The sequence below is a fragment of the Vidua chalybeata genome, chromosome 17 (assembly GCF_026979565.1).
Source record: "Vidua chalybeata isolate OUT-0048 chromosome 17, bVidCha1 merged haplotype, whole genome shotgun sequence".
NCBI classification, from domain to species: domain Eukaryota; kingdom Metazoa; phylum Chordata; class Aves; order Passeriformes; family Viduidae; genus Vidua; species Vidua chalybeata.
Genome location: NC_071546.1, coordinates 5,247,370 through 5,391,548, shown reverse-complemented (window position 1 = coordinate 5,391,548; position 144,179 = coordinate 5,247,370). Strand labels below are relative to the sequence as shown.

The window sequence follows — 144,179 nt, the reverse complement described above, 5'->3', positions numbered from 1 at the left end:
GTCAGGAAAAGGACCATATAATAAATACTACAAGAGACAATTCCATCACTGACTTGTCTGTTAATGACCTCATTTGCTTTGACAGAAACGTTACAGATGCAGCCTCTTCGCTTCTGTGGCCCTAATAAGCAAGCACATTCCAGTTGGAAAGCAAATTCCTGCTTCTGCACCGCAGAGGAGTGGGTTGGAGCTATGATTGCCTCCTTCTCCCTCTCTCTGTCTCCCCCCACTCCACAGATTTGGGGCATTTAGAAAGAATTTTGTGTGGCATGAAAGGTATTTGTGGCAGCTGTGTGATTTTGGCAGGAAAAGCGACAATTTTATCAAACTACCTGGAAAACATGAACTCAAAAAAAAGTTCCCTTCCCTTAGAGGAGAAAAGTGCTTCCCATCTCCTTCTTAAAATCACCAGCTTGTAAACTGTGCCAGCTTGACAATGGTGTTTGAGGATGTGGTGGTGACCACCCCCAGTTTAACCCCTCTAGACTTCTTGTGCCAGGAATGAAAGGAACCTCAGGAGAATCTATCCAGATTCCTCCTGGTGAGGGTTTCCCACCTCAGCAGACATGGAGATCTTGGATCCCATTGCATTCCTGGGCCACATGTTGGCCAGATCACAGGATTTTCTATGCAGTGCTGTGAGCTGCAGCCCTGCTGGTCCCACAGAGGGATGTTCTGCCTGAGCCCCAGTATTACAGGGGCTTTGGCTTCAAACTAAGCACGAGCAGCATGTTTTCTCTCTTCCACTATTTATGTTTGAAAGGTCTTCAAAAGCATCCCTGCTCTGATGGCTGGAAGCCAGCTCTACATGTATTCATATCCAGTTCCTGTGGAGCTGATCTTTGCCAGGTTTCCCCTTCAACTTAATTAATTCTTTTTCTTTCTGGGCAGATAGATCCTGGGATGTTTGTATCACTTCTCAGTCTCTTTTTTAATCCTGGTTGAGCAAATCAACCTCTTTGTGTTTGTCTAGAAAGGTTCCTGATGGCTCTCAGCATCCCAGTAAACTTTTCTTCTTCTGTCCCTGCTTCAGGTTCTTTTCTTGAATAGCAATAACTGATGAGGTTTGAAATGCTGTGTAAACTTACGTACATTCCAGCTTTTCTCTAGTGGGAATTCCTCCCATTCAGACTCTGCATTACCCTGTAGGGCCAGCTTGAGAGCTCAGTTCTCCCCTCCACGGACAACTGCTGGGTTAAATTTGAAGATCTCAGTATTAGTAGTCTGGAATCCATCCAAATTCTAACACATTTCCTTTCCTTCTTACTGCAGCATAAAATCACGTTGAATTTCTCTGAACTTCTCATTTACCTCCAGTATTAACTTATTCTCTCCTCCAAACTTTCTTCTAAGGCCTTGCATGACTGCAAAATTTTAACAATTTTCCTATATTTGTCTTGGGTCTTTTATTAATTTTCTTTTTTTTTAAAAATATTCAATTTCCTCAGCGAACTACAGTAGTTTTATAGGACAGTATGGATAGTAAAAAAAACTCAGATTGAAAAAATTAAGAGTGAAAATAGCTGTATGTCTTCTGCTCAGGTAAAGTGCATACTGAGAGGCTCAGACTCTGCTTTGGACAGCTGGGGTTGACAATACTCTTGCCCTCTGTTTTAAACTAGCAGTTTTCTGCCTCAAAGTGAAACTTGAATATAAGAACATTAAAAATTGTAAAGATGATGAGGTGGTGACAGGGGCCTTAGAGACACCTTGTAGTTCAGTGCTAGAGGCCTGGACAGCTAAGCTGCAAGGGTAGGACTCCAGAGTCCAAGCTCAAATGTCAGCATCTTTGATTAGAATCTGCTTTTTGGGATGGATCATAACCTCATCATCTCCCTCCTTCCCTAATGCTGCCTGAACTGAGGCCAGTGATGTGGGAAGAGATGTCCATTCTGCTCCCTGCTGGGATCAGGGTGGCAGGGGCCGTTTGCTGTGCATGCCATGGGCTAAGAGGAGGTTTGGCAGAGTGGAAGGTGAGGCTCCTTCCCCTGCTGCTGCCTCCACGGACCGGGGGCTGTGCTCCAGCAGGGTGCAGGGGGAGGATGCTGCACACAAACCAGCTCACTGCAGGCTCCAGGAGGAAGAGGGAGCAGGAATGAAAATAAAAAGCTGGTCAGAAAGGGGAAGGGAATGTGGCTCCCGCTCACTCTGGCTCTGTGTGGGCTGCCTCAGATGCCACACATTCTGCGCATTACAGCAAGGCAGTTGTTTGTAGCGCTGGATCCGTGCAGCCGGGAGATAAGGTTCTGCCTTTGTATCAGAAGCAGCTGCAAAGGGGCAAAAAGGTCTTAGAACAAGAAATTAGTTCATTTGAATTCTCCCACTCGCTCTCTTTTCCTTCTTCAAGCCAGACAGTAACAGCATCTCCCTCCTCTGGTTCTGTGCAGGCGGTTTTGCAGCAGCGTGTGGTACCAGCAGGAATTTGTCCCTCTGCCTCTGGAGACTGTGCAGGGTGGGTGCCCGCCTGGGGTCCTGTCCCTGGGCTCACAAGGCAGGCAGTGGTGTGGCTTACAGAGGAGAGCTGGCTGTGAAGGTGTGGAGGTAGCACAGACATTCACACCAGCCAGGGCTGGAGCTGCTGCTGGGCTGTGGTTGAACGAGTCCATGGCTACAGCAATCACACAATAACAGGCTAGAGAAAGCTCTAAGATGGCACAAGTCATCCACTCCATGTCCAGCACTGGGAGAAGGGGAAAATACCTGGACAATATACTATTAGTCTGTGCCATGACACGTTCACAGGCTGGATGCATTCAAATGAACCTGGGCAGGCAGCCTTGAGCATGACATAGCTACTGTCTGAGTGCTTGGCTCTGCAGCCTTAATGATGTTCTTTTAATGTAGCTTTTAAAAGTGCATAATATAATACACATTGTCTGTCCTGCCTGTCTTTTATAGCTTTAAAAAATGGATCAGGTATATGCTCTGACATATGGATCCATTCCACCCCCACACACAGACAGACACTCTGCCACCTTCCTGCACTTGCTGAAACACACTGTAAGGTTTACGTTTGCTCTTCAGTAATTATCACCCATGCAATAAAGAAATAACCCTTTTTGCCTTCAAAACTTTGCACAAATAATTTCTTAGTCTGTGTTTCTCAGGAGCTGGGCAGTTCCCTGGCTGTTTCTCTGCAGTTCATTTCTGGCCACGCAGGCTGGAAACCTGTGAGTAAATCTGGACAGGGCTGCAGAAACTGCTCAGTGTGTGAGGGGTGTAAAAGGATGAAACTCACAGTCCAGGTGGAAGAAGAAGGAGGATACAAGGCAGAGAGGAGATGAAATAGCCCTCAGAGCCCCACCTGGGGCTCCAGAGATGTGTCCCCTCTTCCCCAGCCTGCTCTGCCCATGAGTCACAGTCTCTGGGCTGGCAGTGCTGCTGCTGCTGCAGGGCTGTGGAGGCTCCAGCCCTCCTGGCAATCTCAAGTCTCCCCAGGGCTGATTTAGAGAGGTCACCTGTCACTTGTGTAAAGGTCACCAGAGGTCTGTGCTGTGGACAGTCCCCACATTCTCGGGATGTCGCATAATCATTTTATTTTATGTTGCCTTGGCCCTGCCAGGGGAGGGGAGGAGGAGGGCTGAGACTGCGAGGTCAGCAGCATCTTTATGGATGGCAGAGTGAATGTGAGGTGAAAGGGATCGTTGCTTTTGCCTCCCCAATAAACCCCTTTTCTCTGCCTGAACGGAAGCGACGAGGAGCTGTTCTGCTAATTTATATTAATTCAACTCCATTAATGATGAGATATCATCTCTTCTCTCAGCAGGAGAACCATCAAAAGGATTTAATACTGAGCTGCTCTTCTGACAACCCCACGTTGCAGCCACAGCCACTCCATGGCCGGACTGAACGTTTCCCCAGCCACCAGCTTTTCCCAGGGCCTCATTAAGAAGGGCAGTCTCACACTATTAGGATTATTTTGGGTGAGTCCTCACATGCCTCAGCACTGCTCAGGCCTGGAGGAGCAGGGAAGCTCTGTGGGGAGGAAAGGACATGGCACCTCTGCCCTGTCTTTCCCAGGCTGCTGATGAACACGGGACATTTCAAGTGCTCTGCAGCCACAACCAGCATCAGCTGCTGTCTGCTTTCCTTGGCTGCTGCAGGGTAGAAAAATCCCATTTTTTGGAGCAAGGAGTGGCTGTGGGAGTCTCCTGCCCTGCTCCTGGGCAGCAATGGCAGCAGTGCTCTGTGATGCAGAACAGTCCTGCCAGTTCCCCTTGGATGTAGAGAGTCTGTTGCCCTCACCAGGGAGATGCCAGAGGAAAAAGCACCTGGACCACCAGAAATGTTTCATGGGGCTCCATGAAGTCAGTTATCTGGTGTTTCTTGCTCATTCACCACAGGGATTCTGATGGACAAGCACTGTGGCACCAGGCTGCTGGAAATCACGTCGTGGTGTTAGGAGGGACTGAGATTCCCACTGGGATCAGAGGGTCTGGGGTACTGCACAGCAGAGAACAGCACTCTGGGGTCCCTGCAGAGAGGGGGAAACTGAGGCAGAGGTGGGGGAGGCTCACGTCCCCTCAGTGTGGGCAGCTTTGGGAGCCAGGCACAGCCCCTGGGGAGCCAAAGCAAGGAGCAGTTGCCAGTTTTGCCCCACGGATTGCCATGGCAGGTCACGGTGGCCAGAGTGGTTTTCCAGTGGCCACAGGGCCTGGATCCAGCAGGGCTGCAGAGGAGTCTCTTGTTCCCTCATCCATGTCCTGGCAGCAGGAGACAAGACTTCTTGCTAGTCATGTAATTTAATTTCTCTCTTTGCTTCTAGCTGATAGTATTAAACTCCTGGCCTTCGAAACACACATACAAATATCTTTTTTTTTTCCCTTTTATAAAAATATATTTTTTATATTAACATATTTCCTTTTGAAACTGTGTGAGGCTTTTCTCAAAACTAATGGATTTTTTTTCTCCCCTTGTCTGGGCCAAATGTATTCAAATCTTAACTCAGTTAAGTCAGAAGATTCCTATCGTCTCAGCAGGGAATCCCACCCTTTATTCCACAAATCAGCATCCTTTTTATTTGACTTTCTGATCTCCAAAGGAAAAGGGATGCTTTTTTTTTTAGAGGTTCTTTTTTTTTTTAAGTTTAACTCTGACGTTGATGTTGCAATGCTCTTTGATAGCCAAGAACACAAGGACTGACTTCAGGAGCAGCTGAAACTTCATCAGGAACCAAAATATAAGAAGAAGGGATTCAGAGTGGGAAATGGTAGAAAGTGATACTGTTGAAACAACCCTTTGAAATTTCCCAAATGATGTTTGATCTGTGAGTCCCTTAAAGCTGCTGCAATACCTTTAGTATCAAAATGATCTCTTTTTTATTAAGGGGGGGCAGGAAGGAGAGGTATTTAAATTTTTTTATTGACACTTGGAAGAAATAAGTTTAATTTTAACCTGTAATGGTTCTACCTGGAATTATTTTTTTAACCTATGTTTATCTGGGATTTAGTAGGATTCTTTCATAATTTTTTTTTCTTCTCTTCTGCTTGAATAATACGTTATTTCAAAGGACCAGCAGAAGAGACACGAGGGACTGAATGCTGAGGAATAGATTACTCCTGAAACATGCTGTACCCTCCCTTATCCTTCCCCAAAATGAAAACATGAAATAGAAACTCTTTGAGGTGAAGGAAGGAAGGGCCCAGGAGCAAAATCTGTGCTGTGGCACCGAGCTGCTGACAGGATTCTGTGAGCCCTGAGGCAGCTCCAGCCCCGAGGTGCTGCCCCAGCCCTGCATTGCATTGCAGTGCTGCCCCTTGAGCCCCACCTGGGCTGATCCCTCAGCAGTGGCCACAGGGAAAGGAAGAGGAACTGCTGAAAATCCCTAGGGAGAAACAGGTCTTGAGGGAATGACATGGGGCATGTCCAGGCTGTAGAGAAAACAAGCCTGGGGGGGGAAAGTGGCTGCCTTGGTTGGTGGGATAAACCTGGGAGATATTCACCTTATAGTTTGTTCTGTGTGAAAGGCCCAGCTATAGGTTTGGGTGGTCAGAAAATAAAATAAAATAAAATATCTTCTTATTATGTATAATAATTAATGTCCTTAATTATTAATGACATTAATTTCAATTAATGTCAATCCTCTACATAGCAAGGGCAGGATTTTTGTCAGATCCATCCAGGTGAACAGGCCATGTATCTGTGCCATGATCTTCCCTGAGTTATGAATTTCCCCACATTAATTTTGGGCATGTACTTAGGAGCTGTTCAACCAAGTACCTCCATAGTATCCAGGTCACACTGAGGGAAAGACACACATTTTTCTGATGCAGTAGAAAAACCTGCTGTCTAAAGTGAGCCAAAAAGCAGGGCACTGGGTGCAATTAGCATAGCTTCATTTCAGAAAGCGACAATTTGAGCAGGTCACCTCCTTTGCAGACTGCTCAGGGAATGGGCTGCACCTACACTATTCATCCCAGCTCCTTACTCTTGTAGGAAGACAGCACATAAAAGACTGTGTGGATTAGATGGGAAGGAGCATGCCTGTTTCTTCTGCAATTAATATCATATGCAAATGAAATGTTTCCACTGGAAGTTTGCAGAAAGGGAAATGCTGCCACTTACTACCATCTCTGCTGAGCTAAAAGGTTTCTTGCAGATAGCATTTTTCATGCAGTGCTGGTGTGCTTTACAGTTATTGAGCCCTGGCAAAATGTCTGTAAATCAACCCTGTATGGATTCGGCATACATCCAGCTTGCAGGAACTAGCAAGTCACAGGGATTAATGGAATAGTGTGGGACCTGTTTGACTGACACCATGGGAGAGGTGGATGCAGGTTCTGCTCTCCCTGCGGCTCCCACTCAGTGCAATGGGTTTTTTTCCCTCCATTTGGTGTCTCCAGAAATACCAGTCTGCTGCTCTGAGATGCTGAAGGGCTGCTGTGCCCCTGCAGAGAAAGGCACATTTCATGGGAGGTGAGAACTGCCTTTCACAGCAAGTGCAGAGAGTGCAGAGTGGCCACAGCACCCCTGAAAACCAGACCAGTTCTCTTTCTAATGTGGGATGCTGTTAAAATTTGGTGAAGACCCTGCAGAGCAGCTCTCCTCACAGTGTTTTCAACTCCAGAGGGACACTGAGCCCCAGGACAGTGAAGCCCTCAGTGCAGCTGAAGGTCTGTGACCCATGGGTTCTTCTCCAGAAGCTGGCAGCTTGCCCAGGGCATTAACAATGTGCTAAAAGAGCCCCAGGAGGAAGGGACAAAGCTGTTCTCTGCCTGTCTCCTGTGAGCTGTCACCCTCCAACACCACACACACCCTGCAGGCAAATTTTCATGGCACTTGAGTAGAATAAAAATGATTGAAACCATCTGCCCTCTCCAGCAGCACCCAGGTTACTCTCTATTGGACTTTACCAGGAGAGAGTTTTAGCCAGGGCACTAAAAATTAATATTAAACCAGAAATCTGCATTTCTAAACCAGGACCTCATGCCCTCCTTTGGGGAAGAAGCATTTTCCCCGCTCCTGTCTCCAGCAGTAATGTACCCTTTGAGGTTCTCATTTCTTTCTTTGCTAATTTTGGTTCTTCTAGTGAATACCAAACATTTAAGAAAACCTGCTTGTTGTGAACAGCACATTGAGAGTGCAGTAGGGGACATGGGTAACTCTCCTAAGCACAGTTATGTGCAAGAAGCAGAAAACTGTTCAAGAGCTGATTCTAGCTGAGAATCAAAGTGCATAGCATCCACAGATGTTATAAAGAAGGATGGGAGTTGCTGGGTCAGCCCGAAGCTACAATATTAGGAAGATGATTTAATATCTTAAATCAGTACCAGGGAAGGCAGACATTGAAACAGGGCATTTCCTGAAGGGCCATTGCATAACCCCTCACAGTGTCAGAATGGGGCTGGTTTCTCAACCCTCAGTGGTTGTGAAAAGACTCACACAGTTATGGTAGTCCTGGGGCGGTCAAATGGGGCTGCTGGAATGGGTGGGAATGAGCCTGGCTGGAAGTCTGAACAGAAATCCCTTTGTTCAGGATTTGAAAATCAGTGTTATGACAAGTTTACTTACAGCTGCTCTGGCTTTGCCCATGGTGGCCATGGGAGTTGTCTGTAATGTCAATAAACCAGGCCTGGATACGACATCCTTAGTTTTTATCCATCCATCCTCTCGTAACAAGGACTCACCCCAGGTCTACCAAAACCTTGGGCAATAGTATCAGAGACAGAGAGATTATGATAAAGAAATAAATAAAGAAGTCTAATTTATGAAGCAAACCTTTCAAAGCGTTAAACCATTCATAGCTTTATGACTACATATTAATCTGCTCTCATTTATTGCTTTGTAAGGCTATTTTGACAAAAGTTCATTATCAAGACTGCTAAATGCTTTTAAAGCATTGATTGGAGGAATTATTACATCACGGTGATAGACACAGTGTGTTAAGATGGATTGTAAGGCTTGGACCATCTGAAATTTCCCCCCTTTTAATTGGATCGATCCCCAGAATAAACGAAGTTTAATTGAATTTTCAGGAAAATTGAGCAGTTGTTTTCAAGTCTCTGTCAATACACGTTATTTCAATTACATGATGATAAGCATAGAGAGAGTTTGCAAACAGCCTGAACGGAGGCGGAGGCTGCACACCAGAGAGGCTCCCTGCACACGCTTGGCTTTTACTTTCTCTTTCCAGGATGAGCTGCATTTCCCAAAAGCACATCAGCAAGGGCAGGTGCCCTGCTCCTGCTATTTGGATTTCAGAGGATGATTACTGCTTGTCCCTGCTTTTCCCAGCTCTGCTTGTCTCCTGTCTAGAACTCATTCCCCAGGGTTCCGATAGTCTCTTCCTTACAATGCAAACAATTTTTCATACGAAACCCAGGCTTTTTGTTGCAAGACCTCAAAATTACTTGGAAACATTGGCCAAGATGTGCTGGCTCAGGAAGCTTTGCTGAAGTGAGGCTAAGAAGCAGTTGCCCGGCAGTTTCTGTCTGTCCTGCTCCACTTCCAAGCAACAGACATTTGTCTCCCAGTCCTTGCAGCTTCCCTGCAAGTGGGAAGTGGAAAGTGCTGGTGAAGGTGTGTTGGAGTTCATGTCAGGAACATGTTCCCTTTTGAGGACAGGAGCCATTATTTAGGGAGTGGGGCAGAAAGCTGGAGGCAAGGGCACAAGTTCACCTGCCAGGTTTCATCACCTCAACCTGCAAGGCTGCCCCAAGCCCAGAGGAGCAGGGAGGCTGAGCACCTTTCTACTTACACTGGGACACCTCTTTTAAAAGAAACAAATGCCATTAGCTTGAGACCTTTGGCAAATTTCTAGGCTCCTTGGAAATCTTTCCTCAACTCAGAAATATTCTTTCCTCCTCACAAGCACTGGGTCTTTGCAAAAAAATATGGGAATGTTGACCAGAGGAAGAAGAATTCAGGATCCCTTGGGGATGGGCAGCGTTGATGTAGCAATGCAGGATAAAGCATCCCCCTGGTTCTCCGTGTGTTTCTTTGAGCATCCAATTAGAAGAGATTCTTTGGTACATTGTTTTCTTCTTTTTTGTTGGTGGAAACCTGGTGATGGCTTGATATCATCTGCAGTGTCCTGAGATGCTCCCTGGTGGGGTGGTCTCCATGCCTTCTGCTCCCTCCCTTGACACAGCTGCAGTGGTTTGAGAGGCCACTTAGCTGAGTCATTGTCTTTTGTATTTTCGTTTATTGAATAGCCACCCAAAAAATTAACATCCTCTGCTAAGGAAGACAATACCATATAAAACCTCTCCATAGTAATAAAAGCTCCTTTCCCCCACTTCTTTCACAATCCCAACTCACTGAATCTTGTATGAGTTATGGTGAGTCCCAGCAGTGAAACACAAAGTGCAAACTCCTTGCAGATGAAGGTGTTTCTCTTCTTTTTTTCCTGTGGTAGATGTTTTTTTACAGTTTGATTTGTTGTAATAGTTGCCCTTGAATTGATTTGTTCTAGGCATGTTCACTGTAAGTTTGTGATGGTGTGTTCCATGTGTCCTGTTCTGCTCCCCAGATGGTTTGTCCCTGAAGTTGTTTACCCCAGATTTTCCTGCCAGTAGAAATGTCAATCCCTCTGCCAGTCCCCCTTATACCTCCCCTGTCCCCTTATTTGTCCTTAAAGTTCCACCCTGTCCCCTGTTAGTCAAGGGAATGTACACCCCTTGTTCTGGAATCTTCCCTGCCCATCATCCTTTCCTCAGAAACTCACTGGCAAGCCAAGCCTGTTCCCTCCCCACCTTATCTCCTGTACTCCTCCCCTGCCAAGAGCTGTATCCGCCCCTTGATCCTCCCCTCCTTAAAAGCAGCTGTTCTCCCACCAAAGCTGGTCATTTTGTCTCTGGAACCTCCTTGAGAATAAAGCCTCTTGGAACCCAAACAAGTGGCCCTTCTCACTTCCTTCATCTCAATCCTTGGTGTGGGACCTTTTCTGCCCCTTTGCCCAGAACCCACTGCTGCCACAGGGAGCTGTGGACCCCTGTGTGCACTGCCCAGATAAATCTTGGAAGAGATTTGGGGTGGCCGCTCCTGCTGTGATCCTGAAGGGTGTGGGCTAGCTGGAGAACACCACCCAGAGCAGAAGGACCACGTCATTTTCCCTCCTTCAACAGCACCTTTCTGTGTTCACCAGGGACATGCTTCCCAAGAGCACAGACAGGAACAGTCCAAACCATCATGGGACACTTGCATCCTCTGGGATGGATTGGAGTGGGTGGATCAGAGGCTTGATGCAGCTGTTATGGGTGGTAATAGACGGGTTTCACTCTGATAATACCATCAGATAGGCAGGACTCAATAGCAGCAATGTTGGGATACCCTGGACCAAGTGGCAGGATGTGGCTCAAGCTGCATCTTGGCTCTGTGGAGTCCAGGCAGGAGGTTCTGAGGCTCAGGGGTTGGTGGTTGTGCCCTACTCCTGCAATTCACCTGCAACATCCTGTTTGATTCCCCTTCTCCATCCACCTGCACTAACCCTGAGCAATCCAGGTGACAGCAGCTTCCCTTAGAGCTGCAATTAGAGGCTGGCATGGGGCAAAGTGTGCTGGCCTCAGGGTCAGGATAGCTCCCTCCAGGGCTCCCTGGTGCAGCTGCCAGCCGAGGCATAAAGGATATAGCTGTTGTTATAGATTCGTTAGTTATTCATTGTAACAGCCTTGATCCTAATGAATTCATTTGGTATTCATTGGCTGTCACACACAGTTTTGTAAGTCTTCAGCTCTAATTTAGGACAATTAAAATGAAGTGTTAGCAAGCAATGTTTCCCCTGCATTGCACAATCTATAATATTTTCTTTTCAGGAGAGGGATGCAGACTAACCCTGCTCATGCTGCTGATGTTATCAGCGAGTGAGATCTTACAGCTTGATCCTGCAATGCTTAATGAATTAATACAGCAGATATAATTTTCATGGGTCAGTGTGTTGTGCTGGCCTGCAGATCTGTCTAGATTAGGCCTAGGGAAAGACTAATTGAAAAATACATGTCTTGGTTTGCTTAAAAACAATAAGCAGATATCTACCAGGGAGAAACGTACAAACAAGATGCATAAAAGCAAGCCAGCGATTTGTCATATGCTTCATAGTTCATGCTGTAAATTAGACAATCTTTCATAATCACAGGGATGGGGGAGGGGGAGAACCGAATCAATTTGCCTGTAAAATTCTAAGTCCTTTTGAAAACACAATTGAAATATAATTCCTCTGTGTTTCCCAGTTAATTATCATTTACAATATTTCTGGCATCAAAGCTTTACTAGCATGGAGGGATCATTTCTTCATCACAATACCACTTTCAGGATTCATTTATCTTGTCTTTTAGACTAATTATCCCCAAATTCACCAATAGACTGTCACACTTACATGCTCCAATAAATGTAGTTTTAAATCAGTAGCTTACTTTGCTGCAGTGGTACAAGCTTTCCTGAATTGTGTCTAACTAGAGTCATTCATCTGTGATCACAACACTAAAGGGAGAACAACAACATTAAGGTTTGTATGAATGATCATGCTTATTTATATGCAAATACGTCTGACAAATCAATAATGTATGATTTAGCTGTTCACTGTGCATTAGTAGAAGTGCCGTCAGTCCCAGGTGGCGGCCTCAAAAGGATCCTCAGCTCTTCCCCCTCCCTGTCTGGGTCCCAATTCAACCAACATCTCTGGTCAAGTGGCTGTGAAATCAGCTGCTGCTTCCTTGCTGTGTGCTGGTGGCACTGGCAGCCACCACTGCTGCCGAGGGGATGGAGCTCGGAGAGGCTTTTGGGGAGGGGAGGGGAGGGAGCCACCGTGGGGACCCTGGGATGGGAGGCACTGGGAGTGGGGATGGCAGCATCTGACTGACTGTCCACAGGCTGGGCTCTCACAGGCTTGTTCCTCCAGATTTCAAGCTGATAGGGAGCATAATAACACCCCAAGTGGGGTCAGTCCTGCCCGTCAGCCTTTCAGTGCTCTGTCCTACTCCCTTTTCCCATCCAGAGAGCAGCTGTCCATAAGATCCACCTCCATTTGGTGGAGAGGGTCTGTCACCCTCTCCAGACTGTCCCTATGGTCCAGCCTTTCTTGCAGCCCTTCCTAGGCCTGCTCCACAGAGAGGGCTCCTCACTCGCCCCAACCTCATCCCCTCTGCTGTCCGTGGCTTCCTTTCTGCCCTGCCACCCCCAACAGTGAGCAACACCAAGCCATGGGGTGGGTTTTCTGCACCATCATTCCTCTCAGAGAGGTGCTTTTCCTCCTTTCCCAAGGTCTCAAAAATTGTCTTTTCTCAGAAGGAAAAGGAGCAGGAACACTAGGGCATATGGAGCTGTGTTGTCCATGCCCTACACCGCTTGGGCACTCCATGATGTATCTGAGCCTGCTTGGGGACCAGCTGTCAGGGTCTAAGTGATAACCAACATATTTGTATGTATAAAGTAAGTATTAAATATTTCTATCATGTACCCCTGTAAATGTGGACATTGGGCTAAATGTTAACGTGGTGTGAATCCCTGCCTTTCTTCTGAGTTGTGCTTATGGCTGTGGCAAGTTGGGCTTTCAGCTAAGGCCAGAACTGGTTTGTGAGTCAAAAAAACCCAACCCTGTGCTCAGCTATTATTATTCTTGCTATACACTTCAGGCAAAGATGTAGTCATGACCAAGGCAGACTGAAATCCCTCTTATTCAGTTGGCCAGAAACATCTCAGTGCTGTGGAGAAATACAAATAGTTCTTGTTCCCCCTACAGACCCCCCCAGAACACCTCCAGAAAAGGGTGAGACAGGGTGGAGAAGGCTTTGTGTGTGTGGTCCCAAGCAAAGGGAAAGGGCAGTAGGACCTGCACAGGGCAGCTGTCTGGGACAGGGGAATGATTTATGTCCACTTAACAAGACTCCCTGTCTCATCCTGGCATCACTTCATGTCCATCTCCATTTCTCTCTGCCCTGGGTAAGGATACCCACATCTGATACAGGCGAGTGCAGGCAGTCTGTCCTGGAGCTCTCATTAGCCGTGACAGGTGAAGAGAAGTGCAACATGAACAAATGCTGTGCCGTACACTCTGTCCCAGGGATAAATTGCTCAGCTGTTGCCAGATTTGGAGGAGCTACTCAGAAAGCTGTGAAAGCAAGCAAGAAATCCCAGCCTACACAATGCTGGGTGGACGAGGGGAGGAGTAAATTTAATGGCCTGCATGAATTGTCAAGCAAACCCTCTGCAGACTTCAGCATCTTCAGTGGCACATTCCCATTCTGACACAGAAGCGACATTTATAGGTTGTAACTCTTAGGAGCAGTTGGTCTCTCTGGCACTATTACACTTAAATGTGAAGGGCTTCATCTGCTGACTATCACAGTGGAAAAGGCAAGTTGAGCAGTTAAAGTAACAGCTCAGGAAGATCCCCCAGGGATGGAGTGAGCAAAAGAGAATAATCAGGCATTTCCACAACTTGCCCCAGTAGTGTATTAGTTTCTGGCGACTAAGCTGCTTTTAGCTTTCCCAGTTTATTTTTTAATCGTGTCTATACAATATACTGCTGGTATTCCCATTGCATTTATAATTATAATTGGCTATCTAACTAAATAGCCTGTGGATCTGTGTGCTGGGAAACACGCTGTGCAGATGTGTTGGGCTGTGTGCACAGGCACACAAACCTGCACATCCTCACTCCTCTGCCCTCACACATCCCGCCTTAACAAAAACAGTCAGAGATTGAATTAGCTTAGAAATGGAGCATCTGCACAACCAATAATTTCATTACTGGGGAAAGCAGGAAACTGTGTTTCTCAATGAAGCCCAGATTATGAATCCGGTCATTTGCATTGGAATTTTAATAGGTTTGTACAAAAAAGGGCTGGTACACATCAGTTCCTCTTTGAATGAGGCATAATGTGAGGAAGATGCTGCATGCTGCCACCAGATGCTGGGCAGAGAGGGAAGCTGTGGTGGGCAGGCACATCCCCACCAGTCCTGCAGAAAAGCAGATGAAGAATTGGTACCTGTGCTCTGCTGGGCCATTCTTTCCATGGAGGGTGCAGATTGCTGCTTTAAAGAATTTAATATCCTTGCCATGTTTTGTCACTGGAATTCTTTGCTATGAGGGGACAAGAGCGATGGCCAACATCCCAAGGCTTGGACCAGTCCCCTGGGCAGGGCCTTTTTGGGATGAGATCTGAGGGGCTTTCATGAAGGACAAAGGATTTCATGTAGGATTCAAGTGTGAATGCTTGTGTAATCTGCTTCAGAAAGAGGACCCATACCCTGAGATACAGTCCCATATACACTACGATGTACAAGCCACACTATTTGTAGGGAAGAAGTAATTCTTGCTTTCATATATTATTTTCCCCTGCCATCAATGCAGACTTGTTGACACAGGAAGTATCATCAGCTGTTGCAATGGTGTTCATTTGGATGGTGATTTTTCTATGAGGTCTGCAGTCCTAGCAGGATGAGGCTTTATGGGTGACCTCCCTACGAGCAGAAATGCCCTGCAACTCTCTCCAGAATGATAGACAGGAAGACTACATCTCCCAGCAGCCCCAGGAAGGAACAGGATGAGATTTTAAGGGTGGGTTTGATTCTCTTCCCAAGCAAATGGCACTTGGAAAGTCAATCTCTGATTAGCAGTCTGCGCCTTTTGTTTTCAATAATGCTGAAGAAGTTCACAAGAATGGGAAAAGACATTTGTTGCATCAGTTTTGCAAGAGATTTTCTCAGAGAGAGACATGCACACACAGAAATCAGGCAGATAAGCTCACATCTCAGCCTGCCGAGGCTCTTCCTGCAGGGTGCTTTCCTTCACAAATTTCTTCATATTCAGCCTGGCCACTCAGTTGATATGTAAATAAAGTGTACCAGCACTCTATAAAATGCAGATACTCTGCATTATTTAAGCTGTGAAGGTGATGCATCATCCGTTATGTGGCTCATTGGGGGAGCCCCGCTGTGTATTTGGCAATAAAGCCTCAGAGCGCCTCATCAGAAACAGCAGTTGGTCCAGGGGAAGTTCATTTATGCATGAAATATTCACAGAGCAACAATGCAAACCTTAAACATCAGTAATTGTTAGATTTCTATTGCCGCTAACTAGTGTCTCTAAATTATTGCAAAAGACCAGCCAATTTGCAAATTACATATATTTGTCATGCTCTTGTACCTTTAGTGAAGAGCCCATAATGGTGATAGCATTTTTAATGTAGACAGTCACTGAGCCTCCTTTGGAGAGCTAGCCAAAGACTAGTTCTGTAATGGGAAGGGCTGGCCAGGTTTCTGGAGAAAGGCCCTGCTGTATTAACTGACTCATTGCAGGCAATTTTTTTCCCAAATGTTTATCTCCAGCTTTCAGACTAAGAAGAAACTCCATCCAAGATGGAGCTTTCCACTCCAGGAAGGAAGATGGTCCTTCCACTCTCTTTGCGCCTTGGAGAAATTCTGTCTGATCATGACACCAGTAACACCTGGGGCCATGACATGAACAAGCCCAGCTCACACTTTTTCAGGGTTTCTGCCACTCAGTCCCTGCCACAGGACAATGACTTTGTCCATGCCCTAAGTGGTCTCACAATTAGGGAGCAGGACCTCTGGAAAACACAGCCTGAGGTTCCATGTTGAAAACAAGGCAAAACCAATGCCTGGTGTAATCCTCTCAAAGGGTACACAGCTGTTCCAGGGATACAGATACCTGGGGAAATTTGACCAGGTCTCTCTGTACCACCCTCCTGGTGGGCTATGAAAGGAAGAAGGTGATAAACAGATCCCCTGGCTCTGAGCTGTGCTGGAATTAGGAGTGACACCGATCCGAGTTTGTGAAATGCTCTCGATTTCAAGCTGGGGAGTTTTCAACTCCCTTTAGTCAGGTAGAGCATGAAGACTGACTGGAAACTGCAGCTGGGTGTTCTCTCCTGCCTGCCATGCAGTACTTGTCCTGTCTCCACCCCTCTGAGAACTCCAGCCAGAGCAGGGCCAGCCCAAAGGGATCCTCTCTGCTGGGAGCCAAATGCTGCCACAGCAAGCGAGGAATTCATTTAATAACTTCAGATTCATTAATATCCCTCCCTGCAAGGCCCAAAATAACAACTGGGGGATCAAAGGGTCAGTTAACACTCACAGTCTCTAATCTATCAGCAGATTAATTTCAGAGTTGCTTTGACTGTGTGCTCCCTACAAAAGTTGGAGAAGGAAAATGCTCTGTCCCCATCTTTCCTCTTCCTGGTTAATATTTAACATTAGTCTATTAATGTGCTCTTCCATTCAATACAGTAATAAAATACAGCATCAGCTTTGACAAATCTCTTCCTTTCCACAGAGGAAAGGGTGTATTTCCCCAGCTGGCACAGTACTGCTTTGTCTTTTACACCATGTGTCTCTCTGGGAACAAGCGGCTGCTCCATCAGGTTGATAAAACACTAACTCCTTTCCCCAGGCATATTGGTCCTTTGGGAGGAGTCATTAGCTTTGCAGAGGATGGGGGCCAAGAGCATCATTTCCTGGCTGTGAGTAGTGGGCAGTGCTGACTTTGTGTGTCTGGTTCTCCCAGAAGAGTTTAATGGCTGGGGTGGCACCTCCTCCTCCCCCATGGATCTCAGAGTAATGTCCAGGAGGGATTTGATGCCTTCTTCATACAAATTGTTTGCTGACAACAGGGGGAAGGACATAAGGAGAGCTTTTTTGCACCTTTAAATATCCTACAGCCAACCCAGACATGAAGGGCAGAAGGGGATGAAGCTCTGGATGTGCTTTCAGAGAAAGGGCAAGGCCCTCTCTGGGAAGTTCACTTCGGCTTCAGAGATGTGACCTCTGTGCCAGTTTTGCAGGTGACAGTTTTCGGTTTGCCTTGTCCCTGTGGCCTTGTCTTTGTGAGGGGGCAGAGAGGAGCGTGGCAAGCAGATGTGAGCTCAGAGACCAGCACCTTCTCCTGCTCTATTGCTCCATCTCAGACCCTCAATGCTGCCCTTGCAAGAGCAGAGCTTGGGGCATCAGCTGTGTGCTGGGCTGGTGACTCTGGACTGCAAGAGTGAGACCTTCACCTCACACCAAGGTCCTCAGCATCCTCATTGCTCCCCCTCCAGAGGCTGGCCTGAGGAACAGCTCCAAAAGTGGAGTGAGTTAAAATGCATCTGCTGAACATGCAGTTTAAACTGGCTCAGTCACCTAGCTATAAACTGGGGCAGCAGCAAGTCTGTACCTCCTGGGGAGGAAAGACAGACCCTCCAGATATTTTGCAGCCCACAAATACTACAGGAAAAGGCTCCATGAGTTGGTGAGGTGACTGGCTTCATCCTGGCTCTGCTTGGAGGAAGGAATTATATCCTCGTCAATCTTGTGCAAGGAGGCAGCTCAAAACGAGAACCTGAGCAGCAAAATGGCACCTTTTGGCCACTCAGCAGGAGGTGACAATAAAAGCTAATTTGAAAAAAAAAAAAAAAAAAGGGTGCTGGAGCGCTGGAGTTTTTAGTCACTTAACAAAATTAATTTCTGTGCAAGTTCTGAAGCTGAACTCTCTCAAAGGCGATCACTCCTGACTTCAGGTTTCTCTTTGACTTGTTTTATGATGTTTGCTGAAAGTTCAGAAAATTAAATCTTTTGCAGTTTCAGAAATGCACATGATGGATGTGTTTTGGGATTCAAATCAAGGGAGGGAAAAAGCTTCTTTAAATTATTAGCTTGGCTTCCCTCCACCATGCTGCCGCTCTGTTAATTAAACAGCGGACATATGTTAAGGCTGTTTTACAAGCATCTGGAAAGAAAAATTAACATTTTTTATCACTGTCACTGTAATTTCTTAACTGTATGTATATGTGGGCAATATGAAAATTAGTTTCATTTAAAAGTTGGAGTGGTTTCCTTTGATTAGAAGACAAGCAGGGGAATGAAGAGGAAGTCTGGCAGGAGAGTGAAGAGGAAGTCTGATAACTGAAGAACAATCTGGCCTGGAGAATGCGATGCAAAACGTGCTGCTCAATGACTCTGGTCAGCCGAGGTGGAAATTTAATAGTGTATATTTGTATTAAAACAACTCTGCTGTGCATTTCTGTTGGTGTATTCGTTGTAATTTACAAACAAACCAAACATCCCTCTGTGGAGCAGGTTTTGGATGGTCATTTTGGACTTTGTGCTGCACTCCAGGCTGGTTGACTTCTCTCACCCTGCAGCTCAGGACTCCCAGAGCCTGGGTGCACCAGCACAGGGGCTTGAGCGTTGAGCCTGGCACTTCAGCACAATCATTACGGCTTCAAGCTGACAGAGGGCAGACTTAGATTGGATATTAGGAAGGAATTCTTCCCTGTGAAGGTGGTCAGACACCAGCACAGGTTGACCAGAGAATGTCTCATGACCAGAGATGTGGCTGCCACGTCCCTGAAGTGTCCAAGGCCAGGCTGGGTGGGCCTTGGAGCAACCTGGGATAGTGGAAGGTGTCCCTGTCCATGGTGGGAGTTGGAACTAAGATGGTTTTCAGGATCCCTTCCAACCCAAACCATCCTATGATTCTGTGACTGATTCCATGATTCTGTGATTGAGTCTATGATTCTATGATTCTGTTCTATGATTTGGACTGTACTGTCCCCCTCACAACACTCCTTGCACAAAATCTTCCAGAAGGGGGACTTTCTTCTGGAAAATGGGGATCCTCAGGGTTTGGCTGTAAAAATGGCTTGGCAATGGTTGTACAGGATCTGTGCGTGGCCTCTTTCAGTCTTTTCAGCTCCTTTCACTTTCAACCTAGATGAGGAGGCCAAGAGGAAGAAGAAGAGTGTCAAAATTGCTGTGTGAAGCTGAAAGCTGCGTTCCAAAGTTGGAGGCAGCAGCAAGCCCTGCTCTGGCCCAGGCTGGAGGAGCCTTCTCAGGTTGCACAATGTGCTGCACTGTGTAAATTAAACAATATGTTCCTAAATTGACAGATTGGACAGACTCCATTTCCAGGATTCCCAGTCCACACTTGCTAATTATAGCAATATGTTGTTTATTAGTGAAGAATTGTCCAAATCCAAATTTCCCTGAGTAATGAGGTACACTTAACTCCAGCTGGATGGGATAGACTGCACAGCAGAACAGGACAGGGATTTCTGCCTGTTCCCAGGGCTAGGGAAGTCACAGACTTGGGGCCAAACTAGGGCCAATATAATCATATAAACAGGCCATATCAAATTAATGGGGCTATCCCTAGGAGCAAGGATCTGATCCAACAGCAATTAAGATCAATGGCCCCTTTATGGGGTTTCAGAGGCCCTTAGATGGTGCATGAGGTGAGCAGGATTTGGTCATAATGCTGCAAGAAAAATGAGCAGTGAGATATCTATATAGAAAATAGAGAGTACAGAAGGTTATTTGGGGTTTCCAGCACCTGACTGACTTACATTAATGCTTTTGTTTTTTCTTGCAAACCAAAAAAATTTCTCTCTTAAAACTTATTTTTATCCAGAGAAAATTCAAAGGCAGAAACCATTGAGTGAGCAGGCTGGGAGCAGAGTGTTGTCTTTATCCATGCTGGATAACATGTGCATCGTGGTCCTGTTGCTAAAATAATGAGTGCAGGAGACTGGACTGTCAAACAAATTAATCTCGGGCTCCTGATGATATCACAAACCACCAGGGCTTCACTCTCACAGGTTGCAGTTTCATCAACCCCCCTCGTTTATTGATTTATACCTACAGAATCCATCCTTCTCCTTATCCATTATCCTAAATGCAATGTTAACGTACCAGAGAAAATCTATTTGAGTTCATTTGAATTTTTTTTTTTAGCTCCTGAATTAATGTTTTCTAAAAGGCTGCTTTAATCAGGCACTTTTTTTATTAAAAGAAATATTAGGAGAATAAAACACCAGCCCCCAAGGTTCAGTCAGTTATGGCAAAATAGCAGATTTGGCTCCTGCTATCCCACTGTGCTTTTTCCGCCCTTTGCAAAATTAGCGGTGTGAATGAGATCCAAGAATTTTAACCCTATTTGACCAGTGAGAGTTAACTGATGAACATGGTTAATTTATGTGATGAATCAGTGTCAGTGGGATTGGTGAGTGGTTTTTTTCATTCCTTCTAATAATATAAAGCTGCAAAACTGCAGGTTATGTTATTAGCTTGAGTTATCCTGCTATAGTGATTATCCTGTTATAGTGAGAGTTGCCTTTTTTTCTGCTTTTATTGACAAAATGTTTCTGAAAATAAGCTTTTGTGTATCTGCATGAGATAAAACATTGTGTTTTGGATGTGGAGCTTGGCATCCTGGTCAAAGCAAGTGAAGAAAAATCAGCTCAAGGTTATGAGTTTGCTTGTTCTCTGTTCCATATAAACTTTTAAATCCTGGCTTGTTTGCAAGATTCTTGCTTTCATTTAAATCCCATTTTCAAATTTCCCATACGCAGAAATTTTACCAACCTGTTTCATTTTGTTTTTGAGTATAAGGTTTCTAGACAGCCATTTGTTTCCAGAAATTAGGGCTTAAAGGAAATCACTATCTGTCCATCTCTCACAGTCTGCAGCGGTGTCATGGGATGTAACCACATGGATTACCCTGAAATGTTTGCAATATATATAAACCAACCCAAAACATACAAATCTGAAGCTTCAAATGCAGCTTTTCCCAAATGGCAAGGACACACACAGAGTGCAATCCCTTACTTTTGTAAATAAAAACATACAACTGACTTAATGTTATTAATTTTTTCTGGTGCCCTTAGAAAGATAAAGTTCACCAGCACCACAGTATGTAGCTCTACATACTGAGATGTCTATGAATATCATATATGCCACACAACACACATACACACATGTGCTGGCATTTTTGGGGGGTTCACCTTAAATGCAGGCTCAGAGGGAGTGTGGAGAAACTACGTTGCTCACAAAAAAAAAAAAAAAAAAAAAAAAAAAAAAAGAAAAAAAAGAAAATCATCTTAAAGCAAGTGGAGAGCAAGGAAAGGGGAAAATGAAGGTCCCTGCATGCCCAAAACCAGCCCTGTCACTTCCCAGCTGTGAGCCACTGGCTGCTGTAGACAAAGGCTTTTTGGAAAAGAAGAAGTAGGGACATGTTCCTCTGTCTATATCTGGTCTCAGTTCTCTGGGAGCTTCAGCCCAGGAATCCTAGGGAATGGAAAACCAGTAAGGATTTACTGCATTTGACTATTTTTGGAAGGTTGGAAGACAGAAAATATTGTCCGTACTCAGGCTGGAACTACATGTGGATACAGACCAAACCCTGAAATTAAGCATCCAAAAATTCCAGTTTGGCTCTAGACTTTGCCCTAGTATTTGTTGGAGAAAAGTCCTACCTGCAGGTGACTGCTATATGGGAGGTTGGAAGGAGAAAGAATTTGAGATGAAAAAACAGCTGTGGGGACTAGTTAGTGAATTAATTAGTGAATTTGTATTTAATTCATGAATGACTTAAAAGAAATCTTTGTGATGATTTCTATTAAAACAGATTTCCATTTTTCCTTAAACTTATTTGTAAATTACAGTCTGTTTACAGTTTGCTGCAAACCCTCCTACTTGCAGAAATTTCTGCTGTTGGAGATCAGTTCATCAAAGATTTGTACAATGGTTTGTGTTGGAAGGGAACTTAAAGCTCGTCTCATTCCAACCCCCTGCCATGGACACTTTCCACTATCCCAGGTTGTTCCAGCCTGGCCTTGGACACTTCCAAGGTTGGGACATCCACATCTTCTCTGGACACCCTGTTCCAGGACCTCACCATCCTAACAGGGAAGAATTTCTTCCTAACATCCAATCTAAACTTCCTCTCTTTCTATTTCTCCTTCTGCTGTTGGAGATGCCATATCACCTGTGGCCCTTTTTTTAATTATTTTGCCCAGAGCTATCTGGGGGAATATGTCCATCTCGAGATGTGGAACATGTTTTCCACTTCCATGTGGGGTTCCCTGTGCACCCCCAGGCTGGGAAAAGTAAGGAGCAGACTTGTAAGGTTTTCAGGATACTTTCTCCCTGTGTAAGAGTCCCTTGCTGCCACAGTCTTTGCCTGTGTGGGTTAATAAAACCATCTATCACACTTCCTGATGACAGATGTCTACATGTCCAAATAATAGCCAGCATGGAGAGCTATGTGCTCTGACAGCCAGAATCAGGTTTCAGGAGAGATTGAGACAACTCCAGAAGTGAATGGAATGCACAGATGTTAGCAAGCCTGTCCTTCTGATTAAGTTTGCTGCAATGCAGAAGGTATAAATATGTTCAGATGCTCAGAAGGCCATGGGAAATGAGAGACTGCATTTTAGCACCCGGCACTTTTGAATCCTGGGGTAATCCTGATTTTAAGTACACCTTTTATAGACCAATCTGGCTGAATTGTTCTACAAGTTAAATGAAGCAAAGACTTTGTAGAAGTATTCTGGCAAACAATATAATGTATCACTTAAAGAGCTATAACCAAGCAAGTGGAAAATGCAGCTCTTGTTGCAGTTTAAGGCAGAGTAACAGTAGTTCATATTTAGCATTTTATTGTGGAAAATGAAAACAAATATTAGCAAGCAAATAGGTATTGTACCCCAGTGCACTCTGCTACCCAGAGATCAATGTATGGAGTTGGGTAACCATCCTCCAGGCAGCTTCTAACTCTTAGAAGCTGCAATCCCTGCACTTTCTTCCCTGGGGAAGGAGGCCGTTATTCCCACATGGTGGTGCTTCCGTTTTTGGTGCAAAGCAGTCACGTCTCTGTGTAGTCTCCTCCAGCCCAAAGGTAACACTGAGACTTGGGAACAGCTTGATCTGATAAGAGCAGGGACACGTTTCAGACTCACATTCCACCACCTGCCCTGGCTGTGAGCAGCTCAGGTCATGCCTGAGCATTTTGGGTTTCACACCTTTCCCATCCCTGTGACTTTACCAAGCACAGCTTTCCAAGGAGAAGTGACTTTGGAGATGTTTGTCATGCTGAACTTTGATAAACTGTGGTACAATTTGTGTTAATTGCATTGTCAGCCTCTGGGAGCAGATGTCTATGAAACACAAGGAAGTCCTGCACTGAGGAATCCTATCCCACCAAGGAATAAAATCGACCTTGAGAAACTTCTTCCCTGGCAAAGAAATCCCAGCAGAGGAGGAGCAGATGATAAAGTAGAGATAAGGGATAGTCTCTTCAATACTTGGTGCTTCTCCCTCAGTTCCAGGGCTGCACCAGCACATCCTCATTGGTTGCTTCCCAGAGTCTCAAAAAATTCCCAGGGGGCTGGTTCCAGCTGCTGTGTGTCTCTCAGCGGCCGGTCCTCGGGCAGGGAAAGCTGACACTCCACAGACACAGACTCCAGAGTGTCCCTGCATGGTGCAGGAATCCTGCACAGCCCAGCCAACACCCCACAAAGTGCTGCCTCAGAGTCACTCTGAGGAGGGGAAGTATCACATTGATTATTCCTGAATCTATGGCCAATTACATTATTTTATTCAAAATTATACTAGTAAGGCATAACGTTTATGGGACTGGAAATGTCTTCTGAGTGACTGCTCCGGATGTTGGAAGTGCTTACTGCCCTGGGTGTCTCAGGGGTCTCTGCCAGGCTGGTAAATCTGAAATCCCTCATTCATTCAGGGCTGGAAAGTGCTTTAGTCCTGAATGAAGTGAGATTTTTACACCTGGGTTTTTATAGCCTGGTCTTAGCAGAGGAAAGGAGTAACTCTGGGTTTCCATTTGAAATGACCTCAGGAACAGCTTGTCACAGCTAAGCTGTTTGGTTTACAGTTATTCCTTTGGCTGCTCACTTGGGCTTTGTTTTCTTTAAAAATCACAACTGGTCGTAGCCACTATCCCTTCTGTCCCTGAGTCCACTGTGAGACATAACTGAACTCTGCTGTCCTCATTTCCTTTCCCTCTCCTGTGAGTGCTCTGCTTCTCCTCTCTGTGTGTATCCATGTGTGTTCCTGGGTGTTTGTGTGTGTTGCTGTGAGCTGCTGTGTGTTCCTGTGTTTCCCTGTGCATATCCACGTGTGTTTGTGTGCTCACACAAGCCCGGGGAGCTGCTGCACAGCCACGTCCTGCAGACCTTGGCACAAGGGACACAGCTGACCTTGCCATGCAGGGCATGGAAACACATCTCCAGCACACAGAGGGTTAATAGCTCTAAATCTAAAGTACTCATCTGCAATCTCAATTTGCTCAGAGTCCAGCAGCTGCATTAGTTGAGATAATTCTGTCAGTGAGTGCTGTTTGTACCCAGAACATGCCTGCTAAATTTGTTAAAGAATACCCCAGACTAACGCATCATTACACTCACAAAGTCATCTATCTTTTACTTCAGATTAATTCTTTTTTTTCCCTCTCTCTTCACCTCCTCCATAAATCCTGGTGCACTTAATTAATTTCAGTTCCAGTGTAAGGTCCATAATACAGAATTGTTCAAGCAAACACAAAATTAATTATTCTATTTACAGCCTTCTCATTGAAAGGAGCATTTCATCTTTCATAATTACATTTTGGAACGTCCAATTATGAATTCAGACTTCTGCTGTTTTGCATACTGTGATTGTATGCAAGTGTCTCCATGCCAATGAGAGCCAAGATTTGGGTCTCACATTTCCTTCCAATTAGACTAAATTCAAGTACAGTTCCAGTCTGAAAAACCTTTTCAAGAGGTGACAGAGGGAGAGGGTGGGAGATGCTTAAAGAATCAGGTTAAAAATGCCTCTATGAATGCACGTTATCGTTCCTTCTCCAGCGACAGAGATGTCTTTATAACACAGCACAAGGCTGCTGTAGCTGGTTCAGTAACCCTACCAGCTGCTGCAGGCTTAATTCTACAAGCAAAAGACTTTATCAAGTTCTTTTTGAGATAATGGAAAAATTCCTTGGCTTTTATGGCTTTAAAAAGAGCTTTTGAACTCATGCACAAGTTGATGTATATTATACCCTCGATTTGTGTTAATTATATCAATTTTTAATGCCTTCGATCACAGTAGCTGTTTTCCTCAGAGCTGACTTGTGAAATCTGAAACTGCAAAGGTTTCCTGCCTGCTGCAAACCTGGGGCAGGTTCAAGGAAGGTTCCTTGTGTTTTTGAGAATTCTGGCTTCGATCCATGAAGCAGGGGAAGAAAAACTGGGCTCAGCAGTTCTGGGTTTTGCCTATCCACAGTTCCTCCTGGAACGGAGGTCTGTGGTGGTTTGGTTCCCTTTGGAGCTGCAATGCCATGGGAAGTGAGGGTTGTAGGAAAGTCTTGACCTGAGTGCTCAGCCTCCAGCAGCTGGCAGCTCTGGGTGGGGACTCTGGAGACCTGGGCTCGAGTCCCAGCTTTGTCACAAAGCTGTGGATGAACCTGAGCTGGGTTTTCAGGCCTGACCTGTCGGCTGCAGGTGGGAGCTGTGAGCTGGATGAGGCTGTTGGAGGTTGCTGGATGGACAAGGGGAGCACAGCTGCCTCCTGTCATCCCAGCACAAAATCCTACTGTGACAGTCAGCTTGGCTGCACGGGGACATGGCTGCAGCTCTTCTTTCTCTAATGCCTGAAGCTCCTGACCTCCAAAAGCACCCAGAGCTGCCTTTGCACTCAGGAGAGAGCAGGAGCTGGATTGACATCTGGCTGGAGAGGTCACCCAGGAAATCCAAGGCTTTTTATGCTCTCCCCCTTTGCATACTTGAGAAACAGAGACAGTTGATCTGACCTTTTAGAATATCTGGTTTAAAAATTCCCACCCAGTAGAGGTTGAAATGTGCTGTTGTAAGAGCTGCAAAATAGCTCTAGAGTCTGCCTGTCAAGTTTGATCATGCCCTGAAAAGCCAAAATGTGCCCATCTCCTTCAGAAACACAAATAAATTGCTTTAGCCTTATCTAGAGCTTTACAGTGACTGCTGTTCTAATGGGATGAAGCACGGTAATCAACTTTATAGAGCATATTTCCATGGCCCACCCGTTATGTCATGCCTTGTTTACACAATTGGAATTAGGGATTAAGAGGTACACATACTGGGCAGGGGGCCAAAAATACTTTTACAGCCCTGATTTACTGGCTAGTCCATGCAGGGTTTGGGAACTGTGCGTGCATTGGCTGCAGTGGGAATGTGACTGGTGTTGGAGGGCAGGACTTAGCAAAGTGCAGGGTCACATCACAGTGGCTGAAAATAAACCTGAGGGCTGGGCAGGTGGGCACTGAGTGTCACCACGTGAGCCCTGGCAGGGTGGGTGGATGGGACAACTGCTGCTGCTGCTGCACTGGTGTCTGTCCCCCTCCAAACTCATCTTCAGGTGCTGACCTGCTACCTGGGAGTTAAACCCCCCACACAGGGTAGCTGGTGGGAAATACATGAGTAGTAATTCAGAAAAAATAGAGTTTAACCTGTCAGGATGTGCAGGTGACAGCAGGGTGGGGAATCTGCGCCCGTGGGCACTGCCAAGTCCTGGTTTGATAACCTGCTCCAACAGAAACACAATGCTTGCAAAGAAAACTCAGACTTGAGAGCAAAGGAGATTTTTCATGGAGTTATCTTTTTTATTATGCCAGAATTGGAATCACAGATTGATTTGTGTTGGAAGGAACCTTAAATATCATCTTGTTCCAACCCTCTGCCATGGCAGGGACACATTCTGCTAGGACAGGTTGCTCAATGTCCTGTCCAACCTGGCCTTGAACACTTCCAGGGATGGGGCAAGGAATATCATTGTACTAATAAGAATGATGTTCCTTGCCTAACAACTGTACTGTTCTAGGAACAGAAAAAGTTCTTAACCTTAAATATAATTAATGTGTCATTTATGGCCAGAGAGCAGGAGAGGTTGACCCTGCTCTTTGCCCACTTGCAGAACTCTCCCTGGAGAGGATCCATCCCTGCCTTGCTGAGTATGAGCCACGGCTGGTGCTCTTTACACTCACATGCCCAAACCCAGGGAGGGTGGGCTGAGAGCAGAACCACTCTGAAAGCTCTGAGGCCAGGGGTATCCACCAGAAAAAGTGCTTCAGATTCGGAAAAAATGGGACAAAAAAAGAGAGGCAGGGGGATGGATTTGGGCACTTCCCCAGTGCCCACCTCAGAGGATGATGCAAAGGGAATAGGAGGACTGAGTTCTGCTGCAGAGCCAGCCTGCTGCAGCCACCTCCTCTGGGCTCCACTGATGGGGACAGGCACTGATCTACCCTGCAAGGACACACACGTGCACCAAGCTCACGTCTCAGGCAGCCAAACCCCATGAGCTGAACCTCAGTTGGAGCTCAAGCACATCTTCACTCAAGTTGGGAAGAGTGAAGGTATTTTTTCCCTCCACAGATGTCGTTGTTAATTTGTTAGCCATGTACAAGTGTGAGGTTTGCTGGAGGAAGCCAACTTGTGCAGTTTTTAGCTTATTCAGTGGTGAAGTCTGCTTTATCTCTTGTGGGAGCAACTTCACGGCTCACAAAAAGACAGAAATAATCTGTTTTAAAAGTTGTTGGAAGGACAGTGGATTTATGGTCCTATTGTCAGAAGGGAATGATAATGACCCTCTGGTCCAGCCCCTGGCCTACCATAAGCAATTCATGTCTCAGAGCCCACATCTTGCACTTGAACTGGAGCTGGTTTATTTTATTTTTATAAACACATCCAACCCTGGCAGGAGGGCTTTATTCAATAACAAAATATTTTTCTCACTGTCCTTAGCTGGCAGGAGTTAATTGTTCCCTTTGTGAGCTGTGAATGGGTTTGCGCTGTTCCACCTGGCATCTCTGCTTTTGTTTGTTAATTAGGTATTAATTGCAGAGGCTTTTGGGGATTTGTAGGTGAAAAGAGCATGTGTTTATTGGTCCTGCATGGAAGGGGCTGAAATGAATCGAGTTTGGTAACAACAGACCTTGTAACATCCCTAAAATGTATTTTCCAGGGGGTGTTATGGTCTGATGTTCAGTGAGGCACGGAGAGGTGAGGGAAAGTTTTTGGTTATTGATTCTCTGAATGTTGCAGCTCAGATTGTGCATTGCTGGTTAATGAAATACAGTGGTAAGGAAAGGAGAGAGGCAGAAGGCTGGTTTTTAGAATATCAAATTTGCTATAAAATATAAAGTGAAATTGTGGAAAGAGGGTTAACAATGAGCCAGCTCCTCATTTTACAAGCTTCATGATGAGGCTAGGAAAAACCATGTAAAACCGATCCTTGGAGAAACTGGCATTGTTATAGGCTGCTGAGAACTATTGGAGAATTGAGATGGATAGCCAGAGATTTTATACCTTTTGAAATAAAAATTACAGAATAAAGTTTTCTATATGGAAAAGAGAACAAGAAAACTGGAACTGAGGAAACAGTACTGAGGAGGGCAAGACACTTCAGGTGTATAAAGGATTATTTTAATGTTTTTTCCCAAAAACTTTCAGCAAATCAAAATATTGAAGTACAATTATTTCAATCCCTTCTGATTGAAGAATATATTACAAACATAAAAAGAGAAAGCTACAGTTTGGTAAATGGATATACCTGAGGTAATTGCTTGACCTATAGGTTACAAGGCAAAGGTTGTTACTGAGAAACTCCTTAGGGGAACTAGAAAATAAAAATATTCACTTTTCCACAGCAGACTCATCACAATCTACAAGGTGTCAGATATGGCAGGAAGGAATAGTGTGGGGCTGCAGACCCCTTCATCTGCCTTTCTCCTTGAGAGCTGGATTTGCCAAGACTATCTGCTGTGGCCATCTTGAGAGCGCCTAAAAATTCAATTTCCAGAATGATGAAGAGTGCAAAAGAATGCGGAAAATGAGGTGGGAAGAGATTTTCAGTGGAGAGCTGCACAATTTCCTGTTTAATACAGTATTTTAAAGCCTCTGTTCTTTTGTTGTGCTGCCAAAGATGTCTCAGTATCCAAAAACCTTGCATGGATTTTTAAAATGATTTTAAGTCAGTTAAATAAATGCGCAACACCTGATAAGGCAGCGCATGCAGAATCATGCTGTATTTCTCCAGCAGCCTTGTTGAACCAATGTTTTTCTCTACAAAACTCAGGCTCTAACCTCCCTTGCTGACCCTTGTGCTTGCCTGTGCTCTCCTATCAACCTCCTGGATCAGGACAATGTGCTTTTCCTACCCTCAGCACCTCTATTTACCCTGTTCTTTCCCAGGTTGTCAGGGGGATAATCAGTATCTATCATCTATACAAACATCACAAAGTCATCAGGACAAACTAAACCCATGGATTTTTAATTTTTGGATTTAGTAAAAGAAGTATTTTGGAACTTGTATCGGAATTGTGGGTTTTCCAGCCTTTGCCATCTACCCCAATGCATAAATCCTCCAGAATAGGCATGTGAACCTGGGATTTGGAAAACAAAATCAGGGATTGTGGGCTGTCATTTGTTCACTATCTTAAATTAATCCTATGTGATAATTTTTTTGGTTCCTCCACTTCACATCACGTGGGCCTGTTCTGCTCATCATCAGCAGCAGCTGGACAAAGCAGTGCATTCCTCTGCTTTGTTTAATGTATTGCCTTCCCACTCCTCTGTCTTTCATCTCTGCCTTCAATAGAAGGTTTTACTGTCCTTGAGGGCTTGCTTGTCCTGCCCCCTCCTTCCACACGCCCCACAGATTTCTCTGATTACCTGCATGAAGAGGGAATGTTCCCATGCTTGTGTGAGCAATGGTGTATTCTCTGGACACACCAGTGGATCAGAGACAGTGACAGTTTTAGAAATGTAGATTTTTTTTTTTTAATAATGAAAACAAGTGTTTTCTTCTAGAGTAGTGTATTCAAATTGATGGTGTTGCAATGGCAATGTGACTCCAGAAGACTCTGCTCCCTTGCCTCATGTCAGCCCATGTGAGACATCACCAAGGAGTGGTTTGGCCATCTGAGGATGTGCAGAGTGCCCAGAGAGGTGTGTTAGACAAGATGATGATGGTGAGGTTGGATCCCAGCAGATAAATGTTCACAGGGCTATTTTCAAAGTCCTTTACCCTGCCTTGTTGCCTGTTTTAACCCCTGAGAAAGGGTCATGGCAGTGGCCAATGGGTTCTCATTTGTGCACTGCCTTTCAGAGTTTAATGATCAGCAGAGGATGGCTGTATCTGGGCTGGGAAGGTGCTGCCTTGGACTGTGACATTCCTGCTGGGCATCCACTGATTATGACGATTATTTTCAGCAGCTTTATTGCATCGATGATAAACTCAGACATTCTTCTTATAAACAAGAAACTTTGAACCTTTTAAACACTCCCTGAACTGTGGAGAACTTGTTAAGCTGGATAACCCTCAGTGAGGAAGCAAAGTGCAAAGTGCTGCCAGCCTTGTGTTACTCACAGGTCCTTGCAGGTGGCCTCAGAGAATTTTCCTGGTTCACCAATGACCAGTGAGGGGTGCTCTGAAGGTAGGGACACCTTCTTTGGCCACAGTGGGAGTTTGGTCCTGTTAACCACAGGAAAAGAGGACCTTTGGGTTTTTGATAAATATTGCTTGCTGATTGTGTGTGATACTGCTTTGCTTCCTGACTCACTTCTTCCCTCTCCTTTCCTCCACGTTGATTTTATTCAGCCTTTTCTCTTCTGATGAGAAGTTTTGAGGTCTGTAAGTGTTTTGAGAACATTTCCTCCCCTGCCTGTTCTTTCTTCTGCTTACCCAGTCTTTTGGTGGGGATGGGAAGACAGGGAAACTCTCAAGAAGAAGGTGAAAAAGAAAGCTGTGATTGGATTTTTAGTGCTAGCTGGAAGGAAACTCTTGCTCACTTCTATCCCTTACTCTACCTCCTCCCAGGATGCTTTTAAAAATAGGAAGGATCTCAAATTGATGTCAAAACAGTTCATTCTTGAACTACTCTGCAGATCACAGCAGCTGAGCATCACCTTCAACATCCAAGAAGGGACAAGAAGCCCATGAACACTTTTTGGGTTTGCAATTTGCTTCATCACTCCTGGGGCATTGTTGAAAGATTGTGGCTGTGAGCTGACTACTGAGTGTGCAAGACTGTGGCTACAGGAGTGGGGCAGGAAGTTGTGCTAAAATTATCAGACACCGCCCAGAGTTAATTCAGACTGTCTTGGTATCACAAGAGGCTCTAAACTCTAATGACAGCGACCAAAGGAACTTCCTGCAGAAATATGAGATGGTCTCAAATCTCCATAAACATAAGCAAGGCTATATTTCCTAGGGAAATAATTATTAAATAAAAAATTAAGGTATGTTTAACAGAAACGGTAATTTATATATTTATTCCAGAATATGTTTTGCTCTGGAAAACAGAAGGAACACTTATTACAAAAATATCCTCGGGAGGAGGAAGTGTTTCACCAGCCAAGGAAAAAAAAGACCTCCCTGAAACAACACTTCTTTCCTTTCTCTTCCCTCCAGCACTATCCAAATACCGTGTGAAAGTCATTTGTCTTGGACTTGGGAGGTTTGCTTGCAAACAACTGCACTTCTTTTTCTTCAGAGCTTAACTGCAAGTTTGCTCCTTGTAACCAGACAAAGTCACTGGCTAGTGCCTGGCTTGAACAGATTTGTTTGAATTCCTGTGTATGTAGTAGTTTAAGCTCAGGTATTGGTTTCACTATACTTCTGTTTGTGTTAGCAATGAATTGACTTTCTTACTCTGCTAGCATTTGAAAAGACCCAAAACTCTCCCTTGCTGCCAAACCAGGATGGTTATTAAAGGATTCTAATATTCTTTCCTTTTATTGCCAGAACTGCTTTTAGAGTAAACTGACTATGTGAAAAGTAATTCCTTTATGCCCTTCACTCTACACTCAAGAAATGGAAGGAAGAGGAGATAATAAAGTCTTGGACATCCAAAAGAAAGAAATTTTTTTCTTTAGCACAATCTTATTCTGAAGGAAAACTCTCTTGTGTTATCCAGGTGTAGTCTCAGGCTTTTGGGATGTCAGAGTGCACCTGGTTCCTTGCAGGCTCTCTGTCATTCTTAGTGTATTTACTGGGTATAAATAGGGTTTGTTTTTCTGATTATTGACAGGTATTTTGTGCTGCCATCAAGTTGGTGGAGAAGTCCAACCTGCCGAAAGCAGCAAGGAGCTTCTTGTCAGAGGCAAGTCTGACCTTTGGGAGTTGCAAAGGAAGAGAGGACACACTCCTTGGGCTTGTCCTCAGGACTCAGGGGTGGGGTTCTTCTGCCAGGATTGGTGGCCAGCCTTTGACAGTCAGTGAAGCTCTTGGCAGGACAAGAAGTCAAAGGAATATTGTCCTAAAATAAGTGTCAAAACTACCGTGGGCAGATGCTTTCAGGGCACAGTTTATTTCCCTGCACTGGAGGAGCAAGGAGTGGGTCAGGTAAGGGTCTGCAAGCTGGGCAGGAGCAGTGTCAGTCAGAGCTGGATCTTGGGAAAGCCTTGGTGCAATGATGAGCAGAGCTGATCAGTGTGAGCATGAGCAGGTTGGTTGCTGCTTCTCTTTTCCTTATGTGCAAGTTTTTAATTATAAACTGGACTTTTCTTTCACCAATCTAAGTGAAGCCACCATACTCAGGACGACATAGCAAGTCAGTATCTTCACATATAGTGATTTTTATGCCTAAAAGTAAACTCATAAAATTGTATATTTGAGATGGAATAAAGCAGTGCCACTCTTGGGTTCTGGAGCTAGGTTTTTGAAAAGACAGCAGGCCAGTATTTTGTCATCTCTAAATTCTTCCCATCTAGATAACAGGGAGAAAAAAAGGCAAGAGCAAAGATAGAGTGTACACAACTTGCAGGCTGCTGCCACTGTACATTTTTCTTCTGTCTTTCCCAGAGGGCTTGAATTTTCTCAGTGACAGCCAGAGCAAGAAGTGCCAAGGAGAGTGAGCAGGACTGGGAGTGCAGCAAGGTCTACTTGTCATTCCTGGGGTAGACTCATTTCAGGGAGCAGGCTGAGAAAGTTTAGCCTGATTTAGGTGGTCAAGAGGGATCTGGCTTAGCTTTGCAAGGCAGGAAAAGGGGATGCATTTCCCAGCATCAGGTTATGCAAACCACTGAGGTGGAGGTGGGAGGGGCAGGCTGGCTTCGAGTCATTTGGTATCTGCATGAAAATGGAATTCAAAACATTCCCTCTAGAGTGGTATCCAATACCAAAATTGGATTTGGGAACTCAGAGTACATGAATATTTGTGCTGTCAATAAGAGTTATCTGTATAGAGAACCCTTTCCTTGTCTGCTTTCTCTACCATGCTTCCTTCTTAATTCATTTTCAGTCTTTAATGTACTGTTGTGTAGCATCCTCTCCCATTAGGCCCTGTAATGTGCTCCGATTGCCTTCAGCTTGACTGCACTTAATAGCCAGCGTAAATAGAACTTAGTGTAGCATGCACTAACATCTCTATCCATTGTCCAGAGATTAAATACATGCCACAAATGGTTTACGCATCATCAGCCTCGAGCCCTCGTTTCATAGCTCCCAACCAAAAGAGGATATTAAATTAATTTGCAGGTTGCTTTAGCAAGGCCTAACAAAAAGAGGAGGGGGGGAAATCCTGAGGGTCACTCTGCATATAATATCCATCAATCAAAAAAGAGGGGTGGAAAATGATAATAGCAGGTCATTATAAGGGGACAGGTGCACACATATTTAGCTCTATGTCTAGTTCAGGTCAAAGCTTAATGGTGTTAACGGGGAGGAATGCAGGCTATGTGAGCAGTGTGGATGTGTGAGGAAGAGGCAAAAGGGCAGCTCTGTGACAGGGCAGCACTGCCTCTTCCAGATCTTCATCATTAACCCTTTACTCTGCCTGTAGAGAACTCTGCTGTTCAGTAGCACTGAGCTTATGAGAGGAAGGAAAGGAGCAAAGCAGCGATCTCCAACTGTTGTCCTGCAGCAGCTTGTAGCATTGAAAGTCAACAAGGAGGCAGGATTGAGGTAGGGCAATGAAAAGAAATTGCACAGTGCCAGTACAGACTGCCAGGACCTGGATGTACTGTTATCATGGGCAGGGGTTCTGTCAAGCAGCAGGAAATGCACCTGCTCCTCGTGGAAAGGCAGGAGGGAGATCTGTGATCAGCAGGGAACGTGGGCTAACAGGGATGAACAATGATCTCCACAAGGGCCAGGACTGAGAGAACTGCAAAAACAATGGCAAGGCCACCTCTCATCTACTAAAACAAGAACTGTGACTAAAGTAGTGAGATGTATTTAAAGTGAAGTGAGGCTGACAAGGTTGAGAGAATAGGACAGAGCCCTTGAGTTATTATTATGAAGGAAGGCACTACATGGATGTGGGCTGCACACAGACACTGTGTGCCAGCCCTACCTGTCAGTCTATGCTTTTAGCTCAGTGGCTGGAACAGACATGGAAAATGAGAAAGCTTCAGTCACACTTGTGGGTTCCAATAAACAACTGGGAAGACACATTTAGTTTTAAAGGACCAAGATGAAAATTAGGCTAATTGCTTCATGGCTGTGGCAAGTAATGTCACCCAGGTATGCAAATCTTTTCTCTTTGTTTTAAGTTTGTAGCAATCCATGGAGGTGAAGGAAAATATCAGTGATTGTCATCGTGTTTTAGATTCCAGTGTCAAGTATTTTCAAGGTCTTGTTGATGAATAATAAATCACTGCATCACTTCTGGAGTGATGTGGCTCAGTGGCACGTTCCCTTACTTTCTGGGCAAGTGTGTTTTCAGGTGCTGTATTCTGTAGTTTTCATGAGGAAATGATCCAAATCCTCCCCCAAGCCCACAATAACACACTTTGACTGACACGGATCATTTTTCTGAGGCTCACAGTAAGTACCATCCATACCCTGAGAAGTGATATACTGGGAACTAGAGTGATTAAGTAAGGAAATACCCTTTACCACAAGAGTTTAAATGCCCAAGGACTGCTGTCATAGAAATCATGAACTTACGGTCTGTCAGCTGATATTTTAAATACTGTTATTCCATGCCAGTTTTCCCAGGCTGGAGCCATGAAAGTGAAGAAAGGCAAGGCAACACTGCATGGATTCAGCAGAAGTTGTAAGAAAGAAATTTGCTAGTTAAGGTATAAATAAGAAGCCAATTTCGAGCTGTGTTTAAGGGTAGAAGATTGGTTTGAGTGCATTTGGGAAGGGGAAAAATACATTGAAAAAAAGACTTTTTTAAAAAAAGATTAATTTTGGGAGCAGGAGGATCTATTCTGCAAAGTGTTTGTTCTTGGTGGAGTGGCCCACACAAAAGTAGAGGTACAATTTCCCTAAAGCCTTGCTGAGCTTTGTTGCCCCATAGTCAGCCCAAGAACTGCTTTCAGATGTGGTGGTCTGTATTCTCTCATGCTCCATTTCCCCCCCGCATTTTTTCCCCATCTTGCTAGTAAACAGCAGAAGCTGCTTCTCTTGGGGCTGAATGGAGGGGGAAAGATACAAATTGAATCCTGACCTGTTACAGAGCAACTTCAGCCAGCTCCTGCTCCAATTCTCACTCCAAGCAGATGCTCAATCCACGTGTTCATGGGAGTGAGGGCCAGGGAAGGGAGAGGGAGGCGAGAGGGAAGAGCCTGATGGGGCTGGGCTGTGCCGTGTGCTCCAGAACAATAGATGATCACTCTTAATTATGGCAGCCTGAATGAGCATCGCTCTGCCGGCCCCTTTCCTCCTGCTAGCTGATCAATACAGTCTTAATTGCCGAAGAAAGGCGGTATCCTACACAATCACAGCACAATGGTTTAATCACTTGGACGCTTAAAGTTAATTTCAGGCAGTTCATTTCTCATTGCCTCTCCCTCTGTCAGGCATGGCTTGTCTCCTTGCACACACAGGTGCACGTGTGCTCGCAGCTAAAGGTGGGTTATCAATAGCTTTTAGCGAGATTATTTGAGCTAATTGAAAATGTGGGAAATGTTATTATCATGCATAAGCTGAGAAGAGATTTTCTTTTTGAAGGGGAGTATGCTTAAAGCATTTATTGAGACCCTTCTTGAGCGAAGAAATAAAATTCTCTTCTTTTCTGGGCCATCTCTACTGCTTTCATGCTGACCTGTCCGGACACTCTGGGGATCCTTAGGTTGGTGGTCAGGTGATGCAGCAGGATTGGGACTCTATGAACAGCTGGAGTGGAAATTCACCTTTCCATTGCACCCGATCCTCTCCAGCTTTTGAGGATCTTTGGGCTCGTGGGCTGTGTCTCTGCAGGATTGTTTTTGTGGCTGGTAGAGTGTGGCCACTTGAGAAGGTGTTGTTGAGATCCCTTGTGATCCTTGGCTTAAAATAAGAGCATATCTGGCCCACCATCTGCAGAATTTCTGCTGTTTCAGATGTGCAGGTTCTGCTTGGATCACATTTTATAGATGTGAGTCTGCTGCAGCACCTTAATCCAATTTTGAATATTGTCCAATAGATCCAGCTGGAAGCCTCAGATTTGGGAGCTGTGAGGTGCTGGCCACAAGAGGGAAATTTGGGTGTTCCTTCCTCCTCAACAGAGCTGAGCATCACCACAGCAAAAGTACAGGCTTTTCAAAAGCCTCTTGTGATGCTGAGTGCATTTCTGACCTTCACTGTGAGACTCCTGCCTCAAATCCTCTCCCTTTCTTCTTTCCCCCACCCCAGCCAGAAATGAAGCCACCAAAGCCAACTGCTGGTTTTGTAAATTCTTTGAATGCTGCTGACTTGTGGCTACCTTAGAAAACCTAGATCAAGAAAACATGGATAGAAATGAGTTCTGACACAGAGAAACCTGGTCCAGTGGAGCTCTCAGGCATCACTTTGGCTTGTGAGTGACCCCAGGCATCTTTTATCTCGGGAGACACAGAGAGGGGCTGCCCCTTGCTGGGTGCCTGAGAGGCATTAAGGAGAATTCTCACCCTTACCTGGGCACTGAGAGCTGGGAAATCTGATCTCACAGGATCCAGGACACCAAGGAATATCTGAGAAAGCACTTGCTCTGCTTGTAGGATAAGGCAGCATGGGAGCCAGTGCCATACATGTAAAGGGCCTGATGAAAGGTGAACAGAGCATTTCAGAGCTATAAGAAAGTCATTCTTGAGCAACAAAAATATTCTGTGAAGCATATTGCTGATGATGGGAGATGGAATGGAAAGAAAAGTTGCTTGAGAATTTGTCTCACAGCCATTTTTGTCACCTCCAACTCTGTTCTGTATTGGACTATTGCCTACTGGGACAAAGCAGCCAGAAGTTTCTTCTGAATGCTGGTCAGATAAGGATGAAGTTCACAGGCTACACTGACATTTTTTTTCCCCAGAAAATAATTTCCAGGATAAAAATGGTATCCTGTGTTTTTGTTATTATTTTCTGGCTACTGCATATCTGAAATGACAGACTCAGTTGCAGCTCTCTCTACATCCTGCAGATCATTTTTTCCATGAAGAATAGCAGGCAATGTTAGAAATTTGATAAGAGTGGTTTTCTTCTTTGATGAGTTCCTGCCCAAAATCTTAGGCAGAAGATGAGGAATTCAGCATGAAGGATACAGACCAAGAGAAAGGACCTGGCAGAAGCACAGTTACTCCCTTTGTTGCAATGCTTTAGGCTAACCATTATTCACAGCCCTTTCCTCATATTGCATCTTTCATGATTTGCTTAAGCGATTTTAAATTGCTTTTGTGATTTCATTTAGCAGAGACCACAATAAAAGTGACCCTTGAGTTTATGAAATGAAACAGCCTGCACAAAGGGACTGAGGGCCTCAGCAGCGTGTGGGGTGACTGGTTTCTGTGCTGCACAGGCTGTGTTTGCCTGGGACAAAGGGATGATGAAGGGCTTGCAATGAAATGGTGCAAGTGAGGAACATTTCTACCAGAGCAGCTGGTGTGAAACCAGTGCTGACCAGCCCTTTGCCTGTGCAAATGAAGGGAAGAACTTTGCCAGACAGTCCAGAGCAGAGCATGCCTACCACCCAGATTTTTTTTTTTTTGTTTAAAATAAGGTTTTGGGGTTTTTTGTTGCCCTCTCAATATTTTTCTGGACGAGGGAGGCAGCAGGCAAATCACTGAAGGTTTTTTTTCCAGCAGACCTCTTCAACAGGGGAGTTCATTTAGCAAAATGTCCAGGGCTCTGAGTTTATGGCCAGGAAGAAAGCTGATCTCACTTTCCAGATGCTGTCCAAGGTGTTGTACCTCTTGTACCTCACCCTGCCCCGAGGTGGTTTGGAAAGAGTTGGCATTGCTGCCCCCCAAAAAAAAAAAAAGAAAAAAATTCCTTTGTGCCTACAGAATCTTCTCAGAGAAAGGCAAAAACTGTCTTTGCAGCTAATTTTCAAGTCTCTTTCTTTTAATCCAGTGCCTAGCTATTTGGGAAGTGATTTCCAGCCCCCATACCCCAAGAGCCTGCCTGTGCATCCCCAAACCTGTTAGCCTGCTGGAGTGATGCCTCTTGATAACACCATGATGTTTTTGACTGCCCAGAAATACAGCTGAGCCTCTCCAGAGCTGAATGAGGCACAAATGAAACAAGCATCAGCAAAGTTGGTGCATTTTTACACAGCTGCTTTGCTGGGCTGCTGTGCCAGAGAGCAAATCAGCTCCTGGGAGGACTGCAAGGGAGGAATCCCAAATCTGACCTCTGATTTTTTTCTGGGATTGGCTTCTGCTATCTGCAACAAAAAGTTAAGCAGAACATACAGAGGAAATGATAAAAAAGTGACCTATTTTCATGCTGTTTGGCTGCTCTTTACTGTAGATGACAAGTGGTCTGGTGATCTTAGATGACTCCCAGGGGGTTGAAAGGCAGGATTTGAAGCACGTTATTGGTGACACCTCATTTAAGGTATTGCTCCCACTTCCCTCCACCTTGCAGGGAAGTCATATCTGGAAAACCCTTGGGAAGAGGCTGCCTGCAACTTCCCTGCTTGTTTCCTTGTGGTTCCTCTAGCCAGGGAAAGGCAGGATAGATTTTATTCCAGCTGCAGAGCACCTTGTGTTTTAGCAGGAGCCAGAGGCTGTGCTGTCGTGCTGCAGCCTGGCTTGTTTCTGCTCTGAGCTTCTCTGGGGGCCTCAGTGTATATTTGCAAAAAGAAAAGCCTCCCTTCCTCTCTGCTCCCCAAGAAAAACAATAAAAAAACCCCAATAACCCCAGAGCAAACTTTTGTTAGAGGAAGGAAGGAGAAGGCAATGGGAAGCTGAGGCACTGGGGGAAATCTGATTTTGAGATTTTTGTCACTGTGGTGGCACAATTTCCTCTGATGCAGCTGTGTAATGAGTTCACATCTGTTAATGCCACATGTTGCTCTGCCTTGCACAGATGCAAAGTCTCAATTTTTCTAATTAGCAACAACATGAAGTATATCTTAATTTTCTGTCCCCCTTCCCTCTAATAAATGTGATATTAACAAGGTTACATGCCTGCTTTCACGGCGTTTAATCGAATGAGAAGCGAGATGGGGTTAGATCACACTGTTCTTTTTAGGTGGGGTCTGCCCAGCCACAGAGACATCGATTCATTACAATAAGCAGAAAGCACAGGACAGGGATGGGGGCAGCAGCTGTATCAGTCACAACCACTGTTACCTGGGTCTGTGATCCTTCAGCCCTCTCTGCACCACACTGCATGTTTGTGCTGTGCATATATCTTTGTTCTACAGTGTGAGTGCCCAGGAAGGCCTGTAACCCCAGATTCAGCTGCATTTCTGGTCTGAGGGGATGGGGAACACAGCCCAGGTCCAGGCAGGACAGGAGCAGGAGATGCTGGAGGCTCCCAAAGCTGTGAGAAGCTGCAAAGCAGCTGAATCTGCAGAGAACAAAAAAGAGCAGCCCTGTGCCTCTTCATGCCCTGAAGTGCTCAGTGGCATCTCTGTGTGAGGCTGAGTGACTTTCCCCACTCCTGGCTGCAAAAATGCTCAGCTGGGGGTGTTGGGGACCCTGAGAGCACAAGCTGGGGGGGCTTTGCCTGTGGTCCCCATGACAGTGATCAGAGCAGGACAGGGACTAGTGTGGATGGAGCTTTCCCTGAGCAGGATCCAGCCCTCCCTGGACAGCCTGCATTCATATTCCACCTGACTCTGCTGGGAAAAATCCATGGAGACCCCAACAGCAATTACTTGTGTGATTTAATTGGCATTATCATTTTAGTGGCTTGACAGAGATAAATCGCCCTATTGGGTAGGGCTGCTACTGTGACAGCAAAAGCAGAAGGAAAGACTTTCTTCTTCTCTCTGGAATAGGAGATGACTACCAGTGTATCTTAATAATTAGTGCTGTTATAATTAATCGGGCTATTTGAGAGTCAATCTAACAAACAAATGGAGGGCTTGATTGTTCAGTAATTGACAATTTGTTTCCAATATGGTATCACTCGCTTCTGCTTGTGCAAAGAAGGAAAAAGACACAAAACTGAGATTACTGGAGGGCTGGGGCTTGGCTGCAGTAAGGACAAGTGACTATGTGAGAGAGCATGGAGGAAAGGAGTGTTCCCAGACACTGAATGTCCCAGGGACCCATTTGTCTTGGAAATACACACACACACACACACACACACACACACACACACAGAGAGAGTTATGATTGCTTCTGGTTCCCTGCTTTTCAAACAGTTGCAGCCAGCTGTCACTGCCTGTGTGGGTAGTTTTACAGAAAAGCAGAGTTTCCAGACCTTGGCCTTTCCATACAATTTTCACCCTGGTTATATTCCTGGATCTGCTCTGTCCAGGCTGTGTTTCTTTCCTTGCCTTGTCTCAGTCTCCTCTTTCTCTCCGTCTTACGCTCTGCTCTGCAGTGCCATGGGTGCTCTGGAACTGCAGTAAGTTGTTTGTTGATGCTTTGGATGGAAGAACAATGTGTGGCCCTGGCAAAGAGTGTGTGGATGTACTGGGCACTGCAGCACTGGGCTGTTGCTCTCTGGGTTCAGACAATACTGTGTGTGGTGCTCCCATTCCTGCCTCCAAAGAAAGCAAATACAACAAGAGAGTGGGCAAACAATTTTTTATTATTATTATTTCCATTATTTAAGTGAGGGAAGCAAGACACAGATATTTTGCTGGTAAAATACCTCTATGATGATATCAGGTTTTGAAAAATGGTTCAGTCTGCTGTTCTCCAGGAGATTCCCTCCTGCTATCTGCATGAGAGCTTTTTTCTTTCTTTCACATAAGACCAAAAACATCTGAGTCCTCTATGTCTCAGTGCTCCTGCAGCACATGCTCAACTCCCATGGGCTTCTGAACTCCTGTTGGCTCTGGCCTGGAGGATGCTTTGTAGCACATTTAAAAGGTAGCAATGGCTGAGGAGGCCCTGCAGGGAGTTCCAAACTCTCACAGTTCTCTGGAATTGGCCTTGGCCACCAAATGTGTGTGGATGGATATCCATATGGTCTGGGGAATATAATTTTGGGCATGGCTTTTGCTCCCCATACAATTCCTCCCTGTTGCAGCAGAATTGTTGCTGCACCCAGAGAGGCTGTGAACAGCTCTGTCAAGTGGCAACGCTTCTCCCCCGACCCAGTTTAAATGAGATATGAATAATTGATTTGCCTCCTGAATAATTAATTGGATATTCAATAATGAAAGTAATTGTTTGGCTCATTCCCCCATTGATAATCAAGCTAATCTTCCCCTTCAATATGTGGGCCATACAGATATGTAAAGCAGGGAGACAGTTTATAGGCCAATAATGCAGCTAATGTGCTCAGTGCAGGGTCACCTTGTCCAAATATTCCAGCAGCTCCCAGGGCTGCTCTCCGCTGGGTTATCCACAGCACAGCCAAGCTGTGTGCAGCAAGGGTTTGTTTTGTTCCTCCTCATTCTGATTGCTGAACATCTCCCACCAGGGAGGAGTCTTCTTTTACAGTTTAAACAAAAATCGTCAGACGCCACTTGCTCCAATTAAGGCTTCCAAGGAGGTTTGTTCTTCCTCCAGTCAATAATGCAGGGATTAAAGGGAGCAAGCAGAGCTCTGAACTCATGGGGCTGCTCTCTTCTGCAGGAATTAGAGCTCAACTCCACAGAGAGCCTCCAGAGCTTTTCTTTGCCACCAGCCCTTTAGAAATCAAAATCAAACCGAAATGTGTTAATGCTGATTTTGCAGCTGCTGCATTTGGGTTTGAGTTTCTAATGCTGCAAGTCCCAGGAAGCCTGGAAGTCTGAGCTGACACTGCTGTGGCACAAAGTAGATGTGCCTTCTGGAGAGGAGGTCAGCACTGACAGTGGAGTGTGAGTGGATGACAGTCTCAGGTTATCCCAGAAGCACTTTGGGGATCTGAAGTGCCCCCGTGCACCAGTTATCAGATCTGCTTTGGGGATCTGGGGTTGGACCACAACATAGCATCACAACATCAAGTGATGTGAGGAGATCCACGTTGCTGGGCCTGAGTCAGATACTGAAGGGTTTCAGTACTGGCACTTACAAACTGTAACCTCAGAAAGCCTTGCCTGCATCCCCTCATGTTCCAGCAGATCTCTGATTCCTGCACATTCCTACTGGGTCTCAGAAGGACTTGAGGTCCTGGCAAGTAATGCAAGTCACAGAGTGTGGAAGACATTCCCAGGAGGTGCTGTCCCAGAGGTGCCACTACTAACAGGTAAATAAATCCTCTGCCACTGTTGTAGGCTTGTCCTGGCAGAAAAGGCATTCAGGAATCTATGAGCTCCATGGGTTTCATCTTGGGCTTGTTTCTAATGAAATTGAGGGCTGAGAGAAGCCTGTTCTCACCACATTGTGTGCTCAAAGTTCTGCACTAATGACAGAGCTTATCGATATTACTGGAGCAGAAAAGCATAAAAAGCACCTTGAGACACCATGCACTGGGAAGGTGAGGGCTGGGACAGTCTGGAGCAAGGGGGAGAGGGAGTTGTGCTGCTCTTGCTCCTGAGATACCTCCTGGGTGCCCAGTCTCCCACCCTCCCTGGGCTCTGTGACTGATCCGTGCCCTGCAGAGATGTGACTCTCAAATGGTCTCAGACTCTGCCCCGGGTCTCTGCTGGGTCTCTAGATGTTCTGAGTGGAAGTTTCCTGTGAGAGGATTTTGCAGTAGCTGGGACATGGCTAGGAGCTTTCAAGCATCTTTCACTGTGTCCTGAGCCCATGCTCTGAGGGCAGAGTTCCACGGGGGTGGGCATTCTCAGCAAGAATTCTTTAAGCCTGGAACGCAGGGGATTTATCTCGTAGTACAAACCCACACTTCCTGAGGTTGCACTGAGTAGGCACTTCCTGAGATGTCTGTCTGGAGGGCAGGAGATGAAGAATTTGGGAATATCAAAGCAGTGGAGCCCCAGAATATTTGATTTTGCCATTAGGCCCAAACCTCCGTGACAGTGAGCAGCCCTTGAGGCAGGGAGAGCTACGTGTGACTGGTACATCTGACACTCAGAGGTTTCAGCCTCTGGGTCCCTCCTTCTCCTGGCAGCAGCACTGAGCAGAAGCAGTTACCTGGAGATTGATGGACTATTAGGAATGTGTATGTGGGAACCATTTAAAACAAGCAAGGAAAGCAGCAGAGTGTTCCTGGAGAAGGATCTACATGACATGACAGTGCAATCTGGGAAGCCCTCCCCTGAAAAAGCTACTTGAATTTAGATACTTTTTCATTTTAACCAGTTTAATTTCTTTATGAGGGTTTTCATTTGAAAAAGTGGCAGCACCGGCAGGGCTTGGAAAGATTTGTCTTCAGCCAATTTATTCTGCAGCAGATTTATCATTTCATCAGTAATTTAAGCAGAGACACTTGATTGTGCATTCATTTATACAGCTCAGAGCTGCTTGGTTGTGTGATACTCATGGAAAGTGTGAGGACAGATCAACAGGGAAGGGGCAATGCCAGGAGTGTTCCTAAGAAACCTCTGCAAACGTGACTGTCTGTGGAGAGGGGAAAATGGCAGGAGCCCATCAGCTGAGTAAAACCAATAAAACCCAACTTCATGTGAAGCTTTTTCCCATCACAGGCTAATTTAGTGTGAAGATGGCAGCACCACCCTTCCCTTCCCCTCCCTTCTCCAGGCTATTAAGGGGTTTGTGAGGGGCTCCCAAGATCAAAGCTCCCTTGGTGATTTAATTGATGTGCAGCTGCTGCCTGTGAGAGGAGGGAGGCAGGGGCTCTGGGGAGGGAAGGGGAGCACAGGGACACACCACAGCCCTGCCAGAAGAAATACTGCAGAAAGCCCTCTGCCTCTGCCTGGCAATCCTGGCGTTATTTATGCACACACATAAAGGGTTCCATGCATCCCACTGAAATCTCCGTTATTTGTCAGTGAGATCCCCCCTCCCTCCTGCCTTAGCTAACATTTACAGTAAATCTGTTACACTGACCATTAAATCTGGAGCTGCCCTGAGCGATAGTTTCAATGGGTGTGTTGACAGCCCGAGTGTTAATAATGATGCAAACACTAACCTGTTTATTGATTTGCTTTTTGTACCCTTCATTCTAGCTCACTCCTTCTCACTCTCAGAGGAGAAATCCTAGAATTAGTAATCAGGTGACAGCTCAGAGCCCCCGTCTGTTCCCAGCAGTGTCATCCAACCCAAACTCCCGGAGATAAATCACAGGTGCCGTGTTCTGCCTCTGCCAGCCATTCAATATACTGTTACTCAGTGCAAGATGTAGTATTTGTCATTGGTGCCAGCAGACAGGAGGAAAAAAAAAAAAAAAAAAAAAAAAAAAAAAAAAAAAAAAAAAAAAAGAAACATTAACACAGACGTGAAAAGCTTTTAACTTTGACAAGAGAAGCATAGGGAAGTTTTACATTTAGCCCCTCCACAGAAGGCCAGTGCCCATCCATTAAGGCAGCTTGTCAGACAGTGGGTGGGGTAGAATGGAGCTGGGATCAGGATGCTGAGAGGAAACCTGACGTGCTCATGGTGCTTTCTCCTCCTGCTGCTAGGTGGATGACTGCCTACAGCACTCAGGAGCACGGAATCGGTGAAAGGCTTTTGGGTTCCTACAAAAAATTTGACTATTTGTGAGCCTCCTTGAAGCTGAGATGTAGGTGGGTTTGTAGAGGGGGTGCAAACAGCAGTTTTGATTTATGCCCTGGGGGCCTGGGAGCCTGTTCAGACCTTGGGGGACACAAGGTGAGCAGTGACACAGCCCCGAGGCCCTGCTTGTTCTGTGCTGAGAAGCAGCTCAGCCAACTTAGGTGCTTCTAAACCACTGGCCCCAAAACACTCCCATCTGAGCTACCTAGCAAGGTCCTCCAGGCTGTGAGGTGTAAAGAGCTTTGCAAGCAGAGCCTGAGCAGGAGCCAGGAGCTCCCATCTGCAGGGGATCAGTCCAACATCAAGCCAGGAGCTGTAGATGCTTTCCCCGTGATGGGCTCAGTGTGACACCCAGCACAGGCACCACAGCTTTGCTGATGAGCTGCACAGGCTTGTGAAAGAAGAAGCTGGAGTTGACTGAAGTCTAGGCTTTGTGTTCCCCCTCTAGCAGTGCTTTTTGACCTGTGTTTTTTATGGTCAGGAGAGAAACCTGCCCGTAAATAGTCAGAATTTATAGACCCTGCAGGGGCTCTGATATATTCCCCAGGAGCTGGGGCCCCAAAGGCTTTCAGTGACATTTATAAGCTTCACTCAGTTGTCAGACCCCTCAGTTCCTTTTATTTCTGCTAAGTTTATAAGCTCTGAAAGAGCAGTCTGCAGTGTTTATTAACTGCACTGCAGAGCTGAAGAAAAGCAGCTGATGCAAAAGAAACACCATTCTACCTGTACCATAACCATGGTTCAAACCAAAGCTCCACGCTCTGTTTTATCCTGTCTTCTAATACGCACCCATCACCAAACAGATGGATGTGTGTTATTACAGAAAATAAAATTACATCAGTGGAAAAAATCCTCATCGATGCCTTAATTCATTAGGAGAAACCAGAATGGAACATAACGACCAACCACTAAAAGTGGTAGTTTGTCAACTCTTAAATATTAGTATCTATGTGAATATATAACTGTGTCCATAAGGACAAGCTAAAATCCAATGAAAATAAAATATGTTTTAAAAAATTGTATCATGCATGTTTCAATAGGACTAGTTTCTTTTTTAATTAGGGTCCTTCAGCTCTGTGAAACATTGAGCTTCCCAAGGAGAAGGGAACCTGTGGTGGCAGCCAGCAGTTTGGAAAAAAAAAAGTGTTTAGTGCTGTAGTACATGGAAGTAGCCTCAGGACAGCAGGATCAGCCACTGGTTTTGACATATATAAAATAACTGTGCTCAAATTATAAATCCCAGGGTATTTCAGACTACATGGTATGTCTGGAATGATTCTGAGGAAAACAGAGCTCTTTCCACACTGGAATGGACATGCAGGTTCACTCCAGCTATTGGTGCAGAGCAAAGCAGTGACAGATTCCTTGCCTTGATTTCAAGAAATCTAAAGGGTAAAATGCTGCCTACAAGATTAAGCAGAGTTTAATTAAGGATTAATTATTATTATGAAAATAAATTTAATTAAGGACTCCCATATAAGATTTCAGGACTCCTTTTTTAAACTTCTTGATATTTTGTTTTCAGTTTCTTTTTACTTTTCTTCCTAATAGGACAATATGCTAAATTTTGGTCATCATGTTTCCAAAACTGTAGGGTTGATCATATTTGGGCTGGGTAGTTGTGAAGGAAGATTTAACATTTCTGATTTAATTAAACATTTAGATGTGCTTGGATCTCACCTTTTGAATGTGGGTAAGAGTTAAAGTTGTTGACCTGGCTGACCAGTGTTTTCCCTGTAGGAGCTCAGGTTTGGAGTTCTCAGGTTGGTAACAAAAATCATGTGATTTTAACAGAACAGAGGCAGAGGAAGAAGAAACAGTCCAGAAGCTGGGGACTGGGAGGGATGATGAAATAACAGGGGCATTGTAGACAGAGCTACTAGAAGTGGGAAAAGCATGGAAATAAAAGCAAAGCCCAAGAGAAACAGAAAGCACATGAAATTAGTGGAAAGGAGAACAAAGCCTCATCCTGTGAGACGCAGGAGAATCTTAAATAATTATAGCAACAGTTTGGTTTTAAATCAGGATGCATATTTGTCGTGGCTCTTCCAACAGTGCAAGTCTCTCCTCCTCCCTTTCTTTGCACAGATTTCCCCAGACAGTTCACAGTCCTTTCCTTCCTTTATTTATGTGGTTTCATATTTCATGGCTTTTGGTTACTGTATTCCCATCATGATTTATGACCAAAGGGAAGAATTGCATCCAGGTGATGATCCAGTCCATTATCTCTAGGGAGATGCTGACCACTGTAGTGGAGCACAGAGACCTGTTGTACCATGTGATGGAGAACAAGCAGAAAAAGAAGGCTTCCAGCTTATGAGGGAAAAGCACAATTTTTGTAATTTGGACAGTTGGATGCAAAGAAAAAAAGAATCCTTTTTCCTATTTTTCACCTTCCTGAATGGGATGTATTATTTAAAAAAATATAGGAGACCAAATATATTCAATGTGCTAACACACAGCTGCCTTAGCTGAAATGACCCATTTTAAATGCATGATACAACAGGGTAAATCAGTCTCTATACCACCCTTGGCTGGGCTGGAATTTTTTCTTCCACTTTTTCCTTCCAGTTTTCTCCTTTGCCATTAATAAATCAAGATTTCTTGGCCCTGCTCTGCACCTTCACAGCTTTTGCAGGTCATTAATACCAAGACAGGGCTGTTAATCTCTTAGTCCCAAGGTGCATCGACCCACTGGCAGAGAGAGAGGCTGGGACACTGGTGGGACCATGCCCTTGGTCACAGAGCAGGGGATGCACCCCAGGGCCACATTAATTCCAGCAATGTCACCCTGAGGCCTGGCCTGCCCATCCTGCTCTGACAGCAGCTGTTGTTTTTGGGTGTGGACCTCGGGATAAATCTCAGTGTGAGGTGTCTCTCTGCTCTGAGCCCCAGCACTTTCACTGCCTGTGCCCTACTTTAGCAGTGGCTTTGCCAAGGAATACCTCTTTCTCTGCCATTATTGAGGTCTTATTCCCACTTGGGTTTCTTGTCCAATTGAGCCCTTCTATCCCTAGTGGCATGTAGGAGAGGCTAGCACCCTTGCTTTATTTTTCAGGTCTTTTCTCATCAGTGAAGGGCAGGAACAAAGCTTGGCAATGAAAGGCAATTTCTCCTAACCCAGTGGGTGAGCGCAGTGTGGTAAGAGTGCTTTTAAACAAAAAAAAAAAAAAAAAAAAATCCAATAACTTCCATATAAATTGTCCAGGAGAGAAAACTTTGTGTTTTTGACATTTGTAGCTGTTTCAGCAGTTTTCTGTGCAAGATGAAAAACTTTTGCATTGAGCAAAACACAGATTTATGGTCAATAAAGTGAAGTTTAACAGTTTATAGGGGCCATACATTCTTTTTTTAAAAATCTGATATTAAAAACTATTTTTCCCTCCATGTGAGAAAGGCTCTCTGGTGTCAGAGTTTCAGCATAGTAAAGCAGCTGGCAGAGCACTGAGGATAATCACTGGATGGGGTTTCCTGCAGGATGAGTTGCCACCCAAGCCATCCCCCTCTTGCCTACATGGAGTCATGTACAATAGAACCCCATGAACACCTGGGTGTGGACCTCGAGCTCTGGGGCTGGGCTAGAGTTTAGGAACACAAGGCTTTTGCAGGTCCCTTTCTGAACCATAAAATAAACCCATTCCTCATAACTCTCCCACAAGGCTCTGCAAGCCCTCCCACAGCACAAGATACAGGCAGAGAACAGGCAGCTGCTGCCAGACACAGTGCCACAGGTGGTTTGGGAACTGCTTGGGAGGACTGGCTGTGTGTGAGATCTCATTGGCACTGCCTCGTGTCAGGCTGAAATTGCTCAGGGAGTGCTGGGCTGGCTTCTTCCCATCTCGGCTCTGATCCCCAGGAGCGTGGAGCAGGCAAATCTTCTGGTGTTGCCCTCTTACCTTTACCTCTCACCAACAGTGCTCACCTCCAAAAACATTCTCCTAATAGAAGCACAGAATGGTTTGGTAGGAAGGGGGCTTAAAGCTCATCCAGTTCCACCCCCTGCCATGGGCAGGGACACCTTCCACCAGACTAAGTTGCTCCAAGCCCTGTCCAACCTGGCCTTGAACATTCCCAGGGTTGGGGCAGCCACATCTTCCCTGGGAAGCCTGATCCACCCTCAAGGGGAAGAATTTATCCCTTATATCTAATCTAAATCTACTCTCTTTGTCCCTTGTGCTTTCCACAATAACAAATGTGCCAGGTTATGTTGCAGGGATGCTGAACATACTAGAAAACAGAAAATACTCTTATTCTCCAATGAAAAGACCACTGCAATTGATTGTTTTATATATTCTACCAGACAATCACATCCACAGGCTGCCTGATAAAAGCTATTTGAACTTGGTTTTTACATAAAAGTTAAGGTGTAATTTTGAGTATAAAATTATGGAGTATAGGGCCAATTTTGTTGCTATTAGAACCAACAAGGATGATTAGATTTATTGTAGAGCTAGTAAGATGAGGTAGTTCTTGTTTTATGCTCCTGATTCCCTGATTATGCAGTCTCAGTGTTTCCTAAACCTGAAGAAATGTGGAAGTGCTCATGTTGCCTTTAGCTCTTCAACATATTCCTCTCTGTAAAGGAGTATCTCAACACAAGACCTACAGTGGAAAAATAGGAAAGTGTCCATTACCCAAAGAAGGCAGGGATTTAGCCTTTTTTTTTTTTTTTTTTTTTTTTTTTTGGGCATCTGACTAAGCCAATAAATTTGTTGAGGAGGTAAATTGGACTAAGTAATCCCCAGGTTCTGCATGAAGGATGGTGTTGCAGCACAACCACACTGACCGTGTCCCCATCTTCCTATGATATGGCTTGAAATTTATCACCCAGTTGTGAGCTTTTTGTGTAAATCCCCAGTGAAATGATGGGAGAAGGGAATCTGGCTGAGGTTTATATGGTGGGTCTTAAACCCATAAACACTGCTGGCAGCACGGTCCCCATAAAGCTGGGCCTTGGGGAATTTATTTACACATGGGGAGCTGGGACATGCAGAAAACAGGACTGAAACAAGTGGGAGCTCAGAGCTGAGCAGTGGAACTTGACTACCAGCAGCATGCCATGATTTCTGTGGAGTGTACAGCCATTTTCTCTTGATTAAATAAACTCAGTTCTTGGAGAATCTGAAAAGTGGCTGTTAGAGGTTTCTGTCTAAGACCTGGCAAGATTTTGCATTTCTTCTGAAGAGAATTTTACACTCAGAAAATTAAAAGATCTACAAAGAGATGTTTTCTGAAGCAAATACTGCCATTATGAGTGTCTTAAGCACTTGCACTGAGCATCTGAGCTAAACAGCGTCTCCTGACTGACAAAGCCGTCACCCGCTAAAAGCAACTGTTATAGAATTATGGCTAGAGCATATATAATGTTTGTGTTTAACAAGATGACAGAAATGCCACCTTAGTAAAAACTGATTATGGTTACAGCTGAACAATTCACATCATGCAAGATTTATAATATTAAGGTTATGCAATCATCTAATCGGAGAGACAAGCCTTGAGTAATAATATGAAATGCATGTACTTCAATCTGCAGCAGTGGATTCATTGCTGTTTTCTTATTAGCTCATGCCAGCATTAGGGCTGCATTATCCATTTCACCATAGTCTAATTCAGCATTTCCATCTGAAAACATATGCACAATAAGTGATCTATGCCAAACAGGGAAATGCAGACAAAGCCATTTGACTGACTTCACGGCTATAAAAACATACATAATCTGTATGTCTTTCAGCAATTCTCAATACTTTTTACTACATTTCTTTGCAGGAAAAGTTTTCCCAAAATAGAGGAAAAAATAGAAATTGCTCCTTCTCTTCCCTGGAGAACAATACTTTGGGAGTGGAACCAGAGTGGGAATCTAATCTGTGAATTTCTCATCTTGGAAGTGGGAATATCAGATCATCTTATTAGTGCTGTGCCAGCTTGCTGGGAAGTGGCTCAGGATAGGAGAGGATGACTTGAAATGTGGACCTTCCAGCCCAGATAAAATTGGTAATATTTATATGGAAAAGGAATTTCTGTTTTTTCTTAGAAGTGAGATATCTCAGATGCTTTCTAAACATCAGATATTTTCATCCAACAAATAGCAGCACACACACACACACATACATATATCTATGACAGTATAGGTATATATAAACTCTAACTGGTAAATTACTGTACAGGGAAGTCACAGTGTACTTCAGTCTAAAAATATGCGGATGAGTTCAGGCATCGTATTTCAAAAGCACATATTATAAAAGTTGACAAGTGTTTATAATGCAATAATCAGACTAATTGACTGAGTTCCCTGATTAAAATGAGACTTTTCATGCAAAGCTCAGACTGAGATTCCCTCTGAGCTGAGTTAATTTTCCAGAGCCTGTGCAGACTTTGGTCCTGTGAGGCCCTGGGGTCTTGGGACATCAGGCAGTCCTGATGGGGGGATGGGGGATTTCACTGAACCAAATGTTTTTGGTAATTTGTTGTCCAGATCCCTGTACATGTAGGTGGATTCATCAGATTCCTGCAACAATCACAATTCTCAGAGAAAAAAAAAAAAAAAGAGTATTTCAAAGGTAAACAGAAGGCATTTGTGTGCTGGAGTCTGATTTATTATACACACTATATATAGCTGTCATTAAATGAGCAGGCTAACATGCAACTATTCATCATGGGGGGAAATGAACAGGCTATTCTCTGCTTGCCTGGAATTGTTCATATTTCTGGAAACTAAAAGCAGTGTCTAGGAAAGGAAAGAATGCTTAAAATGCTGTAAGATATTTGATTTATTCTCTTCAGGCATTGCCTCTCTCTCTTCTCTGTGTCCCAGAGTATTATTCAAGTCAATCGATCTTGGAAACTATTTCTAGCAATCCCAGTTTTCCCCCAAACTCCCTGCTAAAGACCTTAATCTGCCTCCTTTTGTTGTTATTGTCATTAAAATAGGCTCAAATCAGTCCACAGTTTTTGTTTTTACTTTGAAGGTGCATTTTGATCTAAGGAAAAACAATTCATCTCCTTACTTGTGTTACCAGCAATTCACTTATGAGTCTGCATACGGTAAACTGCAATATCCTTTCGGGTGCCAGCTAAAGCAATTCTCAGCTTGCTGTTTAGTTACACAAGAAACAGAAAATGAGTGATGCTGCCTGACCAAAACAGCTCTCTGAGTGCTGATTCAGGGGCATGACTAGAAATATTCAGATTCTTCTTAGCAACAAATTATTGCTGAAGAAAACCAGGAATAATTTTAATTAATGAATCAATGTAATTTTGAACTATTTGTGGCTACAAAGTGACACATGATTTATTGAACTGGGAGAAATGGCTATTGCAACCCAAAAATTGCAATCAAAATGGTTGTTTCAACAGAAAATTGGAATTTAGTTAGGTTAGTTAGGTTATGCCTTTCATGACAAGGCTCCCTTGCCACAGCTGCATGGTTTTCCTCACCAAAATATGCAATGCTTCTGGCTGAAATGAAATATTTTAGTTTTCAGGAGAAAAAATGTTCAGTATGTTAGGCTGAAAACTCAACGTTTTCCAGGTCTTTTTGTAAGTCCCACTTCCCAATTCTGGCTGTCAATTCACTTATCATTCAGTTGTGCAATTTAAATAAAGTCCTCTCTGGAATGAGTCTGGGATCTGTGCTAGCACAGCAGGGTTTTACATGGAGCGGGATGAGGAGCCCCCACCCCATGGCAGCAGGGTGGGATCATGTAGGTCCTCACCCCATCCCAGTTCCTCCAGCAGCTCCCTGGAGCAGCCAGCCCAGCTCAGCCTGCAGAGTTGTGTTGATGAGAAGAATTTTTGGTGTCACCCAGCCAGTGAGAGTTGGGGGACATTGCACTCCAAGCACTGGCAACCCCATGAACGATCAACTCTGATTTTTCCTGCCAGCCCTGTCCTACACCCACCCTCAGCTTCAAGGCTTTGAGGTTATTTTTGTCTTTTCCTGCTTGGGGATGCTAAGGGAGAGGAAGGGGGGACAAGGAAACCCTCTAAAAGACAAAGTGCCCCCCCCCAGAGATGTCCATCCCGGGCAGAGGGATGAAAGGGCACTTTGGATGTTGGACAATGGGAGTGTGTGGGTGTCTCTCATCAAACCCACTGACACCCAGTGCTGAGCAGCACAAAATCCCCGAGGTCAGCAGGGATAAAAGCAGCCATGGCCCTCAGGGCTCTGCTTTCTGCCCTGTGCCCTGTTGGATGAGCTAAAAGCAGGTGAGGCACAGGCAGGAATCGCTTCCCCCGTGGCTTCTCAGAGTTCTGCTCCTATTTTCTCCTTCTATAGGTGAGGAAGGGTCTCAGGCACCACTTGGCATCGGCTCTGGTTCCTCCACCCAAACCTTTCCAGCCTCCCCAGAGTGCCTTTCAAAGAGAAATCTCTGCTGTGCCTTTTCTGTAATAGAAAAAATTTATTTGCTTGTTCTTGACAGTGCAACTTTGTTTCACTCTGGTTTCACCTGGTGACTTAAAACACACACCTGAACGGCTCAGCCTACACAGGCAAAGATACATGTGGAGGAAGGTGTGTGATTTAGTTGCAATTAGGGCCTTTCCTGCAGCTTCACAGACCTTTCCTGGCTGTACATGCACATACACACACATAAACACATCCCAGAAAGAGCTCCAGAGGTTGAGACCACAGTGGAATTGCTTATCAGCAACAAAAATCCAGACAAAAAAATCAAGGTGTTTTGTTCAGGGCTTGGGTTGGGAAAAGAAAGGGTCAGGATGCTGACTAACAGATTATTTTAGGACATAACTGATGCCATTAGAAGTGTGTTCCACCCTTCCCTGTTCTATTCTTTCACCCATCCCCACCTAAATACAAAATAACCTGCAATCCAATTAGTGCTGAGTGTGTACAAAGCAATCCCATTTAATAAACAGAGCTGGTAGGTTTTAAAAAATAAAGCCTTGTCCATGACCTTTTCTTAATTTTGTTGGATGTAATCTGAAATTCTGCTCTATTTATTTGCACTTGCAGTTTAATTAGGGCTGGTTGTTTTACCCCAGCTACCTGCTCGCAGGCACGTAGGGGAGCTCACACACTCACGGTGCTCCTGCTCTGCTCCTCTGATATCCCCAGGAGCTGCTGGGCTCAGCTCCTGTCACACACGCCCTCAGCAGATTAATAATGACAGACTCAGTGTGAGTGAGTGTGAATAACATGCCCTGGTAACAAGTCAGGAGCATGGAGAGGGATTTGTGTCTTTTAAATGGTTTTTCTTTTAAATGGTTTTGGGATAGCAGCATGTAGTTTTCTCTTTTTTTTTTTTTTTTTTTTTTTTTTTCAGTTTCAGTTTTGATTTGCTCTTCCTCCACAGCCATCACTTAATTCCACAGAGAGGTGCCATGGAATGCTCTCTACTTGCTATACAAAGGGGAATGATCCCCTCTGAACCCTCTTTTTAATGCTTTGAGAGTAGACAAAGCAGAAAAGAACTGAAGCAGCATGAACAATAAGCTGTGTTTTCCAGAATCGATAGTGAAAACCACAAAATTTTTGGCTGAGGCAAGGGGTAGAAGAAGAAGAAGGTGGCTTTGAAGAGGGGCCAGAGAGAGGATTTTGTCTGGAGTCTTTAGGAGCAAGACAGAATTAAATATCAGCTTGTGACACGCCGGGTCCAGTGGTTAAATCCATCATGTTCTGTCATGGAATCATGGATTTTAGAATGGTTTGGTTTGAGCTGGGAGGCAACTTACAGATCATGTTGTTCCAGTCCTTGCCACATGGGCAGGGACACCTGCCACTATCCCAGGCTGCTCCAAGCCCTGTCCAACCTGGCCTTGGACACTTCCAGAGATGGGGCAGCCACAGCTTCTCTGGGCAACAGTGCCAGGGTCTCAGGACCCTGATGGCAGGAGGCACAAACACACTCCAGGTGCTGGACACGAGGACAGGCAGTCAGGAAGGGCCCGAGTGAATGTCCAGGTGCTTTGGCTGCTCCATCCCCTCATCACACCAGTACTGTGTTTTCCACCTTTGGGAAAAGCACTTGATGTTCAGGGAGGCTTCCAGGTGGAAATTTAGGATTATCTCTGAGCAAATGAATTCTTTGTGGAACACCAAATAAAACCAGTGCCCCAGAAGTCCTCCTTGCTTTCCCATGTTGTAGTTCCATTGCTGCTCTTGGTGGCAAAAGTGGTGTAAGAAATCCTGACTATCTGTTTATTCACATGTCTCAGATTGCCTCTCCTTTCATCTGTCAGGGGTAAAAAGACTCACTCTCATCCACAAAAAAACACCAGGCACAGGCTGGCAAGGCTTGCTGAAACTGGCTCCTCTACCAGAGGCAGCACAGCACAGACCTGCCAGCTCCTCACCTCACACTGCCCAAGTGCCAGACTTCCCATTTCACCCAAAAATGCACCTGAAAGGGTTTGAAGTTTGCCTGCTGCTGCCTGACTGCAGCACTGGATTAACAAGTGAGGGGAGCACGTGGAACCAAGTTCAAGAGTTGGCAGATTCATTTGCATATGAGAGGCCAAAATAAGCAAATAAAAACTGCCACACAAAACGAACCAGAATTGGAATTGGCTAAACACTTCCCCGTGAAATGGATTTTCGAAGTGACTCTTGAACTCTTCAGTGGAAAGACAGATTCATTTTCAATGGAGTTTGATCTTGCTCTTCAGCTTCATTTGTAAGACCAATTACAGAGCATTTTGTACAACAATTACGGGCATTAAAACCACTCTGTTCCATTTGATGAATTTTAATAGTAATTGAACAGAAGAAGCCATCAACTGAAAGATTGTCCAATCAAGTATGCCCACATACTGAACTGTAATTTCCACTCCACAAATGTGTAATGCCATTTGAAACTACCAAAATGTCCTCTCCCCACCAACACCCAAGCAGATTTGAGGATTTGTTCCAAAACAACTTTATTCCCTGAGGCTCCAAGTACACAGAAAACACACTGACCACAATCCTGTGATAATTCCTGTGTGCAACTTTGTCCTGCAAAGCTCCCTGGAGCTCATTCTTGGACGGGCATTTGCAGAGGGCTGGTGACCATAAATGTTTGTGGGTAGCACCCTACAAGTCACTGTACAAAGTTCCCTCTTTGTGAGGAAAGGCAGTTTTGGAGTACGTGCTCTGAGGAAATTTGTAAGATATTGTAAGAGCTGGGTGGTTGCTTTGTGTGAGTGTAGGGATTGGAATCCATCCCCTGGACACTGGGTCTGGTATTTACATTTGAGTTGGGTTCAGCTTCTTCCCTTGGAAAGAAAGAATGTGCAGAATGGTGGGCTGAAGAAATATAGACATGAAACAGATAATTTGGTTATGAGGAGAGGCCCCTCACAGCCACTAAAGAATAGATATCTGGCCTAGAAGAGTCCAGATGGTTTCTACAAGACCCAAACAGACTTTGACTTCTGTTACAAGTCCAAAAGCCACAAAAGCAATTCAGTATGGCAGAGCAGAGGAGATCAAAGGCCTCACCAGTGTCCTGGGTCTCAGAAGAATGCTAATGCATTTCTTATTCTTTGTTGTGAACATTTTGTTGTTATTTTTTTCCTACTAAACCTGCCCTTTCTGTCTGAGGTTGGCCTGTGCCTGAAAATTCCTTGAGGGAAGTTGTGTTCTTCGTTGGATTTGCTGTAAATTAGAAGAACAAAAGAACTATTTTGATGAACTTGCTCTCAATGGGATTTCCAGGCTTGCTTGGGAAACAAAAAGAGATTTTGATAGTTTAGATCAGTGGGAGATAAGTGTCCAACTGTCAGAGCCTTCCTTTGAAGTGGGTTTTCCCTTGCCAGTGCTCACTACAACTGTAAGTTCAATTTAAAGACAAAAGATGAAGTCTTGGCCTTTCTGAAGTCAGTAAGAGTTTTATCATTGACAACTCAGAGGCCAGGGTTTCACCCAAGATGTTTGTACAGGCACTAACTTTAGCATCTTGTTGAGAGCCACATGAAATATTTATGTTGAAGAGTGAAACTGTATTGTTTTCTTGCATCTCATTCTGAACACAAAAATGACCCCGTCTCACTGGAAAATCACCACTCTTTTATGAAAATCATACCATTTCAGTTGTGAGATGCCTTATCCTGGCGTGGTCAAACTGAGGGTTGCAATGTGTGATTTTAAAAGCAGTTACTATATTTCTTCATGCAATAGATCTGATTTTTTTTCCTATTGGTTTTCATTTTGATTTAGAACAGGTTAATAATGAAGTTTTCATGTGAACGGGAAAATCTGTTTTCTCCCTAGCTAAAATTTCTATCTGTGGTTTCTTGTATCTAAAAAATATTTGTCAAATCCTGCCTTTAAAAGCCCAGAACACAGCTTTTCCTGAAAGTGGTGGACGTTCCATATTTCTGTAAGTGGTGCCAGTCAATGGGTGCAAAGTTTTATAGAAAAAACTCAGATTTACTAAATGAATTGCAGAAAACCTCTGCCTAGGAACAAACCTGTCCAAGCTTCTGAAATGCAGGCAAACATAAACCTGGCATAAGTAAATTTTTTTTCAAGACTTCTTCCCTCTTTCCCCCCAATTAGACACAAGATCCAAACAAATGCAATCTGGGAAAAATAGAAAGGGAATGGGGGGCAGATAAATGCTGAGATACTCACAGGGATCCTTTTGAAAATAAACTGTGCAAATTAAAGGCCAGAGAATTTTTCCCTGCTTGTCTCTTAGTCCCCTCCCCCTTTCAAACATTTGTCTCTTATTTCTTTCATTTTATATATTTTAGTGTTTCAGTCACCGGCTGCTGCATTGAGTTTTTTCACCCTTCACACACCATCACATACTGCCTGCCTTTCTTTGACCACACTCCATGTTGTAATAATAATAATAAAAAACTGGGCCTGATTTTAATTTGGGTAATGTTTTTGTTGAAAAAAATAAAAACTCTACAGCCTAATTAGGAAACCCGTTAAATGGCTGCAATTCAAATATAATTCTATTAAATTCTCCCTGTAAAGTTAATGTTACAGACTTTTTAACAGATGTTTTAATTAGACATTGTTATTAAAGGGAATACTGTAGAAATTAAAAGCAGGCCCTAAATGTGTTAACAAAGACACTTTTCTTGCATGGCATTGATGGTGGCAGAAACATTAGCAGAGAGATTTTGGCAGCAGGTCATGAAAAGGAAGAAAAAAACGAGATGTGTTAAAGGGAAGATGCTCTGAGAGATATGCAGTGCTCAGCTACTCTGTGAGTTCATTTCACATCCAGCACCACCTCGGGCCATTGCCTGAGCTGGAATGAGGTGGGGAAGAGGCTTCAGCCCAGTGCTAACGGCACCACGTGGGGAGCACTGGGAACAGGGCTTTGGCTGGGAGAAACTTGCAGCCCCAAGGATTTCCAAGGAAGCATCAGTCCTGCCAGTTTCTGAGGTTTCATCTGCTGTCTCTGTGGTTTGGGGTGTTTTCTGATGGTGATGCTTGGAATTGAGCAACATTGTAGGGATTGTGTTTTTTGTAAGGTGGGTTTGCTCTGAGCCTCTTGTGCTGCAGAGCCTGGCTGGGATGAAGGGTGCTGCAGGCTTGGAAATCAGGGGATAAACTAACCCTACAACTCTATTTTTTTTTGGGAAGAATGTTTAAGCACACTACAGAAGGACCCTGATGAGACATTTTTGGAGATTTATGATATTGCGATTGAATTGCAGGTGGAAAAGGTGACAAACTGGTCAGGTTTCACCACAAGTCCCTTTTTGCTGGGGATTGTGAGGTGTGCAAGCCCACAGATCTTCACTTCTGCTTGGCCAGGCCACCAAAGAGCCCATGGCCAACAAAGCAATCTTTTTTTTCACCTAATACTGACGGCTGCAGCAAGGCAGTGTCATTTCATGGGACTGCTGGCCTAACCCAGCCTCAATGCTCCCTGAGTGCCACCACCTACTGCTCAGAGCCCTCCAGAGAGTGACTCAAAGCTGACATTGGTAGATTTGATCAGCAAGAGAACACAGAGGATGAGTAGCCAGATGATGTTTCTGTTCCAAAACAGGATCAGCTCTACCTAAAATATTCAAGTAAACATGCACATCTAGTTCTGTTCTATTACTTCATCTACAGGCACAAGAGCTGCGATTTTTTTTCCCTCAATGAGAGGAGCAACTTCTTCCCGAAACAGTAGGAGTAAAACTGATAATCACAGCTCTGAATGTTTTATCCCTGTGACTGAAATCTCTGTTATTGTTCACTCTGGGAAGAGGAATACGAGCCTGGGGAAAAAAGACACCTGGAAAATCATGTTAAAGTGATGCTATCATTGATATTAGTGAAAAGTGTCAACTCTTGTTCCTTCTTCTATCTACAGATTTCACTCTTTCAGCCACATTACTCATTTGTAGACTAGAGACAGGCCAGACCCAGAGCAGGACTTCCTCAGAGCTCAGAGGTGTTGAACCTGGCTGCTGATACCTGCCAGCGACTCTGATGAGCATTTCTCTCAGAATCTGCACAGCTTTGCAGATTCTCAGTCTCATATATTTTCAAGCTTTGTTTACAATTTATTCTTCTTTGTTATCCCTTCCCTTTAGAGGCCTCTCACTTAAAAGCAGTGCAGGAACCAAATTAATGCAGGTAATCAAATTTTAATGATCACCTGAGTCAAACAAGCTGGAAAATCTTTCCTGTACAGCCATAAGGGTAAAAGAGAGAGGTGCAAAACCCCACCAACAGAGACAACTGGCTAATTAACTGAAGTGAAACCAGTGTAAAAAACCAGAAACTAGAAAACAAATGAAAACCTGTACAGCAATTACTTCCAAAAAGGTAACATTTCACAATTAAAGCCATTCTAAGAACTTTAGTTAATTATGTAGGTTTTCTTCTCTCTCTCTTCCCCCTCCCTCTCTCTCTCTCTCTCTCTCTCTCTCTCTCTCTCTCTAGCTCACCCCTTTATTAAAGTCCATCAGGGCTCATGATGTGTGGGAAAAGTGCTAACATTTGCAAATTGCTGGTTTATGATAAATGAATTGTGGAAACTCAGCCCCTTGGTTGGGGCCTGGCTAGATAGCAGAGCACCAGCATCTCCGGCTGCTGCAGCCCTGACCCCGACTTTACAGCCATTGATCACAAGTGGTGCATAGCCATGACCACCAAATGCACACTCTGGAGCTGGGGACTTGCTTTTCCCATAGTATTTCATCATTGTTCCACATCACGGGAGCCACACTGACCTTTGGCACGCCGTCCTGTAAGACTAATACCTGCAGGAGATTTCCTCCTGCCCCAGTAATCACTGCTTCCACTGCTCCATCTTTAAAAACCCTTCGTCATTAACCCGATTTGATTTTCAGAAAATGCCCATTGATTTCAATAGTGCTGGGGAGGGAGGGAAAGGGCTGAACAGGCTGGATAATCAAGCCCTCAATAATTCTAACATATTTCCAGCTATAACTTCATGGCTTTCCCAGCGCTTTCATTTTAGGCAGGAATTTCCAGCAGCCTATCTGGGTGTTCATCCCAGTGGTCCTTGAAGATGCAGCAGGAAAGAGAGGGAGGTACAGTTAAGGATATCACAAGAGAGACAGGTTGCTTTCATTGTGACTGCACAGCTGGAGTGTAGGAGAGCTCCAAGCACAGTCATGCCTGGGGTTGCACAAACAGAGAAGGGAAACCCTCTGGCCCAGGTGAGGGAGAGGTGCAAAGTCAGCCAGGGGTGCAGGAGACACCTCGCAGGTAAAGCACAGGAGGTGCTGGTGGCCCCCTCAGCTGGTGCTCTCAACGGGATGTTACCTCTGTGCAACTTTTATGTTATGTCAACATAAACTTGGGAGTTGTATGTTGACTTTAGGGACTATTTATGGTTTCAGGGAAAACATAGCTGAAGGGAACACAGAGCCTGGCAGCTGCACGTCAGCTGAGATTCCTGCGTGGGGAAATTGTTTCCATTCACACTTCTGGGTCTGCAGGCAGGTCCTGATCCTGCCTTAATGAAAACAATTCCTCGAAAGTCAAGTGCATTTTTCTGGGTGGCACATGGATGTGCTGTTTTCTTGGCAGAATCTGGCAGATAATGCTGAGCATGTGTGCACATGTGTCAGCTCTCACACACAGGCACGCACAGAGGGAAAAGGGAGAAGCTCTCAGAATCCCAGGAAAAACCCACCATCCATGAAAGAGTCTGGGTAGGAGACAAAAGTGTCCCAAAGAGACGCAGAGTAATGAAGTTATGAAGAGCTGGGAAATGTTGGTATTACTTTATTATAGTGTACTGAAGAGAGCTTGTGAGCCAGTGCTCTAAGGGTTGTATTCAATAAAAAAATAATATGCCTGGTTCCCACACGTGGCCACTGAAGTACCAAAAATCAATTTTAGTCATTGAATTGGGCCCTAAGGTGCAGAAAAATGGGTAAGATTCACAATAGAGCAGCAAGGAAATGATGTAGAGTGTCTGGATGAGGAACATTTCCCTGCTTCATGTCTAGTTTTGGTTTGTGCAACAGCAGGACTGACAGAGCAACTCTCAGCTGCCCCACAGATTGCCCAGAGACTCTGACAAACTCCAGCCTCCTGGAGAAAGCCTTCTGCCCTCTCCCCTGTGTGAAAACTCTCTCAGAACTGCTGAATCTGATGCAAAACCGCCAGTGCTTGTGCAATGGGCAAGTTGTGATGCTGTGGTTGCATTTTGTGGGGCTGCAAAGGCAGCATGGCACGAGCACCTGTTGTAGCAGCAGTTTTAACTCAGTTTGGGAAGGCAACACCTCAAACACCTCTTGCACCGACACAGAAAGGGATGTGTGAGGCCAGACACCCCCACAGAGAGACATCCCTGCACAGCTCAGATGTGACTAATGCAGGGGGACTGGAAATTGATTTCAAAATCAGATTTGAACAGAAAGGTGAAAAGTGTCCAAAGAGAGAAAGGCTGGGGAATGCTGCCAGATCCGGCTGGCATTTTCCAGGCAGCTTGGTCATGAATTCAGTGTCTGCATCAGTTCTCTCTTGTCTTTGTTAGTGCTCTGAAGCACAGCATCTGAAGCAAAAGTTAGTGAATTTTCACTAAACCCTTCCTACATGCAAAGGCTTTTTCTACTTTAATGTTCAAAAAAGTCCCAGTTGCAGCCACCATCTCTAGCATGTGCCCATATCTTTTCTCATTAGAGGCTGAGGTCCAAAACTAATATGAATTAAATAAATATCCCACTGAGAGCTGTACTTTTGAAAATGGCCTTCTTGCAGTACAGATGTGTGCTATCTAAAACCAGCTTAAATGTTTTATATATATATATATATATATATATATATATATAAATTAATAAAATAAAATAAAATCTAAATATTTTCCTGGAAGGAAGTGTATGCACTGGTGGATGTTTGATTTTCATTTTTCTCCCAGCATGCTCTGTCCTTTCATCCTATAATGGTTCTTCTCTATTAATCCTTCTCAAACCCCACAGGTAGAGATGCTTATTGATAGAAGGCCAATGTGTATCTCAGTTTACAAAGGCATATTAAAGGATACAAGTAACATATTTCTCTTGATGTCTTCTTATTAATGCAATTCCACTCAGAACATTTTGGCATAAGAGGCATTGCCAGATGGAAGATAAAACTTCACTTTTATGGGTATTTTAAGGAAGAAAACATTTGGTTTGCATCAGCTCTAAATGAATAATATTTATTGCCCTATGATTTGTATTTTATAAGCAGGATAACAAAAAGCACTGTCAATTACTTAGTATTTTAACAAGTTTTTTTTTTTAACAAAAAGATTTTATAACAGCAAGTCATTTTAAATGATCAAATGCCTTTCAAGCTAAACTGCAATAACCCAAAGCGATGGGTTGTTTACATAATAAAAATAAATAAACACTGACCACAGCTTGGCTGTATTTAAGGGTTCTGTCATTTGTTGCCACAGATCCCAGCAGGGTTTGGGAGCCCAGCGTGGGAGCATCACACACACATCAAACAGCCCCGCGCGGGGCCGGCGCACGCCGGGCAGGAGGGGTGGGGATTTGGGGGCTGCTCCTGGCTGGGTTTGGGGGCCAGAGCAGTAAATCCTGCAAGTCTCATTTTCCCAGGACACCAGCAGGCCTCCTGAGGTTGCTCCTGTGATTACAAAGGTTGTTCCTGAGGCTGATCCTGTGATTACAAAGGATGGTCACTCTCTGATCTCTCCCTATCAATAATTTGATTATGTTCATCCATCTCCTTTCATGAAGATAATAAAATTCCATGGTTTCTCTTACTTTTCTTGCCTGCCTTGTGCTGCTGATTATTTTTGGTATTTGTTGCCTTTGCAGCCATTTAGGTCTGCAAAAAGTGTTCAGTGGATCCAAATGTGTGGCCTTTCCCACTCCAACACCAGAACCTGCCTGGAGCTCGTGGGTCCCAGAGGCAGCACGACCCCTGCCCAGCCCCAGGCTCATCTCTCTGGGATTTGGCACAGTGGTGTTTGCTTTGCAACACTAGACTTGTCCTGCAACAACACGCAGTGGAAAAATTCTCAAAATTAAGGCTGAGGAAATAAAAACGTTATTAACCTTTCAAAGGAAGGGGAAGAAGAAATAAATTAAGTTGATTTCAGATTAACTCCTCCTTTAGCATGAGAAGATTTGAAGTTAAGCTCTTCAGAGCCAATGCCCAGGTTGATTGTGCCCTGTCCTGGGTCACACAGGACCTGCTGAAGGGTCTGCAGTGACACCAGTGACAGCAGCACTGGGCAGGACATAATTTCTGAGACCAGTTCTGCACTCCAAAGCATGGTCTAGTCTGCCAAGAGACTTTGGAAGGAGAAGGGGCTGCATTATTTTCTTTTTTCTCTTTTCTCACATATTTGAGCCCTCTCTAGCCCTTTGTAATCATACCCATTTTCAGTAATAAACAGATTTACAAATTTTCAGTACTTGGGGACCATACTGAGAATGGTGAGAACTCCACCCCTCTGAAAGTCCCTGTGTGCTCTGAGATACCTTGAGAGAGCTGCTTTGATCTGGAGTTGGAGCAGGACTTTGGCAAGATAATGAGGGAAAACCTCCTCCTTTTCTGGCCAGTGATGGTAGAAGTCCTTGCAGTCCTGCTCACCTCAGTGACAATCCTTTGCCATTTGTAACCTGGAATTTGTAACTTGTGGAACTCCCAGGCTAAAGGAGCAGCCTCTTCTGTCTCTTTGGTGTCACACCAGCAGACGGGGTATGAGGAGGTTCCAAATCTTGGAATATTTTACACAGAAGCATAAAAATAACGTCATGCTCCTCAGGTGAGGTGCACTGATTCTGCTGGAAGTTTTCTCTGTCTGACAAGGTCAGTGGATATTTGGCTTCCCATTGAGAGGATGGATTTTTCCATTCTCTTGTGATCCAGCATCGAGGGCTGGGTGATGGTTCCCATTTTGGAGACTGGAGGGAAGGCAAAAGGAGACCTTGAACACAGGCTGTGTTAAGGTTCCCTTGAAATAACATCAGATTTACTCTGACATATTCCATGGGACTTAATATTGATTTTCAAATAATCCAGAATGCTGTTTTTAAAAACAATTATTGGCAAGGGGAGGCGTTGTTTTTGGAAGCTCTTGTATGTACAGTAAGGTTTTATTTCTGCTTGTTTTGAAGTGCGGCACGTCTTTTAAAAAATGCTGTTCAGGAAACATCTGCTGTCAATTAAGGAGTAACACATTAAGGCATATTAAAGTGCACTCTTATTAGTGTTTCAGCAATAAAAAGAAAGGTTTTCTATTTGAGTCATATGTTCTTTAACACATCTGCCAGCCATCTGAAACTTGCAAATATTCCTCAGTAAAAACATCTTCATAACTTTCTAAAAACTTAGTAATACATAGCACTATGTTAAAAAAATCCCTTTTATGCACTGAGTTCAGGTGATCCTCAAACAGGTTACAGGGCTGCTGCTGATAGTTTTAGGTAAGGATGCACTGCAGATGCTCAATCCATACAGTCCCTTTGAACCAATGGGAAAAATAAACTTTCATTTTTCATTTTTATAAAAATGGAAAAGCAGAAAATACTTCAATAGAAAAACCAGTCTTTTCACACACACACACACAAATTGGGTTGGAAAAGAAGCATTTTATTTGGCAAACAGTAATTTCTGTGTGTGAAGCTCCTCTGCTCTGTTCAGAGTACATTTCCCATGACATGCTGTGGGCTCTTGTTGTTCAGCAAAGTTGTTGCATTGTGTGAAACCTTGGTCAGATGCATAATGGATATACAGGTCATGAGGGATCATCCTTAATCTGCTGTGATTTCTGAGTGTAAACTATCCCAGGCTCCAGAAAGGTGTATGAGACTTGGAAGCTGAAGCCACTCGGTAAAAATGTTTGAAAGTATCAATACACTGACACAGAAACTTGTTTTTTTAGCAGTAGGACCATGGAGATGACTCAGTTACCTGTGAGCACAGGTGAGCATGGTACCAGATCCCAGGGTTTAGTCACCCAATGCTCTCTGAATCAGCTTATTTTAAAATGAGGGTGATAGGGCAGACCAAGAGCACATCATTTTCAGCAGTCCTGCTGGATAAAATCGTTCTCTAGGAAGCTCTAACTATTATTCTTAACACTGGGACATGATGGAAAGAGTGGGATGTGGGATCCTGCCACGGGGACATGATGTGAATGGTACAACACAGCATTTTCTGCACTCCTGCCCATTTCTTGGTGAAAGGCAGGCACCAGTGAGGTTTGGCCACAGCATGGCTTGAGGAAAAGCCTGGGCATGGTGGTTTTAGGCAGCAAACTGCCTCCTTATGGTACTGAAGTTACTCCTGTTGGCTCCTCCAAGCAGGGCTGAGTGCAGGGACCAATGAGCCCCAGAGCAGCACTCTGTTTGAAGACACTCCTTGCTCCATCAAATACAGCTTATACCTGATCACCCTTAAACCTCCTTGAGAAAAATTTCACCTGACCTTAGAGAGGGTGGGAGAGAATGAAAACCTGCCTGGGGAAAGAATCAAATGGTTTTATTGCTTTCCTTTTGTTAGGAAATGCCTTAAACACAGATCCCAAAGCTGGGAAACCACTGAGCTCATTCCCCGCTACTGGATTAATTTTCTTACTGATACCTTGGAAGTGACTGCTACTGCATGGGTCAAAGCACCAGCCAAGAAGCAAAGGAGATTTCCTATTTCTGCATTTTTAAGGAGCTGGAAGATGTTATAAGCAGATGATGCAGCATCTAATGTTCAGTGATGAATACATCTGCTTGGCTAAACAACAGAAATCTGCCTAATTAGATGCTGTTTGAGACTGACCTGCTCCTGCCACTCCAACGTACAGATCTTCTCATTGAGGGGTGATACAGTTCTTCCCTAGAAAATCACAAATCAAAGCTTGGTCATGTCAGCCTTCTAACAGCAAATGGATTGTTTATATTTTCCAGAGCTGCAGGGAGAAGTTTGCTGGAGGTTCAAACTACAGAGGGCAAAAAAGGGAAATGTAACTTTCATTCAGGGCTCACGTACTAAATGCCATTTGACTGTTCAGCTGTTGAGCAGAAAGCAAACCTAGGAACAAATGCAAAAAAATCTGCTGGGCTTCTGAGCTGCTGGGAACTACTGACTTATGAGGAGACAATGTGAAGATGACTTATGGCAAGGATAGCTCAGCTTCAAAGCCTTCTGAGCTTTCCACTGCTCCTTGTGGACTTTGGACTCCCAGGTCCTGTCCAGTGTTGGATTTCTTTCAAAAGTGCTAAGGAGGAGCAGTCAGACCTGGAACTAGAGATGATAGATACAGAGTGGTTGGCTAGGGATCAGATTCAGAAAAACATGTAAAGACATTGAGCTCTCATGGGAAAAAGGCCCCTGGACATATCTTGGGTGATGGTTTCTACTCTTCTGCAGAGAGATGGGTGCTGCTTTCAAAGGCAGCTTTTCTCACAGTCTCAGTAAAAGCTTCACACCCTCCTGCAAAAAAGACCCACAATGTCAAGTTCTTACACTGGAAGCTGTGATGATGCTCTTCATTTTCAAGGTTTGCAGCTACTACTGCCACTTAACAAACCTTGAAGCCCTGCTTGGAAGGCTCTGCCAGGAGTCAGCAGGGACTGCATTATTTCAGCTCTCCTTCAGCTGCCCTGCCAGTGATGAATACAGTTTAATTACAAAAGCAGAATTTCTGTCATTTCTCTCAGCATGGCTTCTATTGGGGAAGATTAAACATCAGCCAAACATTACTGAATTACCTTTTTAAACCTATTATTTCAACGTGATTAACTTCTCTTCTTTTCATTTAGCTGTAAGCAAAATCTTGTTTACAAGGCAAAAAAAATGCATTTGCTATAATATCGGCAATAATAATAAAAATGAACATCACAGGGAAATAATTTATGTGTAAACCAGCATAAAAATGTCATTGATGCATGAGTTTCCTCTTCAATTAATAAAAAGGAGGAAATATTTAAAAACAATTTATCAAGGTAATACATACAGTTCATATATCATGCACTCACAAAGACTGTACAGTATCCATTCCACAAATAGCTCTGTGACCTGGACTCTTGCACAGATGCTGGATTCCTTTAGGTGACCTAATTTGGAGCAGCACAGGACTTTGACTGTGTACCAATTCAAGATCCTGGGTCAAAATACCAATAAAACCATATCCTATTAAAACAGGCAACAATTAGTGCTGATGGGATAATGCAAAACAAATGAAAATACAGTTGTCAAGCATTCTGGCTTCATTTTCTACTTTCTTTTGAGGTTGTTGTCACCACCCATAAATCCAGGTGATCTGTTCAGAAAGACTAAAACATTATCTCTGCTATGTAAGGAGTTAGTTTCAAAGTGGTCACAAGGATAACATGAATCATGGAATTATGGAATGGCTTGGGTTGGAAAGGACCTTAAAGCCCAACCAGTGCCACCCCCTGCCATGGGCAGGGACACCTTCCACTGTCCCAAGCTGCTCCAAGCCCTGTCCAACCTGGCCTTGGGCACTTCCAGGGATCCAGGGGCGGCCACAGCTGCTCTGGGCACCCTGTGCCAGGGCCTGCCCACCCTCACAGGGAAGAATTTTTTTCTAATATCCAATCAAATCTTCTCTCTTTCAGTTCGAAAGATCCTCATGTCCTATTGGTGAAAGACAATTTGCAAGGACATGTAGTGGCAGACTGGACGAGGGGGAATGGCTTCAAACTGAAACTTTGTCCTTTGTGCAGAGTTAGCACTGGAAAACCAGACGGCTTTGTAATCACATGTGGAAGTGAATTCATGTTTAGAAGTTTCAATATTGAATAAAAATGATAGAATACCTATGCTGAACAGAAATATTGACATTGTCAACTATATATTGAACTCTCTCCATTGGTTTGTGGCAATCTGAGCAAGCCTTTTCCATTAATTACATCCTGCAAAGAAAAGGAGGACCTTCTTGCACTTGGCTCTCTTTAATTTACCTCTTACATCAGTATCTGAAGTGGTGTCTCCCTTTGAAGAGATACATTCTTATTTAAAGTTATTTTTCTGCTTTTTAATGTATTTGCTATCTAAAAAGCATCTACAATGCTTTTCAAGGAAATTCAGCAATATAATTTATTTACTTGTCACTTTTCTTGCTTTTCAGAATTGTCCTTAGGAAAATGTGTGTGAAATTATAATTGCTAGAAAATGACAGTCTGTAAAAGCGACTGTATCCTTCCAGATTATGTGTTTGGCCCTAGGACTCAGCCACAGGAAAAACTTCTCTGTATCCTCTCAGGTGTTGTGCAGAGGTGTCCTCTCCTCTCCCCTGCCCTGGAGCTAATTGATGGGATTTTTTTTTTTCCTGGTGTTTTAAAAAGGAAGAACAAAGTGTGAATAATTTGGCACAAAGCATATGGAAATCATGCAAGATGTTATAATTCCTGCTTGCTCTCCCAGACCCATGAACCAGCATTCCCTGCACCACCAACACTGGATGAGGGGCTTGGGAACAGCTGAACCCTGAAAATCCAGTTGGATTTGGTTTAGCACCTGAAAGGGCCAAAGGACACTTCTGTCAAGAATGAGGAGCAGATGGGTTATTGGAGATGAGGCTGCTCCTGGGGTTGCTGGGGTGTTCCCTTGCTTTCTCCCACAGCCTGGCAACGCAGGCTCCTGGGAGCTGCAGGTGGAGGGAAGTGCTGCCTCACATAGCTGGGATGTCTCTGGGAGGTGTGAGAAACCTGATCGTTTCTGTTTGCTGAAGCTGCTTGTTCACTCCCTCATGGGCTTGACAGGGTTCTGGGGATACTCATATCCTACCGCCTGGGAAGGCTTCTCATCCCACTGGGAAATAAAATAAAATCAACATCAGAAAACCAACATGATATAAAGCAGAACTTTGCATTTACAGAGGAAGGAGAGAAATCATGTCTGTAATTCCCTGACACCTCTGCAGCAGCTGTGGGTTTTGCAGGCTCACTGGCACCCCAAGAACAATCCTGCACGCCCAGCTCTGCTCTGCAGGGACCAGGCTGCCTGCTCCAGCTGAGCTGTTGGGTGTAAACATCCCAGGAAACAGAAACCCTTGGCTAGGCATGGCCACCCCTCTTCCCTGGCTTGCTGGGACCTGCCAATGCAGTTAAACACCATTTTTTATGGATTGCCAACTCTATTGCTAAGACACAGTGCATTTAACTCAGTGAATCCCTACTGCAGACGGATTGCACAGACAGTGCCCTGTCCATCTGCCAAGCTCACAGAGAAAATACACTTACAGGTATTTCCTCAATTGCTCACAAACTCCTTCTCTCACATTTCTCTTTTCATTTCTTCTTTGCCCCCTGAGGTGCAGGTCTCACCCTGGCCCCAGGACTGCGGGTCTGTGGGTTTGCCTGGTGAATTTGGGTGCTGCTAATTTGGTATTTGGTTAAGAAAACATCAGGGAGCACAACTTGAGTAGGGGTAGATGTTTTCCATCTGGAGGAGCTTGAAATATTTTCTGTGCAGAGAAAGAAACATGGCACAAAGTATTTTTCCTACTTCTTCCTTTATTCTGAGTCCCACTTGCCTATCACTGAGCAGTGTTTTGGAGCTAGGAAGGAAGTCCAAAACAGGTTTCCTTTTACTGTACAGCAAACAACAGCATTAACAGATTAGAAATTACTCAGCCTGACATTTTCCAGCCTAAACTATGACAAGGGTAAGAAGGCAAAGTGCTCTGAGCCTCTGCTGTTTGCTTCATGTCCAGCCAGTTTGTCTGTTAGTACTTCAAACAAGCAGCTTTTGGTTCCTGGACTGGGAATACCAATCCTTTCCTGCCCAAATGCTAAAAGGTTTCTTCCCTTCCAAGGCTTCTGCTAGCCAGGATTTTTAAAAGTGGCATTAAATTTTGCTGTCCAGGGAAGGCACCTGTCCCAGGGTAGTTATTTTTAGCAGCAGAGCTGACATCCAATACGGTAGCCCCAGTTTTAAAGTTTGCCATCATCCTCTCCCTCTGAGTTATGTTTTGCTTCAGTGTGATTAACTGGAGTTAAAAAATGAGCTTGGAGGGCATATAAACAGGAGAGCAGAAGGGTTGCTTGGAAGCATAAATCATGTAAATAGTAAATGGGAAAGTACATCCGAATTGGTACTTGTTTGCTCAAAGCTGTTTAAATTAAAGGAAATATCGTCCCTTCTCAAGAAAGAGAGTTTATGATTTCCTCAAATGAGACCTAAAAAAGCAAAGACCTAAAGTAACACTCTAGAGCCCAAAACATCACCAGCACAGCAAAACCAGGACACTTCCTGGCTCCCTCTTTGTCCTCATGGTGACACAAGGAAGGACCATGGCCACGAGACAAATTAATTTAGGAGTCCACCTCAGCAAAAGGTCACAGCTGGACACCTCTGTCTCCCCATATTCTGCATCTCAGCCTCATGGCAGCAACAGAAAGGAGAATTTTCTTTCTTGTCTTGAACATGAATTGCTCTTTTAATACCCTTGATCTTGATGACAACTAACAGTAGGAAGAGAGATCCCAACCCCAAACAGAAATTTTTGAGATTTGCAGAATCCCACTGATTTGATGAGGAAAAAGAGTTGCATTTTTCTTTTCTCAAATTCCAGTGAAAATAAAGAGGAAATATCAGTAGAAAGAAAAGCTTTTCAAAGACATTTTACCTACAATCCAAGTGTTCCAAAAATTCATGTGGTGTGCCCACCTCCCTTTGTCCATGAGGAAGGTACAGCTGGGGTATTCAGGACCACGTGTGTATTTTCCTGTGGTCACACAGGGAGGTTTCCATCCCAAGGCAAGCTCCCACTGGAATAGGTGCTGCAGCAAGAGAACCCCTGCCCAAAGCTGTGACAGTCTGAATGTCTGGGAGCAATGTGGATTTGAATTGTATCTAGCCATGAAATGTTCCCATTAGTGGGAACAGGCACCACTTTTTGTTGGTGGTGAAACCCTCAGTGATAGCCCTGCATGCTGCTGGGTTTGCTCAAGGAAATGCTTATTTATTCACCTGTGAAACAAATGACTGCTTTCTTTGGGTTGAACATGCCTCTCTGCATCTCCCTAAAGCAACATCTCATCTTCCAGCTATGATTCAATGCTTCCCTAAGTGTGCTGGCAGCACTCAGTCTGAAAGGTGATACTGCACCAGGTTTTCCAGCTCTTCACCTGACCAGCATCATTCTCATCTCTCCACCACCATCAGGGCTCTGAATAATGTTCACTGCTGAATGCTCACATCATTTTTCATTAGCCCCTTCTGTTGGCTTCATGTCCTTTTTGTACACATAACCAAAATGTATTAACAGTTTCCAGTAGGTCCATTAGGATTTTCTCCCCAGTCTCCCTGGCAAACACAAGAGCATTATCACAGGCTCAGATTTAGTTAACCCCTCCATATGCTGAGTGTTTCTCCTCCTCCACTGCCTTCCATGTCTCCTCCTGCCTACCCTGCTGAGTTTCCTTTTTAGTAATTATTAGTAGGGCTGTTTTTTTTCCTTCTTCAATGCCACAAAATGAAAATACATAGTTTGGGAGCTTGCTTTAATTAGACATTTTATATAAAATCTGGTATTGCATTTTTTGTATAGAACCTTCTTCAAAGAAAATAAGAAAGAATGTTGGATTGCTCTTTTTAAATTCTAAGTTTTTCACTGGCTCTACCCATTGGTAGATTAATTGATGTTAAACGGGGCATGAACTTGGTCTGTAATATTTTTAAATATTAAAAATGAATCAAATTATTCCAAGAAAGCAACTCAGCAAAACCTGCTCAGGAAGACATCAGGCAGGGTTTGTTTCTCTATTTCTTCAGTCCATTTAGGGTTTAACTCTGATCGGGTATGGATTGAAGTGTCCAGCACATCTGACTAAAGTAGTCCAAGCTCCTCCAGCAGCTGGTTGTGAGATTTGTTTAAAAGAGTGGTGGTTGGGAACTTGCACCCTGCTGTTCCAGGCATGGCAGTGTCACAGCCTGGCACAGTGACAGCCACACCAAACCTGCACCAGCAAAATCCACACCAAACCTGCGCCAGCAAAATCCACACCAAACCTGCACCAGCAAAATCCACACCAAACCTGCACCAGTAAAATCCACACCAAACCTGCACTAGCAAAATCCACACCAGCAAAATGCTCCGGTGTTTGCCTTGAAAACGCTCCCGTCCTCCATTTGTGTTGCCTCCTGTTTCAAGGCTGGGGGAGATGCCTTCCAACTGCTGAGCCTCAGGCCTGTGAAATACTAGATGGTGAAGCTAAATGTGTGTTTATTTTAACAATAACAGCTTTACATGAGGGGAACCCCTGAAGGACTCGTTCAGCAGGACTGTGAGTGGCTGTAGCTGTGGAGCAAGTGAAGAGCAGAGCCCAGGCCAGGCTCAGCTGTGCTCATGGGGGAGGGATTGGCACTGCCCAGTCAGTACCAGCCAGGCCATGCCCTGCTTTCTGATCCCAGCCACGTCCTCTCCAGCACTTTGTCAGTGCCAGTGGCACTTGGTGCCAGTGTTTCTCATTTTTTTTGTTCAGTTTAACAAATTACAGACTTGGCCCTGGGCTGCTTGCTCTCTTCAGCCCAAGTGTGCAGAGAGATACTTGTGCAGCTCCACAGCTCAGCTTGGGATTCCAAACCCACCCAGCAGCCCATGGCTTTCAGAGCTTTGATTGAGTTTGGACCCCTCTCTTATTTTCATTGCTTAACCCTGAGTATTATAGCTGAACCTGAGAGCCAGCTTCACAAGCTTCCCCAGGTTATTTTTGATCAACCCAACCTATGAGAGGAGTTTAAAAATTTTACTCAGGGGTGGGAAAAATACGAAAAGAAATGGAAGTCACATTTGCTGTGCAGGAACATCCAAAAAACTTGGACATCTCTCTGGAGTTTTTCTAGCCCAACCTCTAACCTGGAAAGCAAGTGATCCCAAATGCCAGCTGGATTAGGAGCAAGAATACTCTCTTGGGTGGTGTAGTTTCGGCCTAAGTCAGCAGCCATGAGCCCAAAGGTGATCATTTTATCACCTCATAAAAATTTTGGTGTGAGCCAAGGCTCTGAACAGAGGCAATATTTCATCATTTCCTCAAATGGAAAAAGCAGGAGGGACACAGTTGTTCCCCTGAGCCGACCTCCTGAGGGCCAGGGGAGCCTGGATCCAGGTATGGGCCACCAGTGCCAGCAGTGACAGGGGACACAGTGGGGACTGCAAAGGGGAATGGTTACAGGGCTGCAAGACTGGTGCTGGGGAAAGGGCAAAGGCCTGGATTTGGGCATGGTGGGAAGAGGAAAGGAGGGCTGCAGGGGACAGTGACAGGGTAGTGGCATCCTTGATAACTGTCCTCTAACCTGTTGGGGGGGAGCATAAAGAGGGAGATAAATATTTCTTTTCTATGTCCCTAGGGAAAGAGAGAGAAGTCACTGAGCTAAGTCATGGCAGATAGATACTGGGGCACTGACACCAGTTAAAGGTTTGGAATGATCTGCCTGTGGAAGCTGTATGTTCTTTTTCAAAGAGTTTTTAAAGAAAACCCTTCCAGAAGGGACAGCTTTGCGCTGCAGTCAGGGCAATGCTGAGCCTTCTGCTGCTCAGCCCAGAAAAGACAGAATGAAATGGGGATATTTCATCCTCCCAGAGGCCAAGGTGGAAACAGACCATCATGACTATGCAGCTGGGACTGAGCCCTTCCCCCCCTATAGCTCATTCAGCTTATTTATTTATTTATTTATTTATTTTTTAGATGCAGGTGAGAGCTTTGGCCTCTGTTCTACCAAGAAACAGAGCAGATATTTTACTGAGCTGAATTTGCATATTTTACCAGTCCCTTCTATTTGCATCCTTTCCTCTTTGGAGAGACTAAAGTTGGAGTGTGGGACCACCAGCTGCAAATTATAATTTTATTAACTGGGCTGTAAATATATATATATATTTTTTTTTTTTTTTTTTGCTGGAAACCTGCAGCTTCTTATTTATCTCAGCTTACCTTGCCCCCACCAAGAGGACTGAATGCTACATGAATAATACAGCACTGCAAACAGGACAGGATCAGAGACTTCAATAAGAGCATAATCTAAGTAAAAACACTGGATCTGTCTGTTTATGGATCTAATAAATTATGTTGGATTTGTGAGGTTATAAATCCAAGCTGTCCAGTAAACCCAACAACTAATTTGTCAGTCGCTCGTCTAGCAATCTGACTCTCCCTGGCAATTGCTCACCATGCAGATAACAAGGTGCCTTACAAATCTCTTGGTTAAATGTCATTTGTTTCAGTGCCATAACATGCTATGGATCATTGCTCACACACAGTAACCCAATTATATTAACCTGTGCAGCAATATGGAGTAATGACGTGACATTAATGCGAACTCTTCAGAGCTTTCCAACAATTTGGTCTTTCCTCTAAAGGGGTTTTTCTCCTTGAGCATCTTTCTCCTTATTTCCTCCCTTCCCAGTGTTTTGAGACAGAGCAACATATCTACCCAAACACATCTAAAATCGTCATAATTTCCCAAATAGCTGGAGCTCATTCACAGCTTGGAACGTGGGGCTGAGCTGTGTTACTTGTTGGAGATTCTCCAAATCATAAGTGTCGCTGTTCCTTAGGCTCTGACTTCTCTGTGGCATTTTTATAAGAATACCTTTGAAACACAACCCCTTACACTTTGTCTGTGCTGGTCACGTGTTCCCACAGTAGTGGAGGAAAACAGCACTTTTAAAATACCCATATGAAAAATCCCAAGTGGAAAGATGAAGCTGTTATTTTCCAGTGTTGGAGGGAAAGCTGGCTAAACCAGCCAGCAAGTGCCTTGGCTGATCTGCCTTCTGTTTGCATTGCTGCAAGAGACACTGACTAACAACACCAAGACAAGATAAATTTGATAAAATCATATTGTTCAGGCACCCTGGCTTCTGCATGAGGGCATAAAATTAGGGAAGGAGGTTATTTTATAATAATAAACAGAATTCTATTTGTTTTTGAGAAAAGGCAAATGAATGTTGAAGTGTGCTGAAAATTTTCTTCATTCTTACTGCTGAGAGAAAAAGCCTACTGTCCCGTTTCCCTGGCTGTCACAAAAAAATCTCCAGAGTGCTGTAGAGAAGGTGCAAGAGGGTAAGCAGCCAGTTCAGAGAGGGATGCAGGTCCCATGGAAAGACATGAAGGATTTATAGCTCTGTCTCATGGCTGTAGCTGTTTTCCATCATTGCAGCGTAGTGGGGGGAGGAGAGGGGACAGATGCTGATCCCTTGGTGACCCTTTACTCTCCAGCTGGTGTCACTACAAGTGGAGTAATGTGCCCATTCTGAGCAGTCTGGGCTCAGAAGCTGTCCCTGTGTTTCCGCGTGTTTATGCCTTTTTTTGGCGAGTAACCCCATCGTAAGCACTAGGCTGAACTTGCTGATATCAGCTAAACCCAGCTTCTTCCTGCAGGAAGAGTTTCAGTAAGTAAAGAAATAAAGAGGCTCATCTATGACAAATCTTACCTGACACAAACATATTTTGATCAGCCCAACACAATCCGTAGCAGGCGCATCTAAATATTATGAAGAAATACGTAGTGATCAGCTCCAAATCCAGGGCCTGAAATGTATACTGGCTAAATTCTTTCCATTGTGCTGTTAAATGCATCCAGCTGTCCATACGTTAAAGTTAAATATACTGTACTATAAAGCTGAACTGAGAGTGGAAACTATTAAAATAAACCCAGCTATTTCCCCGTTCCCCCTCTCCCTCCCAATCAAGTATATTTTAGTTGGGGAATGAGGAGAGTTATAGAACAATTATTTGATGTGGTGCATGGCAATGTCAGGGAGAGAAGGGAGAATGTGGCAGGGAGTGGGAACAGCCTCAATCTGATGGGCAAGGAAAAATGGGAATGAATATTCTGGATGACTTCAGAGGGGGCAAAGGATTCTCCTTATGAGGAGCAAGCAAAACCCTGCCTTGCTGAGTTTGCCATGCATAAAAAAGATAAATGGGAAAAGGCAGAGGGAGAGAGTGATGTGGTTGATCATGGATGAAGGGGGAGGTTGTAGAGCTGTGATCATTTATATCATAAAGGAACAAAATGGTTTTCTATCTTTCAAAAGAGCTTTGGGGTCTATGGGTTGCAAAGTGTGTCCTAACAACTGGTTTTGTTTGGCTCCTTATTTATCATTATTTTGTCACTAACTGGTAAGGAAAATGTAGAGGTACAACAGCAAGAATGTAAACAGGAATCATCTTCAGTTCTTATGGACAGTGCAGGCTCCTGTCTGATGTCCCAGGGTTAGAATACCAAACTGAAAACTCTCTTATCCAGAACCTTGAGCAAAAGGAACATGGTAGAAAAGCAATAGCTTATGAAAAATTAGCTATTTTCAAACTAACTTTCACCCCATTTTTCTAAGGAAGTGAGGCTTGTCTTGTCTTGTCTGTCTGACATGCAATTTCCATAAATTTTTCCTATTCTGGTTTTTCAGTCAGCAGAAGACAAATACCAAACACAGTGCTCCTGCTGAGGGAAAAGCAATTACAGCTCAGTCCTATCTATTTTGAGAGGTTGCAGCCAGGTGACCTGTTGGGCCACTTTCCCATCCCAAGAGCCAAAGGGTGCAGGAGGAATGGCTGCAAGGCAGATCAAGCCAAACCCTAATACATTGCATTTCCTTTTGCCACTGCTCTGCTTAAAGCACTGCCCACACCGAGCAGGGACTCTCCTGGCCACTCTGTCACTGCAGGGGCACAGAGGTCCCCAGCCCATGGAGGTGCCTGGCAGCCAGAGGGTGAGTCTTGTTCTCCAGACAACAAACCCATTCCTGAGCACTCCGCAGGACACTCCACTGGACACAGTTTCTTCATTTCACAGCTTTTTCATTTCAGATATGTAATTATGTGTGATCGTGTTGGCTGACATGCTTATTTGGAAATACAAAAGAAAACAAATCTAGACAGTGGAGAAGGGAAATGTGACTGTGAGCAGCAGTGTGGACTGGTGACAATGTCCTTAAAGTGATTTTTCCCTTCTTGTATTTGGGTGTGTACTTGCTCTAAATTATTGCCCAGATGAGGTGAAGGTTCAGGTTTAAACACCCTGGCCAAGAAAGAGCAAATCAGTTTTGTCCTCCAGTCCTTCTCAGTGAGTAAAAAATGTTAAACTAAAAAAGGAAGAAAAAGGAAGCTGTTTCAGCACCACTTTTCCAACAGTCCAGATGCTGCTCTGTGATGGGCTTGAGATTTATGCCGCTGTAGTGCAAACTCTGACTGCATCATTCCTGTTTGCTCTGTTGGATGCAGTGAGGACAACAGGAAACCATCAGCCAGAGCATTTACACCTTGTTAGGCCTGGGAACCACATGCCTTCATCTGCCTCATTTACTGAACTCTGTGGATCCAAAAACATGAAATTCAGAGGTGGAAGCGTAGCTTTGCTCTATTCTTATGGAATCACTTGGAAATTTTCTTTGCTTCTTTTTGTTCTGGTCAGAAAATTCCAAAGCTGTTTCTCTAAATATGAACTTTTGCCAGAAAAAATTCCTATCTATAAACAACTTTATGCATCATGAGAACATCCATTTTAACAGCTATTTTCAGATTAGAAACAGACTTCGGTTAAAGGCAACGGTCTTCACTTTGAAGGAGGATGAAAATATTATCTGGGTTGGCAGTCAGTAGGACAAGAAGGGGTAGGTTTAATATTCAGCGAGCAAGATTTAGATGAAACCCTAAAAGCAAGAACTGACTGCTTCATACAGTGCAATTGGATCCAAATCTTTGTTGGTTCTTCCTGCACAAAGTACATGTGATTGTGTTTCCTGCTCTGCTGATGTCTGCCAACAAGGTGATTTTCCTGGACCATTAAGTAATCCACTTAGTCCCCAGATATTTCATGCTGTGCAGCTATCTTGTGGCTGTTTGTCCTCTTGGCAGCTCAGGGAGCAGCAGCACATATCTGAGCCCTTGAGCATGTCTGTGTGGGGACTCACTCTCGAGTGCTGTGAAGGTCAGGGCCTCCCAAGGTGTCAGTGACAAAGAGGGGACTGTGGAGAAACCTTCTGGGGTGAGGAGAGGGGTGGACGAGTCAGCTGCCCGTAGGGATGCACATGTTGGCACAGAGAGCACCTCTGCTGTTGAGATTTTGCCAAAAAGGAAAGGAAGGTGGAGGGAGATGTTTCTGATAAGAGATGTCCAGCTTATCTCATCAACACTTTGCTTTGGCATTTTTAAAAATAGCTGTTTCTCTATCACATGTGTTTGGGGTGCACAGGAATAGCAAAATCAAGTCATGTTAAAATGTCCTAGGATCACACCAGCAACAGCTTTTGTAGCTCTGATGGCCTCAAACCCTTCTCTCATGTCAGGCACTTGAGATGGGAGTGCAATGTGCTATTTGCCAAGTGTCAGCTTTCAGGAGTGTTTGGTATCAGCCTACAACTATCAAAAGGCAAATTAAAGGTGAACTAGAGCAATCTGTGCAGTGGAGAGTGTAAATATGGGAGATAAGACAGTTTTGATGCCAATCCAAGTTGCTTCCACTCTCTCTCCCTACTCCCTGGTTTTTATATATGTATAAAAGCTTTTCAAAAGCCATTTCTACTGCTATCTTGTTATCAGCTCTACATTTTCCCCCAATTGCTCACTGACTCCCCTGCACACTTTATTTGATTCTTTCCATAGGAGAGGTTTCAAAATAAATGAACGTACTTTGCACTTCCACAGCTGGTTTTGATCCAGTGATTTCCAACAGCTTCATGAAGGAGCTTTCAGCACCTCAGAGAGATGAGAAATTCACTCTTTTACAGCCCAGGGCCGCAGTGTCCCAGGGGAGTCATCACAACCTTCCACACTAGGTAGGCACTTACACCTGTGAACACAGAATTTTACCCTGGCTTTTGAAGTATTTTGCTCTCTCCTTGCAGAGCTGGGCTGGGGAGTGGGGAACCAGGTCTTTAGCAGCTCAGGGACATGAAAGGATGTGCCTTGATGTGCAGCAGCTCAGAGCAGCCTGGAGGAGTCCCCAGCTCCTCCACCACTCCGTTCTGTCCCTGCCAGGAAGCCTCCCCTTTCATTTCCCCCCCATCCGTGTCAGATGTAGGAAGAACAAAGCTGTGCCTGTGCCATCCATGCTGGGCTGGGTTTTTAAGTGTACAAAGAGGGTTGGTGACTGATTCCCATGGAAAATATGTTGCAAATGGACATTTAATGCTCCCTGGCTCTGCTGACAGCCTCATCTCTGGGTGGGTTAATGGCCCTAGATTCTTTCCCTTCCCAAGCTTGATGCAATTGTTTTATAAAAGCTTCATGGCCCACCCCATGACAATCTTTCACCAGCTTTAATATCCTTTTTGGTTCAGGTCTTGCAGCATTTACTAGACTTAAGTAACTTGACAGAGTGAGGATTGTTGGCCTTTGCTCAGGCAGTAGGTAAATAAAAGCCTGGCTCCCTTTTGCTCTGCTAAGAGTAAAATGATGCATTGACAGAGGGCACGGTACATATCCACCTCCATTCATCCCTCCTGTTACTCTTTTCCTCCCACACGTGAGGATGGTCCCTGCTGAGGACACGACCTGTGCAGAGGTGTGCAGGGAAATGCTGTGAGGGGGGCAGGTGGGCCATGGCAGCACTCACACCTGTGCTTTAGAAAGGCACAGAACGTGGAAACCGCTGCCTTTTCCCAGACCTGCAGCTGCCCTTCAGATCACCTTGGAACAAATATTCTTCTTCCTCCTCCTATTCCTATTGCTGATCCCGTTCCTATTCCCATACAAATACCTGCGTGCCCCGTTTCCCCTCCCACTCCCACACTGCTCAATTGCTAATTTACATGGTGAATTTCCACAATTTAAAAAACAGCCTGAGGGCAGAGGTGAAGCCACAGGTGATATTTGCAGATGGATGTAGTAAAGCCCTGCAGACTTTGTGCCCATCTGAAACCAAAAACACTCCCAGACTGGATTTCGAGGGGCTCCCTGTGATGGCCATAAGCACTCTGAGATACCCCACATCCACCCTGGTGAACTCCTCAGCTGACAGAGACAGGCTGCTGGCAAGATGATTGCCTCGCTGGAGGTCAGCATTTGTAAGGAGCTGAAATCTCCGATGTACTTAACTCTGCAGGCAGACCACTGCTGCCTACTGACAAAGCATTTCTAAGAAAGATTAGGGTTTTGGTACTCTTTAATTAGGGAACCAGGGAGAATTAGAGGCGTGACTGCATCTAGGAGCTGCAAGAGAGCCCTCTCTTGTCTCTAATGTGGGAACAATTTCAGAGGATTTTGTCCTGAATGTGGATTCAGAAGTTAGTCCCAAACCAGCAATTATAGATCTGTTCATGACAACAGATAAACTGGGAGATAAAGAGATTTGTAAGAGCTGTTTTTACCTGCAGTGACACTATCCAGGGAGAAGTTTCTCTGTCCATAAACATTTATCTTGCAGTCCAGACCCAACAGCCAAGTCCCCAGCTGGATTTGTTGCCCTGACTCCAGCACAGCTCCTCTGGCTGCCCCCAGTGCCAGGCACAGTGAGCACAGCACACTCAGCAGCTGTTTAGCTCCTGGGTGTTCAAATGCTCTGAGCAACTAGCAAACCCTCTGGTTTATCACTGGTTTGTGACTGAATTGCAAACCCATTTTTATCCCATTTAAAGTCACTCTTGTGTCTTTTAAACAGTCAGTCACCTCTGCAAAGCCCTATTCTGGCTCCATATGAGGGGATCAAGAGAGAAAGAAGGAAAGTGCTGCCTCTTCAGGGCAAAAAATCCTAAAATAAATCCCAGATTGATCCAATTGGCTAGGGTGCAGATTCCTGCTGTCCACCTACACAAGCCTCCTGCCCTTGACGGATTGATTTTGCCTATCTACTGATTCTGTGGATGTTTTTGCAAAAAACCAAAGGGAAGCAATCTGCAAAAAGAGCTGCTGTCACTGGGAAGTTAGTCATTAACAGCCAAATGTCTCCCAGATAAGAGAGAGATGCTGCAGCCTCTCCAAAGTTTGCATGTCATTAGAGAAGGATGTTGTGATGTGACAGACACAGGGATTTAAGACAGATCTTTTCCTTGCCCAGGGTCCCCCGTGCTTCTGTGGTGTTTATGTGGGATCACTGAGCTATATCAAGCATTCAGTATGAAATGCATGAAGTACTATCCACATGCATCACCCGTCAAGAAAGATTAACTTTTCACTGCACAGCAGCACAGCAATACTCCCAGGGCAAAGAAGGGCTGCCCAGACAGAAATCTTTCTTTTTCTCCTTCATTCCTCTCATTAAAACTGTGGCTGGCTGATGGAAAAGACTTACCTAGCACGGAGATGAATGGCCAGGAGCTAATTTGCTTCAGGAATTGACTCTGTTGCAGTTCTAGACAGAACAGTGGTTTGATGGCACCTTAAAAGTGTTTAAACCACTTTGTTGAATCAAGTCTGAGTCCAGAATTAGATTAAAAACATAACTGACCTGGAATTTAATGCCACTGATTTTATACTGTAGCAGCCCCTGAATGGATAAGCAAAATGTCCCATCTCTTTGCCCTCTAACAGGATGTCAGAGCCACTCACAACCTCCTGATTTAGCCATCAAGGAGCTCAGGATTCCCCTTGGGCCCCGGATTTCAGCTCTAAACAGGTTTGCCACTGTTGTCCTTGAGGATATAAGTTGGTTAGCTCCAGCACCACAGCTGGGTTTGGTGTCCATCCCTGGGCTCACAGTGAGAGAGGTCCAGCTCCCAAAACTGCTGTGAGCACGGGGATGGACAGAAAACCCTGCTGTGGGGCTGGACAGCAAACCCTGCTGTGGGGCTGGACAGCAAACCCTGCTGTGGGGCTGGAGCTCCCACATTCCCTGGGGGTGTGGGGATGGACAGCAAACCCTGCTGTGGGGCTGGAGCTCCCACATTCCCTGGGAGCACAGGGATGGACAGCAAACCCTGCTGTGGGGCTGGAGATCTCCCCCACTCCATCTGAGGAAGAGCTGCCCTTGTGGATCTTGCTGTGTCCCACAACATCCCTGACATGCCCTTCTGACCCCACTGGGTGTGTTTAATGGGGTGGCTCAGGGCAGGGTTAGTCTGAAGAGGTTGCCACATTCCTTCTCCTGGGCCATCACCCCTGAGCAAGTGTTAAGTCCCCACTCAACAGCAGTTTTTTCCTCTGTGTGCTTTAGCAGAAGAGGATGGTCCAGTGAGTGCTGCTGCTCTGCTCAGCACTGCACATCACCTTCTTGTTCTAAACAAGGTGGGCAGTACCCATGAAATTTAAGTGCTTCAAACAGCCTGGGGAGGAGGGACTCACCTGGCTGGTTGTTGAGAGTGCTCCAGGAGAAGTCAGCATGATCCTCTTTAGAAACACAAGCAAGGCTTGCCAGCAGCACCCAGGTGCTGGCACCCACTCTGGCTGAGAACTGACCTGACTCCAGTGCTGCTGGTGTGCAAAGAAGTGGCTGCTGAGTCTACATGGCTGCAGTGGACACAAACAAGGAGAAACCGCTCACAGCAAAAAGTTGTTTTGCTGTGTCTGGCCCTGGATTTCTCAAAGGAGCCCAGTAAGAGGCTTAGAGATGTTTTTCTCAGTGCAGGAGCTGTGGTTATACCCCCTGTGTATCTCAACTAATCTAACCACAGCATGTTAATGAAACTAGACCTAAGAGTGTACCCAACAATCAATACCATGCAGCAATGTTATGCAGCACAGACCTCACACTCCTGTTTTATATGCTTGTTTCCATTTTGCTATGCCATTTTCTTACACAGAACACCCAAGTGGAATGATTAAGTTCACTTTAAAACTCTAGCAACACATAAAAATCTCCTTTTCGAGGATATTTTTGTGATGATTTGCTGCAAATATCCATTAAAACAGTTTAACATGTGGCATTTCAGAGCAGAGCTAAAAGATGGGAGCCTCGAGTTCAAAGACCAAGCTGCTGCTGAGCTACTGCTTCCACAATTAATGTGCTTCTTTCCTCAAGCAATACAGGATGGAAGCAACTTTCCAAAGAGAAGGAAAAGCATTTTGTACTAACAGGAGTTGCAGAGGGAGGGGAGGAGGCAGGGGAAGTTTGCTCTTTGGTGCCCTTAATCCTATTATCTGTAGAAGCATCACAAAGTGGCAGCACAACAGCTCCTGAACCAGGCGTGGAAGAAAAAGCTGTGTTCTCCTCACAGCCTTCCTCAAAAGTTAAACCCATCTTATTCCTCTGTTATTGTGGAAGCAGGAGCTGCTTCCACAGAGAACACAAACTGCCTGACATTGGTGGCAGGCTTAGATACCTCACTCACTGCAGCAGAAATGGACACACTGCGTTTGGCTCCTGGTCTCAGAAGGGAATGATGATCCTCAGAACCAGGACAACTATGCAGAGCAGGGGTCTACATCATGCTTTTTCTGTGCTTCGCATCTGGAATTTATTTATTCAGAGTAATTTTTTACTCAACACAAGGTGTAGTGCTCAGCCTGAGAAACATGGGGCACCTTGTCTCTAAATACCATTTTTCTACTCTCTTAGAGGAGAGAGCTCTTTTTTTTGTTCACCCATTTGTAGTTCACCTTAAACAGAATAAGTTCCTCAGACATTACTGCAATCTATTTGTACAAATATAATGCTAAAAATTAAAATGCACTTAGAAGGACAAAGGCAACTTATTTTTTACATTTATAATTCCAGTCCAACACTTCAAGTACAACTCCTCCAGCCTGTGGTATGAGGGCTCAGTGTAAGACACCAGCCACAAATATTAATGTACTTAGCTTGATCTCTCTGGTTCTGGATTCAAACATAGAAATAATGCAATAAACTTCTTTGCTTCAGCCACATAAAAACATCCCCCCCCCTCCAAAAAAAAAAGCTACCACCAAAACTTGACTAATTTTTTAAAAGAAAAAGGCAATTTTTCACATTTTAATAGCTTTCATTCCATGTCTTAATAAATGCATGTTTGTTGATTTGTGTAAGCATGATGTAGGATTCTGCAAATGAATGTAATCTGCAACAAGGGGATAGCTAACCACTAGCTAACACTTTTGAATAATGAATCCCTACTGTATCAGATGGACGCTATTCATAATAATTCCTTGCTTTTCTCATTTTGTCGTGTACAGTAGCGATTAATCAATTTGCAGTGTTATGTCACCCACAACAAATTGCTAGCACCAAGACAAATTTATTGCTTTATGATAAAAGAACTTGTTTAGGTAGAAATAAATTAAATTTGGGGGTTGTTATTTGAGCTTGATGTTTACATATATGACCCATGCAGCGCAGGCCAGCAGAGGTAAGGGTATCCAATTATAACACGGGTGTTTTGAGGATAGTTCAAAGAGATGCAAAAGCAAATGGTGTGTTTGCACAGCCAACTGGTCCTTGAAGAGTGTGAGTGCTCCTGGGAACTCTCTGTGCCATGGCTGAGGCTGTTCAGGAGAATTTGGAAGGATTATCAGGGAGCAGAGTCGTGCACTCAACGTTCCTTCCATGTGAAGGTGGTTTGAAGCGCCCTGGGGGTCTAGAGGAGAAGCACCTCCCAGGGCCCCAACAAGCAACATCTCCACAGCTCCTCTGAAGATGGTGCTGCTTTGTGTCCCTGAGCAGGGACAGCTCTGCAGGGAGGTCTGGTTACCTCTTTCGGCAGCCCATGAACCGCTCAGCCACGGGCAGGACACAAAGGTTTGGTGCTGGACAACAAGTGCTCCTTGTCTGCTTCCACTCCTGCAGCTGGATGCAGCTTTGGGAGTCCTTCCTGAGGCACTGTGAGGAGATGGACAGCCTGGAAGCTGCAAGGGCTAATTAACTTCTTGAACTCAAAATGCCCAATTTGTTGCCTTTATTTCATATTCTCTATTTCTTTTTACTTTCCTTCAACCTTTGACAGGCTCCAATCTCATATTAGCTGCTCCTCCATAAGTCTTATTTTTGCTCTTACTTTCTCCTTCCCACTGCTGCAGAAATCACTTTGACTCTCCCTCCCCATGTTAAATGCTGCTGTGACTTCTCTTTCTTTGCTTATTTCTTCCACTTCTGCCTTTTCTCATTTCTCGTACTCCTGACCAGGCATTTTCTGTAGCTCTGGATAATACCTCTCTCTTCCCTGCTACTTCCTACTAATGTCCTTGTCAGGCTTCTCCTGAATCATTGCTGCACCATCCCAAAAGATGTTTAACTGAGATTATTCCTGTCTGGAACTGCAAGAATGAGAAAACCCAATGTGTCAAATGGTTCCTCCACGCTCACTGCGGGCAAGGTGACCCTGAAATCTTGGGAAAACAAAGGGGAGGAGAGGAGGACAATAAACTTCATCAAGTGCTTGTAGAGGTGTGAGGGCACCAGAGCTCATTCACTGAAATTCCCTCAGTTTTTCCCTCTATCTGAGGTGTATAACCCTGTGTGAACATTGAACATTGATCTCACAGAGAGTATCCACGCAATTTGAACATGAGTGTGGACAACACCTGAAAAAAAAATCATATCCTCCTAAAATTCAAACCAAATCCAAGTTTCACCAGGCTCTGAGGGTTCCTCCAGATTTTTGCCAGTGTAACTGGTCTCAGAGGGTTCTAATGTTAGTCAACAACAGCACAGTAATGGGCTATTAATTAGCCAGTTTCTATCAACACCCTCAGAGCAGTTTTATTACCCATGACGGTAGCCAGCAATCTGCCCTCAGAATCAGATGAGGGAGTGTTCTGCTTGCTGAATAGTCCTCATCTCTGACAATATCTGATGAAATCAAACCTACTCCATACAGCTTTCTCACCACCAAATATTCCTGAACCAGGGATTACAAAAAAAAAAAAAAAATCCTACATAATTTGTTTTAGTACATTATCTCCAGGTGGTTGAAAGCCTCCCACAGCCATGTAAGAAAACCTACAGCAAGAGAGTGCTGGGGGGTTGTCTAAATTAACAAAGTTTTTGGTGTAAAACAAGCTCAAATATTATTATTAGTTTTTAAATTGCATTATGGCAGTTTTGCTGACACAACCCAACCAACAGCAACATCACCCCAGTTACTGTGAGATGTATGTGGTACACTCTTATTTGTGTTCCAGTGAAAGGTGTAATTGTGGCATGTGGATAAACACACCCAAATTGATTTTAAATATCTGGCAATTTAGCACAGTGCTATAAACACCTCATTGCTCCTTGCCTGTTTCCCCATCTCAGAGCTGCCCCAGCTCCCTGGATAAAGCTGGACCTGCCCCAGTGTGAGACAAGAGCTCCACACATCTCCCCCTGACTTAAAGCATCCTTCATGCTGCCTAATATTCCCTTTATCAACACAAAGTGTAACTTGAGGTTCTGGATCTCTCTTTATGTTTAAAAAGTTACATATTTCAGGGGTTAACACCTACAATTTTAATGGATCTTTTTTAAGGAAGAGGGTAACAATAAGTTTTAGGCTGAAAAAGTGGGGGGAGATTAGTGAAGTACAAAGTTAGAAAAATCTCAGTTTATTCAGTCAATTAATTGTCAATATTAGGTCCTGTAAAATAAGTAAAAAATATGTAAAGCAGGTTTATCCTTATGAAGATAGGTGCAAAGGGGAATGTGCTGTGTTATTCTTCAAGTGAATCAATATTTTGACAAAGCTGATATTTACACTCACACATTTCAAACCCTTTGATGCCCATGTGGGACTTGGCCTCACAAACATGGGCTGCCAAATGTATATTCATTAACCTCAGAACAGGATAATCCAATAAATGAAAGAAAGAAAGAAAAAGAAAGAAAGAAAAAAACCCACCCAATGTTCTGTTAGCATGCTTATGTAGTCATTTATTGTAAACATGATCCAAGTGGCTCATTCCAGACATGCTACTAAAAGCTTAAAAACGACTGGCATTGCTTAGCCCCAAGTCAAATCTTGCACAAAGAAAGGGCCTTCAGGCCAAGCCAAATGGAAAAAGGGAATTAGAAGGATGTTACTCATTCATTACTGCCACTTTAATCACTTAGCGGTCCAATTAAGTATAAATCATTAGTATTAAGTTACTTTATCCAGGACTCTTTATAACACACATGACTGGATTTGGAGGGCTCTCGGTGGCTAGATGGAGCGTGAGCTGAAAAAGGCAGTCAGATGTTGGGTTCCCCCCTCCCTTTCCCTTTCCCCCTTGCTATGAAATTGATAAATGAAGGCTGCATTCTAGGTGCAGCAGTAATTTCTGTAGTGCAGTCAAGTGCTAGGTCCCCTGTCTCCTCCGAGCAATGAGGCCACCGTCCCCTTTAATGCCTGAGCCTTCCCCTGGGCTGCCGAAGGGCCGGACCAGAACCAGGCACGGTTTCATTTCCATGCACAAATCCCCGGGGTGGGAGCCCTTTATTCATTAACAGATCCATCCTTTCCTGAGGAAGGAGGCGGAGGGAATAGAAAAGTCAGGAGAGAAAGTGGTTTTCATCCCTTTCCTGGTCTCTGCCCGCTGTTACTGCCTGAATCTCTCCGGAGGAGCAAAGTGACTTTGGGGCATGTGAAAAAAATGATGCAAGAGCATCTTGTAAGGTCCTTTCCTCTTCTCTTCCTTTTGCCCCCCAATCTTCCCAGGGATAAAATTTCCCCAGCGGCCTAGATCACTGTCTGGGAAGCATATTTCCTTCTAATCGGTTTTACAGCTCTTTTAAAGTAATATGTCAGATCATTTTCTCCATATACATAGTTAATGAAAGTAACCCTACAAATTCATTTTAAATAGATGGAAGTTGTTATAACCCTGATCTGGAATTTATTACATTCATTACAATCTTGCTGAAGTAGGTAATGTAATGGACTATTACTTTTATTATCTTTTTAATCCCTCAAAATTATTAGGAACTGACTAATATTTGGCATCACCCTGTTAATGTTTAAACAGAAATTGATATCTTCATTCATCTAATAAATGATGGGGTCTTTTTTCTGCAAAAGAACCAAAGCTGGTGACTCTTTTTTTAAACTGAACTAGGCCAAAAGATTTCTAAGTAAAATCATAAACTGACAAGATGATAATTTTATTAAATCAGCTCTTTTATCAGGTTATGAGAACATTTTCCAGAACATTTTCATGGCTCCTGACTGCCCAGAGCACAATCAGGGCCCCATCAGTTTCTGTGAGGGATGGATTCAGATTTTATTTCAGCAGTCAGCCCTTTGATACAGCTTTTTTCATGCTGACCAACAGAAGCAAAGTACTTCACGAACCTCCTCCCAGTCAAGTTAAACTTCCCTACGTGCAAGACCAGTGTTTTTCAAGGTTAAATGCTTTAAATTGGCCTCCCCAAGCCATCATATTTGGTCCATGTTCTGTAACAGTGTTCAGTCCCACCTCTCTGATACCCAGCAGGATGTGATGTGTAACTCAGAGCACAAGTGCTTCCTCCTCCTCTCCCTCTCTCCCTGCTAGCCACGCTTGCAGCTTCACTGAGTGCATTTCCTTTGGCACCAGAGTCAGAGGCTGGGCATTGCATCACCCCTTGGTGGCTTCAGGAGCTCTGGGGGTTGTTCCAGGTGACAAACACGTGGTGGGAGCTGTCCATGTCCCACGTGCGCTCACCTGAGCGTGCGCAGGAGAGCAGCTGGGCAGGGGGAAAAGCTCTGTGTGGCAGGACTGAGGTGGTGCCTGGTGCCATGCAGGACGTCCCTTGGGGCCCTGGACTTTCCACCAGGATGATAGGGACTGCATTAAAGCCCTCACCTGCCCGAGCAGCTGATATCTTGATGGAAATCTGTACACACTGATGTCCCTGGCAGAAGCTTCCTGCTCTGGGAGAGGTTACTGGCGTTCAGCTGCTGGTGCAATGCCGTAAGGACCAGAGCAGGGCGTTGCTGTTTTCCGTGAGTCCCAGTAAACAGGGACCAGTGTCACTGATCATCAGCTGCACTTGTGTCACTGACTCTCCTAGGAGTAGAGTTCAATTCTATTTGAACAGTGTTTTTGCTATTCCATACAAAATCTATCTCCTGGACATTACCTCTGGCTAAAGCTTCCCAAAGGCATCTAAACTGCAAAGTCCCATTTTTGGGAATTATTTAGATAGAGACAGTAACAGTGCAAACAAGTTTCTGATGGGATTAGCAAAAGCACCTTGATTTTATTTTACATTGATGATGATGAAGGTGCTTTTGAACCTCACATAAAACACCTATTTGTACTTTTGGAAAGCTTTAGAAACCTTGAAAATGAGAAGTAGAAGTCACTTCTAAAATTGCACAAACAAATCTGTCCCTTTGGCACTGCCAGAAATGTTACCCAGCATGCAACCTTTGAAAACATCCAAGTTTATTTTAATATTTTTAATCTGTATCTCACCTTACAAGTGCTATTAATATTCATTATTAGATTAAGGCCAGAATGAAGATGACAAAGAGTTCTTTACAGTTTCTTTGGAGTAAAACCTATGTTTTGTAGCACAGTGCAAATGAAAGACAAGAAAATTTCTTTGGGCGGTAGCCCTAAAAGCCAGTTACTCGGATGTATGTGTTCATATACATTAGAAAGACCTTTTTATTAGTATATAGGTGACAAAATGCACAGAGTTGGTGGCATGATAAAAGAACTAAAGAGGGAACTCACAGCATGGTTTATTTTTAATTGAGATGAAAAATGAAAAATATAAAAATTTAGACACAACCCTGAAAGAGAAACATTTTCTGCAAATTGAACCAGCTGAAATGAATATTAGATAATAGATATATTCACAGAAGTAAAGAACTCTGGGACAAAACATGAAAGGCAAGTAGACAAGTGCCAGCTGACAGTGAAAATGATGAAAATGTTAGCAGGAAGAGCCTGCTTGGATTGTGATTATGGGAGTTCTGGGAATTGTGTAGAAAAAAAAACAACAACCAGCAAACTTTTACCTGCAAATATTCACATGTTCCAATATCACTGAGTGCCCAGCATTGGAGAGGAGCTGGGGTTACAGATGCAGCTGGGCCCTCTCTGCTGGTTATGGTGGCCCTGTGCCAGTTTGTACCAGCTAAGGATCTGTCACCAACAAACTCGTGTTGTGTCCTCAAATGTCCTCTCAAAGTTCAATCACCATTTTTATTGTGTAGAACTGAACATGCTATGGGTACTGACCAGAAACATCTCTGAATCAGAGTGGTGGACTTAACTCTTAAACCTGACAGCCACAAAAGATGTGACAGAAAGATGCTATTCCCTGGGACTTCTGTACTCCTAAATAAATTTTTAAAATATGTGCCTTTTATGTCTGCCTGCAAATTGTAAAAAATAAAGAAATGACTAGATTTTGGTGACTGGTTCACAGCAAATCAAGTCTTTTTGATGCACATTAGAACCAATATTTTCTTGTCTCACATTAATACTGTCCCTGCTTTATGATCTGCTGCTGAGATGGAGTAAAAGGAGCAGAGGAAAAGAATACCTCTTTTTTTTTCTTTTTTGTATTCCAAATACTGCTTTAATAAGACTGAAAGTCTCTCTTTTTCTCTCCTTATAGCCCTACAGCAAATAAATGGAGGTGTCAGCCCAACACCCTTGTAGGTTTAAACTGAATGGAAGTGTCCTTTTGAAAAGCTTGTTCTGTCTGACAGTTCTGAATGTGCTCCTATTGCAGTTCCTTTGAACACCCATCTTTTCTGTGTTGGTGCTCTGCTGACATGGCTTTTCGTTGAGTTAAAGATTAACAGAGTGCTGCAGAATGACAGGACTTTGTGATAATTTAATTGCATGAAACATAGTTGTTCCTATGCAAATCAGAGTGTAATTGGTCACTAAGAAATTACTGTGCCTGTGTAAAGATGGCAAAATGGATTTTGGACACACGTGGGGAATAATCTGTTACCTTTTATCATACTTGAAAAACATAGTTCATAGTTTTTATGATGAGTGTTAGAAATGCATTTCATGCCGTGAAAGTATTTGATGATGTACATTAAATATCAAGACTGAGAGCTCTAAAGCCTCCTTCATTTTAAGTGTATTTTAACTGCTGACTTTGGAATTAACATAACAATGTGGGAGCTCTGCAATAGATTTATGAATTGTGAATCCTAATGGACATACCTTGCAAAGGTCCCAGGGTATTTACCAGCCAGAGAGGACAAGGCAGAAACTCTTTTAAATGAGAAAACACTGACGAAGCCGCCTGAAGTAGTTTCTTTATTACAATTATGTTTGGGTAAGAGTAAGTATGGGATTATAGCATCATCTAAAAGAATATCATAAACCAGACAGGAAAATGTTATTATAATCACAGAAAGGGGACCACTCCAGGGCAATTGCTACAGTTCTGCCTGAAGGTCTGTGCTAAGGAGCAAATGAAAGAACAAGGTTAAGAACTAAAGAGGTGTGTGATGACCACCGAATCTTTGCCAAACTATTTAGCACTTCACCTTAAACAATTGCAGGGTATCATAAACTGAATTACGTGAGCTAAGCCCTGTCTGGTGTCGAAAGAGTGCAATTACAGCACATCCCATCCTTCTCCCCAGTGTTTCACTGCAGAGGTTCAACACTTTAGGAATGCTAAAGCACAACGGAATGGAAATGGTATTGGAACAGAAAGAGCCTCCCGAAATGAACTGTACGCAGCCCGTTGTGTTGGCATGATTGATACTGGAGCATGTAGGTGTAATGAAACTGATGCTGTCTCTTCTGCACCTGTGATTTATTGAGTACAAATTTAAGATGAGAAAAGGCCCCATACCAGGAGCTGCATCTTCCCCCTCAAAGAGGGTATGGTCATCCATCACCAGCCATTGCAAAGGGCCCAATAGTGAGCGGCTCATCAGATGAGCCAATAGTCTCTTTGTTGGGATTCCTAACAAGTGTTGGATCAGCAAAAGTCTATTTAGGCTGGTGGACCTTTCAAGACCAATTTGTAGTGGGTCACTGATTCTGCTAGTGTATTATCTTCTTTACTACTAGTACCAGTTGGGCAAGCAGCAAAGATTAATGATTTTAGCTGCCGACTGTTTGTGGCAATCTACTGCTTCTGGACCAAAGATTAAGATTTTTTTGTGCTTTACTAGAAAGGACACACCTTTTATCTGGGACCCATTTTTATTTGCTGAGTTCTGTACAAATACTAAAACAAAAATAAAATAATAGGCTCCTCACTTACCTTTTTAATGGCAATGAAAAGGATTTTTGCTGGTGCATAGCACAAGAGAAGCAGGTTTTGAAATGGAATGATAAAACTCAAAGCTGAGGGTAAGTTTTGTGCTCATTGGGATACAGAATATGGTGGAGCACAACTCTCTGCCTCATCTGTCAATACACAGTGCTGGAGAAATCCCAAGATCTCCCTACTTCTTAAAAGAAGGAGAATGAGGGAAATGAGACTCTCTATAGTGAGAGCTCATTTTCCAGGTTCATATTTCATTGTTTTTCATAGCAGAAATTCCCATTATATTGGACTTAACCATGGTGCAAAATAACTCAAATCCATCTCAGGAACCTGAATCTGTGCTGGGATCCCTTGGCTTCTGGGAAGTTCCTGGGATGCTGAGTGGCTTTGGCCACTTTTGGAGCCACTTTTTCTGTAGGAGAAATCCAAAATGAAGATGTTGTGACTATATTATCATGGTAGAACTAAATGAGACACTGACTGACAAATTCCAAGAAAGCAAACAAGGTGTGGGAGAAACTTTGATTAAACATATATTTTCAGATATGTTATCGAATGAGATATTATCTCACTAGCCCAGTAGTAAACTCCTGTTCCAAGCTGAAGAGGTTGGATAGCAGGACTCTGGGCAATTCTAGAGAAATGCCACTGGCTCCTTAGAAAAAGATGAGACCTGGTACTGCTCAGCTCCCTGGGCAAACCACTGTTGAAGAAATTAGAAGTAGAAATATAATGACAACTAAGTAACTCTGCTGTTGGAAATGAGAAGGGTAAAAGAACCCTAAAAATGCTAAATGAAGCCCAAACCACAGCACTTCTAAAAATTCTGGTCTGTTTTCTTTATCAGTATTATTTGCCTATTTCAGTGTGATTTGCCAGAAGCTTTCCACAAGTTGTAGGGGAGAACAGGTTGAGTTGTAGAGGAGAACAGGTCAGCAGAAGGTTGTGAGCAACCAGGAATGAGAGAATGGTACAGAAATCAGTGCAATTCCTGCAGGAATTATTCTTCACAGAGGGCTTCGACTGCAGATGGACCAGGACTTGTGGGTGAGCTCAGGGATGTCCTGTGCACCCCTGGGAAATTAAAGATATGGCTCAAGAGTGTTTCCAAAGGAAAGTCCAGGATTTTCTCTCAACTGAAAAACAGGACAAAGCACCTGAGTGCATGAAAAATGCACTCATCAAGGATCTAATTTTTAAAAGAAAGAGTTGTATAAATGACCTAATAAAAAAGTGATCTAATTGTTTCCAGAACTGCTTCTGAAATTGCCAGGGCCTTTTCTCCTTGCTTGTCATTGTTCGTGGAGTCATAAATCACAACCCAGGAGATCACTCAGTTCCTGACAATCTGCAGCCATGCTACCAGGTCTTGTGTTCAGCCAGGCCACGAGCACTGACAAGCTGTTACTTAAGCAGCTGACTGGTTCAAAATAGCACAATCTACAAGGATTTCACTAAGTAAAGAGATTTTAATTTATTTTTTACATGCTTATCTTCTGCCCGTGTCGTAAGCACTGTCAGAAAACATGGTACTCCCCTGTAGGTGCTGCAAATTCCCATGATGACATCTAACATGAATATGAATTTTCCACTGTGCTATTTCTTGAAATATTGATGAAATTTCATAAGGCAGGTAAAGTTCTCTGGTTTTGAAGGGAGTTTATTAAAAAAAAAGTCTTCCATGTGTTAGATGGAGGGTGTTTTCCTCCTTTAACTGCTGAAATAGGCTTTCATCAAAAAAGAAAACCACAGAAAGCTGAAATTTGCAACTCACACCTTGAAACTTTTTGGCGTCTGTCTGTCTGGATTTGCCCTTGGTGGCACAAGGTGCTGCAGCCAGGGCTCCCCTGGCTGGGAACAGCAGGGAAAGCCAAGCTGCCCGTCTGGCTCAGCCACTGGAGCAGCGCGGCCGTGGAGCGAAGCAAACAGCACTACTGGCCACAAAGACAGGGTGATGACAGACATATTTTAAATCCCAGCTACCCAAACAACAGTAGGTGTTTCACAAATGGGATCCTTTGGCTGACAAATGCCCTTCTCTCTTTTGTTCCCCCAACAAAATTGAGCTTGCCTGCTTTGCAGCTGAATCCTGTTCCCCGGTCAGCCTTGCAGACGTGTTTTGACTTTTCTCAGTGAACCTGGGCCATATCTTAAACACACAGGTATGGAAACTGGAGTGCATCTGGCACTAAAAAACATCACACTGGAATTTCTTCTCTTATATCAACAGCAGAAAATGCCCTTCCTAAACAACTTCATAAATAATCACACAATTCATAAAGTTTGAACTCATTCCCCTAAGAACTCTCGGATTTAATGACATGAAACAACCAATATGATGGTAGTTACTAAGATGATCCTCTAACCAAACCCCTTTGGCAGTCATTCTTTTGGGATGGTCATCCCATAGGCTGCAGCTTCCTTCTTTGAAGAAACTCTCCCATGCTCAGGGAAAGTAATAAAACCAGTTTTTTCAATGAATCATCAGAAGATGACCTAACCTTTGCTCAGAAGGAACAAGCAGCTGACAGAAAGTTGGGGCCAAGGAATCAACCTTCCTTACCCATGCAAGAGATACCAAGAATTGAATTAATAACTGAGCATTGGCAAGGGCAGAGCTGGTGTTGTGGTGAACTTCTAACTCAGCTGTGTTGGAAATTAAATGGAGAATTATCTGTGGGGGAGTAAAAGTTGGACAAATTTCTTCATAGTGGGAAAAGTGAAGAAAAGGAAAGGGAAAAAGAGGATTGTAGTAATCTCACAGTGCAATGTTTTGGGGTTTCTTTGGGTTTTCTTGTACTCCAGACACAATTTTGGCCTGGTTTCATGACGGCTTGGTGCACAAGCAGAGGACACTGGTGGGCAGTGTGTTAGGCAGGGGCCAAGGACTGAGCTTAGACTTTTCCAAAACCTTGGCTGGAGAGCAAAGCCAAGTAACTCCTCCTGGCCAGGAATGGGGAGGACATACTTATGGGAGACCTACATGTTGCAGGACCCTTTTCTGTGCCCTCTCAGCTCAGGTACAGAAGAAAAAAGTGCTGCTTTTTAAATCCATTGAAAGTCCTCCTGCTTATTGCAGGCTTTGCAGAACAAACAAACAAATAGACAATAAATGCAAGGATTCTCTGCAAACACAGCACAGTAGTAATTGTGAGACTTTGCTTCCTTCCCACTTTAAGCAGATCGTTATTTCATCCAAGTTCAGACTTGGATGCAGTTTTTTTCCCCACTGAATTCAAAGGCAAAGTGCACAGCTGGCCCAGACTCCAGTCTGCTCATACAGAATCGACCTGCCTTAGAGGAAGATCAGATCTCTGCTCCTGATGCTCAGTAGCCAGAGGAAAGCACGGGGCACCGAGCAGAGCTGAGCAGGGAGCACTTAGGGACACCTGACATGGAGCAGGGTGTCACCCTCATTCCTGAGCAGAGAGTGAGCCCCTGTGTGAGGTGTGAGGGCTCACTCTCACCTGGAGAGGCTGGATGCACACAAAGAATCAACTCCAAAGAGCTGCTGTCAAAATCACCTTCCTGGCAAAGGAGAGAAGCACTGCAGGACAAAGTAGTAGCCCTGAATATTCACCTTTATTTAGATGTGTGGGGATTGAACAGTAACATCCCAGCTCTTCCACAGGAGACTTTTAGCCACTTTCGTAGGATAGTTTTAGCCAGTAACTCTTCTTAACTAAAGAGGTCAAATGGCATGACCAAGGCCAGAGAGGAAATTAGTGGCAGAGCAAGAAAACCTGATTCTTCTCCCTCACCCTCCCAATTCCATTAATTGCTCCAACTTGTGGAGGGCAGAGCTTAAAGAAACCAAAAGGAGTTTCAGTGGTTTGAAGGTCAGGCCCAAGCACAGCAAAACCCTGAGGCAAAAGTGTGTTTCTCCTCTCCCTTCCCTGCAGCAAGTGTGTATTTCAACACCCCCAGCAGAGGAGGTTACTCCTTCACTGGAGTCCCTTGAATAAAGAGATGCTTCTGGGAGCACACTGAGCAAATGGGTTATTTTGAAAGGACAAGTTAGCTCTATAATTTGCCTTCACAATGTGTTCTGTACTCTAATTACAAATGCAAACACAGTAATTGAGAACAGCATCATAAAACTCTTAAGGAAGCCATAAGTGATATAATACATGGACATGTTTACCATTTGGTACAGCAGGATGCCTCTGTGATGTTTTCCCCATGTTTAAACAGGGTGGAGATTTGCTTTTCTTTCATAAAGTTAATTCCATGACAGCAATTCTTCCCTCAGCCTCCCCTCTCCTGAGCCTGGCTCAATTAAAATACAGCTATCAGAAAACATCTCTTCTTTTTCCTCAAGTGAGAAAAACCTCTCTTTCTTTTGAAAGAGATAAACTTATTAATTCAAGCTATTCCAAAGGGAAGAAAAAAAGGGAAAATATTAGTGTGTTCTCTGTCTATGATGTCCCACTTGCCTGCAACAGCAAATAATTCATCAGGGTGAAGTGTAGAAAGGACTGGGGGGCTGCAATGCTGCTCCCCCTCTTTAACTGTCCTTGGGCAGCCTTCAGCCCTTCCCATGGCTCACAGGAGAGGGGTCCCCACAGTTTTCCTTCACGTACCTACTGGCTGGAAAGTGCAGGCAAGCAGTGGCTCTTGGTACTCTCCACCCACTGAATGCCCTGTGCTGGGGTGTGGAGAAGAGTTCAGAGCTCCAGTTTTTCCCAGTTCAAGGAAGGTGAGTGGCTCAGGCCAGGGAATGGCCAATGGCCAATGCACCAAGCTGCTTGCAGGCTGACTGAAAGCTTTCTGCCTGGATGGACAGCAGGAGGGTGTACAGCACCCAGCACAAGGTGCACTCCCACATTCTTGTTTTCACCCATTTTGCCCTTCTACACCTCATTTTCTGTCATCTCTTGGATCACCCTTCCCATGTCAGCCTGGGGTCTTGCTCCAAACAAGGCTTTAAATCAAGGCAAAGTCCAAGGGCCTCAAAAGCATTCCCAGATAAAACACAGAGGAGTGGAAAATCAAAGAAATCAGCCTCACCCTTTGGAAAGCACCTTTGGGATGCTGGACGCTGGGGAGGAGTGACCAGAAGGATGCACAACACCTCAGGGAATCCTGCAAGAGGAGCCGTGGGACCGACCCTCTCGCAGAGGAGCCGGGTAGCAGCACTGAGATACAAACGGAGAGGGGATCAGGGCTGAGTGCACACAGACAGGATCCTACAAGCTCACCTAAGCTTAGCAGCTGCTAAATAACATGACAAATCATGTGGTTCAAACCAGAACAGTTCAACCTGCCTTTCGAGATCAATGGAGACGTGAGTCCTCTCTGCAGCTCGCTCCGGCTCGCACGTGCACACCCCGTCTCTTTAGATTTGCTGAAAGCTGCTATGGCCTGATTTTCAGAGGTGCTGAGTGCCTGCAACTCATCATGACAGGCTATACATCAAATCCATCACCTCTTGGGAAACTTGATTACCCTAGTGGAAACCCTCATTTCAAGCATTTAACTGGTTCCTACTGGTTTCAGCCGGTCAGCTCAGTTTTGGAATGGATCACTCAGTTTGGGCTGTACTAGTCCTTCAGGAGAAATAAATCCAAGTCCATGTAGACCAGTGAAGGAATCCACTAGAAAGGTATCAATTAAAAGAAAAAAAATTCTATTTTTAAAACACTGAACCAATAAAAATAACTCACACTTGGCTGGTTAGAGCTGTTCATCAGGTGACTTGCTGAACAGATGTCTCCAGCTGGGAATTCTTGGATGAAATTCTCCATCTTCTCCTTTTTTTTATAGAACTCAGTTATTAAGGAAGTACATTAGAGGCTTGAAACATGTGTTAATTCAAGCCAGGAAAACAACACAAAACAGAAACTACACATACATTGCCAAGGGAGAGGTTGCTGAGGTGTAATCACAGCTTTAAGGGGTGAAGCTCTTTATCTGGATGTGTGAAGGATGAAAACACACTTATTAAAGCCCCTGCAGATACAGAGTAAATGCTGAAGATAAACAGGGCACTCACACTGAAAGCCTGGAGAATCCTAGAGAAAGCTGTCCAGGAGACTCTAATCTCTTTTTTTCACAATGCTCAGAAAATGTACAAAGCAGTGGTTAATTCTCTATGTGGAGATTAGTTCACAAATTAGTTCAAAAATATTAGGCAATATTTTTTCTTAATTTTTCAGCCATGTTGGGTATTAATATATGTATTTTAAAAGCCTAAGGAATGCCCATGTTACTGTTTGGCCAAAGAGGGATAACTGAATCTGCTGTAGCAGGAGCATTTACTGATTACTGCAGGAGCAGGGTATGGGCTGGAAATTTTTTGTCTCCACTAACATATGAGGAATTGATCCTGCTAGAGGAAAGCCAGATAGAAACAATCTCCCTTGGTACAGCAAAGCTGAAATGCCCCTTCAGATTGCGATTAAAATAGACACAGAAGTGAAGGAACCTTCCTTGACCAGCTTCACTCCTGCAGCAGCCTGTGCTCACCTCGCACTGCCCCTCATTGCTGCGCTCTCCTGTATCCCTCTCCCAGCCCAGGGGATGCAGTCACTGTTTCTGGGATCCCAGGGTGATCCATGGCTAACTTGGCTGCAGAGCATCCAGCCTGGGAAGCAGAGGGTGAGAATTTGCAGCACTGCTCTGCTGTCAGCTCTCCTGCACAAACTCATTTAACCATTCTGCAGAGGAGCTCTGGAAGCAAAGAAATTGTTACAGAGCAGCTGCAGCTTGTCCCAGGGGCAGCAGTCAGCTCCACCAGCCCTCCCCCTGTCCTGGCCCTGTCGTGTCAGATCCACCCCCCTTGGATCCTCCTTAGGATCCTGGTAGTGGCCAGTGATGGGAAACATCTCCAGCTTTTCTAGGGTCTGGAGATGTAGAGAGATTTAAGCTGGGAGGGGTTTGTGACACACAGCAACCACAGACACACAGCCTAAAACTCAGTTTTATTTGCCTAAAGACAAAAAGACAAGTTGCACCATGAGCCAAATATCTTGTTTGGGCAAATGGAGCAGAATTTACACTCTGATTTTAAATCATCAGTCTGGTGCTATTCAAGGCTGTGGATCTGCTAATACGTAAAAGAAACAAAGATCAGGAGCCTTTTATTTTCTCCTGCCTTTGTAACAGCTGAATAAGTGTTCCTCAGACTAACAGGGAAAGCAAACAGAAGCATTTCCCCAGAATTGTTCTATTTCTTTGTGTCTCTTCTCTTCACATATGTAGGACTTTAAAATATTTAGGGAGGAAGGGGGAGGCTTGCAGAAGCCACCTTTTTTCCAGTTTGACTCATCTTTACTTCTCAGAAATGCACAAAAAGACTTTAATTTAGCATAAGCCTGCATAACAGGCTTCTCCTAAATACTTCCTCACTTTTTTCCTGCACCTGGATCTGTACGGAGGGGCTAGAGAAGGAAGATAGCTGAATTCCTTCGGTGAATAGAGAGCTTCATTCCCAGAGGGCACAGCAAACCCGATCCTTCCTCTTCTGATCAACAAGAGCACAGAAGCTGCAAACCTGACCAGTACATCAAAAAGGAGCTTGAAAAATACTTTGAGCAAAAAATGCTAACGGTGCATCCTTCTCCTGTAACTGCACTGATATTAAATCAGGAAACAGTACGGAACAACTACAAATACATATATACGGGGGCTGTCAAAACAGAAGCAAAACCAAATCCCTAATGGGCTCTAAAGGTGGAAAGAGCAAAAAGAATATACAGTATAGGCTTTATGATTATATTTAAATCCTTATGCAGCAAGTGCTGGAAAGGGAATTCCAGAAATTTTCTCTATATAAGCAGTTTTTTTGATCCAGGACTTTGTGCAATGAAAAGGAATTACAAATCAGTCTGAATGAAAGGGTGTGAGTCCGAGTGGGTGTCAGAACATGCCTGTGGACTCCTGGGCTGTAATAGCACCCCCCTGATCCTGCAAGGGCCCAGGGATGCACCCAGCCCTGCTGGGAGCAGCCTTTCTGCTGCCATGGACATTCAACCTGCAGCAACACTGTCTTTCTGAAAAGATGCTTCTGTGGTCCTGGGTTTCCTCAAGCAAAACTGAGGCCAGAACTTCCTTCCTGGGTGCTAAAAATTTGATCATCAAGAAAGTCTCCCACTGAGCTCCTTGAAAAATCAGGCAGCAGACTATGGCCAGAAAGAGATGTTGACCTTTTCTGGAAGATTTCCTGGCTTCTTGTAACTTTGTGACAACGGGGTGCGGGACACCTTCCCTGTCTCTATATCTCTTCCAAGGAGACTAAAAACCCTTTTCCACCCAGACATCTGTTCACCCAGACAATCTGCAATCCTAGGAGAAGCAGATAAGCAGGAGAGAGTTTTTTCTCTAGTAAGATGTGGTCCAAGTTCTGAAGTGTTTGAAAAGCCTTTGAATGACACAAAATGGTATTGCAAGATACAGCTGCAGCAATTACAGTTCTTCAGCTTCTGCTGGCTACTTCAGTCCCCAAAGGCGACTTCTGATCACTCAGAGAGGTTTTGGTGCTGTTTATTGGGTACAAGCTCCTAAAAGGGCTCAGATAATGAGTTCAGCATGCCATGGTTCAAGTGGGAAGCAGGACTCAGCCAAGCACAAGAGGAAAGCTGGTCCTAGCAAGGCTCAAATGGGGGATTTTGTGCTTCTGGATCAGGTGTATCTGCTAGAAACAATTTTCACCATGATGGAAAGGTGAATAATAACAAGAATATGTATTAGAGAAGGAAGCTAGGATGAGACTGCAGAATTTGGAAATGATGAGAGAGAAAAAATCTCTTGAAAACGAGTTTGGACTGATGCATTCACGGTATGATGGGGCTAAGGCTGAAAGAAATAACGAGAAACAGAATGTTTCTGCTCTCTGCTTGCCACCCTGCCGAAGGCACCCTTGTAGGAGAGGGTGAAATGATGCCATTTGGTTTGGAAGTCATCCTCTTTCCCACCCCCCCTCCGAGCCTCGGAGTGCAGCGAGACCCTGAGCCAACTGCAGAGGGTGCCACGGAGGGCTTGTCCTTCTTTCCCTGCACAAGAAGGCAGGGCTCGGGCGCAGCAGCAGCAGCAGCCCCCCTACAGTCCCCCGGGCCGCGCCGCTGTCCCGGCCTAACCCCGAGCAGCGAGGGGCACCGGCGGGCCGTTCTTTCCTCCAAAAAGAAAATAATCCCCATTGCCCGGCTCCAGCATCTCCGAACCTCGCCGGGACGGGAGCCTCGCCTGGGCATCACCGCAACGTGTTCTGGTGCGGTGCCCACCGGGATCCCCCCATCAGGAGCCGCCGCTCCCCCTTTCCGTCCGCATCCTCCCCCCGAGCCGCGCCGCAGCGTTTTGGGGTGTTCGTGTTTGCCTGCCAGGGCCGGGCACCGCTCGGGGGGACCCGCCGGGCAGTGACACGGCCCCGCTCACATCGCCTTCACCGCGGGGCGTTCATCACCCCCTAAACCTGTCCCGTACAGTAACACCCGCCCGGGAGCGCTCAGGACCCCCGCGACCGAGCGAAGCCCAAAGCCGCCGCCCGCACACCCTGAGCCTCGCTGCTCAGCGGGGGTTTAACGCTGGACACTGCAAAACCTCGGGAAAGAAAAGTTACCCCCTAAAAACCTACCCTTCTGAAGTGTTGGTCCGCTCCCTTCTCCCAGATCCACCTGTGAAAACGTGTCTAGAGTTAGTACTGGGATTTGCCCCGCTCTTAACCGGTTCGGGCTAAAATCTGAAGAGGTCCCAGTTAACCCAGAAGGGTTCAATCGCTTGTGTTATACAGCAAAGCCGCTCTCCAGACTTTGTCCAAATAATGTTGCCCGCTTTACTTTGACAATCCCCGCAGAAAATGGAGAGCGAGAGGGGAAACAAAGCCTTATGATTACCAGTAGTAATTTAATCCTAAATTCGTGGGCCATTCCCATCAGCCCCAACAAGCAAACATCGACACTTTTCTTTCTCATGCACATGTATCTGCGATAGATGATTAACCAGGTCCCTCGCTGCTTACACAGGGGAAAAAAAACCTGACAGCCAGCACCGTGTCTGCCTGCGGTTTGAGACATTAAAAATCAAGCGAGGGGAGGTAGGAATTAGGAAAGTGATACTCTTTTCCTCCATCAGTTCCGGCTGCCAGCCACGGTAATTTGGGTTTGGGTTTGTGTTTTTCAACAAATCTCCCATTCCAGTCAACATATCCCGCTGATGTTACGGGATAAAAAAAGCCAGTTCTGGGGCAAAAGTAGCAGTCAGCTACCAAAACAGAGGAGCGTTTCACAGAGAACCGAGCATGGAAATTACATACATAACAGTAGTCTTAATTTTCATCTGAGTACCTATACCTGCTGTTTCTAAACCCGGGGATTGGGATGCCAGCGTAATACAATTCCCTTTCAGTGACCCGATTGAGACAGAGCCCTACCTGAACAAACACGGGTAGTTATCTTTATGTTGCAGTTTTGAGGGAGAGATTTCAAATTTCAATGGCTCCAGGACCCTTACTGCCCTGCCCTGGGCGGATGTGCCGCTGGAGCTGATCAGAAATGACATTAATCATTTTCTCTGAACTCGTCCCGATTTTGGCCGGGAGTAGGCGGAAGGCAGGGGGAAGTGAAGGGAGAGCGGGAAGAAGTAATTTTTTCCTCGAAACGAACCTTGAAAAACCGGATCTTAAAATATAGAAAGCAAAAAAAAATTAAAGCAGCTCGATTAGCGGTTTTCGGATGCGGGAAGAAGGTGGCAATTAAAAAAAAAAATTGCCCGGAATGCTCGGCGGGGAGGCGAGCTGCGGGGTCGGGCAGGTGGGCGCCTCTTCCTCCCCCTCCGCGGGTGCGGAGGAGACGAGGAATCCTTCCCGAAGGATCCGGCAGTCGCCGTTTTGCCCCGCGGTGGCTTTTAGGGTGCGGGGGCCGGGGTGCGAGGAGCTCCCTCCCTCCTCTTGCGCGCAGCACCGCGGCCACGCGGATGGGAAACACTTCTGAGCTGCCTCGTTGGGCTGTTCAGCCCAGAAATCCTTCTCCAGCAACACAATTTCTTCCCCAATCCCTGTTAAAAGAATAAGATATGTATACATATAATTTTAAATACACGTAGCAGCAACGCCCCTAACATATAAATCCCATCGAGATTAACCTTTGGTGGCTGAAATAAAAACTACAATGAAAAACTGTGGATTCGGGGCACGAAGCGGTTCTGACTTTAGTCAGCCGCTTAACGTCGCAAGTTTTATGGGATGTATTTTTGAAAGGGGAGCGAGGCATGGAAGAGCAAAGAAACGGACCCAGGAAGTGTCCCGAAATTTTATGACTGCGAGGACGGACGCTGGAAACCGTAGTTCACAGCTAAAAAGATTAAGGAAAGGGACAGAGTGTGTATGGACAGGGAGATAAATGCTTCCCTCTGCCTTTCAGTAGCTCCACCTTGTGAATATACCTCAGTAATTATGAGAGGAAAAAGTATTATCCATCTAATGGCACATTTTGCAGGGCTGCATCCAGGCTTCCCAAGCTCTCGCCAGTGTCCCCTTTCCCTCAGTGGCAACGATAACGTTTAACGTGCAGGTAAAAATAAAGCTCTCCCCAAGCAGCTTTCAGGACCTCAGAAATCACAAGTCCAGCGGACCCGCACGGGGGATTCTCGGCAGCCCCAAGCCCCCGGGGAGGCGGCAGCCGCCGGACGGGCACCGCCGAGCTCCCTGCCCGGTCCGCCCTGCCGCGCTGGCCGGTCCCCTCGCCCGGAGCCGGCGAACCCCTCCGTAGAGGGGCACCGCGGGGCTCCCCGCCTCGCTGAGCCTCGGGGCCGCTCGTTAACAGCGAAAAGACGGCGATTTACCAAACTAGGACTGATGGGAAAGCAGCAGCGCGGTGGCCGTGCGGACCCCGGCGCCCCCCGCACGGCGGGGCTGCGCTGCCCGTAGGGGATGCGCGGTAAGGGGAGCGCCCCGGCTCTGTGGGTACGTTCCACTCGTGCCCTCCCGCACACGCGTTCGGAGCAGCGCGACCTGCGGAGAGAGGTCTGCGTGCTCCCGGGAGCGCAGCCCCGCTTCGGGCGGGATCGGGATGCGGAGGCACCGCTCACTCTCGGGACCGCAGCGTGCGGAGCGCCGGAGCCGCCGCTCTCCGGGACTGCCGAGCGAGAGTTCTGTCCCCTCCAAATGTCGTGGGGAAGCAGGCACACAAGGCATTGCCACACGAAATCAAATCCCGGCGTGCTCGAACTGCGAAAGAGGATTTGGGTGAAATCTCCCTGCCTAGTTTCCTGCCACTTTCCTCCAACCGGCTGCCAGAGGGACCCCCTGGAATTTCTTTTTGGGTAGAGGGAAGACTTTGAGCGACTTTTGCTTCCCTGGTTACCTGCGGCTGCGGCCGGTTCCGCGGGTATGCGGAGGAGCGGGACCAGCGGCTCCGGGCTGCGGGTACTGCCGCGGAGCTGGCGGGGGGTCCCGCAGGGACGGACCCACACCTCCGCTGGGGACTCCTCAGCGTTGTCCCGGCTCCAGAAAGGCAGTTCCCTCCTCATAATTTTAGGGAAAGCAGACAGATCCTGAACTTTTTTGTTCTTTTGGCCAAATAAATATGGGGGGTGGGAGGGTGGTGCAGGGGATTCCGAGGTGCAGAGGTGGAGGCGCAGCTCCGGAGCGGCGCGGCCAGGCCGGGAGCGCGGCGGTGTCGCTCCCGCATCGCTCCGGTCCCGCACGCCCGTCCCCCCTTTTTCCGGGTGTTTTCTCCCGGTGAAATGTGCTGTTATTCTACAAACGGACACTTGGGGTCGCACTTTCTGTCTGTTTGAGCACGAAAGCGGTGTAAAAAGAAGCCCTAATCTCCCTTAATCGCTACAAAATGTTAAAAAAAAAAATCCTGTTACCGGACCAAAAAAAAAAAAAAAAAAAAAAAGAAACCGACAAAAACCTTACAAACCGAATACTCCTTTGCATGCAGTCACTCTCTCACGATACAGCAGAGGAAAGCAAACACGGTCCCCTCAGAACCGAAATGCAATTATATTTTCTCCCTTCTCTCCCTAATATTTGCAATTGTCAGTGTCAATGCCTTTGCTTTACTTTAGGGAGAGATTTGCTTCCTGTGACCGGGAGGGTTTCCCCGGTTGTACACGAAGCGCTGACAGCCCTGTCGAGCCGGTGCTTCCCTCGCTGCCCGCTCCCCGCTCATCCCCCTCGGCGCCTCCCGCCGCCCAGCACTCGCTCCCGGCCGGACCCGCTGCGCCTTCACGGCCGGTTTTCCCTCGGTACGTTCGCACCGGCGCCGCTTACATAAAGTTGAAAGGGTGGATGCGTGTGCGTGGCACGGGGGGAAGCTCCCTGCCTTGAGCTCCACTACGGGATGGCAGCGGGCAAAAAGGGGCACTTTGTTATATTTAGAACAAAGGGACGGGCAGGATGTCCCCGAGTCCCCCTCCTCTGTGGGCCGCAGAGGCCGAAAAGGATAGGAGGAAGGGAGCAGAGAAATAAATAAATAAATAAATAAATAAATAAACAGCTAAATAAATAAATAACTGGGAAGGCGCGGGTGCTGGAGGGGGAGCCGGGGAGAGCCCGGAGGTGCGGGCTGGGAGCAGCGGGCGCTCAGCTGGCGCTGCGGAGCTGTCACGGCGCGGCCCGGCCCCGCCCGGCCCCGCCGCCGCGCTGCCATTGGCGCGGCCGCCGCCGGCCCCGGCCCCCGCCGCGCTCTCGGCGGGCACGGCCGTATAAGAAGCCAAGGGGGGCTGCACTGTGATCACAGCTGCACAACGAGCGCTGGCGGCGGCAGCTACAGCAGAGACTTGGGCTGTGCTCGTCCCCCTTCTCCTCCTTTTTTTTTTTTTTTTTTTTTTTTCCTCCTCCTTCCCCTCCTTCCTCCCCCTTTTCCCTCCCATTCGCCTGCGCTGCCAGAGCCACCGAAACTCCCGTGCAGAGCCCCGCCGCCGCCGGTAGCCCGTGCGCTGCCCCGGCGCTCGCTCGGGCTGGAAAGTTGCGGCAGGCTCCGGGCTCGGCTGCCGCGGGGAGGGGGCTCCGGACTTACAAAACCCGGCCGGGGGCACGGGCTGGGCGTTCGCACCGACCTTCTTCTTCCTGCACAGACCCGAAGGCAGCATCTTTGTTTTGTTTTGCTTTTGCCCTTCCTGCTACCGCTCCTTTCTCCTTGCGGCCGGGCGCCTCGGAGCCGGGAGCTGCCGCAGCCCGCGGTGAGGGGCGAACGCTGATTCCGACAGCCAGGAGCCAGCCAGGCGGCCCCGGGGGCCGGCTCGTCCTTGGCTTTGTTGCTCCGGACTGAAGAAGCCCCAGAAGCCGGGAGAAGGAGGCGGCCGAGGAGGGGGAGCGGAGGAAAGGAAGCGAGAGCTGAAAGCCAAAGTTGGTTTGGAATAGGAGAGCGCGGCCAACCCTCTGCCAGACTGCGCGCTGGGGTGAGGTCTCCAGCCCCCTCCGCCGGGAGAGGTGCCCGCAAGACAGCGATGGCCGGAGAGCTCAGCATCGGAGCCGAGCTGCCCACTAGCCCGCTGGCCATGGAGTACGTGAACGACTTCGACTTGATGAAGTTCGACGTGAAGAAGGAGCCCCTGGGCAGGAGCGACCGCTCGGGCAGGCACTGCACCCGCCTGCAGCCGGCGGGCTCCGTCTCCTCCACCCCCATCAGCACCCCCTGCAGCTCCGTGCCCTCCTCGCCCAGCTTCAGCCCCACCGAGCAGAAGACCCACTTGGAGGACCTGTACTGGATGGCCAACAGCTACCAGCAGATGAACCCCGAGGCGCTGAACCTCACCCCAGAGGACGCTGTCGAAGCCCTCATTGGGTCCCACCAGGTGTCCCAGCAGCTGCAGGGCTTCGAGGGCTTCCGGGCCCACCACCACCATCATCATCACCATCACCAACACCACCACCAGTATCCCGCAGTCACTCACGAAGACCTGGCCGGCAGCGGGCACCCTCACCATCACCACCATCATCACCACCAGGCCTCTCCCACTCCCTCCACCTCCTCCAGCTCCTCCCAGCAGCTCCAGAACTCGCACCAGCAGCATCCCCCCTCCAGCAGCGTGGAGGACCGGTTCTCAGATGACCAGCTGGTGTCCATGTCTGTGAGGGAGCTCAACAGGCACCTCCGAGGCTTCACCAAAGATGAGGTGATCCGCCTCAAGCAGAAGAGGAGGACCTTGAAGAACAGGGGCTATGCCCAGTCCTGCAGGTATAAACGTGTCCAGCAGAAACACCACCTGGAGAACGAAAAGACGCAGCTCATTCAGCAGGTGGAACAGCTCAAGCAAGAAGTGACCCGGCTCGCCAGAGAGAGAGACGCCTACAAGCTCAAGTGTGAGAAACTTGCCAGCAACGGCTTCAGAGAGGCCGGCTCCACCAGTGACAACCCGTCTTCCCCTGAGTTCTTCATGTGAGTGCTTAACAAAAATAATTAAAAAACAAACAAAAACCCCCCACCCCCCAAACCTGACCCCTGTCACCTTCCCCCCCGCTCCCATCCTCCTCTGACATCTCCATCCATCCGTCTGCTTGACTAGAGAGAAAGGAGGAGAGAAAAATAGAGACTTGATTTTTTTTTTTTTTTTTGCAGCATCCAGTCTTCTAGAGTAGCTGTGGGAAAAGTAGGCTGGGGGTGGGGATGGGAGAGGTAAAGTGCAACTTTTTGACTTTCGTGTGCAAGTTAGAGAGAGAGACAGAGGCAAAGGAGAAAAGGACAAGTGAAGCGTTTTATAGATCTCTTGCTTGCAGAGCGAGATGGACTTTAAAAGAATAATAATAAAAAAGGACAATGAACAAGCCATCTATAACATACTGCCTGCTTGGAAAGAGAGAGGACATATTCAGCACCATCTCATGCACAATTTACCTGCTTGGAAAAAGAGAATAAATAAAAAGGACAATATATGCAAACTCTTCATATATTGCCTGCTTTGAGAAATAAATTACAGGACTCAGATGGGACATTCAATCTAAGAAAAGAAAGAATGAAAGAAAGAAAAAAAAACTCATCAGTTTTATTGCCTGCTTGATTATATAGAAAAATACGAAAATCTGCATTAAAAATATTAATCCTGCATGCTGGACATGTATGGTAATAATTTCTATTTTGTACCATTTTCTTGTTTAACTATAGCATGTTGATCATCGATCATAGATTTCTGTTGTTGTTTTGTTTCATCAATAAGAAAAGCATCACAAGTTATCAAACTTTTTACTGCTTGTGCAGTTTTGTTCGTTGGTTTTGCTCTTGTTTTCTTTTATGGTTGTTAGCTTGTAAATATCTGCTACTTCAAACCGTACAGGAGAAAAATACACAAAAAACAAAATAACATTTCAGCAGGCTGGTTATACGGTTTGTTTGGTGTTAAAGAGATACTTAAAAAAAAAAAGTTATGGGCATTTTGCATTAGAAAAAAAACCAACTTTGTATATCTGGTGCACTTTTAAGTTGTATTTTTTTTTTTTTTTGGTTAGTTTTCATTTTGGTTTTTGTTTGTTGGGGCAGAAGCAAAAACGCCTGAATGGCATTGACAAACCTAAACTTAACAGGGAAAAACCCTCCTCGGTCACTAGAACCTACTCCATGCCTTAAAGTGGCAGCGAAGCTCTTTCCTCCAGGACAATTCCCAGCCTGAGTGGTTAGGCTTGGCCAGATAATTTCCCTTCTGATTGTACACTCAGAAAGAGAAGGACGGACGAGATACCAGTTCCATTAAAAAAAAAAAAAAAAACAACACAAAAACCAAAAAACCTGCCCCTAGATTTTTGGTATATAAAGAGAGAAAACAACCCCAAACCCTCCTCGTTACGAGTCAAGTTGTGATAGCAGCGAGGGCTCCGTGTCGCCACTGAAGTTGGGTTTCTCAATGGCAGCAGCTGATGAGTGGGCTGGGAAAGCATTTAAATCTAAAACTTTTTTTTTTAAGAAGACATACTGCAACTTTTAAGTGTATTCTTTTGCAATGATTTGTAATCTGCTTCTCTGCTTCCCTATGCAGCGAGTGAAAGTTTTAGCCAAAATTTATTTGCAGTTGTATAGTAGTAGTAGTTTGGAGTCTTATGGGTGTTTTTATTACTTTTTTTTTCCTCCTGCAGGTCAGTAAAAGGATTTACGTTGCACTGACAAAAATACCAAAATGAAAACTTATTTTTTAGTTTCCTTTTAGGATAGCTGGCACTGCTGGCCGGATGCATTTTAAGTTTGTATTAGTTTATAAATTAACAGTAATAACAAGATTGTAATGAACAGCATGGTGCTTGCAGTTTTAAATATTGTGGATATTAGTCATGCATCAGAAAACGATCTTTGGTTTTTACTGATTCAACTGTGTTGAAATCAAAACATTGCAGCAGCGGAAAAAAATTGTTTTTATTTCATGTAAAGTTCTGAAGGGATCAATTTCAAATCCTGCTTATGATATGAAAAATATTAAAAAACCTGGTCTATTGTAGTTTTATTCAGACTGGTTTCTGTTTTTGGTTATTAAAATTGTTTCCTATTTTGCTTATTAAAATCATTGAAATGGTATTTCTTGGACGGACCTGCTTCTCTGACGTCTCGTGTTCCGAAAGAAAGGAAAAGTTGTGGCCCCGTCCCTGTCCCCACCCTGCTGCCGGGCTTGTGGGGGGCTGCGGCCCGGGGGGGGCGCGGGGCTGCTTTGCCCTCTCGGGAACGCTGCTGCTCGCAGGGTAGGAGCGCTCAGCCTTCCCCCTCCTCTGCCTGGGTCGGAGCTCGCCCTTGGCAGGGGGAGCATCACCCCAGCCCCTCCGGGGCGAGCGGAGCGGCGGGAGCCCCGCGCCGGGCCCGGCTCTGCCCGGGTGTCCGCCCGGCGCTCCGCTGCCCCGCCGGGAGCGGGACTGTCCGGCCCAGCCACCCCCGGGCGGGGACAGCGGGGGAGCGCTGACGACAGGCACTTTCTTTCCTTTTTTTTTTTTTTTTTTTTTTTTTTTTTTTTTTTTCATTAGAAAAGGAGAGGACTTGGACAAGTCTGTCCTTTACCCAGCTCCTTTGGGATCCGGGTTGCGCATTCACTTTCCTTCTCTCCGTCTGCACACTCTACTTATTCCGTTTTGGGGTTGTTTGTTTTTTATTTTTCCTCCCCCCGAAGACTCGGTAGGTGCATGTGGAGAAGGGGCAGATCTCTGCCCGCCACCCCCAAGCGCTCAGCACATCGCAACTCTACCGCCATCCCTCAGCTGCTCTCACTGCAATAACCACACAGCTCCCTACATTGAAGGAGGAGGAGGAGGTTAAAAATCGCCCCCAGTCCTTGCCTGGGTGTGGGAAAGGGACTCTCCGAGTTGGGTCGCAGCGTGTCTGAACGCTGCTGCTCTTAAAGTATGAAAGCGGTGTTGAACTTTAAATCCCTCCTAAAAACAAAATCCAAGGTATCGCACAACCAGAAAAAATAGGTTCTCTCTGCCCTGCCCTCGTCCCAGCAGCAGCGAGCTGTTCTTTGCAGGGATGGCATAAAGTGCTTTTGAAGGACAAACAGGTTAAGGACAGAATGTGGAAAAAATAATTTAAAAGCAAATGCAACAACTTAAAACACGTCCCCCCCCCTTAAATCCCATCCACATCCCTGCCTTGTCAGAGCCAGCTGGGCCAGCCACTGAGCTGGAGGAGCTTGGAAGGGGCCGGGGCCCGTCCCAGCCCCCCGGCTACATGAGTCAGGCCCGGAGAACAAGCTCGCACCCTGCTGCCCTGCCAAGGGGGGACAGGAGTTTGCAGAGGAAAAGGCTGGGAGAGCCTGGCTTTCCCTGTATAGCCTCCCCCCTTGCCAGTAAATGCTATGGCTGCAGAAAGCCTGAGAGGAATATTGTTTGTGGGAACTGCCACCGCATATTAATGTCCCCTCATGCATGCATTGAATAAATCACTAGGGCTAATTGAACAACAACAACAACGAAAAAAAGTAGGAAAAACAGGCCTTAGAAAAGCCCTCCAGATTCCCACCACAGAACGGTGTCAGCGGCGGGGCAGCCCCGCGGCACGGCCCGGGCGGCCGGGGCTCTGCTGGCCCGGCACCGCTCCTGGGCTTTAATTTATTCCTTTCAAAAGAAAAGAAAAACGCAACCGAGTCCCAGCGGGGCACAGCCCGAGTCGGTGGGTCCGGGACCGGCCGGGCTCGGCCCCGCGGGCGCTGCGAGGAGCGGGCTCCGGGCCGCGGGTCCCTCCCTCTCTCTCGGCCGGGGGTCGGGCCGGCTCCTCTGTCCGCATAGGCGGCTCGAGGGGGCTTTGGCACACCGAGGGGCCAAAACCACCCGCACTTGTGCTCGCCCCGGCCTGCGCCTGGGCAGGCTCTGCCCTGAGGGCAGCGGCAGCGGCCCCGGGGCCAGGCAGCCCCGCGGGTACCGGGGCGGGCAGCCCGCCTGTGCCCCGCTGCCGGCACCCCCGGGAGAGCCCAGCAGCGAGGGGGGACCCCTCCCCTCCCCTCGGCTCCGCTCGCCTATTGCCACCCGCGGGTATCGACTTTGATCTCTCGCCGTTCATCACCGACCGGCGAAGGGCTGACACAAGACAGGGGCAGCACGGAGAGGAGCCACTTGAAGCCAAGGGAAAACTCCTTTTTCCCCTCTTTTTCCTCCCGGGACCGGCCTGCCCGCGGGGTGCTTCCCCGGCAGCGGGGGCTGCGCGGGTCAGCTGGGGGCCGTCCGCCCGGGGCTCCCCGCTTGCCCCGGAGCGCGGAGAAGCTGCTGTCAGCAGCGGGGGACAGAGCGCGCATCCTGCCCAAGCCCCTCTTCTCCCCCCGCTCCGGGCGTGCTGCTCGGCCGGTTGCTCCTCTGCCCGTCCTTTGCGCCGCTTGTCCCCACGCACCCCCTGGCCGGGGCAGGGGTCCAGCTCCGCTCCTGGAGCTGTTGCAGCCCGGGCGTCCCCTGCGCTCGGAGGAGGCCGGAGGCGGCAGCTGCTGCCCGGCTCGGAGGGGCCGAGCGCTGACCACCCACCTCCCGCTCCGGGAACCGGGCCGGCGACCCGGCACTCGCCCTCGGCGCTCTCCGGAGCGAAGATACTGCAAATTGTCTCCCCAAAAGCCGGGTGTAAAGGCCCCTCACCCCGAGTCTCGCTTCGAAACCTTGGAGAGGATGGGGTCGGCGTGGCAGAGAGACAGGACCAGACCCAGATTGGGACCGGGACCGGGACTCGGACGGGCCTGTGCACGCCTGGCTGGAGCAGGGGTTCGGGGGCTCTGGAATGCGCCGGGAGAGAAGTGGCAGAGCCTTTGCGACGATGGGAGACCCCCGAGAGCGGCCCGGCGGGGGCCGGCAGCTGCCCCGCACCCCGCGGATGATGGGGCGTATGACGGGGAAGGGTCCAAGGTTTGCCCCGATAAATTTGGCTGCCGGACGGCGGTTCACTATATGATCTCATGTAGTGCAGGAGGACGATTCCCTTCAGTGAAAATCATATTATTTTGTTTGATTTCGCAGTTTTGTAAGAGCTGTTGCTAACAGCCAGAGCGAGGTCCGCACCCCCCGCCGGGACAGAGGTGACGACCGGCTACGGCTGCTCCCAGAACTGAACGAGACACTCAGACAGGAAACACAACTGGCAACAGCCCCCCTCTTCCCCCCCCCCCCCCCATTTACTGACACAGAGCTTACAGACTATCGCTGCCAACCGTTTAATAGACTCCTCTCAATATTCCCTTCCCTCCTCCCCTCCAGGAGAGTGTATAAAGCTGATTGTCTTTAATTCCAAAACAGAGACATCTAAGACTAAAAAGACGTTTTGAACTAAAGATAGAAACATCACTCTAAGACTTTCCAGAGATGCTGAGCGCTGCTGCCGGCCGGCAGATGTGTTGCTCCGTATTGAGGTGGGCAGGCGAGATGCGTTATAAGGATGAGCCAGGGCTTGCGAGATAACTGTTCCCAGCTGGTTTAGGGTTTAATTTTTTTTCCTCCCCCCCCGCCCCCTTCCTCATTCTCCCTCGGGCTGGCTCAGTGCCCGCCTGGCTCTAGCAGGCTGCTCGGTGCCGGTGATTGACAGACCGAGGTCAGGGAAGCTCTTCGGGGCTGGGGGTGTCGGGTTTCGGGGAGGACAGCTAAAACATCCCCAGGGCTCGGGGAGCCCTCTCCGGCTCCGCTGCCGCGCAGCGCCGTGCGCAGGTTCCGCGGGGAGCCCGCTGCGTTCCGCCGGCCGCGGAGATGCCGAGTTCCCGGCTGCTGCTGCCAGCATCCTCCCCTGCCTCGGCTCCCGGGGTCCTTTCTGTATTTTTTTTTTTTTAATCTCTATTTGGAGAAATTCCAATTTTCTTTTTTTTTTCTTTTCTTTTCTTTTCTTTTCTTTTCTTTTCTTTTCTTTCTTTTCTTTTCTTTTCTTTTCTTTTCTTTTCTTTTCTTTCTTTTCTTTTCTTTTCTTTTCTTTTCTTTTCTTTTCTTTTCTCTCTCTCTTTCTCTCTTCTCTCTCTTTCTCTCTTTCTTTCTTTCTCTCTTTCTTTCTTTCTCTCTTTCTTTCTTTCTCTCTCTTTCTCTCTTTCTCTCTTTCTCTTTCTCTCTTTCTCTCTCTTTCTTTCTCTCTTTTTTCTCTCTCTCTTTTTCTTTCTCTCTCTCTTCTCCCTCTCTTTCTCCATCTCCTCTTTTTTTCTCTCTTTTGCTCTTTCTCACTTTCTCTCTGTTTCTCTTTCTCTTTTTCTCTCTCCCTTTCTCTCTCATCCTCTCTTCCTTTTTTCCCCCCTTCTCCCTCTTTCTCTTTTTCTCCCTTTCTTTTTTCCCTTTTAAATCATGATGTTTCACCCCATTAGGGTTGCATTAAGTCTGACGTTATGTAGGTACACACACACACACACACACACCCTGTAAATAACTTATGGCATAATCCTGCATGGTGTGTTCAGTAATAACTGCATGCAGCGGTCTGGTAGGATCCCATACTGGACTTCTGTTTCATGCAAGAAGAAGAAGAAGAGGGGGTTAAAAAACCTTACAAGCTCTGACTTTTCCTGATTTTTAAAAGGTGGCTTTCAGTAGTAAATTCTGAATGCAGCGGGAAGTGCTGCAAAACATTTTCTTGCTAATGCAACCAGGACAGGGAAGAGCCAATTTATATTTGTGAGCTGGTCCTGTGCATCACGGTGTGTGGAAGTGTCAGAAATGGACTGTGCTCTACTTGAGACCTAAGGTCTCAAATCTGCAAATCCTTTGCCTTAAACAGAGCCACTCCAATGGAGGGTTATGTATTTACAGTTTTCCCACAATATGTTTCGAACAAACACTGCAGTAAAGAGGGGAAAAATTATTCCACATAGAGAAAGTGACACGTTTTTTGTCCCAAGGAGCCTGCTGGTAGGTTTTAGAGATAGTTGTCCTTTGTCCTCCTAGTTTTTTTATTACCTCTTTTAAAGTTTCACTATTTGTCTTAAGGCACAGATTCAAAACGCTGCATTTCCACTTTTATACATGTGTTCTCTTAAAAGATTTGTTTAGACAAGGAAACCAATGCTAAGTGTTCTCACTTGAAAGAAATTAAATATATAGAATGATAAGCTGCTGCTAAAATATATAAAAAACACTTAAATTAATAATAAGAACTTGTTCTGAGGCAAAATTCAATTTTACTTCCTATTATGCAATCTTTGCATGTAAAGTTGCTTTAATGCAAAATAGCAGCTCATCAAAAATTCTGTTTTATTGGTATCAAAAATTTATGATATCCTGAGGCATGAGGGGCAGCGAGCAAGGTAGCAAAGCTGTGTCCTTTTACCAAGTTTAGTGCTTTCTTTAAAGAAACATCTCAAACTTATTTCTTCTGCCTTTTCCCTCTTTGTTGGAGGCAGTAGGTGAAGGTTTATACCAGAGAAAACTCCACTGCCGCTGTCACAGTGCTGCTCTAATACACCATTTTAACTGTACCCTCTCTGCAGACTCTGGCATTTACTGCAATGCTGGGAGATACTAGGACATGTTCACACAAATACAGAGCTGGGATTATTTCTAAACTGGGATGTTTTCATCCAGTATTGCAATAGCACACATGGATTGCAAATATTCGGGCATTGCTTGTGCCTGTATTTGTGTACCGAAGCCTGCAACCTCCCTCTGATAAAATGTAAAGCTCTGATTCTGCTTTAGCCTCTACTTCCCACTAATGAGACTTCATTTATTTCCAGAAAGGTGCTCCTGGCTTTATAAAGGATATTAAACACACGGTGACAAGGGCACTGTGGTCAACACAATTTTTTTTCTGAAGTAAGTGTGGCAAGAAATCGGTGCCAAGCACCTGAAATCTGCATAAATAAAAATAAACACTACTTACTCCTTCTCCAGCAGAAATGCAGGTAATTTATTAAAGGAAGCCACTGACCTCTCACAGGGTTGTGGTGACCTGGCCAAGGTGAGCTGCAGCCTGAGAGCAGGGCTCAGCCTGACCAGCTCCTCTGGGCCGTGCTGCCTGTCCTCCCATCACACAGCTGGAGCACAGGATCACTGATCACCAGGGAACAAATAGCAAGGTGGGAAGGCAGCACAAGCCCCTCTAATACTGTGTGTCCATGGGTGCTGTTTTGTTTCCTGTGGAATGGAGATGAAACTTTCCTGTTGGTTCAGGAATTTCACGAAAGAAATTACAGAGGGCAATAAACCTGCCCCTTGCTCTTCAGCTAACTGCTTCTTCCTTGCTCCTCTGCTGTGGTGCACTTATTACCTAAAGCTTCTGCAAACATGAGAAAGGGAACATATAATTATAAACAGGTCTCTGAGCTAACATAGGCCCTCACAGCTTCCAGACCTGCATTTTCCCCCTATTTAAAGCAGCCAACAATTACATGAAAAAAAGGGTTTCGAGTCTGAAATCTCTGCTCATGCAACCCTGAAGGAAAGCTTTTACATTTCTCCTCAGTCTGGTCCCCCTCTGGCTCCTTGCCCAATGACATCCAGCTCCACATGTTGTGTTAGTGCAATTGCAGTGGTAATATCAGCTCTAGCCTGCACAGTGGCTGAGGCTGATAAACTGAGTGCATTCAAGACACCAAAAAGAGAGGATTGCTAAACTCCTCCTGACACAGGCCATCCTTATTTTTATGTCAGCCTTGACCCCTGGATCAAGTGTTTTATTCTGGGTAATGCAGTGGCTGCTCTGCACTGGTCTGTGAGAGCATGTGAGGATCTCAAGGACTGAAGAACACAAATTCACCAGGGCCAGTGCTAGTTTTGTGCAGTGACAACTTAATCCACTCCACAGAGGGGTGGAAGGGGCAGCAAGGGTGTTTGGCACCAGAAAATGGTTTTGAAAGTGTATTTCCAGATCCTCACTTCTCTCAAGTCAGGCACCCAAAAGAGGAGGGTATTAAGCAAATACCTGAAAGCCTCTGGGGCTATGTAATAAATGACTCATCAACAAGTCTGATAGACAGACAGGAATAATGATAATAATAATAAAGTCCATGGCTTTCTGATATGCAGCATTACCAGAACTCTCTTATGCAGTGATTTCTGTCCTGTTGCATGGAGACTAAAACCATGCGGTGACACAAAAGAAAAAGAATCCTTAAATAGCAGAGAAGTTTAAATTTGAAATAAGCAGACCATATAGTCATGTTACTCAGCTCAATAATTAATGAAATAGCTTGGGTAAAATTTAAAACAAAGCAGAAGCATCAGCTGATGTCTGCTTCAGAATCTAAACCCAGTGTTCCTACTAAAAAGTCATGTATCTTTTAAGAGAAACCCTTTGCTATAATCTGTTTTCAATTGAAGTCTACAGTAAATATATAAAGATTACTGAATCACATTGTTTACAGATGAAACAATTTAAAGGTGAAGTTATTTTTGGTTTAAATCTTCTGTGTTTTAAAATGAAAGGCATTTTTGGAGTAGCTGCTGAAAAACAAAAAAAAACAAAAAAAAAAAACCAAAAAAAGAAAAAAAGAAAAAAGGAAGAAGATGAAACGTGGCACTGTGAGGGTTAAGCAAGGTCCTAGGATCCAAGTAAATATTTATATGAGTGCTCAAAGAGGGGGGAAAAATCTCAATATAACCAAAATATAAATCATGGTGCTTTATGTTAGCTGTCAAATTATTCTAGCCCCTGCATTCCAGTACTTGCTCTACTGGTAATGTCACATACAATATGTGGGCTTATGCCCTGGTGCAGGTTTGGCAGGTAATTAAAGTCAGTTGCATGGAGGTTTACACAGACTCCCTCCGATCCACTGAAAGACAAACAACCTGTTAACTGGGAGAGCTGCAAGTGTGCAGAGCTGGATGGGAACAGGGATTCTCACAAGCAGGGGGGAAAAGCCTGGCTCTAGGGTGCTGTTTTGCTTCTTGTCTTCAGTCTGAACTAACTCTTTGGAGCCTCTGCAGCTCGCTGCGCTTTGCAGAGGCAGTGAAATCTGGGTAGCAGTGGAATCAGCAGCCAGGCATATGTCAGAGGGAAAAAATAATAATAAAAGCAAACCCTGAGGGCAGCCAGCCCTCGGGTCAGGTTTGCCTGCATTCCTGACCTGGGGGAGACTATTCTTGCTAGAAGTCATCTGCTGAAAAAAGTGATTTAGTCTTTCTGCTTTGTCCAGCCTCTCTAAATTGGAGACTCCAGTCACAACAGAGTGAATTATTCCCAGCAGCTTCGTGGTGCAGCCTGTTCCCCAAGCTGAGAAGGTCCTGCGGGAGACTGCAAATGATGCTCAGAGTGTGCATCTCATGGCCTTTGATGAAACTCCTTCAAAAAAGACAACCAGAATCAAACTCTGGAGCTCGGCTCCTTGTTCACACTCATCTTCTCGTTTGAGTGCCTCGTGTGAGAGACAGGCTTTCAAACCTTCAAACCTTTCGTTTGCCAGAGATGTCAGAGGTGTTGCTGTCTCCGTGGGGTGGATGGATCTTTGCACCGGGAGGCACCCGCACGCCTCCTGCTCCGTGCAGGAGCTGGGCTCAGGGCTGCAGGCTCTGCTCTGGGAACTGCAGCGCCGTGAAGCCACACCTGCGTGGATGCCACCTCGGTGTCAGGGAGCCGTGCCAGCCCCGGCACCACCGCCGAGCCACAGCCTGTGACTCAGCGGCGGCATTAGCATGGCACCGAGATGACGGGTTACTGCCCTCCGGCTGCCTCCCCACGCCGCGTGTCATCCCCACCTCCAGCCTGCAAACACACAGGCTGGGGGCAAAGAGTAAATCCTGCCCCGTACGGGCTGTGTTTCACCGCCGCTCCTCGGAGGCTGGCGGAAGAGAAGCCAAGCTGCACCGGGGACACCCGTGTGCAAGGATAACCCCAGCAGCAGCACCGTTTCACAGGGGCCAGTGAACAGCCACCATCTGTTTAGCTGCCAGAGGACCCATTCATATTCATTTAACAAGTCTCTTATGCTAATCTCTGTCTACATCCTTTCTTATCTTCTAGTCATATACAAAATCAGAGAGCAAGGCCCTTCCAGAATTAGCCCAGATTCCTGTTACTCAGCTTGGGAAGTGCTGGGTTGAATCCTGACAGTAAGGGGAAAAACCCTCCAAAACCCCAATGCATGCAGAAATCACCTTTTGGAATTGCTTAGGACCATTTGTCTGCCTTAATCAAATGGTGATTTGTCTGTCTGATAGGAGTTTAGATAAAGTTTTCAGCAATTTGCAGTAATTAAATGTGAAAGGGGAAGAAGCAGAGGGTTTCCAGGCAACATGCTGCAGAAGGGGAGTTTTGGAGGAAGGCAGAGAACCCCTTGTTAAACATCTGCCAGTTTGCATGGAAGGTAGTGGTGATTTCCCTGCTCTTATGGCATTTCCTCCCTCCTCTTCACTCCCTGCAAAGATTCTCCTCCTGTTGTTAAATTCAACTGGAGGAGAAAGTAAACCCCTGGAGAGTAGGAAAATATTTTCCAGAACAAGATATTGTCCATGATTACAACAAGTGACAGACATAAAAAAAAAAAAAGTCCCAGGGAATGACACTGTCACCTCCTCCACAAGGACTTTGCTCCCATGTCAGAATTATGCAAGGTACAGTGCAATGCTTGGTATATTCAAGACCGTTGTCAGGAGTAAAGTATAAACATTTCCAGCAAATGCACTTAATAGAAGTTGGTTTGCCAAGTGCTGCAGCCTCCTTTCTTGGTTATGGCAAGGAAAAGACCTTTTTCATTAAGTGGGAGGAAAAAAACCTCCTCCAGTTAAAACCAAAACAAAACAGCTTTGAATGTCAAGCCTTTTCTGGTGTTTTGCTTTGTTACCCATCGGCTCCAGCAGCAGTGGACCCAAAATCTACTCAAATCTTCCTATAATGTATTCCCTTTCATAAATATCGTCTGTGGGAGAACAGCCCCACTCAGAGATGGCTCAGAGCTGACCAGTAAATGGATGTGGTGAGTGAACCTGCTGCTGGGATCCAAAGGAGGTGCAGAAGAAATGCCGTGAAGGCCCTGTTGTGCATAAAACACAACCACATTCCTGGAAGAACAGAGTCTGTGGGAATTTGGACACTGGACTTTGCTGGGGCTAGAGGCTGACCCCAGCCTCCAGAGGGGGTTAGGTGCTTCTGCCAGGGGATAGCTGAACTCAGGGAAGAGATAAATCAGTGGCAATTAAGCTGTAACCAGTATCTGCCTTTGCTTGAATCACTTGCTCCACCCTGAACACGCAGTACAGCAGGGCTGGAATCTCCTCCAGCCAAGAACTTGGGACTCCAGGGAAGGGGTGTGTTCCTCTTCTGAACTAACAACTTCATTCCAAAAGCAACCACAGTTGTCTTGAGCTACTGTTGCCAGTTCAATATGCCTTTAGCAAGAAACAGAAGCTTTCTGTGAATGAAAGGGGCCTGGAGATGATGGTTCTGTTTTAATTAACTAATCTACCCTATAGATTTATGCATTTTCCTTGAAATCTCAGTTGGCTTCTTTAATTGCTGTTCTCAGTGACACAGTTTAATTCCCCCTCCCTGGCCTGCACTTGCCTTTTCCCAGGGCACTCTCACTGAGAACACCCATGAGAGCCCTCTCTCGTAGCCTGAGTGCAGGAGGAGTTGCTTTCCATTAGGGAACCTGCTGATGACTCCAAGATGATGTTGGAAAACCCTCCCTGAGTGTGTCCCACCATGGTCCCACATGACAGAAGTGTTGGTGGGAGGTCTCTCACCCAACCTCCCACTCAAAGCAGGACTGTAGCCAACACCAAATTGGGTCAGCCTTGGCTTTGCCTCAGTAAATCCTGAAAACCTCCAGGAGTGGAGATCCCACCACCTCTCTGGGTGGGTGTTCCACCACATTCTCCTAATTCTATTTCTAGGAACGTACTTGTCTACAAAGGAACTCTATTCTACCAGCAGGACAATAACTCCAGGACATGTTGCAATATTCCCCACTCCCTGTCCTTCAAAGATCTGATGGCCCAGAAACACCCAAGAACCTGAACATCTATTATGGAAACTAGGAAAATTAAACCTTCTGTTTAGATTCATAAAAGCCCCAGCAGGCTGTCCCTCCAGCTCACAGGCTGGAGACACCAGCAGCATTAGCAGTAAAGTTCTACAGGCCTCTGGAGGTCTGTCCCTGGAGTTCTGCCCCTGGGATGGGAGCTTAAGCTGCCTCTCTCAAGCTTAAGTCTACTTCACATTCATGAAAATTAGGTATTATTCTGCCTCTCCTGGCTTAAGGCTCAATTTGCCAAGGTGCTCTCAGAGCATTCCCATCAGATCAACCAGATGTGGCAGCAGGATTTATGTACTGAGTGCACAGGTAATGTCCTACCCATTCACCTGTCGATGCAGCTTTGCAGCCTCTTTCTGGCTCAGGTTCCTCTGTGCAAAGCAGAGCAGCCTTGCCAGAGCACAGCAGGGAAGGAATGGTGCCAGGCACCTCTGGGAATGGCTGTTCCTCTGGGACTGGCTGTTTGTACCTCTGGAATGTCTGTTGGTCCCTCTGGAATGGCTGTTTGTACTCTGGGAATGGCTGTTGGTCCCTCTGGAATGTCTGTTGGTCCCTCTGGAATGGCTGTTTGTACTCTGGGAATGGCTGTTGGTCCCTCTGGAATGGCTGTTTGTACTCTGGGAATGGCTGTTGGTCCCTCTGGAATGGCTGTTTGTACTCTGGGAATGGCTGTTGGTCCCTCTGGAATGGCTGTTTGTACTCTGGGAATGGCTGTTGGTCCCTCTGGAATGGCTGTTTGTACTCTGGGAATGGCTGTTGGTCCCTCTGGAATGGCTGTTTTTACTCTGGGAATGGCTGTTGGTCCCTCTGGAATGGCTGTTGGTCCCTCTGGAATGGCTGTTGGTCCCTCTGGAATGGCTGTTGGCACCTCTGGGTGCTGGGGCAAACCCAGTCTTTGCCTTCTTCCCCCCAGGCCCCAGAGCTGGGGCCTCTGATTGAAAGGAGAGCTTTGCATGCCCAGCCCTAGGAGAAAATTCTGCATGTGGCAAGGAGGCAGATGCCAATATAGGGCAGAATGGGGTGGACAATCCCCATGAGGATATGATTTAAATCATTGCTTCACCTCTTACTGGCTAGCATGGGTGGCATGGTTTTTTAGCTGGTGATGGAGCTCTGGGAAAAGTGTGAGGATTACAGAGAAAATGTCACTGTCCTGATATTTTAATCAGCAATTAGAAGCTTCAGTGGTGATTTGATTGTCATCCAGTCCACACAGAGGAAAAAAAACCTCATGGAGGAATAACCCAATATCTACAAATTAGAGGAAGATGAAATACATGCCTCAAAACACTGAACTTTTTGTCATGATAAAGCTAAAATGATGGGTGATTTGAACAGCTCATGAGGAGTTACAAATGTCTAATCCTTTACTTGGAATCTGTAGGGAAAGGACTGGATTTTTTTCCAAAAGCAAATTTAATCAAATTAGGAATTAATCCTGACATATCCTAAGGTCTGTTATACATGTAAAATCAGATTAAATGGTCACAGTGGCTTCTTCTGCTCTTACAATCAATGTAAAAAATGTAATTGTGGTGCTAGTGAAACAGTGAAGAAATATACTGCTGAACTAGAGGGGAGGCTAAAGGACAGATAAAAATATTATGAATTCTAGAACTTATATAATAGATTGCATTCACTTCAGCAAGAATTCCACCATTGTTATTTTTTTCCACATTTAATTTAAAGAGGCAATATCCTTTTAAGCTTTCATTCTTCAGCAGGGTAGATTAAATTTAAAATAGAAAAGTGCTGCAGAAGAGATCTGGGGATGTTCAGGGCTGGAGGACAACTTAATGAAGCAGAAACTGAAATACCATACGTCTCCAATAGCTTTAATTTATACAAATATTATCTTTGTGTCTTTCATAACATGATGCAGAGGAGCTCAGAGTACAGTGTAATTCCTTTGCTTTTCAAGATAATTTTATCCATTTTAGTACCTGGGCTTGAAACCAACCCAATTCAAACCAAAAGAGCTAAAAAGGTTTTTTGCTTTAATTGCTGAAACAGGGTTGCACATCTAAAATCAATTTAATGGCTGGAAAAGGCTGTGTGGGGTATGAATAGGGATAAGTGCCAGAGTGCCTGGAGTCCAGTCCTGCCCTGGGAATTCCCAGTGGTCAGTGCTGCTGGATGGGGACAGGGCAGGGGCAGGGCCAGAGCTGGCAGGGTCACTCTGCAATGGAAACTGGGAGCTAACACCAGAACTCTGCAGGGCCAGCACATCCTGCTTCAAACTGGGCTTTGTAGGACCATAGGGGGTGCACCTCTGCAATTTTTGGACCTTTTTCACCCCAAATCCAGAAGCAGGTAAATGGGGCAGCGGCCCCAAACCTCTTGATGCAATAAAGCCAAGAGCAGCAGCAGCAGCAGGAGGGAGCTGGGGTTGAGCACCACTGGGGACAGGATTTATTCAGAAAGGTCTAGCACAAACAACCCCGGCACAGGGACAGTCACAGACAGCCCCTCTGGGGTGGCTCTTTGTGGCCAGGGATGAAGGGCAGTGTCACCAAAGCAAGGGACTTGCTGCTCTGTGGCCCCTAGAGCTTTTCTTGTCCTTCTGGCTGTGTGCAAAAGTGGACAACACTTGTAGGTCCAAGGCAATATTTTCTGGCGTACTTGACCTTCCAGGTATTTTGGGACGTTGTTGTACTACTTCGTATACTCTGCTTCCAACTTTGTGCTTTTGGTTAAAGCAGCTTCATATGACTTAATTTTCATTTCTGTGGGATGAAATAATATCTTTTACTAATCTCTGAAAAGGACTTGGAAACTTAAAGAGCGGGTATCTAATGTCTAGCACCTTATTTATTCACAGATGTTTGAATCTGCTCAAGACATGTAAAACTGGGCTTTTTTTCACTCAATGTGTTAGAAGTGTGGAGAAATAGAGAGAAAGAAAAAATCATGTTGCTGGAAGACATCTTCCTTCTGAATAAAAGTAGAGTTCATTAGTGAAGAAGGTTCATCTTTTCTTTATTCTTCATGACATGCATTTTCATGGTTGGTTACAAGTCTGGCATTGCTTCTTCCTTCATATGCTGCCAACAGTTTTCTGTGATCTTAATTTTCCCCCCTCTATGAAAACCTCAGGAAAAACATTCCATATATTAGCCTGCAAGCATTTGATTGACACACAGATTAATGTTACACAATTAAGGAGTGTTATCAGGTGAGTGCTTCAAAAATCACAATATTTCACAGGCAGGCAGGTTTCCTGACACCACTGTAAGTAGAAATACTTTATAAAAATTATTTAGAATCACCATCCATCATCATGAGAAACCTTGTGTTGTGCTAAAATAATTGACAGCTTGATAGCTGCAAAATGTTCCCAATCCAATAAAATACATAGCATTTCCAATAACAACCCTGGTGCACGTGGATTTGCAGTGGTTACCAATTTATTATGAAATATGATGGAGTTCTAATTTATGAGCAACTTGAGTGTATTTCAACTGCGTGGTCAGTGTCCTTCAAACCATCTCTAATCCAGGCATTTCTTTTGTGAACAAACGAGCCATGAATATGCATATGAGATGTAGCACAGCATGGGCTGCTCTGCCACCTCACAGCCAGAAGGTCACGGGCATAAATCTCCCTGGATGCTCAATATTCCCTCCACCTCAGGTAGGTATGGAGCAGCTCCCCAGATTCCTAGACCATTAAAGAGAGGAGTAATTGGGTAGAAACCCTCACTCCCCTGTGGCTCACAGGGATGAAAGAGAGGCTGAAATGAAAAGGATGGAGCTGGAACATGAACCCACCAGGTGCTGGCAGGCACTTCCTTAATGTGCACCTAAAAATGGCTCTGCCTCTTCCAGGAGCGTGGTGCCACGGCCACTTCAGCTGCCCTTGCCCCCTGATCTGTTTCAGCTGGGCTGGGAATGGATCATCTACTCCATAGCCCATGCAGGACACACTTTTGGGGATCAGCAAAAGCCCAAATTGCTGCATCATTCAGGCCCCATGCGCAGCCAGGCAGTGGGCTGGAGGTCACGGACACCCCAAGCTCCAGCCAGCTCTGCCCCCTGCTCTCTCTCCTTCAAACTGCCATGTTTCCTGCTCTTCCCATCCATCCCGAGAAGTTTGCAGGCAGAATGGGCTTCTCCTCTACTCAGGAGAACATAAAAAAAAAAAAAAAAATTGGAAGACGCCTCCTTTGCCCATGCACCTCCCTGGCATCCTTGGAGTTATTTGTAGTGATTCTGACCTTGTAAAAGAGGGGTTTAAGCTACAGAGAAGCTCTGACATTGATGGGGGCAAAGAAATAAAGCTTCTGATAATGCTAAAAAAGCCCCAACAAAAAAAAAAAAAAGGAATAGATATGACTGATTTGGACCTATTCTCTCAGCTTCAAGCACACCAAAAGCAGTAGGTAAAATTTTTTGATTTTTAATCTAAAATTTTATAAAGGAGAAGTACCTTTGGACTGTTCCTTTTTGTTTGTTTGTTTGAAGTTTTGGTTTTTTGTGTATGGTTGGTTTTTGTTTGTTTGTTGTTTTTCTTTTAGTTTTGTTCTTTGCTTTCTTTTAAGACAAACATTTGGTTTAAGCAGCCATTGAGACATTTGCAGCAAGGTTCAAGTATGAGGGATTTTCTTTCCCCACCTTGTCCCCAGAATTAACAAGAGAGAGAAGGAACATAATATCCTAGAGTAACAATTAACCTTCAGCCACTTACCTGTCACACAGCATATGCAGATGCAGGAGGAAGAAAAGTCAGTCCAATGCACACTGGAGCACTGTCCTTTCAAACTCTTGCCAGAGGACACAGGTTTATAAAAGAGTCCATGGAAAAACTGGACCAAATTCTGCAAGAGGCTCCTGAGACACAGAGGTAAATGTGGTCATCCTTCTTCAAGGTCTCACTGCAATATGAGAACTTTCAACAGGAATTTTCCTAACACTTGGCTGATTGAAAAAATAGCTGTAATTATATATATAACTCACTATGTAATTACGTATTTTACTTTATATGTATATAGCTATATATATATATTTGTACATATAATAGTAATGAAAATCATTATCACTCACTTTGCAGCTACCTGACTTTTTTCTTTAAATAAGCCCAGCAAACTTCAAGAACTTCTGCTTGACCCCCAGAAAACACAGCTCAGGTTTTCCATCAGTAACCTAGGAATTGCTCTGGATAGCTCTTCGACATTAAATTTCTGCACAGTTCAGCAGAGAAATCAGGATCTGAAACCTAAGGACCAGTGTGGATTCCCTGTCTCCTGCTCCATGTGGTATTGTTGCTCTGTTCTCCAGCAGTGGAAAAACTCCCACTGTCCAAATTGCAGCAATTCTTGTCAGAAGGACATTTTTGTTTTCAGAGACATGCTTTGTTTTTCCCAGTGTTATACACAATTGTTCCAAGAAAAGAGATATTACAGTAGGTTGTTGCATTATTTAGATGGTATGCAAAATTGTATTATAATTTCCAGGCAGAAGACGTCCAACACCCATCAGGAGTTATTCAAGAAGACTAAATATATCCACTGGTCTTAAATCCAGACAGTGGGCTGGTCTCACCGCTGCATGAAATAAATCTGGGCAGGTCAGGTTGGCTTTTTAAACCCCCTTTTCTTTACCCAACCTGGCTTAGACAACTTCACTCAAATATTTTCTTTCACACGTTGCTGGCAAAAGCATCAAAACCCTCCCTGGGTTTATATTACTGCTGACAAATCACAGTAATTCATGATCAGAGCTACTGTAGTTATTTCAGAGCAACTAGTGCAGCCACGGGGGCTGAGAGTGACTGACAGCACTGCAAAAATTACCTGCTAGAATTTCTTAGAGCTGCCAAGTAATTTGGGTTAACAGCTCTTTCCATTGAAGAAGAACATTGCTAAGAGGGTTGGCCCCATGGTAGCTCAGCTCTAGATCAGCCCCAGCAATCAGAGGAGCAGAATGACCAGGATTAAATTGGCCACAGATGTCTGTGATGTTGAAAAAGTTATTGTCAATGGAAAAAAAAAAAAAAACCAAAAACCCAAACCAAAGACAATTTAACAGCTGTCCAAGCATCCCTGGTTAATGGAGGAGTTAATTCCTGGCAGTGAAAACAAACAGGACAAAATCCCACCTTTCCCCAGAGCCACCTGCAATACTCCATGGATGGGGATGACCCATGGCAGGCCCTGTGAGGGGGGAATCCTCACAGGCCTTGCTGCCACAGACATTTCACAGCTTACAGAATGGCACTGTTCTTCACAACAGTGGTTTAAATTCTGTGACACACCAGTGCTGAGAAAATGTTAATAATCTGCTTGTAATGGAAAGTCAAACATCCAGCATCATTATTCCAAGTTATAAACACCAGTTCTGGCCAGGAGAAATTTCAGGGCCTCACAAAGCTTATCCAGATTCCAGAATTACTGGAGGACAAGCAGTCACAGCCTGGATTCTTTGTTCAATTTTGCCTTCCTTTTTCAAGGGTTTAATGTTGCTGTATTTTGATCCTTCACATTTTAAACCCTTGGTTTTCAACTGGCAGCTTCTGGCTTTTCCAACAAGTGCTTCCAATACCTTTACAAACTGGTGTATTGTCTGATAGACTGCACCTTCAGAGCCTACCTCTTTTTAGGGGAACAGAGCTGAGACTTTTATTCCAGGGTTTGCTTCATGACACAAGGATCTATTGTGGGCACTTTTCTCTTTTTCTTTCTAGGATTCCTTACACTAAAATAGAAGTAACTTTAGAGAGAAAAAAAAAAGGTACAAGACTGTTCTTTGTGTATTCAGCTTGCTAACTGTCATAATTTTATGAGGAGTCTCCTGACACTTGGCATTTTTCTTAAAACCCCAGACCTTGGAGTTATATGGATATACCAGAGTTCCAGCATTAATTAAGAGAAGAAGGTTTCCAGCCAGCATGGATGAAAAAACCTGAAAATGGTGAACCCTGAGAGTAGAAGAGTCCTTAAACTGCTTGTAAAAAAGCTCATGTCTTAGGAGGTAAAATCCTAATTTCTGGAGGGAAGGGAAGCATGGAGGAAGCCTTGCCCAACACTGAGTTATGATACCCCTGCCACTGCAAGACATCCTCTGAAACTCAGCCCTCTGTTTTTGTTGTGTAAGGCTAATTGGAGTTAGAAGCCACCCAAACCTACAATAGGAAATGAGATTTGGGGAAAACCCACACCCAGCAGACAGGATTAAAAGCAGTTTCCTTGAATCCCTGCCCATCTCTAGCAGACAGATTGTCAAAGTTTCAGGTGTGCCGATTCCATGCTAAAATTTCAAATTATGAAGTGAAAACAAGCAGAAACACAATACTGTCCCTTAGTCAGCTGACCAGTTGAGAAAGGCATTAGAGAGATACTAACAGCCTGCAGGCTGGAACTCAGGCCTGCCCAATCTGAGTCTTTCCAGCTGAAGGACTAATAATGCTTTCATGCTGCTCCAGGTGACTGAGAAACTCTGTAAAGGCAGCTGCTGCCACTCTCTTCTTCCACAGATCGGCTCTTCAGGATGAGGGTTTTTTTTTTGGTTAGTACAGAAAACTCTTTCCATAAAGCTCCCATGGGGAAGCAGAGAGTGGATAATCCAGATCACAGAACAGGCCTGGCTCAGCTCAGTATTTTTTCCCGTGTCACAACAAACATTTGATAACAGTGCAAACCTGCATAAGCAAGTCAGCCCATGGCAAAAAGAGCAATCCACTGCAGCTGGGTGGTTTCTGTGGTGCAATCCTGTGTAACCCTGCTTCCCCTCTGGCAGTCCTTGCTCCAATCTAAGACACCTTATAAGTAAAACAAGTTTGTGAGGCCCAGACAAGAGACCACTTTGTAAAGTAACTTGTGTGTGCATGACTTGAAAGAGCAAGAAAGTGCTCTTAGGACACGTTATTACAGGAGCTGGCAGCAGGTAAAGGCTCCTTTCCTGTTTCAGCTGGTCTATTAGTAATGTGATTGCAGCACCTTGGATGTCAGCTGTGAATTAGGACACCCCTAGACCTAGAGGTGTTCCTGATCCTAAAAAGACCATGTGTGTGGGGAGTCTTCTGAGCCGTGCAGATAAAGCAGCTTGGCTCTCCAAATGCCTGGCACCCAGTCAGAGCTCGCTGGGGAGCCCAGTGCCTGTTCCTGCAGAGTCAGGGAGGTATCTGTGCGAGCAGCCACACTGCTGAGCAGGGCTGGGAGGCACCTGCATGTGGTAGCAGCTGAACACAGTGGGAGCACAGCCTCTAAAACCTTGCAAGGTCCAAGTCTATTCTCTGCAAACTTCTCTGTTATGCACCACTCCTAGAATAAAAAGCTTTTTTTGTTGTTCTGCTGGCAGTTTTGGATTTTACAAGTGGGTCCAGGGTAGGTACCAGACCTGAGGCATCTGCTGTAGCAACATCTCAGCCCTTTGCAGCTCTCAGCCCGGGCTAGCAGAGCTCTCACTCTGGAGCTGTGGCCAGGGGCTGAGCCATGAGGAGCTGCTCTGCCCCACACTCAGCTGCCCTCAGCAGCTCGGGCAGCTCCTCACCCTGCACGGGCATCTGCCACCACGGGAGTGATGTGGTGCCGTTGCCTTTGGAGGAGCTTGACCTACTTTGGAGCAGGGATGCCAGAGTTTGCATTCTTCCTCCTCACTTTTACCAGCCACGGTTTATGTAGGGCCTCCAACACCACTCATTAGAGGGGTGGCAGCAGCTTGGCTGGAATATGCTTCCCTGAGATCAAAGCACCATGCAAAACCCCCATATTCTGTGTATTTAGCAGAGATCAAATAACATCTATAAAGCACATGATTTTTTTTAAACTCTACTGCTCCTACATTGAGCAGCTGCTTATCTCTTATATTACGAAGACCTGCCTTGCAACTACAGGGAGCTGGGGAAGAAAGAAAAGGTATATTTCACAGTTTTTGCCTTTTCCTGACTTCCTTTCCCATCCTTCTTTTAGCCCCAGCAAGCAGGAAATTAAAGGAGCACAAAGACTCTCTGCACCTGCTACTACTTCTATCCCCTCATAGCAACCAGCCAACTTGTACTTATGGAAACTCCACACATGAAATATAACAATCACCTGCTCAGGAAAAAAAAAAAAAAAAAACACATCCAAAACTAGAGCACTGTATCTGCAAAATAAGAGTTTTCTGGCCAGAAGATCTTTACTAAAGAAACCCACCTAAATTTCCCAAGCATCCCACTGTGAGAAGACACTCATGGGCTGTTTATATTGTTACAGCAGCCACAATTTCTTGCCCTTTACTCCAGCCCTGCTCCATGGACACTGGCTGTTCTCCCTCCTCAGAATGATTAAGATAAGAGACTTTATTTCCTTCCATTTTCCTGGAATGTTTGCTGTAGTGTGTGCAGGCAGTAATTTGGGGTCCAGACAGGCTGGGAGGGCTCTCTGAAGGGCTTTGCAAGGCTGTGCTCAGCATATTAGGCACTCACTGGTGGAGGTTTATGGCAGGATTTTCCAGGTAGGAAAGGATAATATCATATGCAATGGGAAATTAAAGAAGGGGAAGGATAATTTGGTAAATATTTTATACAGGCACCCACTGGGGAGAAAGAATAGTTATACAGTTAAAACACTGGCTTTGTACACAGCTCTTGGCCTTTGGCTTTTCCAGAGGCTTCCTCTATAACCTCTGACAAAAATCACTTGGAGAAAATTATTTTTGAGGCTCTTTAGACAAGACAAAATAATGAAGAAATTGCTTTGGAGACCTAGTTTCCCATCGGTAAAAATGAAAGCAATAATGTCACTTCTCCACCCAGAAGGAGGTGTGTCCCAGATCCAAGGGGCAGGGTGGGAAGTGCTGCTGGGGACAGGCTGCACTCTGCAAGGAGCTGCTCTTGTCAGCCCTGGGAAGCACCAGCCAGTGGATGCCTGGGAAAGGACCAACCTGGTGGCATTTGGCCTCTGCCAGGCACAGGTCTGAGGTGGGGAGAGCACAACCTGCAGCTCTGGAAGGGCTCTACGCTGCCCAGGTCCCTGCAGATCCTCATGCAGGGAAAGGAGCAACTCAACAGGTTTGGGAGGAGTTTGTGCATTTGTTTTTTTCTTGATTCCACCTGGTCTGAAATCATTCAACAGTATTCTTTGATGGCTGGGAGGGAATAGCTGAAGCTTTGTGAAAAATCTTTACTAAAATACTCCAGGTTGCTCATTTTAGAATATCAATTAATTGAGATATTGGGCATAAATTCTGTAGCAATTCTCCCCAAAGACTTCAGCAATTCAATCTCATTTTTTTTTTTCGAAAGCACTGTATACTTTAATTAATAGTTTTTTATATTTTAGAATAGCCAAAGGCAAGCTTCTTTAACCAGAAAAATGTATATATTGACACACCTTTGAGGCAGTAAACTTTTCTGCATATTAATATTGAAAAGAAACTCATTAATTAGGCAGTCTCTCTCACACACACACACACAAATCTTCTGATAGAATAAGCGCATTGAAAGTTTTAGATCACTTGGGACAAGTTCTGCCTGGAGCAAAGCTGCAAAGTTAATGCTCTGTATTAACTGCAGCAATCAACCCCCAAAATGGCTGCATCCCTCAAGGCCAGTCATTCCATTTGATCAGGTTGTAAAGCAAATTAGCATTCTCTTTGCCCTGGCTATGATGTTTCCTACTCTTTTCATGAATGATTTATTGCTGCCCCCTGTCCAGGAAATGCTTGTTCTACCATCCACCTTTCCAGGGATGTTTGTCCCAGCAAAAGGTGTCCCCTGGGGTTTTGGTGCTGCCTGGAACCTGCACTGGGTGCTCCTCCCTGTCTTGCCCTGAAAAGCAGCATTTTGACAGGAGTTTGCTTCTTGGCTTCTTTCACATTCATCTTCCTTCAAATTCTGAATCTTCAATTCTTCTTCATCTTCAATTCTTTCTTCAAATTCTGGCTCCTTTATTTGGATAAAGCCCCCTTTTGCAGACAAGCTCACAGAATTCAGGGAAAGCTGTGCCTTTGCAAGGAGGTGACAGCCAAGGGCTGCACAGGTGACTCAGTAGCTGATCATCTGGGATGGTATCTTGCAAAAACGCTTGGGAGGGAAACAAGAAGTCCCAGCTGGGGTGTTTGTCACATCCTCTGAGCTGTCACACAGGAACTGCAGGGCAGGGTGGCTCCAGGAATGCCCTGTGGGGCCGGGCCCCATCTGCTCATTGGCAGAGCTGAATGGGATGCAGCAGGACTCCCTCAATCCCTCTTGGCTGTGGAAACTACAGCCAGGGGTGTTTGTAGGGGGAGTGTCCAGCCCTGGAGGCACTGGAAATTGCCCTCCATTCTGCACTTTAGGTAGAGCCAAAGAGCATCCAGCCAAGAGCTGGAGCAATCCTTGTCTTGGGGGTTCTTCAGCAGCTTCCATATTTTAATTTGTTTGGAAGATAGCTGTAAAAAACAGAGTTGGAAGGATGCTTTCATCCTCTTCTCTCCCAAACCTCTGCACTGGCTTGAAAATGTTCTAGAAAGACAAAGTCCTCCTCACTTCTCTTTTCTCACTTTCTACTTCATGAAAACCAGCTACCAGTAAAACCCTGCCTGATTTCCAGGAAAACTCTCCTACAAGGTATGGAGGAGACAGTCCCTGGCTAAAATCAGAGTCATCTTTCCCACACATTCCTGAGCTGAATCACTCTGGTAATTGCAGCATAGTTTATTTATTTTCCTTTTTTTTTTTTTTTTCTTTTCCTGAAATTATTGATAAATACATGGAGAATTGATTCTAATGAGCTCTACTAACCTACTGCACAGACCAGATGCATCATGTGTTTTAAGAGAAGTGAACTTCAGTAGGGTTCTCAGTGGGAACATGAGCTTCATCAGCTATATTTTGACTGCCATGTAAACCTACACTGATTTTCATGAGTTATTGCTTATTTTCATCCGTGCAATCAATCTAAAATCAAATCTGTGTCTTCTGATGTCCAGAGAATGGTGACATGAGAACTGGTCTCATTAGCACTCATGGGAGATGCTGGTACAGCCTGGGAAGAGAATGTGCAGCTTCTGACTTCTTAAAATTTAATGACACAGTTTATAGGGCTTTGATCCTCTAAGTTATCTTTACTTACAAGCAGACTCATGAAAGTCAATGGGACCTATTTAGAATATAGAAAGTTAAACAGAGTAGTCAGCCTGTGCAAGATCTATAGCAGCCAAACCAATATTGCCTTGTACAAATGCCATAAAATTTTCTAAAAATTAATGAACAGATTGTTTCTTTATCAACAAACATTGAAAGCAATTGGATTCTCTGTGGCCCTTATGAGTGTCCCTCATGGCAGGGGGAGCTTTCAGCAATGGAGGTGAATACATTTATTTTGTATTTTGAGCTGTTCTATACATCTCTCCTGGTAGCTTAGTTTCTCTTTAAGATTCTTGAAGATGGGTCAATAATCCTATAGAATTGCTATAGCTGTCAATGAAGTGCCTTTGGCCACTTTCATGGGTTTTAGGCATAGCTTAACAACAATTTATTTGAGTGAAAATGGTGCAGGAATGGAAAAAAGATTCCTTGCCAGCTGGACTTATGCCCTCTCCTCTCCTCTCCTCTCCTCTCCTCTCCTCTCCTCTCCTCTCCTCTCCTCTCCTCTCCTCTCCTCTCCTCTCCTCTCCTCTCCTCTCCTCTCCTCTCCTCTCCTCTCCTCTCCTCTCCTCTCCTCTCCTCTCCTCTCCTCTCCTCTCCTCTCCTCTCCTCTCCTCTCCTCTCCTCTCCTCTCCTCTCCTCTCCTCTCCTCTCCTCTCCTCTCCTCTCCTCTCCTCTCCTCTCCTCTCCTCTCCTCTCCTCTCCTCTCCTCTCCTCTCCTCTCCTCTCCTCTCCTCTCCTCTCCTCTCCTCTCCTCTCCTCTCCTCTCCTCTCCTCTCCTCTCCTCTCCTCTCCTCTCCTCTCCTCTCCTCTCCTCTCCTCTCCTCTCCTCTCCTCTCCTCTCCTCTCCTCTCCTCTCCTCTCCTCTCCCCATTCTATTCCCATGCTCATCACCAGAGTATTTGGGACTCTTTGCTCAGACAAGCAGTTAATTTATTGAATTTTCTCTCCCGTGGATAAGCCCTGGAACCACACCCTCTGAAAGCAAAGGGGGATGCAGCTCCTGTTTCCCAAAGCCCAGGGATTTCACTCCATCAGCTGAAGACCAAACCCTGCCTCTTTCCACAAATGACAGCACCAAATCCACCATTTCAAAGGGGCTGCTTGGCAAGGTGACACTACAGAGGTTCTCATGGCAGTTTTTTGTTCATTATTGAGGAGAAACACTTCTGTGGTGTCTGACAAGATAAAAAAAATGCATCATTGTCTGACAGCTGGGTGGCTCTTCAGATTTTGTACTCAGCTACTACAAACGCCAAGTTAATGATAAATACACCAGCTCTGCTTTTTTGGGTGCCTGCCTGTCTGTGCCCCTGCTTGTTCCAAGCTTGTCCTCGTGCCTGCTGAGCAGACACAGAGCTGCAGGGCCAGCCCTTCCACACACGTGGGGGTGCAAAGGCACACTGCCTTTCCCCAGTGCACCTGCAGAAAAAAGGCTTTTCTTGATCTAGGCAGGGCAGGTGGCTGACCACACTTAGATGAAAAGAAAAAAAAAAATTAAATTATTCTACTCCTTTGCTCAAAACTTGGCATGGAATCACAGTTAGTTTTAAGCACAGGACACTGCACTGATTTGGTCTGGAGCTTCCAGAGCTGCTAATGAACAGTGGAGAGCTGGATACAGCCAGAAAGGAGCTCCCAGGCTCTGAGAATTCAGTTCCAAAGTATGGTGAGCAGTGAATCACAGGGATTTCCTCACAAAATATTTTGCAAGCAAACAAACAAGCAAAAAAAAAAAAAAGAGTAATTTTTACTTCTTCTATTCTTTTGGAAGGAGCTTTCCAGTTACTTAAAACCAAACAAACCCAAAGCAGAAAACATCCAGCTTCTGGCTATTTCCAGTGTTTTCAAAATTTTCTTTCAGTTTGGGGAATAATTTTTGATGTTGCTGAAAACCAAACTGTTTAGCTATTTGCTTTTTTTTTTTAATAGTTTCAGCAAAACACATTGAAAAGATTTGGCTTCCTCTGGCATGCAGGTTGGTAACATTTAAAAATTTTCAAATGTTTTGAGGGAAGAGAAATCCCTTTCTACCCAGCACAGCCATCTGCCTGCTATAGTAATGCTCATTTTCTTGCTTATTTTACCCCTGTCTTCCATCTGATATTTGCACTGATTCTAAGTATCTCTGGACAGGGACTTTACTGTCCTTTACAATAATTCAGCACTCTCTGTTTAGGGTATTACTTTCATGTAGATGAGAAGTAATTATAATGGAACTGAAAATGTATATTTAAGTCTAACGGCTATTTAAGATTCCCCATTCAATTTCATAGAATAATTAGCAAATCTTTAGAGAGCTCTAATTTTCAGTCTTTTTGGAGGTTAATTTCTTCAGGGTTCAATCACAGTGCTAAGTGTATTTTCTAGAAGCTTCTAGAAACATTTTTCTTGGTCATCCCTCAGGACATAAGTAAACTGGCCTTGATTATTTGACTTGTTGAAGCTGAATGTAAAAGCCCTTGGAAAAAATTGGCTAAAATGTTCAGCAATTCCTTTTAGACACACAGGTTTTGCTCAAAGTACTCAAGACTAGAAATATGAATTTTTCTCCCAAGGGAAAATGGTATTTTTAGCAGGACTTCCTGACTACTGCTGGTGGGGATGTTACAGGGACAGTCACCACTGTGGCAGTTCTTTGATGCCTCTCATGGCCTTTGCTGAAAAGTAGGAAGTAGTAAAATGCCTGAAAACATAATTAATATCAGTAAAGTTTTGATCAGTACTTTAAAACATTTGCAATTTTTCAGCTATTCCAGGTAATAAAATCTTCCAGAGTCTTTTAATTGCCTTTGTCATAGAGTTGGAGCTGGTTGTATCATCACCAATTCCAGCAGGCTGAATATTCACGTGGCAGGTGGTGAGGATAACCCAGCTCTCCAAGACCACGAGGCTGTGGAACTGGGAGCAAGCTCCATCAGCTTCAACTTGCTCATAGTAAATTACTCAATAAATGCAATTAAAAAATCTATGGTTTAAAAAAATAAAGTTATAGAATGTTATCTATTTCTCCCTAATATCCCTTGGACTTGTAACCCAATTTCAACCCATTTGTCAGTGCATTGAAAGATATTAAGTGCTTATAAGTATTAGGAAAAGAGGTGCCTGGGTTCAGGAAAATGATTAAGGAAAATGATTTTGTCAGTGCTCCCACTGAACCTGCTGTATGAGCTCATCCCCTGTGAGACATCAATAAATCGAGTCAGTCAGTCCTGAGCTTTATGTCCAAGGGCTACGATGGTTCTGCTGCTCACGGGACTCTACTTCTGAAAATGATTCATCCCATTCCTGCACTCCTACACACACAGGCACTTTCCCTGCTCTCACCACAAACACTGCTCTGCAGGATGATTTTCTGCAGCTGCCTGGATACCCTCATGATCTCTTTCCTTTTCTGTGTCCCCTTTATCTCTGGGTAACAGGCATCACCTCTTCGTTCCATCCTCCCCTGGTCTGATTTTATGCCATACAGATCTTCCTAATTCCCAATCCCCTTCATTAAGTAGTGGTATTAAAGTGATTGACTGTGCATATGCTTCCTTTTTTTGTAGTCATATTTAAGTTTTGCCAACAAATGTCCCCAAAATACTGTCACTGTTACTTTAATGCTTTTTCAACATTATGTACACTATTGCTTGATCCATTTTTAATTCCACTTAGGGTCCAGTTCAGCAGCTTTGCCTCTGTGCATGTAAAATTTTTCTGAAGGCTATAGAGTATCTCTCTTTAGGGTCTATTGATTTGAAAATCACCTTCTTATCAACAGCAGATACAATTGAAAAATTAAGCTAGACCTCTACTTCTGCTTGGATGACTTATAGAACATTCCTCCTACTAGTTCTTTTTTTTTTTTTCCACACTTTTTATCCTTCAGAAGAGATGAGGAACAGGGCAAAGATGCAAGATGACTGATGGCTGAACTTCCCCAAAGTGCAGAGGTGTGGACATGCCTCTTAGGGACATAGGGATTAAATCTCTTATGGGGATCTCCGGTTTATTTTTCCCTAGAGCTTCTGTAATGTTTCTCTTATATTTCTTCTCATGTTTTCATCCTGCAGTTTGAGGTAAAATCATCCTGAGGTCTCCCACGCCCTCCTTGTCATCTTTGCTTGCTGTGATCTCAGCTCTTCTGAACCTTTCATTGCTTGGAAGCCCACTTCCACCTTCTTTAGTGTCTCTCACCTCTTTTGCACAAGCCTGTGACCTTCTGCCCGCCTGGGTTTCATTACTCACCAGGCTTTGACTATGTCAGATGTTGAAACCTCCTCTGAGTGCAGAAGCTGTGAGTTCCCCTTTCCAGGTTGTCATAGTTCTTGTAAGAAAACAACTGATCCTGTTCCTACTGGGAATTGCTGTGAGACCATCTGGGGCAAGCCAGCCTCCTTATCTGAGATCAGATTAAAGCTAGAACTAAATAAACTGGGCCTCAGACTCTGGGGATCCTGAATCCAAATTTGTGTATCATGGCAAGATGAGAAATCATCAGGTAGATGCAGTTTTATTCCACCACTATCTCCACTCTCAGTCATACCCAGCAACTTCTCAAAACCCTGTACTGAGATCTTCAGTAAGAGCCATCAGTATGCCACAGCAAGGGACCAGGAAAAAGTGAGATTCCTCGTTGACATCTCTTGAATGGCCAACAATTTTAGGTTAGATTACTGAAACAGGCCTTCCTAGGAAGGTGGCAGCTGCCCATGCAGCAGAAGCCAAAGGACTGCACATGGTACCCACACAGACCTCGAAGAAAACCTCATCTCAACTCCAAAAAAGGAAACAGATTAACCTTACAAAGAAAAAGTTTGTGTGTCGCACTTCAGACACACAAAGAGAGGGAAGCTGGCTTTTTTTTTTTTTTTTTTTTTTTTTTTTTTTTTTTTTTTTTTTTTGTAATATTCTTTATTGGATAGGAAGTGCTCTCTAGGATTTTCAGAAAGGGACTCTCAAGAGGAGCTGGGGTTGTAACATCTTGAGCAACTGAGTGCAAATTCATGTTTCTCCTTGTAACCTTCTCCAAGGACAGCCTGTTTGCTTTTTCATTAAGCTGACTATTTTTTCCTGCTCCCTCTGCTCTGGTCTCTTCAGGGCTGCCTCTCTTCCCATGCAGCCAGTTCTGCTGTCCACATTCTCAGAGCTCCCAGCACACAGCTCCTCATGACCTCCTGCCAAACCAGTGATTTGCTCGCAGTGGTGTTCCCATTGCAACACCACATTGCAATCCCCTGGAGTAGTGTCTCCAAAGAGCTGTACAATTTTAATATGAATGTTTTAAGAGTGGCTGTGCATCTGAAGGAGCAGTGCTGGGCTGGGTTTGGCAGATTTGCAGGTAGCAAGCTTGGGTGGGTGCAGATTTCTGCCTGAATAATTAATCCATCCCAGAAGCGCTATTTGAGGCTTGGGTGTCAGAGCAGATTTTGTTGAATTTTAATATTTCCTGTAGCTTACACATCTCATCCTTGCCCAGTTATGGTTTCCTCCGCTCTCTGGAATGATACCACCTTCCTCTCACTGGCAAGTCGTGGCTCTGTGAACATGTTAAATCTCTCATCCCATTCCAGAGTATTTTCAGCCCTGCGGCAAAGTGTTTGTAATCTTGTCACCCCACATGGTTTGATCTTCCAGCACCTGGCAAGGGTGAATAAACTTGCCATGTAACAGCTCCTTGTGAAGGGAAAATGGCACACGACACACCCAGTGGAACAAAGCACTGAGTAACAGACACGTTATAGGCACATTTGAAGTGTAGGTCTCAAACTCCAGTGATTGTGGGTTCTGCAAATCCATTTCCATCCCAACAACACATCCCAGAGGTACAAGGCATTGAAGCAAGAGAGGGAAGGGGAGACACGTCAGCCTGGATAAATGAGGCAGCCCCAGAGGCTGCCCCACATTTTCAACATTGTGTGATGAGGAAAGAAAGAAAGAAAGAAAGAAAGAAAGAAAGAAAGAAAGAAAGAAAGAAAGAAAGAAAGAAAGAAAGAAAGAAAGAAAGAAAGAAAGAAAGAAAGAAAGAAAGAAAGAAAGAAAGAAAGAAGAAAGAAAGAAAGAAAGAAAGAAAGAAAGAAAGAAAGAAAGAAAGAAAGAAAGAAAGAAAGAAAGAAAGAAAGAAAGAAGAAAGAAAGAAAGAAAAAGAAAGCAAGCTAGCAAAGTGTGTGGGAAGCACATTTCTTGTGGCAGTGACATGGTGGTGTTCGGGAAAGCTCGTGCACGTGTGGTTTCATGTGCAATTATGAGGGAACGTGGTCCTTGACTGCAACTGTGAATGCAATCGCAATTAGTAGGGTGAAAGTGTAGGCCTGAAGTTTCCAAGTACAAAAATGCCATTTATACCTCTGTTTAGGGAAAGAAAAAAGGACATTAAACTGCAGTGGTTCCCGTTTCTTGGCAGGAGTGGTAGAATTTTGTCACAGCACAAATTTGTGAATCCCCTTAAGGCGTTATTGCTCATGCACCAACAGCCGTGAGGTGATTCCGGCTTCTTTGGCAAAGTGACCACTTTCTGTAGACTCTGCTCTGTAAAAATAAACTGAATGGAGTAGTTCTTTCCCTTCAGATTTTTCTCACTCAGGAAACACCTATGCCCAAATCCTCAGCTGGTGTAAATCTGCAAAGCTCCTCCAATTTCAGTAATGCAATGCCAAGTTCTTCCATCAGAGAATGTGACCTGTTATTTTGGCTGAGCCTGTAAATCACCAATTCTGTGTTTTTGGACCAATTGTTAGGTAGCTAATCCTGCAGTTTGCACATGTGGACAGTCTGAACGCTCCCATGTGAGTTTTTGCCTGGGCAAAACTGTAGCCAACACAAAGTGAGTGGGCAAGACCTAGGTGTGTAATCCAAAGCATGCAAATGTGGAGGCTGAGTTTAGCTTTTCCCTAAGTGCAGCCCTTCAAACCCCTGCAATCTCCTCACACACAAAACCCACACGCAGAGTCCCTCAAAACCACACTCACAAAAACAGCTGTAAGAGAAGAAAAGACAATGAGGTGCACTGTGGAGGCACAGTCAGTCACATCTCCCCCTCTGCTCCCCACCCTCAGCTGGCACATGCTGGGAGTCAGCTCTTAGGGGAGCACAGGGAAAACACACACCCACAGGAATGACTCAAATAATCCCACTCCCTTAAATCCCATAGGATTTTGGTGGCTTCAGTGTGGGACTTCCTTTCCATTCTGGCTTCTCCATGCCAAAACAATATTTCAGACTGAAGTTTTAAGGGAGAAAAGGAAATTTATTTTTCTGGGTACTTTTTTTCAACCTTGTTGCATTCTCCCAGAGAGAGGAAAGTCATTTTTACAGCAAGAGACACATATTAGGCCTAAGAACTGTCAAAAGTGGTGCCTAAATTGAAGGTGATGTGCAGACACCTTCAGCTGAGGTCAGTGGAGGCTCTGCTGTACCCAGCCATGAGGAAGGAAAAAGAAGTTTCCTACCCAGAGGCTTATTCCCTAAACCAGTAAGTTTTCATTAGGAAAAAATAGTGCAGGGTTTTTACTTTAATTGTTTGACTCATTCCTGAGAATAACTGTCCAAACTACTCAGAATAATCAGAATTATCAGCTGGGTTGCTAGAGCCCAGTGTTTCCAGCAAAGGCATCCCTGGCTGACTCCACCTGCAAGTGTGGAGGAGCTCACCAGCGTAGTTAGGTATGGAGTTTTATTCAATGATGAAATGTTGTAAAGAGTCAGGAGCCATGGAACAAATACCTGTGGGATCAGGTGTGCCCACTGAGCACTTCTGAACTGCTCAGGGGAGCAGAACCCCTTCCTGATTGATGCTGATTCCTGGTACCAGTCACCATGTGAGGAGTCAAGAGCAGCTCTTCTTCTGTTATTTCCATTTTTCTTCTTCCAAGCAGCCTGGGGTCATGACGTGTCCAGGACGCAAAGCCTGTTCATGAGCACAGTGCTGGGACTATGAGATCATTGTCCCTTACTACTGGAAAAGCCAAGGGAGGAAAAAGGCAGCTTTGCCCCACATCCAACATGCAGGGACACATCCCTCATGGTGCCATTTCTGCCACCAGGAAGGGCACAGGAGCAGTGAGTGAGCTCGGGGCCATCTGCATCCCCTCAGTGGAGCACTCAAGGATGGGCAGAGGAATTGCTGAGGACAGGGTGTGACAGAACCCTGGCTTGCTGCTGATCCCAGCAAACACAGCTGCACTGAAAAGCAACAAGGTGATGGCACCATGGCATGGTGCCTCCTGAAGCTGCCTGTGCCAGGCTCCCCAGAGCCCCACACGTGGCAGGACCTGGGAAAGAGAGAGCCATTCCTTGGCCCCTGCAGCAAGCATAGCTCATTTGGGGTATCTGGAAAACACAGACCTGCAAACCATTGCTCTGCACACAAGTATATCAACAGGCATTTAATTAGTTTTGTAGTTCCTGAGGATTTATGAGCCTCCATCTTCACTAATTTGCCTCAATGCAACATCAGACAGTGTTTAAGCATGTCCAGGAAGTATTAACATGGGCATAAGTGCTTCTAAAAATATGATGCTTGTCAGAGAGGGTTAAATTTAAAGTAAAGTTTGGTTTGGATTTTTTTTTCTTTGTTTTATTTTGTTTTTGCCAGAAGCAGTACTCTTGAAGAGCGCAGTAACCTGTCTGCGTCTTCAGAAAATTACAGGTGTTTAAGTGGGCTGTGCTAAAGGCACCCTGGGAGATAATGAGCTTTTTCTACCCCTCCAGGTCCTGCTGCTGTCACTGGGGCTGCTCCTTAGCCCATCCCTGGGGTGTGCTGGCAGATGCTCTGCAGGTGAGGGTCCCCCCACCCTGCCAGGCAGGTGCAGGCTGAGCTGAGGCTGGGGATGGTGTGCTGCGATGGTTTTGCTGGGGCTGCCTGGGCAGCTGCAGCTCAGGGCCCATCCTGAGCACTCACCATCACCACAAACCCCATTCTCACTGTCCCAGGGTGCCATGAGTTTTCTCCCTTGCCTTGGTGGCTTCTGATTTACTTTGATTGAACTCCCAGCTGGTCTGTTACTTCTGTAAACCCACTGCAAATGCAATCAATGAAACAGAAATGCTACCTGCAATCTGTAGCTTGTTCTGCCAAAATAAAAAGGGTGAAAAGATAATTTCTTTCTTAGAAAGGTTACCCTCAAGTCTTGTACTCTCCTTTCTGCCTGCCAGCCAGAAAATATCTTTTGCCAGTGTTGTCCCTCCTTTTTAAAAGTTCTAGAAGCACAATACATTGCTTAGAAGAAATTATCTGGTTTAATCTTCCTCCCCATTTTCTCCCCTTCTACATTTTAAAAATGTACCTTAAAATACTCAATTCCATCTTTAAAACTGTGTCTTAATGTCAAGCTAGAGCAAGGTTGTCAATCAGAGCCTGTCAGGTCACCAAAGACTCAAAGTGACCACAGCAAGCCCTGCTCCTTGTCCTGCAGTGAGGATTGAGTGAAGGGACACTGGGGAAGGTTACAGGAAAGAAAAGTGCTGTAGGGAGTCTTGGAGGGAAGTTTCCTTCTGGGACACCTCAAACAGCTGCTTAGCACAAGTATTAATAACCTGAAAAAAGAATCAAAGGGATGGGCAAAGAAAAACAAGAGGACCTGCCTGAATTCCCAGTCGGGTTTTGCACACACGAGTGATGATGATTCACTGTCTGGTTTTCACTTTGTTCCTTTCCTTCAGCACTCTGCAGTTTCCTAACTCTGGTAAAGCTCTGCCTGTCCTTTCACTTTGTGTGAACTTAAAGGTTTTTTAATCTGGCTACTTTATTAGCAATGACCCAAACTCCAGAGAACTTGACCCACACTTTCTCTCTGTATATTTAATTTAATTTCATTGACTTATGATAGAAATTATTTGAGTGCTTTAAGGGAATAAATGAGAAAAGTATTATTACAGTTTTGTCAGATCTCTCTTCACCACTAATAGGGCATTAACATTGAAAAGCTGATCAAAAATATCCTCTTGGAAAGAGATATGTAGCAAAATGAAATCCATCTCCTTCATTCCTTTTTTGTTTTTTGCAGACATCTTCCAAATTAAAACTGTCACCAAATATGTCTGTTAAACTATGGCAGCTCTTACAGGGATGCTGAGCAAACCATTCCTGCTGCAGCCCCTTTATTCCTCTGTCTCCTCCGGGATGTGGCACCAGTGTGACACAGGGCTCCCCACAGCCTTGGTGGGGTCAGGGTCTGCTCCGTTTTACTGGTGATGACAAAAGCGTGGGTCTGATAACCCTGACAGGGAGAAGAAGAGGCAGGATAAGACCTGCACGCATTTCTTAGGCTATTTTTTACCCTTTGTGACTCTATCCAAGCCGCAAGGCAGACAGGGGAGAGGGCAGGGCGGCTGCCTGCATCTGCCGCCAGCAGCACAGGACGAGGGAGCAGGTTATCCCTGGAGAAATCACTGCTGGACTGTCAAAACCTACAGCTAACTTCCTGATAGGCCACATTTTTCCTCTAATGGTTTAGTTTTAGTCAGAAAGAAAACATTACCTTGTGTTTGGCTACAAGGAGGGAGTTGCTCTACAAGAGGAGTTGCTCCTCTTGTCTCACTCGCTGGGAATTTCTTTCTTTTTCTTTTTAAATTTAGAACAGCAACATCTTTACAAAAACCTGCATACTTTTCACAACAGATCACTAATTTGATCCCCAAACTTTTGAGCTGGATATTTTAATTGCCTCTGGATGTTCTGACCTGTAGCTGGAGGGTTCTCATGCACATCTGAACAGCTTCCACCACGGGAAAACTGCCCGTGCCTGGTCTTTGGACTGTTCCTCCTGCACATTTCAGAGGTGATGCTGTCGCCTCAGGAGGGCACCCACTGTGAGGTGTTTGCTGTCCTCTCCCCTCAACACCCAGGAAACAGCCCTGAGAGCAATGCTCAGTCTGAAAGGGAGGATTTTAATAAGACTTTCTGCTTAAAGGGGGAATAAAATTGCATTTTCTTCTCATCTCAGCCTCTGTTTCCTTCAGCTCTCAGCAGGCAGTGGCTTGGGATACTTATTGCTCTCAGTAATTTCTTTCAGGACCCCCTTATTTTTATTTTATGCATCGCCTAACACAAGTGTCTCCCAGTTTCAAAGGAGGAAAATTAATTTGTTTCCTCTCGATAGCAAAGTGCCATCAAACTGAGCTCTAGATAGTACACACCTGGGCAGTGGCCTGGGCCTGCAGTCCTGCAGGGCTTCTTCAGAAATAAGCCTCGGTGAATAATTTATTTTTCAGTTTGGCTGCTGGGAGTCAAGGGGAAATTCAGTTTAATTCAAACCCAACCTCCCTCCTTCCCTGCACACATGTATGTGTTTTTGCTGCACTTAACCAAGCTGCACAATGGGTAGTTTTGCTGCTCTAAGCCATCCTGTGTGTCATTTTTCTTACAAGTTTTTATATTTCTGTCCTCAGTGCTGAGCTTTAAGACATCAGCTATG

The 144,179-nt window shown here is 45.2% G+C and overlaps 1 protein-coding gene across 1 annotated transcript; it reads left to right on the top strand.

Moving 5' to 3' along the window:
* Positions 1-106,235: 106,235 nt before the first annotated feature.
* On the top strand, positions 106,236-109,916 carry MAFB (MAF bZIP transcription factor B). Its single transcript, XM_053958910.1, has one exon. The coding sequence runs from the start codon at positions 106,867-106,869 to the stop codon at positions 107,800-107,802; it is 936 nt and encodes a 311-aa protein (XP_053814885.1). The 5' UTR covers positions 106,236-106,866; the 3' UTR covers positions 107,803-109,916.
* The last annotated feature ends 34,263 nt before the right edge of the window (positions 109,917-144,179 follow it).

What these genes read in the sequence shown, in the direction of transcription:
- MAFB (XM_053958910.1), top strand. Translation starts at nt 106,867, where the DNA reads ATGGCCGGAGAGCTCAGCATCGGAGCCGAGCTGCCCACTAGCCCGCTG.